Source organism: Phaethon aethereus (assembly GCF_964289735.1).
Source record: "Phaethon aethereus genome assembly, chromosome: 1".
NCBI classification, from domain to species: domain Eukaryota; kingdom Metazoa; phylum Chordata; class Aves; order Phaethontiformes; family Phaethontidae; genus Phaethon; species Phaethon aethereus.
Window position 1 is genome coordinate 210753716 of NC_138575.1, and position 144179 is coordinate 210897894.

General features: G+C 48.6%; 1 protein-coding gene across 3 annotated transcripts; it reads right to left on the reverse strand.

Moving 5' to 3' along the window:
- Positions 1–11023: 11023 nt before the first annotated feature.
- AMOTL1 (angiomotin like 1) lies at positions 11024–82831 on the reverse strand (the record flags this gene model as incomplete). 3 transcript variants are annotated; one of them, XM_082007156.1, is made up of 14 exons in its annotated part: positions 11024–11127; positions 12462–12731; positions 13457–13683; positions 15542–15667; positions 17003–17193; positions 20804–20953; positions 27252–27397; positions 34191–34280; positions 35118–35262; positions 42320–42602; positions 54800–55679; positions 57859–58005; positions 79732–79782; positions 82325–82831. In XM_082007156.1, the coding sequence occupies 14 exons, from the start codon at positions 82407–82409 to the stop codon at positions 11024–11026; spliced, it is 2895 nt and encodes a 964-aa protein (XP_081863282.1). The 3 variants fall into 3 exon arrangements, with proteins under 3 accessions (XP_081863282.1, XP_081863283.1, XP_081863284.1); XM_082007157.1 differs by lacking the exons at positions 79732–79782; positions 82325–82831 and adding an exon at positions 70243–70276; XM_082007158.1 differs by lacking the exons at positions 57859–58005; positions 79732–79782; positions 82325–82831 and having other exon boundaries at positions 12474–12731; positions 54800–55647.
- Positions 82832–144179: the final 61348 nt, after the last annotated feature.

Sequence of the window (144179 nt, forward strand, 5' to 3'; positions counted from 1 at the left end):
GCAGAAATCCCTGTCCATACCCACATCTGACCCTAACGATCTAAAGTGCCAGCACTACCCTCGTACGGCCTTTTGATGCTCCTGTCTCTTTCCTATCACTGCTGACACCTCCTGGATGCTTCCCAGCCAAAGCACTGAAGGATGTGATTCCTCTCTCCCAGGCTAGTGCTCTCATTAGACCGTGTTTCTGCAGAGCCACTACGAGGTCCGCTTACTCTTCTCCATCCCTGTGTCCCACTCATCAGTTCCCACATGCTTTGCCAGCCTGACCCAACTGTTTGCCTGATCTCCTGCAGACTCACCCTGGAAGCTGCATGAGAAACAGCTGGTTTGCTCGATATAAAGAGAGCCCCTTTGGAAATTAATCTGTTGACTTTCCCTTTCCTTCCCCAGGAGTCTCAGTCAAATCTAAGCTCATTAAACCCCAGTTTACCTTAGACCCCTAATAAAGGTGTCACTTGGAAGTGCCTGTAGGTTCTTGATTGGAACCTGGGCCCCATCCTCAGTCTCAAGGCCAAGGACGACTCCAATTTAGCTTCTCTCTACACTTGTCTTCTGGCTTCCTCTTTTGCCTCTCCTTTGCTCTCATGTTGTGAAGCTTTGCAATCCCCCATTCCACAGGAACAGGCATGTTTTAGGAGCTTTGAGGCTTATGGGTCATTGAAGGCTGAATTCTTTGGCACCTGGGTACAAATGGCATGTCAGATAGCTGCTCCACTGCTGCAACAAGTTAGTATCTGCTGGTGATTTAGGAGGAACTCTACATGCTATCAACCTCTCGCCAGCGGTTCTCAGCACCATGATTGCAAAGCTCGATAAATGACAGAAGTGTCCTGAACTGTTTCATCCTCTTTTCATACTCTTCTGTTGGCTTTCTGGAGATAAGATCAGGTCCTTAGACCATCTCTGTCCCATGCTTTGAAGCCTACAGGAACTTGCTTTGCCTCCACTGTGCTGGGGCTGATTCCTGGCCTTTTTTCCCAAACACAGCTCTTTTCTTCTTCTCTTTACAGCTATACGTCACACCGCTAACTTGGGGCCCAAAAAAACATTAATATGACTGAGAACAATTTGTTTTGTAGGTCTGGGAGGAAAGGTTTAGAAGAGGACTTGGAGGGGTCTGACAGAGGTGTTTCAGCAGCACAAAGAGGAACGCCCGCAGTCCCCACAAATGCATTTAGTGATGGGTGGAAACTCCACGGTGCTTCCCTGATAGTCCCACGTGCTGGCGCAGGGGACAGATGGAGCCAGTGGGGTGAGGAGGAGATTGCCGAGGGGATTCATGCCGCTGGTCGGTGCCCGAGCAGGTCCAGGGCTGCTGTGCCCATGGAATGCCGCCTCTGCCGGGATCCAGAGGGACTCGCCATGGGTCACGTTTTTTGCACATGATGGTAACACGGCTCTGCCGAGGGGCTCTGGGCCCCGGAGCAGGTCCCAGCAATGGATGCCTGGCGCAGCGCGATGCTGGAGCTGCTCCTGGGGCAGGCCCTGACGTTCCTCTCCCCAGTGAGCGGGGGGTGAGTCTGAAAAAGCCTCTTCTACTTAGGACTTCAAGTGCATTTTTCACATGGGAAAAATCTTGCTGCTGGTGAAGGATCCAAGGAGAAAGCCGCCGGGTGAAGGCTGCCAAGTGCTGGGAGGTGTTTGCTCTAGAGAGGTGTATGAAATTCCTGTCTATAACCAAAATGAACCTGACCTGCGGTAGCTGGTTTGGATCTGAACCAGCCGTTGGGATGATGAGGCAAGGAGGACTTACATACCCAGAGGCTATGTCATAAAATAGTTTTCAACTGCTGCCCAGTTCCTGCGCGTGCATCATCCCGTTTTCTCCACACAGCCTCAAACCCTCTGTTTGGGCCAGGATTTTTACCTGGAAAGTCCCAAGTTTGAGCTGGCCTGGCCACAGCCAGTGGTCACAGCGGGTAACAGACAATTTTCTCCATGCATGGACATGCAGCACGTCTGGAATCAAATTCTTCACCTTTAAACACTTCTTTTGCCACCAGTGGTGATCAAATTTCTTATTCTTATTCTTATTCTTATTCTTACTTTTATTTAATTTTCTTGTTCCCTGTGATGAACTGAATTTCTCTTATTCTTATTCTTATTCTTATTCTTATTCTTATTCTTATTCTTATTCTTATTCTTATTCTTATTCTTATTATTCTTTTATTTAGTCCTATTCTTATTCTTTTATTCTTATTCCTATTCTTATTCTTATTCTTATTCTTATTCTTATTCTTATTATTCTTTTATTCTTAGTCCTATTCTTATTCTTTTATTCTTATTCCTATTCTTATTGTTTTTTATTTTCCTGTTCCAATTCCAATTTCTACTCTTATTCTTTTACTTTATTCTTATTCTTTTCCTTTATTCTTATTCTTATTCCTCTTCCTCTCTCTTCCTCTACTGTTACTATTACTATTGCTACTATTACTACTAGTATTACTATTATCATTACCATATTGCTATTGCCACTACATCACCCTCACCATTACAGGCTGCAGCCACCTTTCACACCAAAATGCGACCATGCTATGCGCTGCACAAACACAAACTGTCCACGACCCTCATCCCGGAGCCCTCCCAGTTTAGGGGCCCGGGAAGAGCGGGCAGGACAGGGCGGCGGGGGCGAGCAGACCCCTCGCTGCCGACCAGCCTTGCCCAGGAGCTGGCGCGTGGCCACTGGAGACGGGCACTGGGGACCTGTTGATGGTGGATGGGGATGGGGACCGGGACGTGGGAGGCTGGTGGTGCAGCCCCAGCCGGGGTCGGGTGAGGCTGTGGGCGCCCGTGGGCAGGAGAAGAGCCGGCGCACACGCAGCCATCTGGGTAACATGATAAGGAGCTCACGGCGTCTGAAAATAAAGGCTCATCCAGCTAAAAAAAGCCCTGTGGTGGGGGTGAGGCATTATTCAACACCGAAGTGAAAGGGCCCTTACTTCTGTGTCAGATTTTTTAGGCTTGGGGAACGTACAACGATTTCATTTTAAAAGCAGAGGCACACCGAGCTGCTGCAAGGATGATAATAATAATAATAATAATAATAATAATAATAATAATAATAATAATAATAATAATAATAATAACCACCTATCTATTATATTGATAATATATTATTATATAATGATATATTACACATAACATATATTATTGTATAATTAATTATAGTGATTTATTATTGTTGTTGTTGTTATTATTATTATTTACAGCTTGAGGCAGTGCTTTTGGGCCACCACACACGGCCCCGCTGTGCAAGGCACTGTGCAAACACCTAAAGGAGGGCAGCCCCTTCCTCCCAGCTGTTCAACCCTAAAACAGGGAAACGTGGGGAAACGGTGGCACACGAGGACCTGAACGCCTGGGCTTTCCCCGCCTGTGTCTGGCAGGGCTGAGTCAGGAAGGGGCGTGGGCGGCAGCAGCGTGAGAGGGACGGAGCAGAGGGACGGAGCAGAGGGACGGAGCAGAGGGACGGAGCAGAGGGGCGGGGTGGGATGGGCGCGGCGAGGATGCGCCTGCCGGCCCGGGCGCGCCGGGTGGGGGACGAGGACACGTCCTGCAGAGGAACGGGGCAGGGGAACGTGTCCCTGCAGAGGAGCAGGGCATGGATGGAGAGGTGTCTGCAGAGGAGCAGGGCGTGGATGAGGATGCGTCCTGTGGAGGAGCAGGGCATGGGTGGGCACAGCCCGCCGCAGCCCCCTTTGCTCTCCCCACTCCCCGCCGCGGGAGCAGGCAGGTTACCGCTGCCCGGCATCATCCCCACCCCACACCTGGGCTCGTGCAGCCGGTGGCTTCGGCTCGCTGGCCTGCCTCAGCCCCAAACCTGGCTGAGGCCAAACCCACACAACACGGGCTCCCTGCAGGTGTGGGGCGAGTGTGCCCTGTCCGTGGGCTCTTCTCCAGCCCCTGTGAGAGGCAGCCAGACCCACGGGCCCTGGGGGTTCCCCATCCCTGCATCCTGCTTAGCCGCGCGGCAAGGAGGGGAGAGGCTGCCCGCCGCTGGGGTCTGCCCCTGGGTGATGGGCTGATCCTGCTCCTTCGACAGTCCCGTGGCAGCCAGTTCGGGAGCTCCATGCCCCGCAGCGGGGTCACCAGGTCCCACCTCTGTTTGATGGGCTCAGGGCACAGACAGCATCAGAGCAAAGACATGGTGGCCACCAGTCCTCCAATAGAAGCGGAAAAACACTGGATTTGGTGCTTGGCCTACTCATTTCTGGGCGGGCTATCAATTCAGGTGGAATTCGTCCCCTGAGCAGCAATTTTTTTTGCAATTTGCAATGCGATTGTAAGAGCAAGTCTACCAGAAAGGGTCATCTTAAAATAGTCTGAATAACCAGGCCAAGGGAAGGGACCTCTGTCTCCTCACACCCTGTTCTCCGTCCCCGTGCTTCCTCCCAGCAGGATTCCTCTTGCCTGTGTTGATCAAGTCCCAAGCCAGGGACTGCTGGGGGATGTCGGCTGCCGCCGCAGTCCCCTGTCCTCGCCCCGAGCCCAGCTGTCCCGTGGGAAGCTTCGCATGCCTGGGGGGTCAGTGGAGTCCAAGAGGCCACCGAGCAGCCAGGAAAGCCACCACGATGGCCGGGCGTGGGTATGACTTCCTAGGAGAGCTGGTGGCACCGCCGTCCCCCTGCTTTTACCTTGCTGTTATCTCCTTCGCCGCCTCTCCCAGCGGTACCCGGGAAAACACGAGCTCCCGTCCAGCACTGAGCTTTGCCGTGGGTTCTCAGACCCTCGCAAGATGGGGGGGCCGATGCAGACCTGGGTCTCATCTCTCATCGCTGCCCCGCTTTGCGTCAGAGCGGAGAGTGCTGGCAAAGGACCGAGGTCCGGGCTGCAGGAGGGCCACGCAGGGTTACTCCGGAAAATATGCGCGCTGATATTTTATTCATCTACAGCTGAAGCGGTCGGTATGAAAGAAAATAGCTTGTGGTCTTTCATACCTCGAGTCAATGAATTCCTGGGCCTTTTATAGCTCAGGAATGCCGGGCGCTCTGGGTTGGTTTTACAAGGCTGCGAAGCTGCGGCTTAAGGCCTGGATGAGCATCAATCACGGCGGGGACGATGACAGCTGCTCGCGTTTTACCCGGCCAAAAGTCGGGTATCGCACGTCTGCACGTTGCGCCCCGGTTTCCCCACCGGTCTGAGGCATTTGCTTTGGTCTGTGTGTGTATGGGGGATGTTACCTTGGGGCTTGTCGGACCACTGGGTCCACCAGTTTTAGTACTGGGATTCAAGGGGGGTCCATGCCCAGCGCAGCAGTGGAGCACCAGCACAAGAGGCAGCTTGGCACCAACCTTGGGCACGTCCCTGCTCTTTGCTTTCCCCCCCAGGCTGCCATTTGAACAGCGCTCTTGCACCATGGGGGCAAGGAAGAGTGTTTCCCAAATTAGCATGATCTGTGTAATAAGAGCTATAGACCTGTAAGAAGATGGGGCTCGAGGTCCATGTGCAGATGGTCTCTCAAGACCCATCACTGCAGGCTGACAGCGGGAAGGGCAGCCCAGCACAGATCCCACCGGGTACCACCAACCCACCAGGGCTCCCCAGCCCCATGCTGTCTGCTTTCTGGGTGAGAAGCTGATCCATGGCAGGGTACCCAAAAACCTGGCTAAGGGTGGTCCAGGAACACAGCGGGATGCTCAAACCCAGCCCCGTTTCTTGGGATGCATCCAGACCCCAGACTGGTGACCCCAGTGGCGAGTGGACACCTGGCAGCATCCTTCCTGCCGGCGAGGGATGTCTGCACTTTGCGCATGTTTCACTGCAGCGTGCCTTAAGTCCAGCTCTGAGAGGTATTTAATGATGCAAGAAGTCACAGCTTTTCCCCAAGAACCCACCCCACCCCTCTTTGTACGTTTGTTCCTACAATGTAGGGAAGAGAAAGCCCTGAATATGGCAGCAAACCAGAGCAGAAGAGACGCCGCAGCTGTACAGTGCGCTGAATCCAAGTGAATCATAGAATTGTAGAATGGTTTGGGTTGGAAGGGACCTTAAAGATCATTGAGTTCCAACCCCCCTGCCATGGGCAGGGACACCTTCCTCTAGACCAGGTTGCTCCGAGCCTTGTCCAACTTGGCTTTGAATGTTTCCAGGGATGGGGCATCCACACTTTTTCTGGGCAACCTGTTGCAGTGCCTCACCACCCTCATAGTGAAGAGTTTCTTCCTTAGGTCTAGTCTAAATCTAACCTCTTAGTTTAAAACCATTACCCCTTGTCCTATCATTATAGGCCCTGCTAAGAAGTCTGTCCCCATCTTTCCTACATGCCCCCTTTAAGTCCTGGCAGGCTGCAATAAGGTCTCCCCAGAGCCTTCTCTTCTCCAGACTGAACAATCCCAACTCTCCCAGCCTGTCCTCACAGCAGAGCTGTTCCATCCCTCTGATCATTTTGGTGGCCTCCTCTGGACCCGCTCCAACAGGTCCATGTCTTTCCTGTGCTCAGGGCTCCAGAGCGGGACGCAGCACTGCAGGTGGGGTCTCCCTAGAGCGGAGCAGAGAGGCAGAATCCCCTCCCTTGACCTGCTGGCCACGCGGCTTTGGATGCAGCCCAGGAGACGGTTGGCCTTCTGGGCTGCAAGCGTACATTGCCGGCTCATGTCCAGCTTTTCCTCCACGAGGACCCCAAAGTCCTTCTCATGAAACCCTGAAAAGTTCTCATCATTTTGGTTCGGACTTGTCTCATGATTTTTGAATGCCTCTAAATGGCAGTTTTGTTAATATTTTTAGCTCTTCTGAGCTCTCTCCCTGTTTGCGGTAAGTAAGGAGAACACTGTCCAGTACTTACTTTTGGGAACATGCAGTTATCAGGGATTTTAACATTTAAACCAATTGACTCTGAAGTTTTCTTCCCCCCAAGTTTAATATGCAAAACGTACTTAACTTGGAGACAGCATTGCAGTGATGTTCTTGTTTATTAGCTGGAGCACCATGGTGAAGGCACAACCCAAAAATTGGATAAAACCCCACCTTTTATATCTGAACACAGCTGGCCATGAGGCTTTCCCTACCCTGATAATCACTTTGCATCTGTTGATTTATTTTCTCCCGTGGCCTTGAAAAACCAAGCTTAGCCCCAAATCTTACCGTCAAATCTTGACTTGAAGAAAACTGAAAATCCACAGTCTCAGCAGTCACCAAATTTTTGTTCTTGGTGGTAAAGAGCCAAGGCACTAAAAATACTTCCAGCTGCCATGTCTTGAAGACGGAGTAATCAGAGGGGTCAGGCCGACCTGTGCTCGCATGGGGAACACAAGGTGCCAGGATGTGGGTGAAGCTAATCGCTGCTCGAGTTTCTGCAAAAGCTTTGGGTCTTTGCTGACACACTCCTGCCCAGGGCAGGTTGTTTTTTTAATGTGTGCAAGGATTTGGGGAGAGGAGGTTGGGACAGGCAGAGGAGAGCCCATAGGGGAGAGATGCCCTTAGTGGTTTTCATGCCTTTCATGCCTGCAGCTCCCTGGGACCTGATTCAGGAATTTTCTAACAGACACTTTCAAGAGCATGTGAGAGCCCGCTGAGCAAACCTCTCTTACTCAAAGCCAGGCACTTGGGTAACTTTTGCTCCCCTCCCCCAGTTTATTTCAGTTGCATAAGCAAACATACGAGCAGTATTTCCACTGGGCTGGAGAACCACACAACAGCTTGAAATGGGATCTGATCTTTCTTCCTTACTGAGGACGTTACAGTAATTCAAGAATCCATAGATATACAACATAACGGGGTATCTCACTCACACTGATACAACACCTGTCAAATAAAGAAGCCACAGACCTTCAAGAACCAAAAAAAAAAAAAAAAAAAAATCAATGGGAGTGCTATGCTTAGTGGGAATGTAAGGCTAAAGGATCTTCAGATCTTTGCCGAAGTGCCTCGTTAAGTTTCCTTCAGATGAAGATGATCTTGCTAAAATCCTGCTCTTCTTTCTTGGGAAAGCTCTGTTTGATCCTCTGCTTTGCAGACCCACTGATTTCAAGCCCACATACACCTAATGATGGCACCGTCTCTGCAGCCTTTCAGTAACAGCTATGAAAAACGGGAGACCCAACCTCCAGGTATCACTTCTCAGTCTCAGCACGTTGTGTGCAAAGCTTAGAGAATTGTTTAAAAAGTCCTTTCTTCTTGGGGACTGAATATATTCACACTGGAAAACTGAGAAAAGAAACATGTTTATACATTTATTATATACAATATTAAGGCACAAGTTTAAACAGCAAAGAATAAGAAATCTTTGGCTGACCAACAGTATCAGTATTTGCTGTGGGTGACACATTACGTTCTTCATTTTCCCCCCTATGTACAAATAACCCTCCAGCTGTACAACACTGTACACCAACTTCTCTATACAACCAGCGACAATAAAAAATGACAGTATTTTACAACTAGTTACCAATGTCACCTGGAATGGCTACAGCATAGTTTCCCAAAACACAAAACAGTACAAAGAGCTGGGAAAACCAGCACAAATGGAGTTGCACCGCTCTGCTGAGAGGCGCTGATTTATGGCAGTAGAGCTCCACACAAGTCCTGCTAGTGCTCAGGCTAGGGAGAGACCTGCTGGTCCTCCAGACCTTCCCTCCAGGCAAACTAACATCTCTTGAGTTCAACATAATTGAGGAGAACCAATCTCTGAGTTTACTTGAGCTAGGACTCCAGAAGCAAATGAGAGTTGCCTACACTGTAGTCTCTAACAGTTTCCTGTATGTCACCATGAATCTGGGGCAGCATCAGTTGTAAACACACATTGGGGTATCAGAAACTGGAGGGACTGTGGTCTCCATGAGAAGGAGGAGGAGGAGTGCTGTACTCTAGCTGACTTGGAGAAGCTGAGCTGCATCACTACCAAGCATAACTGAAAGCCCCATCACACATGGTGATCCAACACTGTTTCTGCTGGACGCCTCGCTGTTTGCCTGCACACAAATTATTAAATAGTTTCATCAAAAGAAATAATACAGCTGGTAATAAAATACTTAGGGACTCCCAAGCACCTGGGTATCCTTATTTCTTGAAGAAAAATGATGAAATGAAATAGTCACCATTGTTTTACTTGTATTGCCTTCCTTTGTAATCCTCTGCCCCACTCCACCACAGACACTCAAGGAAGGGCCACAGAGGTGGGTCAGCGCTGCTGCCTCACGTGGGCCTGGCTTTTATGCAAACACTTACAACTTTTAAATTATCTTTAGAGAAAAGAAAATATTATTTTACAAGGCATATATTAAGCCGCGTAACATTTTCCAAGGGTTTTACACATTTGGTTTCACAATACAAAGCTGCTAATACTTGAAACACATGGTTCACTTGCCCACACAACCTACCTACCACTACGTTTAACAAGTGCAAAAATCATAAAGAGTGTGACACAACGTATGTACACGCAAAAATAAGTGCATAGATTCAACATAGCAATTTTGTTTTTGAAAAAAAGGTATCAGCCAGGCAGTATTGAGCACAAGGCTCTGGCCCCTGCAGGCGTTGAGGTTGCAAGGACTTCAGTTTTCAGCAAAAGCAGAGTTTAAAGTGCCTGGTATTTTCACAATCAAGGTCTCTGATCCGATACGTACAGGAAGGGGTGGCCTTGAGCACACAATTATTTCCAGCACCCATCAGTTTTCCACTCTAGGCAGCTTCACATAAAATCCCATCACCCTTTTTCCCAAAGCCAGGTTCTTCCTAATGTCATTATGGTGAACCACAAGGTTCAGGAACCACAAAGCCAATATAAAAGTACCTCCAAGAGGAAAATTGCCCGATCAGCATGTGCAATGCATGAAGCAAATGGTTTGCCATGGTTAATGCTGCTGGGAAGTTGGCTGTCTTACAAAGACAGTCGCCACTTCTTACAGAAATCGGGGACTAAGCTGAAAATGAGAAATGTTCCATCCTGGGTAAAACAAAGTGAAAAGAAACTGCAGCTCAGCACAGGAAACAGACGATGCTTGTGCTTTGCTTTGCTTTGCAGTTAAACTCTTCCTGGCCTGATCCTTAATGCCCAGTCCCATATCAGCTTGAACAGCAGGCGTGTATGCTCAAGGAAGGTAGGATTTGGCTGCAGGCATTGAAAATAAGCAAAAATCCTGTTCTTACCACAAATACACTGATTCTTCTACTACTATGAACCAGTGCACAGTAAGAGGCATCTTCTGGTCTCACATACAAGCCCAGTTTAACTCCACTGAAAATGCACCCACACAACCCTGCTCTGTACGAGCTCTGCACAGCCCTTCGAGGAGCTGCTGGGATCCTCCCTCCACTTTCCCTCCTGAATCCTTCCCATCCTTACAAAAGGGATTGCTTCAGCAGGGTCCTTTCTCCTCGCCTCTATGTTCGTCCTCCATAGGAATTACAGCCGACAACTGCTCCTACCAAAAAAAGAAGTCTCAGCAAGCTCAGAGGTTGCAAGACACAAATACATGCATTGTAACTCCAAGAACAACACTTGTCCAGCCAGGGAAAGAGGCACCTGGCCTGCCTGCCCAGGAAAACCACACCACACCACTTCAAACAAATACTTACAAGAACCTGCCATGTACACCTAAAGACCAATTATTCACCAAAATTAAGCAGTGAATACTTTTGAGAAATGAATTATACTGAGGAAGATGCAAGTTTCTCCTGGGTTATCCAAGCCCTCTGGCCTCAAAAGAGACAGGATTTTGCTCCCTGTCCCAGCTGCAGAGACAGGAAAACAGAGCGGCACTGTGCACCCAGTCTGTAACTTCGCTACCTTCTCCTGACACCAGCAAATGCAGTTTCCTTTTCTCTCAACGATCCCCTTCTCATGCCACCTTCCATTTTCAACAGCCCTTTTTGCTCAGAAAATCCCAGGTGTTCATTTTGTGGCTCCTCTTCGGTGCTCTTGACTTCTCACCTGGTCCAAAGTCTCACATACCAGACTCAAGCTCCGTTTTGGGCACAAACTTTGTCTTTCTTCAAACTCTCAGGGTTAGTTTGTAAGGTTAGCACACCGAGGACCTCCTTGGACCTGGCTGTACACACGCAAAACCCCAGAGATGGCATCCTCTGCTCAGATGAGGACTTCCATCATGTCCGTATCTGGAAACTCGGGCTTGTGGAGTAAGCCGCTCACTCTGCCTTTGCTGTCGGGCAACTTCCCGTGGCTGGAGTTCTCTGCAACAGAAAGAAGGGAAAGTTGGTCTTCAGCTCAAATTCAATAGCAAATTGTTCAAAGCAAATACAGAACCTTTTTTTTTTGGGTGGTGGAGAGGCACATCTTATCTGTATGTCCTACAAACTGAAAGGCAAATTTGATGAGGAGGGTAAGAACATGTAATGCTGAATTCCCTGCACAATGACAGTGGATGTGTTGCCGTGCAAAGAACCCAAGGGCAGGCACAAAGACGGTATTCAAGAGATACAGATGACAGTACCTCTTTAGCTGTGGCCCTAGAGAGAAACAGGTATTTGAGAAAGGTCTACATCACTTTACCAAGTTACTACTGATCTGATCCACAGTAGCTCTCCACATGTATACTCCTATTCTGCTTCAGGTACAAAATTTAGGTGTTTAAAACATCACGATGGCAGTACATAAATAATCAGGTAGGTGGTTTAATCTAAAATGTATTACTTTGCCAGTGACACAGGCTAAGAGAATGTATTGGCCAATTATCACAATGTATGATAGATGTTGTTAGGTGTTACTCTTCATCATCATAGTTCTTGACGCAGCCAGATGCAGGGGGAAAAAGGACTCTAATTTCATAAAGCCAGGAAAAGCTTGAAAGGCTAATTTAAAGAATACCTGGAAACAAATTCCAATCTGGATTACCCAAAGCACAGTAATCCAGAGTTTCAAGGAATCAGTGAATTTAGCCCTATCAATGATACACAGGAAATTTTTAGAGGGAATGCTTGTTTTTGAGACAAGATGAATGAGTAGGAAACTGGCTTTTTCAAAATAATGTGTGTAGAATAAATGTCTCTCTTGCTAGGGCTGCAAGCCAGCAGTTTCCACCTTTCAAAAGTAATTAAAATAGTACTTCTTTACCCACCCCCAAAAATCTCCACTTTCTCCTTACTTTTTCTCCCCCAGTTTTCTTTAAAAATTTGGGAGAAAATGGTGTCTTCACTAACCGTCGTTTAAGTTGAAAAAAAGAGAAGGGTCTGAGTATGTAAGCAGGTGTGAAGTCTTTTCAAGGTGTGAAACTCTGTAATTTTATCTTTGGCAGCATGAATAATCGCATTTGTTGGAAACACTGCCCGCCACAGGCGAGTGGAGCTTTACAGAAGCTGCTGAGCATGAAGATCTGCAAAGCCAGACCAGGCAGCCTTGGAAAGTTCTCTCCCTATGATTTTAGTTTCCCTGAAGAAAACTCCCCACCACCTTACAAACTATGAAGGCATCACAGCCCTCCATCAATACTGGGGTGTCTCTGGGGATCCAGTGACAGCCCCGGGGCTGCTGGCATTTTGCACCAATGCAGGGATCCGGCAGAGCTCACCCAGTTTCTCACTGGCCACTCGTGTCCCCACGGCCCGTGGGGCTGTGCTGTGCGATGGGGTGGGACCCAGCCGTCCACGTCCGGGGAAGGAGGCAGCGGCGGGCCAGAAGAGCTCAGTGCTTTTGTCCGTCTGGGTGCTGCTGTCTTTGCTGCCCGTTTTCGCATGGGAGGCTGCCGGCATTGGGACAGGCATGCAGGACAAGGAGGGCAGCGGAGGAGGCAGTGAGGGGCCTGATGGGTGGTCATGGTGCTCCTTCCCCAAGAGTAGCCCTGAAAACACATAGAGGTCAGTTACATCCCAGCTCGAACGTAAGTGCTGTGCCTCTGTCCCACCCCAGAGCTACAAGGCACTGGTCTGGATATGTCTCCAGCCCTTTAGCTTGGCTTAGCTTTTTCCCTTGATACCTCCTGTTGCTCTTCTCTCAACATCCACATGGTACTTTTGTACAAAAGCAGCCTTCTAAGAGCAGCTGCCCTTTCCTGCATCCCCTTCTGCACACCCATCCCAGTGGTACCTAAACCTGGCACAGCCTTGCATGCCTCCGCAGCCCTCATCCCATGCAGCCCCACACCATAGTCCTGCATTCATTTTCCCATTTAGCTGCCACATCGCATCATACACTCCTGCCCAAAAGGATGCTCATTCTCTTGTTTAACCAGGCTTTTTTTCTAGACCAGATCTGTTATTTACTTGCACAAAGCTGCAAATGTCATCTGCTTGTGCCTGAGAGGCTTTCCCTCAACTATGGCTTTCTATAATCAGTACAGAATGACTTAATATGATTAAAAACATAATTAAGACACAATGCAAGGTTAAAAAAATTACTACTTTTTTACTTCATCACAAGGACACATGTTCCTCCCATGGAAAGTGCTCTAGTAATGAGCCATCGGGGTAACGTGTGCTAGAGCCAGGGGCACTTTTGCTAGGCTCAAGCAGAAGAATTAGGACAAAGTAATGGATGAGCCAAAGCTTAACCGAAAACGCAGCTCACCTATGCTTCCCTTCCAGATCTTCTCTTCCTTCTTCTCCTCAGCTATCTGGTTGCTGGTGAGCGAGGTCTGGCGCGAATGTGTGCCCGTAGAAGCAGCGATGGAGGGGACGGACCGAGCCGGTCGCAGGCTGGCACTGTCGGCTTTCCCAGGGTCCTTCCGTGACCGTTGCTGAAGGACCTTGATCATGGCATCCTTCTCAATTATTTTGGCATGGAGATTCTTTATTCTGACAAAATATGAATGCTCTGCTTACAGGAATGGAAAAAGCATTTATATGGGCAGCTCTCCCCACCCTGGGGCAGCAGGATGTGTCCCTGGGTATGTGCCCTGCTGCTCTGTCCCCTCCAGTTTTGAGTAACTTGGAAAGGCAGCTCCCACCAGTTCCTCTGAGGGATAACCATGCACCTCGAAACAGGCAGTGTTTCCAGCTATTAAGCCAAAACTGGGAACTCTTTTCTGCAAGGTTAACTGAACCCATCTATTGCTCTGGCTTTACCAACACAGCAGGAGCAATGAGGGCAGTATCCTGACTGAGCTGTGGATTGCTACCTTCACCAGGATACCACCACACAGGCAATTTCCACCCCTGTGATACACTGGGGCCAAATCTGGAAACACTCCTTTGGCAGGCTGAGTTAACCCCATGATTTGGGTCTGTCGTCAGCTGGAGTAAAGACCTGCTGAAGCGAGAGGAAAGGTTCCCTCTGGTTTCTCTAGCAGTTGGACTTGGGCTCTTGCTTCTCCCTCACTGCTGCAGAAACGATTAGCACATGGTGTTCAGAGCTGAGAAAAACTCACTACTTCTCTCATACAGATGCCAAAGACTCTCAAATCACAAAAAAATAGGATTATCTGAGACTTTTATCCAGGAATGATTATCACCAAATCATACTGCAAGAGTCATAAACTATCTTTTAAAAAAAAAATTGTATACGTACATGACAGTCAGATGACTATATCTTGACTGTGATGAACAATATACAGTCTAATGCAGCTGCATTTTATGTTGTGAAGCCATGAACGCTAAAATACTGCATCTGGAAAACCTATACATACAAGGGAGATAACTAGTAACTTCATGCTGGCATTAGTTTTCACAATCAGATTCTAATTTGCAATGAAAACACAAGATCCTAATCTATCATTAATGAAGCTAATGGCACAACTCCATTACTTCACTGGAAGCAGGATTAGCTTGCATCTGTGAGTAGGAAACAAAAAACAAACCCAGTAAAAACAATCATTGATATTTTCCACAAGCAACAAGTACACCATTTTATAAAAGTGTCTGCAGACCAGTGATTTTGTGGGGAAGCCAGCACTGAAAAACAGATTTTGAATAGTTTTTCAGTAAAAATCTAGAGGAACTCACAAACTTTCTCAAGGTGTTTTTCCTCATCAAAAGGCCACTTTTCACCAGGAAAAAAGTCTACACTAAAAATGCTGCCCAAGTCTAGCGCTTGTTTAACTACACAGTCACATGACCACTTGTGTGCTGAAAATGGAGAAGGATTTGCACCAACGAACTCTTGCTGACTGCCTGTGCCCAAAACAGTTTATTTTAGATCTTCTACTACTTGCAAATGCATCATTTTTGGTGCTAAATTTTGCAGGTTTGTTCCTAAATACCAGTGTGACAGTCACACAACTCGGCTGTGGGAACCTTAGTGTGTCTAGAAAGAAATACACAGGCAAGGAGCAAAGAGCGAGGCAAAGGCAAGTGCTTGTGTTGCTCATTATGTAGGAGTGGGATTACAACTTCAGCTTTTACGACCAGATGCTCTTGTTTCCAGAGGGGGATTTTCATCAAGATTAAACAAGCATTCAGCTTCCTCGCATGCCAACCTACTTTTAATAGTGGAACAGCTTCTGTTTTGTAAGAAGGACATTTTTGACACAGAGAGGTTTAATGGGAAGGTAAGGAGGAAGTTATCTAATGACAACCTTTAATCCCTGTTTTAATGCTGAAGAGCAAAACTAAGTCAAACTTTCCAGGTGTGTGTGAAGGAACAGAAGGGCATCCCAGTTTGTCTGAACCCATACCAAACCCCACCACAAGCAGGTATGGCATGACAGCCCCTTACGTGTACTCCATGTCCTGGCAGCGCCGGTTGGCTTGCACGATCTCCTCCTCCTCCTGCCAGCCCCGCACCTCCAGCGCGCTCTCGCCATAGCTGCCGTTGCGTGAGTGGCTCGGGGCCGAGGCGTCCCTAGCAAAGTGGTTCAAGACGGTGAGTTGGCCTCCTGAGACTGTAAGGGCAGCTTTTGCAAGTGAGATTGGTCCTTGCAAAGAAAACCCCAAACCCACATTCAAAGACCAAGCTAGCGATGGCTGCCTGTCAAGTGGATGGCTATCTGGCATTGCGTTGTCTTCCTGCAGGCTACTCTTGGCTTGGGTTTAGTCATTAACACCATTAATTAACTGGGCTGATGGAACAGAGAGCACAATAAAATCATGGGTGACCCCCACGGGGCTAACAACTGTCCTGAAGGACAGGGTTGGACATCAGAGGGACCTCCTCAGTGGGGAAATGGTCCCAAGGCAACAAGACTACATCGGGGAAATGGTCCCAGCTCAGCAAGACTACATTGCAAACAAGAAACAAAATTGTACACTTTGGAAGGTGAAAAATAGCACAGGAATTTCTGCCTAGACTGGAGTACAAAAGAAAACGATCATCCTGAGTCACACGCTTAACCGCATTTCAAAGGGAAATTTTATTCTAGGATGTTTTGATGTTTTCGGGGGATTTGGCTTCTAAGAAACTGGGGCAAGAAGTTAATTATCCCGTCCTCCTCATTGCTGGCAAACGTCGCTGCAGTGCCTTGTGTGGCTTTTGGGTACCACGCTTTGACACAGACAAACTGGAGAGAGCCCAGACAAATGCAGGAGGAATGGGAAGGGGTTCGCACTAGGACACGTGAGGAATGGCTGAAGGAAGTAAGTTAGTTCAGGGCAGGGAAGGTACAACAGGGGTATCTGTCTTCCAGTATTTACAAGGCTGTTACAATGTCAACAGTGATCTGTTGTTCATCATGTACACCTGGGAAAGACAAGAATCAATTGAGGTAATTTGCAGTAAAGAGGTTTAGCTTAGCTATCAGGAAAACCTTTTTAATTTGAAGCTTAATGATGCGGTGAAACAGGGGACTGACTGAGGCCACAAAATTTCCCTCATTGCAGGTTTTTAAAACTAGGTTAAACAACCTCGTTGCAGACTGTAGGATGGATGCAGCCATATACCAACAGTCCTTGCTCACTCCCTCGGTGCAGCTGGCAGCCCAGAACTGCCATTGAGACTGCTGCTTGAGTCTGGTGCCTGGATGTGATAAACTTTTGGACCTGGTCAGAAGGGTAAATCCTGCCTTCACCAACTATTGTATCTCACTGGCATGACACCATGGAGAGGTGCATTAACCCTGGTGGTGCAACCCAGCAGGCAAAGGCAAGCAAAACCCAGCCTTAAGAAAATATCCATTCCTTATTATTCCCCCATGCTTTCCACGGTGAGGAGAGCTGCCCACCTACAGCAAGGACATCTTACCTCTCTGTTGCAGCTGTGGCCGCGGCATTCATGGCGAAGTGCCTGATGGTACTCTCCTCCAGGTACTTCTGCTCCCACTTGGTCATGTCGGCTTCCAGGGCCAGGATCCTCTCCTCCTTCTCCCGCACCAGCTCCATCAGGGCTGGGGCATTGTGCTCCGGGAGGCTGCTCGCCTGGTAGCTGCCTTGCCTCTGCCGGTGGAAACAGTGACAGGTTTTCACCCTCTGCCAAGTACGGCAGCTGCTGACCCTTTTTTCCCCACTTCTCTGGAGCATGCAAAGACATCCCCATGTCTTTTGACAGAGGCAGGTGGAAACCTCAGGCTAAACCCCTTAGGTTGCAAGGGGACAGGTAGGCTGACCATGAGGGCAACCCCAGCACGCGCTTCTTGGGACCATGCTGACAGAAAGCATGGGTCTGGCTGCTCCCTGATGTGCAGGGATTTTGTTGATACCCCAAGGCAAGGGAAAAGGTAGGAAAAAAAGCTGGTAGGAAAAAGAAGCAATGAAGCTTTAAAAGATATTTTTCTTGGTGGGTCTTAATCCCACGGCTGGGCAGTGCTCAGTATGGACAGGCAATGATTACCAAAGGGTTTATATATAAAAGCAGGAAAAAAAGTGACATGTAGCCTAGCTACATGTAACCTATTTAAAACAGCAGCTGGGAAAATATCCCGGACATGGATTTATGCCTGTCTCTTCTGGGACATTAGTTCTCATGTGCCCTCAGGAGATGCTTTCTGCAGTGCAGCAGGTAACTTTCCGACCAGAGGGGCAGAAGATCCCCAGGCGCTGCGAGGTGACTTCCATGGGATGTTGACAAGCAGCAATGGGTGCATAACCCTTTGCATCTACACTGTGAGAACACCTACCCAGGCAGAATTTATCCTGCCCAGTTACAGGCAATTAGTTAAAGCACCTAAGTGGCTTGGGTAGCTGCTGGTAGAGAGTGAAGGAGGATGGAGATCCAGCCCTTAGCTCAATGGAGGTTGGTGGGATGAGCCCACGCCAGGAAGGACAGGCACAAAGCTCTGTGAGAAGTCAGCAGAAGTAAATGGCTTTTTCACTAAAAAATGCAAGAGATGTGTTACACTCCACAGTGCACAGGGTTGTTTTAAAGGGGAAACCGTGTCTTGGGAGCACCAGCTTCTCATCCGTGATACACCACAAACTTCCACCGGCAAAGTGGTTCCCTGGTGCGGTACCAGCAGACTGGAGCGAGGGCTGCAGCAGCTGCTTCCATTTTCCAAACTACATTTCCTCCTTCCAGACACTTATCTCCTGCTTACGGGAAACTAGAGATAGCAGGGGAGCACTGCAGCCTTTGCCTGTGGTGCGGTAACAACGTGTTTGGAAGCTGCTTTCTGGAAGAGTGCAATACGGAGTAACCCTTAGGAACAACGGCTGCAAGTCTTCTCCTGCAAAAAGCAACACTTCCACTTCAAATATTGTCAAATCCTTGGCAGGAAGGTAATATTTTGGAAGTACAGCCCTAGTCTATAAATGGCATCTTGGGACATCGCAGGTGCCCGTCATCTTCATTTTCAGTCAAAACCTCTGCCAGCCATGCATGCTCAGCCTGCAACGCTAAGTCAAAGGGAGTTTTATTTTTGGTCCTAGCTCATGCATTAGCGATAATGAAGATTTGCCATTTGGACTTGGCTACCAACAAGCCAAGAACAGAGAATACTCTGGCTCACTGTCTCCTTGTATGCTGCGTCTGTTCTGCTGACTCAGTAAAAAGGAGAAAAAAAGCTCTTTTTTTCTCCACGATGAGAAAATGTTTCAGTAGATATAACTTCGATAACTCAGAGAAGACAGCTCTGAAGTAGAAACTTGGGGCATTTTGATGCAACATGATTCACTGCAGCATTGTGGGTCATAAAACAAAAAGTATAAATAATAACAGTAAAAAATACCCCAAGGTCTCCTCTCAAAGCTGATAGCTGAGACAGGAAGTTACAGTAGCTTCCTTCTTAAAACTTATTAGAGGGAACTGGTGCAGGCATTTGAGAACTATGGCAAACCAAAATCCAGTTGCTTATTACAGTGCCAAAAAAATTTAAAAATTAAGCAATTGGTAAGCTACAGAGGAATTTTCTGCCAAAATAGGCAGATGTAGCCTGAACTCCCAAGACAAGGACTTCATCAGCAGTCTGTCCCTGTTACTTAATATATCCGTTTGTCCCTATATTCCAGCCTAGAGAACAAAACCTTTCCTAGTTCTAGTTTTATCTTCACTTGAATTTTAATTGTATTTTTCTGAAATGTTCTTTCATTTATGCCAGCATTAGCACGTCATACCCCACATAATTCTTTTTTAAATTGGAGGAGAGCAGGCTAAAGGGCAATTGAGAAGGGCTACTGGAAGAAGACAGGAACAGCAATCCCATGGTGGACAGGGCAAGAAAGACTTAATGCACTTACACAGCAGCAAGGAAGAGCCAAGACAGATGGGAAGGGGCTCCAGGGAGCAGTAGTGAGAGCAATGCCGTTGGAGGGGTGCTAGGGGACCTGCCCTGCCCTGGGGCTGCCAGCAAGGGGAAGATCCTCTCAGGTCTGGCCACCTCGTGACTTTGCAAACCGCTGATAATTGGCCATAGAGTTATTTCCCAGCCGCATCTCGCCGGCAGGATCAGACCCTCTGCTTTCTGGCAGCACAGGCTCTGCGTAACAGCTGCTTTGGTTTCCACTAATGGCTCATAAATAAGGAAGGGTTATTGTAGCAGATGTGTTTCTTGAAAGAGAGACGAGTGAGTCCTTCAAGAGTTACAAGAGCATCATGCTTTGCTGATATTGCTGGTTTTCCCCCAAGTGGTGGCTGGATACACTTAGTACATCTGCTCGCTGGTGCCCGTGCATTCAGCACTCTGTGCCAGCTGTAACCTGGAAATCCTCCCTTCAACCTCCTCATGCTTTTTTTTTTTTCTTTTTCACAGATGACTGGACTCTGGGAAGTGGGGATGGAGGAGGAATAACAATGGAATAACTGTGCATAAAACACAAACATAACACTATCCCTCTGATGACACAGCTGCCAAAAAAACAAGGGGACATACACAGAAATGCAAACCTACGCTTCTAGCCCATTCTGGACTAGACTGATATTTAAATAATTTATTGTCTGAAAATGTCTCAAGATCTGTTGTGGACAGAGGTTTCTGTGAACTAAGTACATCAGCTTGGCCCAGAACAAAGCCCAAGCCCTTGCTCCCACCTAATCACATGTCATCCCACCTTGCTTTGTCAATGAATGACCAGCCAAAATCTGTGGGCTAAATCTCACACCCACATGTACTGCACCTCCTCTTTCAGTGCACAACCTGTGATTACCGGAGAGAAACCTGGAAGGATGTTTTCCCCCCAGTAGGTATGGGGGAACATATGGGGGCAGAGCCCCACCTACCCTTGGGCAGGGGGCCGGGACCTCCCAGCCCCACAGCAGGCAAGGCTCGGCTGTGTCCAGCAGCCCCACTGCAGAGCTCCCCCACTCTCTGCTGAAGAACAGGATTAGAATCATAGAGTGGCTTGGGTTGGAAGCGACCTTCAAAGATCATCTAAGTCCAACCCTCCTGTCATGGGCAAGGAAATTCTGCTAGATCAGGTGGCTCAAAGCACCATTCCAACCTGACCTTGAATGCTTCCAATGATGGGGCATCCACAACCCCATCCAAAGGAAATGCTTAGGTGGAAAGCCCAACAACCTGAACCCAAAAGCAAGGTAGCACCTGGCAGGGCTGCAAGCGACTGACCCCCTTTAAAAGCAACACTGAAGGCCCCACACAGACCATCCTGTCCTCACCTGCTGCATCCGCAGCGAGTCCAGCTCCCGCTCCAGGCGTGTGCGCAGCCGCCGCTCCATCTGCTCCCTCTTCTCGCAGGCTGCCTGCAGCTGCGTCAGCGCCTGCTGCAGCTTCTCTACTTTCTCCACATAGGCCTGCTTCCTGCGCAGCTGCAAGGAATAGGGAGTCAGCAGTGCTGGGGGGCACCGCACCCCCACCCTGAGCCTCCAGGACCCCCAAGCACTTGCAGGTGCGCATTGGGTGCAGGCATGGCTTTGGACATTTGCTTCGCAGAGCTTCTCCAGGGGAAGGATGGTGCCCCTTTAATGGGCCTGGAAAGAGCACAGCAGGCATCGCTGGGGCGGCTCTACACCTTTCGGAGGGAACGCTGCTCAGATCTTCTGCCCATTGTAGATCTGCTAGCCATGAAACCCCGTGGCCAGTTCTAAGCAAGAGACATCAGGCTGATGGATACTCTTTGGGCAACCACACAGGCTGGCCTCAGCTAAGAGGAATCCCAGTGGTTTTGATCAACTGGTGACACTTGGCACATTGTTTGCACCCAAAGAGAGTCTTTTGTTGAACCCTGCGTATCTGCTCAACACAGGTGGAGCAAGCGGAGTGGCAGCAGCCAGAAGTGCTCCACCTGCTCTATCCTGCTCACGGGCTTGGCCATGCTGATGTATAGATGTGCTAAAGGCCCTCCTTATGTATATAATGCAATTATGATGTATATAATACAATTACTGAAGGGCTAAACATGACACAAGTATTTAGCAATACAGGGTTTTATGGCCAGAGATTGCTCAAGCAGTGTACCCAAAAAGGGATTTGCAAGTGGACTGCAGATATTCAGGGTGCTTAATGGCTATCCTCACTTCTTCTGGTCTCCTACAACGCCACTGGGCACTCAGTGACACCGCAGGGTATCATGATTGGCAGCAGCTGGCACTCTTGAGAGCCCTCGGGAAGAGGACACACTGGTCATGCTGGGCATCAGCTGCACTGGGCGCTGCGATGGGCGGCAAAGCTTGTGCTGAAACTTTACCCCAACCAAAACCTGACACTGAGAAGGAATAAGCTTATGGAGGCCAGGCACACCTGGGTGTCCGTGAGCAGTCCCAGACCCTGGAGAGCATGGATACTGACCCGAAAACTCACCCATGGGGCTGTGGCAGCGGGGGCTGCCTGCTCTCCCCATGGGCTGCAGTCCCAGCCTCAGGAAACACAGTTCTCCCTCAACCTTTTGTCATCAATTTTCTCCTCGTGAGCATGACTAAATTCACATTTCTAAAGATACCTGCCTTGTAGTAGAGAAAGCAACAATGCACAGAAACTGAAGCTACAAATCCCAGAAGACCTCGATGAACCCCCAAAGACCCCAAAACACTCTCAACTTAACTCCCTGACTCGGAAAGGGAGGGTGAATAGGTTTGCATGCTGGATCACGTAGACTCTGCCAAGCCTCAGTTGGACCCCATCTGCAGCCTGGGGGTTAATAGGGCATGCTCAAGGTCATTGCCATGATTGCTAAGATCCTCTTTAGGACTCTAGTCTCCCTCATTTATTTGTACACTTGTTTGAAATCTGAAGTTTTTCAGAAGCAAAACCGGAAGCAGAAAAATGCATTAACCCCAGTTGACACTAGGGAATGAGATAAATAAGAGGGGCTGGAGAGGTGCTGTGAGCTGGCAAGGCCAGGGCCAAATGATATCCTAGTGCCTACCTTATGATATAGGAGCTATAGCTACAAAATATCTGTGTCTAAATATCTAGGGGATGTAGTGAGAAGTTTGCTGCCTTCTTCCCAGGCGTGTGGAGCAAATAAACACCAGTGCTGGGTTCCCTCAGCAACGTGGGGCTCCCCTTCATGCAGAGTCCTCTGCTTAGCCCAGGACTTCCATGCTGCAAAGAAGGCTTTTTTCACTTGTGTGATGCTGGATTCACCTAAGTTTCTTCCCACTGATTACAATGTTATTAAAATAACTTTTTTTTTAAATTCCTCTTCTACCATCCTAAATCCATCCATGTCAGAAGTGAAGTGAAATACAGGCTTGTTCACAGCAAAAGCAAAGCTTGGCCTAAACAAACCTCCCCAGCCAGAGCCAACAACTGGCAGTGTGACATCCCTAGCTCTGCTGTAATCCAGGCTAAATCTTACGGCTCCTGGGGCTTTCCATGAAAATTAATGAGATTATAATCCCCACTAGTCTCTGGCAGCAGCACGAAGACTGCATTCCTCGGGAGCTCACGACTTGGCAAGACAGACACAGCAGTGGCTTCCTGCTGAATGTGCTATTTTGGCAGTAGGAAGGTGCCTGTGCCACCTCCCAGCTGCACCAGTGTGGATCGGAGAGGGGAAGGGGGCTCCCCCAGGGTCCCTCCTCAGCAGCAGACCGCATCCACTCCCCCACGTCCTGCAGAATGCTGGAGGGTCCATCTGTATCACAGCAGCCGGAATTTGGCTTTGCAGCAGCCCTCTAAGCCTCAGGGTTCACACATTCGCACATAAGTGTACTTCTGCCCACGTGGGTGAGGTGATACACATGCATCCACTGCCTTAGAAAACAAATTGGAGATATGCAACAAGACAATTCCCACATTCATACATTTATAGGGAAGTTCTTGAGCCAGTTCTGACTTTCCTATCCTGCCTGTAGATTCATAAGCAAAAAATTCACCCACGCTTTTAAAAATGAAGAACAAAATGTTGTACTTTAAATTAATGGGCTTGTCAGTGAAGTATGCATCCATAAGGGAGGGGGACTGCAATCAGAAATACATGACACTAAGCTCCACTACCTCACAGACACACAGGCTCAACAAAAAAAGCTGGATGGCACATAGAGAAGTACCAGTCCATCCTCTCATTGCAAGGTAGGATCAACTCTACCTAAAAACTGGCACATGTCTGTACAATCTGTTTACAAAACCCTCCAGGGGTAGGGACTCCACAACCTCCCCATGCAAACTACTTCACGGCTTATTTTCCTTTACTGCCAAAAACTTTTACCCTAATGCCTAATCTGGCTTTCTCTTACCCAATTTAAGCAAATTACTTCTTGTTCTGTTTCCAAATTGTGATCTACTAGAGCAAGAAGCATTTAATGAAACAATTCACATATTCACAAGATCAGCAAACTTGCCTGAACACTGCCCTTGTCACAGGGATTAGGAAAATAAAGAGGAAGAAGAGCTAAGGCTAAAAGGGGATGATCCAAGCAAATACATCTGCGTAAAGATGAGTGGGTCTTGGAAAAATATCTGCACTAGGAGCTACAGAATATCTATGCTATAGATATAAGAATTAAGTTAAAGACTGTAAGAGATGGAGAATCCACTATCAGCCTAAGCAGGTTTTTCCAGTGTTAATTACTCTCTTTACTTCCAACCCAGTTTGCTCAGCTTCAGCCCCCAAACACTGCATCTCATTATTTCTTCTTATGTTAAAGAGCAATGTTTAATTTGGCTGACAGCAATCCCTTCTTCATGTTCATGTGCACGGACTGGAGCTCAGCCACCTCTTCACTTTAATTGTTCACAGCAAAGAACAGCTTCTGGGACCAAAATAAATTCTACAGCTGTATTCTGAACCCTCTCCAATTATTCATTCTTCTATCCAAAGCATGGACCAGACACATGATTCCAGCAGCAGTCTCCTAAATGACATGTGATAATACCACCTACATATTTTCGAATTAAATGCTTTTACTAGCAAGCACTCAGGATAATGTAGATTTACATAGTACACTATCTTATGTTAATTCAACTTAGTAGCTACTGCTTATTTCTCAAACCTTGATTTAAAAAGCTTTTAAACCTAATTACATTCTGGTGGTAGAAGAAATCTGGGTGGATTTACAAAGCAGTGCATGAGGTAGAGCTCCGTTGATAATAACAGTCATTTTCATTTGAGTGATTTTGTGTTTCCTTCATTATATTCCAAATTACAGTAAAAATCCCTGGTTTAAGATGAAGGTTCAAAACTTCAACAATGTCTGATGCATATATATCAAATTGAGGTCCAGAAACACTGGCGACTGTTGAAAAGGTGATGAAACAGGCCAAAAGCAAGGGAAAGGGAACATGGGAGCTTGGGCACATTGCCGGTAGCCACAGATGAACTGCACTTCACCCAAGCTGCAGGACACTGGACACTGCCTTGAACAATTAAAACATGGCAGCTGGGACAAAATTCATTCAGAGTCCCTCTAGAATGAAAAAAACAGTTAAACACTACCAGGGCAATGTAGGTTTGCTCAGGCTGAGGGCTCTGACAGACAGACTCTGGCAAATACCATTGCATCGCCTTCATAGTTGTCACCTCTGAGATCTACCGCACCTTAGGCAGGAGGTTACCACCTCCACAAGATCTACCATGCCCTGGGCAGGAGGTTAGCAGTTCTCTAGAGGGGAACATTTGCCCTCTCCTCAGCTCCACCAGTCCACAACCCAGGCTCCTAGCTCCGATCCCCAGCAGAGGCACATTTCTGTTGGATGACTAGACTAGAAACTGGCAACTGCAAAGCTCTTTGAGACAGAGCCTTAAGGCTGCAAACGTATTTACTACAGCCCAGCAGGCACAGGGTAGCTTCTTACACCACCTGCCTTAGAAATCTGTGTTTATGCTTCTGCTGTCTTTACTGGTGTGTATTCAGTAAGTCAATGTTACCTGCCAATACCACACTGACAGTCTGTGGAGCAGCCAGGAGCTAAATGTATTTCTTCCCATCCCCTGCATGATGCCGTGACTGTAGGAGCAGGTGTTACCACCTAAAACATTCCTTTATTCAGCCACTTTGTAATGAAATGCAAATAGAAAACCTCCAGTTGCCTTTAAGGCAAACAGTGTCAAGTGAATTATGTAGAGATTAAAGGTACACTAGCTCCTACAGCTACCCCAAAGGGACTGCCCCAAATACAGTAGGATAGTGAGCAGGCTTTAGTCTAACTAACAAAGGAGCAGCTAAACTTAACTTGATCCTCTTCTTGCTACTGAATGTATCCACCAGAGGCAATGCATTTTTTAAAATGTTTCCAAATAGGAAGTCAGAATGAGCTAACGGTCAGAACAAAACAGCAATGCCTTCAGCACTCACATACAGTACCTTAAATCTTCCAGACTTCTAAGTAACCATTAGTTAGCCTAACAGGGGGTCTGTCATGCTGGATACCCTGATAAAAAACACTGAAATATCCCTGAGGTCAATTCAACCTTCATCTTTCCAAGACTGCACTTAAGTTACTTACAGGTATTTGAGAAAAGACCTTCCCTGCTCCTCCCAAGACCCCTTGCACCCGTGCACACAGCGGACTCCTGTGGATGCACCCCTAGCGCAGCCCTGGGGAGGGTGCAGGAGGGAAATGAGGCACTGAAGGGGAACAGACTTGCTCAAGATCATGCCACCAGTCTGTGCCAGAGTCTGAACCTCTACCCAAGCCTCCTAGGGTAGACGTTCACCAATAACCTGCCCACTCAGTAAATATTATGTTTCTTTTATTCCTCATAAAACATTCTCCCTCTTTATTGGTCCCATGGAGGAAGACCATTTTAGGGCCAAAAAGGCCTCTTTTGACAGTCCTGTCTGATCAGCTAGAATGCATAGATTTTCAAATAGTTATTAAATCCACACCTCCTAACAGAAGGTCCTTAAGGAACACAATAAATTGAGATTTAGAGATCTCCAATAATGGAGAACTGTCAACATCACTCTTAGTTATAGTTAAAAATGAGCATTATTTCTACTTTGAATTTGTCTAGCTTCAGCTTCCAGCTACTAGATGTTCTTCTGTATTTGTCTGTCAGTTCAAAAAGCCCTCTGTTCCTGGGATTTCTCTCCCCATCTGAATATCTATTTTCACTATCAGGCTTATAGGATCATTGCTTAAAGATCTCTTGGGAGTTTTGCACAGACAGCACTTCTTGGGTCCCATGGTACCATAGACTTTTTTCAGCTCTCAAATAAAATCTGTAGCTCTTTGTACCTCTAAATCCTAGACAATCTGCTTCCAGCCAGATCAGACAGACATTTAAAGACCACTGTTTAGACGTGAAGTTACTGAGCCCTGCATTGCTGTGCTGCTGGGCACATCTCAAAAGCCCGGATTCTTTGGGGAGAAATGGGACACACCAACACCACATGTATGTATTGCAGTCCCAAGTCAGTGAGTAGTCAGCTTTTTATTTGATATTTCTGTTAAGCCCTACCATTACCTCTGCCATCAGCTAGTCAAGTTTGGTGATGATCCTGATTACATGTTGCAGGCTCTGCTCTGAAAGCGTTTACGGTTGTGGTCTCCTGTGCTTGCTTGTTTGGCTCAGTATTGTATAACTATGAATTTTCTTTATGGGAGGGCAGGAAGACCTGCCACACCATGGCTAGAAGAGATTCAGGACTTGTATGGAGAAAGCCCTAACCATGAGCCACCGCTAGCCTCAAAAGCAGAGAAATTATGCCCATGCCTCACCTCCTCTTCCAGTTTGATGACCTTGGCTTGCGCATTGTTTAGGGCCTGATCGAGGATTTCAATGTGCCTCCGCTGGTCCTCATTGGCAGAGCGCACAGCTGCCAGCTCCATCTCCAACTTCTCCTTCTCCTTCAAGTGCTCTTTGTCTGCAAGAAAGACAAGAACAAGAGCCGCTCACAGGCCCTGGGCCATGCACCAGAGGTAAGCTGCCACCTCCTTAGAAAAGCAAAAATTACATGAAGCAGCAGCAAGTGGGGCCATTACAACACAGTGCTGAGACACAGTAGGCAAGGAGTTTCTACTGCCAAGGCTTAGCCCCTCAATGCCCAGTCTTACACGAGTGCCAGCAGCAGAGACGAGGGGCACCTTGGGCTGCATCTGCACTAGCAGAGCCTGTGGGCCTGAGCACTACCTCACAATTGTCCATTCTGCTGAACTACTGGCACATTCCCCAGCAAAATTTTGGCTTGCTCCAGCTACTCCTTTCCCACACATTGTCCAGGCCCCGCTTGAGAACAGCCTACAGCAAGGACTGTTCAGAGCTGCCAGCTTGGAAGCTGCTGCCCTTCTCTAAGAGGCAAGAAACCTCAGCCCCATGGATGTGGGCTGTGCTGTGCCCAGTCCATTTTATTTGCAAGGATGGAGAACATGAGATACGGAACATGTGAAGAAACCAAATAATAAACACAGATCTGTGCTGGACAGCCTGAAAGAGGAAAGAGAGGAATGCAATAAGGATGAGTAAGAGAGGAGGCATCTGAACGGGCTTTAGCTGGCCATACAGAGAAAAGGGGGTCCTGGGAGGCATTTCAACTCTCAGGGGCCCTGGGTGACTTTCCAGTCCTGCACGATCTAAGGGTCCAGCCATCAGTGCTCCCCTCCTGTTAAGCACTTTAACGCATCAGGCGCAAGACTAAAAACATGCAGATAACCTCTGTGATGAAAAATCATACCTTTTTTGGATAAGACTTAAAACATCATTTAAAAATAAAAATGGCTAAATTCAGTCGGATTTGTTCACTTCTTTTTCTTTGGCAATAAATTGCAGGCCCACCATTGACTTTGCTAGCAAGCTGCCTGAGGAAAGGCTCAGCTCCATCCACTTCTGCCCTGACAGTGCTGAGAAGCCATTTCAGGGAACACGTGCATCACAGGCCGATCGCTGGATCCCCAACATCGGACTGTAAACAGTTAGTGATTGGAGGGAGCAGAGGATGGAGGTTCTGCTCACTGAAATCTGAGATTTCAAAATCTGGCCTTCGTTCTGAATGACAACAAATATAGAGCACTTGGCAAGCCTCCAGGAAAGAAAATTTCCTCCAAAAATTAATTTGGTGTCAATTAAATGTTGTTTTATTTTTTGACTGTTTAGGCACAGCATTACAGAATTTATTATTTTTTAACTGAAGTGAAAAGTTGCTCCAGAAATATTGAAACACAGAAAATCTGCCCCTAATATGCAGCCCATCCCACTCAAGCATGACCACTCAAATTGGAAGCCCCACCATCCACCTACTGCCAAGGAGGGTCAGGAAACTTCACGTGACAAAAACCAGCCTGGTTCAGACCTGAGCTGCCCCCAGAAGGGCCTTATTCTTCCTTAATTACAGGAAGGATGAGAACACATTTAATTTACACACCATTGGTAGGTCCCTGCAGCAAGGTGAGGTGCGTATGAGCTGAGCCATGTGGAACAAGGCACAAGTGGCTGAGGTGAGCCCAAACCCACGCGGCTGTCTTCCCATTTATCTTAAAAGAAGGAATTCAGCACCTCACCAAAACATTCCCTGGCAGCAACACGGGCACATTGGCTTCTGGAAAGCCCATGAGCAAAGCCCAGTGAGTGCTGGGCACACCTCGCCACCGACTGCCACCACAAGCCATCTTGGTATGACGAGGCCTTAATCTTCTCGTATCAGCAAAGAATTTCATATTGGACATGCAGGTCTCTTCCTTCAACGCAAAGACATTTACTTCAATCAGGTGCACTAGAAGGAACATCAATATCTATTGTACAAAAGTATAATATCTACTGTACAATATCAATATCTACTGTACAAAAAGCTAATTTCATTAGAGGGTGAAGAAGCTGAAAGATGAATGCGATCTCAGCCCTGTGGCACTCCACTGTCTCATGCTGGGCCCATACTTGCTGTGATCCAGATTTGAAACACATGTTATAGGAGGACAGCACATAGAGAAACAGGACTCAGGACCTTCACTTTCAACTTTCACTCGAGGAACTCAAAGCACTCAGTTTGCTCTTCTGCTTTATGTTTTCTATGCCCTGCTAAAAGGAGGACAAGATTATGCTGTACTCAAACTGAACACTGAACCCACTAGAAAGCTGACGAGAAAAATTTACTTAACAGCTCTCAACACTTCTGCACGTCAGCTTCTCCCTGCAAAATGCTGGAGGCACATTTTATAAGTACTTTCTGGTATTGCGCTGATTTTTAGTAAAAAAGGTCTTTGTTGAACATACCTTAAATTCTCTTCAAGTACAGACAGGTATCCTTAAAGTCTAAAAATACTGTTTTACTATGCTACACTTGCATGTACCTTCTGCCCAGGCATGTGCTTTTTACCTAACAGAGTCCAGCTAATAACTATTTCTGGTTATTTCTGGTGGGTCACTGCAACATACCATTACTGAACAGTCGCCAAAAGGCTTCTCTGATGTAGTCTACAGTTGTAATCTCACAACTTTCCACCCACTGCCTTGGACTGTTGTACCTCAACACACTGAGGACATTACACTGATACTCTGTGGCTGGGTAGAAGAGGAGATAAAGCCAAAAACCTACTTTGGTGCTTCGTAAACAGGCTTTTTGAGTTGTCAAGCTGGGTAGGTACACCAAGAGGAGACCAGTCTTGACCCTGCTTTGAAGCAGAAACATTAGACAGAAAGATACACTCAATCACTGCCACTCCTTCACTATGCTCAGATGTGATCCCCAGCTTTTCACACAGACCTCGTGCTTACAAAAGGTTTTGATTTGATCAGTCTTGAAAGAAAAACAAGAAACTTTTTTTTAACGTACTGTTTACCTATATCAGTTGAATGTGTGCCCTCAAAGTCACCCATAACTAAACACTACATTATAGACAGCACAGGTCTAGCCTGTATGCTTCACGAGGAGCAGCTGCATTAACCCCTGCATCCCGGCCAAATGCCAAAAGATCTCACTGCAATCTTGTCCTCCTGCAATTTCCCTCACAAATGGCACATTCCCAACAGCCCTCTGGAGTTTGGACCATGTCAACACTGAGGAAAGGCTGAGAAGCTGCTGCAAGTTGTGCTTGAAGTCTCTAAGTCCGTTTTCTCACGTGGTGGGTTAACAGGGATTCTGCACTGGCATTAATAATTATGATAAATTGTAATGTATGTAATAAATGGTTCAGTACATGGTTACTTGTGGTCACCGACCTAAGCAGGGATGCAGAAATGTTTGATGCTCTCTTGTCAGAGGAAATCACTGAATATCCATCGAAACTCGTGATGGCTTTCCTTACCCTACAAAGTATCGCAGGCAGCTTAAGCTTCTGATTTACAGTTAGGACGTTTCCATTTGCATGTCATGAAGTACCAGTCAGGGGAGAATTTGACCTTCACACGTTGAAAACTGAAAACAGATTTCCCACCCCCCTTCCCTTCAGAGGGCAGGGGGAAGTCATGCAGAACAGATGCATTTTTCTATACAACACCATTTCCTCAGGATGCTTCTCCCTGCACAGGTGCCCTTGGCTCTGGGTGCAGGGGGCAGTGGCTCATGACCTCCCTGCATGCAGCTCATGGCTGTGAAACGAGAGGGCAAGGAGGTCCCTTTCACTCAACCCTGAAACTTCTGCCTCTGCCCTGTCTATTTCCTGTCTTAATATCAAATGGCTCTTAGTCTGCCCAAAACCCCACTCTCAGAAACATCTACTGTGAGCATTTTCTTTGGTTGGATTCATTTGATGGGAATATTTCTTTGCCTGGTATATTTGGGACAGAGATACATGCACAAGTCGTATGCAGCACATCCACTGCACGATCCCACAAAGCATGAGGCCCTACCAACACACTGCCAAAACTGTCTACACATCCCCACTAGTGGATGCAGAGCCACGTGGATGGGCACAGACCTCAATCTGGCTCTGACACCTGAAAAAAACAGCCCCTTGGAGGAACCCCTGCTCTGACACAATGTGTGTTAAGTCCAGAAAACCCAGAAAAACACACAAAATTCTCAGACTCTACCAAAACAAATTTTTCCCGTGACGTGCTGTATCATAAGCTTTCTCTCTGTCCTGTGCCCTTGAAACCAGCCTCAGTCTTCCTGTCTCTCACCTTCTACGGCATCTCTGAGCCCCCTCCTGCCTGGCTCTTCCCTAACCTGTATGGGCCCGTACACCTTCATCAGTCACTGCTTCCTGACTTTCCTTAAAAAAACCTTTTTCACTAACAAAACTAATAGGCTGTGAGGTCTCTCCTGCCCCCGATACAACAGTAGCATTTTTCTTAGGCACAAATGCCTAGCACTTAATACTTTGAGGTATGCAGCCTGGCTTTGCCTATTATTATAACAAAGAATAAGAGTTTTTGTCACCTCTGGTCTCCATCTCAGAGTGCACGACTGCTCTGCGCTGTCACACTGCTAATGGAGAGCTCTGCGAGGAACTGAGAAATGATCCCTGCACGTCCTGCCTTGCCAGACTTCTTTTTCGGGGAGTTTTTCCTATTACTGGAGTTTTACCACAGTATTAAGTTTGCGTTCGCAGTAGTACCAAAGATGAGTGTTAAGAAAATCTCAAGAGTTTTATCTTTCCTTCTTCATCTCATCATGAGACTGGCTAAAAGATGGTAACTTTTAGGAATCTGCTGATGTTGGAGTCTTTTTATATAACTTGGGTTGGTGATGTTAAGAGTCATGGTTTCAGGCTCTTTTCCATAAACATAGGGACTAGAAATCTGGTTTTGCTTTCCTAATGAAAACTAAGATTTGCATTTACTAATCTGACTTAATAAGCTACTACCCTTAAGAAAAAAACAAACACGAATTTCACGACAAAATTGCAACAGCTGATGGGAGCACATGTAGGTACCATTTTTTCTCCTCTTCTAAAAATGACTATTTCAGTCTCAGTACACAAATGTACACACGTCAGCTAAAACAAGCTGTACCGTCTCTCCTTTCAGTTTTCTACCTGAGCATCCTATCAAAAGATGTGAGGAGAGTACAGACTGTGCTTGCAAAATGCCCAGGTTGGCAGTGGGGTGCAACCCCGGTCATGGTCTACCCCTGGGGAAGACTCAGAAACGTCAGTGTATAAATGCAGTCAGCAACAGAGGATTTCCAAGCAAAATGTTTTATGGGCTCTCAGGGGTGTTTTAGGCTGATACCCTGATATTGAGGTCATTACTGCACGTGCCCCAGCAGCTCAACGAACATGACTGAAGAGAATCTGCTTTACATGTGCCTATTTTTCTATTCTTGGAAGCACTCTGCATGCATTATTAACATTTAGCTCTCTGGCCTAGCCAGGAGACACTCCAAGCATCCAGTCCGTCTTATGTGATAGGATCCAAAAAGCTATATTTGTTTGTAAGCTGTGAATTGATAGCAGTAATAACCTGAGTGCACAGCGCAAAGTTTTATTGCTAGATATTTATCAGTAAAAGCACAGAGTGTGTTTATGAGCTGGAAAATGACTTGAATTGAGTCTATCCTGGGGATTTAACTCCCCCTTGTAGCTACCAGTACATTGGAACACTGCCAGGCTGTCTCTACATGAAGACCCCAGTCTGCAATTTGCACTGTGCAACTTACCCCATTTGAACTCTTCCCAAGGATGACAAGACTTACATAGCAATGCTATTTTCTTAACAGATCATCCCCTTGGATTCTCAGCAGTATCTACATGCCCTCGTGGCACCTGCTAATATGGCAGAGCTAACAGAATCATGGAAAAGATCATTAGATTCTCTTCTGGTTTGTGCATGCATGCACCAAATTATCAGTGAAGTTGCCATGCAGGCATCGTCACTGCTGGTGGGAGCTAGGAGAAGGCTCTCCTGCACTTGGAGCAGCTGGTGGACATTGCAGCACTGTCAGTGAGACACCCTGAGTGGTATCAAACCACTCCAGTGGCCAACTCTCCACCTAAGGATTTGCAGTTGCAGCTCATCTTCCACGGAAACTCTTGGTGCAATAAATAAAACAGAAGGATCAGTTGTAAACAGCATTTAGCTTCAATGGGATTTAAGCCCACAAGGTACTGCACAGCTCCCAGGTGGTCTCAAACCCTTCTGGAAGCCTGCTGAAGATGCTCAGGATGATGAGAGGCCATGTGCTGTCATGCAGCATCCAGCTGCTTGGGTTTGGCCAGTCACATCGAGCCATTAGCACATGGCAGGGAAATGCTGCAGGACTGCACTCAGTCATTACAAGAACCTAAAACTTGACAGGAATGGATGTTTTTCACAGTGGTAAAAGTGGAAAAATCCTTGTCTCTTCCATCCTTTGTGAAAAGGAGGGTCCAGCTCTGCTCTGCCTCCTTTTAGTCAAACCCTGTCACTGACAAGAAGTCAGCAGAGGTTGCTCTGGGCTTACCCCAGCCAAGAGAAGAATCTGGCTTCTCTAAAAAGTGTGCATCTCCAGAGATGATCCCTACAAGCAACACTTCACAATTTCAGATAAATATTTATCAAAAATAAGCTAAGTTGTGTTACCATTAACTCCCACTGCCTGGTTCTGGTGCTCAGAGAGAAAAACAAACAGCCTAAACAATCCAGTCTGCAGCTTAAAGAGTATGTAACAAATTAGCTGAGTAAAAGCAAGACATAAGGACAACAACAATGAATAGCAAAGTATTCAGCTCCACTCCAGCATGTATATATGTGTGCATATATATATATATATATGCACCTTCAAAACAGATTAGCACAGTACTCACTCTGAGTTACATAAAGGCCCTCTGTTGACTTATCCTCATGCCCATCGAAGTCTCTGCTGGCTAGCTGCCTGTTGGCCGTCTCCAGTCGTTCTGCAAAAACAGGAAATACTTTAAGTATAAATATATGTATATAAAATTGTAGGCCAACCAAGAAAATAAGATGCATGCCAGCAGCAGTATAAATAGACTTTCTGAAGGAGGACATTAAAATGGAGGCTGACAGAGATGAGGCCTTTGACCTCTTCCATGAAGCTGTGTTGTTCAGATTTACAGAAACTGGGGGAAAAGCCTCTGCCATCCGTTGCTGACGTGTCTGAGCAGTTCATCTCTCATGCTGTCCAAAATGTGTAAGGCATCTGCAATCTGAATGACCCAGCTTTGCAAGGGGATGGGTGCCTTCCCGCAGTGCAGCACAGCCCTGGTGCAGCAAGATGCCCCGGGTGAAGGCAGTCCCCAGCCTGGTGACACCGACCCTCGGGGACACCCTGGGAAAGGAGCAGTTTTCTGCAGCAGGGGACAGAGTCCCCTGGGAAGGGCTTGCCTTCAGGTGCTCCCCTCCTCCAAAAAGACCATCCAGTCCCCTTGCACTGTTGGAAAAAGCAAGAGCCAGCTTGCAGAAGGCATCTCACTACCCAAAGACATATCAAGTACTCCCATCAGGCACCTGGACAAGCAATAGCTCAAAGTCAGTCATAGTCAAAGGCACCATCAAAAGCTGACTCTCATATTTTGCCACAGGGTTTCTTTGCAACTGGGGGCATGACAACAGTTTTGTCTTATGCCAATGAGCAGGGCCTGATTTCTTAAGAGGTTTACCTAAAACATGTGCGAACCCACTCCTCTAAAGCCTGCTACTCTGGAGCTTGTGAGAAATGGAACATCATGTCAACTGGGGGAAAAAGCTCTATACAAGCAAGCGTTACATACCACGGAGATCCCTGTTGAAGTCATGAAGTCTCCTAATTTCTCCTTCAAGTTTGTTTCTCATCGCTTTGTCCAGAGACTCCCTCTTAGTGGTGGTCTTAACCAGGCCCTCATAAGCTTCTGAAATCCTCTGAATTTCTATTTCAAACTGAAAGGAGAGAGAGCTCCCATTAAATCCCAGCAGGAATGCATCCCATCCCAGAGTTTGCCCAGCACGTTTCAATGGGGTGCAGGGGTCAGGGCAATGCCTGAGCCAAGTGCTACACCAGCTACCAGCTCTACAATAACCATTCTCCCCAGTGGAGGATGGTGCAAAGCCCCAATGGTGCTGGAGGCTGCTGTAGCAGGGAACGATTACTGGATCCGGGCAAATGGAGATGCACAATAACCCGCCCATAATCCAGGAGGAAGCAGTTAAGGACATGTTAAACCACCTGGACACCCACAAGTCTATGGGCCCTGATGGGATCCACCCGAGAGTAACTGAGAGAGCTGGCAGAGGAGCTTGCCAAGCCACTCTCCATCATTTATCAGCAGTCCTGGTTAACAGGGCAGGTCCCAGAAGACTGGAGGCTTGCCAATGTGACACCCATCTACAAGAAAGGCTGGATGGAGGATCCTGGGAACTACAGGCCTGTCAGCCTGACCTCCGTACCAGGGAAGATCATGGAGCTGTTCGTCTTGAGAGTGCTCAAAGGGCATGTGCAGGACAACCAAGGGATCAGGTCCAGCCAGCATGGGTTCATGAAAGGCAGGTCCTGCTTGACCAACCTGATCTCCTTCTATGACCAGGTGACCCGCCTAGTGGATGAGGGAAAGACTGTGGACGTTGTCTACCTGGACTTTAGTAAAGCCTTTGACAGCGTCTCCCACAGCATTCTCCTGGAGAAACTGGCAGCTCATGGCTTAGATGGGTGTACTCTTCGCTGGGTGAGGAACTGGCTGGATGGCCAAGCCCAGAGAGTTGTGGTGAATGGCGTTAAATCCGGCTAGCGGCCAGTCACAAGCGGTGTTCCCCACGGCTCAGTTCTGGGGCCAGTCTTGTTCAATATCTTTATTGACAATCTGGATGAGGGGATCAAGTGCTCCCTCAGTAAGTTTGCAGATGACACCAAGCTGGGTGGGAGTGTTGATCTGCTGGAGGGTAGGAGGGCTCTGCAGAGGGATCTGGACAGGCTGGATCGATGGGCAGAGGTCAGCTGCATGAGGTTTAATAAGGCCAAGCGCAGGGTCCTGCACTTCGGTCACAACAACCCCATGCAACACTACAGGCTTGGGGAGGAGTGGCTGGAGAGCTGCCCAGCGGAAAGGGACCTGGGGGTGCTGGTTGACAGCCAGCTGAACATGAGCCAGCAGCATGCCCAGGTGGCCAAGAAGGCCAACAGCATCCTGGCCTATATCAGAAATAGCATGGCCAGCAGGAGCAGGGAAGTGATTGTGCCCCTGTACTTGGCACTGGGGAGGCCGCACCTCGAATCCTGTGTTCAGTTTTGGGCCACTCACTACAAGAAGGATGCTGAGGTGCTGGAGCGTGTCCAAAGAAGGGCAACAAAGCTGGTGAGGGGTCTGGAGCACAAGTCTTATGAGGAGCAGCTGAGGGAACTGTGGTTGTTCAGTCTGGAGAAGAGGAGGCTGAGGAGAGACCTTATTGCTCTCTACAACTACCTGAAAGGGGGTTGTGGCGACGAGGGTGTTGGTCTCTTCTCCCAGGTAACCAGCGATAGGACAAGAGGAAATGGCCTCAAGTTGCACCAAGGGAGGTTTAGATTGGATATTAGGAAAAATTTCTTCACCGAGAGGGTGGTCAAACACTGGAACAGGCTGCCCAGGGAGGTGGTGGAGTTGCCATCTCTGGAAGTGTTCAAAAAACATGTGGATGTGGTGCTTCAGGACACGGTTTAGGGAACATGATGGCGCTGGATTAATGGTTGGACGTGATGATCTTGAAGGTCCTTTCCAACCTTAGAAATAAAATAAAGAAATGCCCTGTGGGGCAGCTCACCATGCCACAACACCCTGCTGGCATCTCCCAAATGAGCTCGGGCTGGGCTGGGCTTCACATAACTGCTCAGTTCCCTTCACTTTACGACCAAGGTGCTAGAACACCATCCAAGAGGAGAAGCAAAGGAAATGGAGTATTTATGTGGACTGTATTCTTTCCCATAAAAGGTTTTAGGAGGCAAAATTTATTATTCCTTCATATCCTTGATCCAAAACTTAGCTGTAAGCTCTGCATGCCACCAGGAATGCTTTAGGCTCAGCTCTGACCTCATGTCAGTCTTAAAACTATTGTGGGCTGCTCCTTTCCATCCTTGCCCAAAGACTGCTCTATACAAAAAGAAATTATAACAGACCAAACCAATCGTTTTGGGTTTTCAATCTTCTTAACTTCATCTTCTTGAAATCTGGCAAACTGCAGGAAAAGCATGCAGAGGAAGCCCTCAGCAGTGAACTTGCATCTTAAGACCAGAAACCAAAATACTGACAGGAGGATAGTCCCAGGCAGAGTTTTGCTGTTCAGGTCAATCCCATTCAGCTCTTTTAATAAGCTAGTGTCTTGTTAGGTGCTTTGCTGAAATCATTGCTGCAGGAATGATCAACACTGATGTGGGAGTCTGCTCCTGCATGCCGAGCCCTTGCGTTTGCAGAGAAAAGCTTGATAATGTGCACAGGCTGGAAAATGAAGAGATATATATAGCCTCCCACATACCTTTCTAAATCTGGTGCTTTTTTAGCCTCTTGAATTGTGGGTGGGACAGATTTGTTATTTGTGAAGCCAAGGTGCAAGCCCACTTCCACTTGCTCTGGAGGTAGGCCCTTCTTCAGGGCTCATTAAGCTTTAGGTGTAATCTGCCAGCTGCAGCATTTACAGAATAAAACCTCCAAGGATGCTGAAGCTGTCACCCCACTGCCTGCACAGGAACCTGCAGCCAGGCTCCAGCAGCCTGGACCTGTGCTTCCCATGACACCAGGGCCACTCCAAACACATTTCCCATGACACAGCACCTCCAAACCACTCACCGAGGAAAGCCCGGCAGTGCCGTGATGGGGAAACCCGGTTAACTTCCCCAATTTCTGCTTTCAGCTCGCTCAGGAACAAAAGCTGAAAAAAGTGGCAATGTGCAAAGCCCATGCTGTGGCCCCTGTGACACCAGCAGCTTTGGATTGCTGGGTATCACATCACCTATCTCACACCACTGGTGAACTAACAGCTCACAGGTATTTCACATACATACAAGCCACTCCCCTACATGCATGACATTAAAATGTACCATATGTAGACTAGTTCTCAGCTGACAATTCTCCACAGCTCCAAGAAGAGGATGACCTATTGAACTGGCTGTATCTCACGCCATGGCAACTCTTTCTTGGTTGAACTATAAACTTAGATTATTCTGACTTTTCCATTTTGTTTTTTTTAAAGCAGGAGCTCGAGGAAGCCCCGTTACATTTTCCCTAACCACATCTAGAAAAGCAGGTCCTTCTTCCTCACCCAGACACCAAGCATGTTCCCATCACGAGGACAGCACACTCGGAGGAATGCTGCATAAATCCAAACCTGTTTGAAATTCAGATTGAACCTTACTGTGGTTCAAAAAAAGTCAGTGAGTTTATTTTTCCTCATATGCATGGAAATGCAAGCTTGTACAAAGCCTCATCAAAAAGTCTGAACTTTTTTGAGAAAATCATCTCGAGTACTGTGTGCAGTTCTGGGCCCCACAATTTAAGAAGGCTGTGAAGAACCTTGAATGAGCCCAGAGGAGGGCAACAAAGCTGGTGGAAGGGCTGGAAGGGATGTCCTATACAGAGCGGCTGAGGACACTGGGTTTGTCTAGTTTGGAGCAAAGGAGACTAAGGGGCGACCTCATTGCTCTCTACAGCTTTCTGAGGAGGTGGAGAGGGAGGTGCTGATCTCTTCTCTCTGGGATCAAGTGACAGGACACATAGGGATGGTTCAAAGCTTCATCAGGGGAGGTTTAGACTGGACATTAGGAAGCATTTCTTTACGGAGAGGGTGGTCAAACACTGGAACAGGTTTCCTAGACAGGTGGTCCATACCTCAAGCCTGTCTGTCTGTAAGAGGTATTTGGACAATGAATGCCCTTAACAACATGCTTTAACTTGGTCAGCCCTGAAGTGGTCGGGCAGTTGGACTAGATGATCATTGTAGGCCCCTTCCACCTGAAATAGTCTAGTCACTATGACTGTCACTATGACCTACAATCAAAAATCTGTTTCATGTGAATTTTCCAGAATCAAGATGACATGTTGATTAGTTACTCCAGTAACTGCATCGTTTCAGCTACTTGATTCTGTCACAGCTTTTTCTTTCAATCAGTGTGTTCCCCACTAGCAAAAGTTTTCTCTTCCTATAAGTAGTTAGAGGCTATATTCAAGCTACCTTGCATTGCTCTCCTTGACCATTCAAGCAGATTGAGCTTCTCTCTCCTTGAAAGGAAGGTTTGTCTTAGCAAAAATAATTTTTTAAGCACTTCCTGAATCCTTAACCACATGATCCCAACCAGACACTGTGCTCAGCTGGGTGCCCTGACACCCACTGGTTCCTGTGCCTCCCTTCTCCCGGGTGAGCCAATACCTGCAGGAGAAGATGCCTGCTCCAGAGAGCTCCTACCACAGTGAAGCAGATTTGCCAACATGGCAGGGGGCTTCCACAGCCCAACAGTCCTGCCCAATGCTGCTGGTTACCACAAGGGCCCTGCTCTGCCCATTATCTGCCATTATTTCCCAAAACATCACCACATAGGTCTCCTCCAGCAAAGACTTGCTGCAGGAAAAGAAAGAATCTCCATCGGCACTGAACAAAATTAAAGGAGAGCAGAAAAACATCCATAAATTGTGTCGGTGTTTCTCAGCAGCTCTGGGATTTCCTTCTCCTTCCCTCTATGGAGGGGAAAAAACAGTTCAGCCTCTTCTCTGCCTGGTAGCTCCTAGAGCCAACCCACTCAAACAACCCACACACACGGTATGGGGAAGAGCCAGCTCAGCCTGGCAATTAAACTTCAGCAAGGTAACACTGCCCAACAAAAAACAACAGCAAAAAAAACCAAAAGATAAAGTAATACTTTGCTTTTGCAAAAAAAAGCTCAAAATAAAGTGTGTACAGCCCCTCTTCCCCCGCCCAACTCTTTTTAGGTAAGAAAACACAACTTGTTGAACAGCATAGACATTAATCACCACCTTGTACCTCTCTGCGAAAAGTCTGTTCAGACATGAATGAAAATTTGACAGCCTTCAGGGCTGATCTGTTCTTACGAATGCCCAGGGAGCCCTCCATGTCAAGCTGATTTTCTCTAATTTCTTCTATTCTGTAACGAGTAAAAGTGATGGGAGGGTAGCTGTACCTAGAATAAACTTGTTATGCACAGACAAAAAGTACTCCTCCTGACCCTTCCACTTCCAGTAAGAAGGAAGTATGTAATTTAACTCATTGTCACGTTTTCAGAGGTGATGTTCAGCTGAAACTGTGGGAACGAAGGAGGACCTGCCCTGTCCTTGTGTTCAAACACAGAAAAAACAGCATGGGAGCAATACTGTGTGTTAAGGTTTTGGTTCAGGACACCTTCCTCAAGAAAGAATGCACTTCAGCATGTGTTTCATTTTAATACTCAGCTTACATTCCCCCAAAGTCAACGGGACGTGAGTCCACACTCTGTTGACTAAAGCGAGAGTTCAGCCCATGCTTGAATACCTTTCTGTTGGTGTCTGATGCAATCGACTCTCGGGGCATCCAAGATAAAGAGAGCGCCATTTCCAAGAGTGTAAAAGGAAATCAGAATGTTTTTAGGGCATTGCACTCAAATACCTTTTACCGAACAACGCAGCTTTTGTAAAATTAATAGCTGGAATATTTCTTTTTGCCCATGAAAGCCACAGAGAAGTCAGCGTTAAAATCTTTGCAGATGTCTTCACAAACAGTTAACGTTGCTGCAAAAATTTCTCAAGTAAGTTTAGGAAATCCTGTGAATAAACTTAACTCATCTGGTTGCAGAGGAGGAGGCTGCAAAAACAACAGCAGCTACAAAACAACAGGTCTTTTTTCTAACCTGTTTTAACAGATTTGTCACAGATTTTTCCCAAAGCTGAGGCTGGGACATGGTCTCTCAGAGCTTCCTCTCCTCCTGTGAAGGATGTCTCCAAGAACACCCTGATCTTCTGAACACAGCACAGAAAAAACAGAGCTCCTATTTAGACTCCTAAATTCAGAGAAAAAAGACCTGCAGCCTAAGCCCATTTGTGCATAAGTGGTGGGAAGACATAAATGAAATAGCAGTGTAGAATCCTAAATAACTCATTTGGTCTGGGCCCTTGGGACCCAAAGTCAGCAGATCTGGGGAGCATCTCTGCATTGCCTTCGGTGAGCTCTCATTTTTAAGCAACTTCTACTTTGATTTGATTCTTCATCTTGTCACTTCGACTTTGATTTGATTCTTCATCTTGTCACCCTTGTCAGCCCAGGCAGTGTGCAAGACATTGCCTTTTCCACTGAAAATGCCGGCTTGCATACAGAAAAGAGGGTGCAGGTTCTCTTTGCAAAAGGTTTTTTTTAGCAAAACCTTTACCAAATGGTTCTTTCAGATAAGGGGGCAGTGCTTTTTGAACCAACGTGCTCAAAGGTGGGTGTCTAACATCAGCTCTTAGAAACTCATCAAGCAGTCACTGAAAGCCTCTGAGACAACCAAGTTAACGCATTTCCAAATAACGGGCAACCCCACCGACGGCTGTTACACTTCCAAAGACCATGAAGCGCCACGCGAGCATATGGTGGTGGACAAGACCGCTCAGGACAGATGCAGCCACGCTCTTCAAATGCTTCTCACCAAGCAACTCTACCGCCTGTGCAGATGGTGCAGGACTCAGCTGCACCAGGAGCAAACTCTGCCCATGGAAGACTTCCAGGGAAAGCTCTGGTGAGGCCAGCATGGAAGGATAGAAGGGGAAAGTCCCCAACTGAGAGACATGTGATAGGCTGCCCCATTTCGCCCTAAAGGCAGGGGAGCCCACAGGCCATGGGGCACAGGATTACACTTCTGAGAGACCACAATGGAGAGGTAATGGTTAGAGATGGCCACTGGTGGCAGTCTCCATTGCAGTGGCATGACCATGAAGAACATCTTGGGGGACCCAAATGCAGGAGCATGAAGACGGTTGCCCTGCGCAGGCCCCATCCCCACCTCTCCACATACCTTCTGCAGCTTGTCTGCCTTCTCGTAATACCCCTCCAGCTCCTGCCGCAGCATGTGGTTCTCCTCAGAGAGCATCTCCACCATCTGCTGCGCCCGCTCCACAATGGCAAAGGCGTCGGGTGTCAGCTGCTGGCCTGGCGGTGTTGGCGTCGGTGGCTGGGCAGCGGTGGGGGCCGGCAGTGGGGGCAAGCTGCCCGGGAGCAGAGGGCCGGCGGTGGCCTGCGAGGACATGGGGCTGTGCTGCTGGGCTGGCGGAGGCGGGAAGGGCGGCTGGCATTGTCGGCTGCGGGGAAGCACACAGGGGGAGACATTAGAGCCAGGCGCCCTCAAAATGCACGCAGGAGCTTTCGCCTAATGGCTGCATGGCTTATTAATAGGGTTATAACTGTACGGTTGTGATTCCAGTCCTTAGTCACTCCTAAATACCAACAATCGCAGCAGGGACCGGGTAAATTGTCTCCTCGCCTGCTCTTGACAGTGATGTATACATATGGCACAAACGGATAAAGGAAGCATTGAGTCGAAAACGGCATTTTTGCCTAGGTGCGCAGCTAATATTTCAGCAGCCAGCCAGCCTCTCCCTGCCCCCCCTTGCCACAAACCCCACGGCTGAGAAGCGTAAGCCGGCGGGCTCAAAGGAAGCACAAGGGATGCATTACTCACCCTTCAAACACCACTCCCTGCCTGGAGCGAGAACGGCTGATCGGCCGAATTGGGAGGCGAAAGGAAGTGATGTGAGCGAAGCAGCGTCCCCGAGCGGCTCTAGCAAGCGGCAAAGGGAAGGGCTGCAGCGGAGCTGCTGGAGGCACAGCCCCAGTCAATCACGGTGAGCCACGAAAGCCATCTTCCAGCGCGAGACCTCATTGTGTCACTCCCCAACCAACAGCATCCATCACCCACCAGGCTGATATCGGGGAAGGATAGGAAGTGAGCTAGTGGTGGACCTGCTTGTGGGCTAGGCCTTCTGACAGCGGGTAGCTCTTTCATCCACCCAAGCCACAACTGGCAATGGCTGGAGGATAACCCAGGAGAACATCTTAGCACTGAGGGCAACTCTGTGGCTGCTGGCTAGGTGGGATGGGAGTCCCTCACTTCTGTCCTGCATTCCAGCCCTGTGACCTCGACAAGGGAGATTGTCCCTGTTTCAAAAGGGGGAAATTCAGGCAGGGAGCAGCTCAAAGCTTGTCTGCACCAGACCCATCTCCATCCCTCCATCCACCACACAGGCAGCCTCAGAGCCTCGGCCAGGGTGAGCAGCCCCATGCAGAGCCTTGCTGTGCACAGGCTGAGCCACTCCTCAGTTCAGATGCCAACATTGTGAAATTTCTACACCGTACTTCTCTAAGAGATGCAACACAGACCACATGGGACATCTGTGTCAGAGCCCAGTTTGACTGGAAAATAAGCTAGCTGCTAGACCCCACCCGAAGTTTGCAATCAAGCACCTTCTGAAAGTTGTATTTTAGCTTAACCACAAGCTATTAGGCTTGCTGTAGCTATTGTTGCCTTTATTTCTGTACCCTACACGAGGCAGGAGACCTAACAAATAGATGTATTTACCCCATTTGGCCTCAAAGATCCATGAATGTTATTTTTTAGACAGATTATTTCATGCTACATAAATACATAATAAATATGATTACCATTGTCTTCTGCACCTACATGGCTTCTGAAAGCGGGGTTATCAAAAGCTCTCAGTGTTGGTCTAATTCTACTGACAATAACTCATCATTGCCTTCAACCACAGCAGAATAAAATAAAAAGCTAAGGCAATTTTAAAGCCCTGCCCTAAAAGGGAACAGCACTGCTCTAACAAGCTTGTCCCCACCAAACCACACAACAGTGAGGAAAGCAAGCAATTCAGCTGTATCTTCTTTCCAAACTAGAAGGAAAGCAAATGGGGCCTTACAGCCACCCAGATGCAGCGCACACACAGCCCCATGCTCCCATCCCAGCTCTTGTGCTTTACCCGATGCATCCACTGTGGGATGGAACGGTATTGAAAGGGAGCAAAGACCAGTGACAAGCACATTCCCGAATGCATGCACGCTGCTAACCTGTCCGGCAGCACAGACCCTAGTCCAGGCTTGGCAACCTCGGGAGGAAGATCCCAGACAAGCTTTGTGCAGCCAGCACTGGGAAAACCTGTGCTGAGCTCACCCTGACCTTGAGAGGGCTTTTACCTGCACAGCATAGACATACCCTAGGGCCACGTCTCCCATGTAAATTAAACATCCATGGAGGCAGCTTAGGAGCACAGGAGAGAGGCCGTTCCCTGAGGGCAGGTCCCAGGGCCGGGAGAGTTTGCTCTCAGGCCCAGGCATGTTACCTCTCCGGCAGAGGTGCAGCCTAACAACTTAGAAACTAAAAGCCTACAGAAAGTGGGTAATACCTTCCAAAGGATGGTAAGGAAGGAAGGTGCTATATAACACTTTACATATGGCAAACGAAACCTACAGGTATTCAGAGAGTCATGGAATAGTTTGGGTAGGAAGGGACCTTTAATGATCATCTAGTCCAACCTGCCTGCAATGAGCAGGGACATCTTCAACTAGATCAGGTTGCTCAGAGTCCCGTCCAACACTTGACTTGTCCCGTCTTGAACACTTCCAATGATGTGGCACCCACAACTTTTCTAGGCAACCTGTTCCATTGTCTCACCACTCTCATCGTAGAAAATTGTCATCCTTATGTCCAATCTAAATCTACCCTCTTTCAGTTTAAAACCATTGCCTCTTGACCTGTCACTACAGGACTTGGTAAAAAGTCTCTCTCAATTTTTCTTCTAAGCTCCCTTTAGGTACTAGAAAGCTGCAATAAGGTCTCCCCAGAGCCTTCTCTTCTCCAGGCTGAACAATCCCAGCCTGTCCTCACAGCAGAGCTGTTCCAGTCCTCAGATCATTTTTGTGGCCCTCCTCTGGACCCACTCCAATAGGTCCATGTCTTTCCTGTGCTGAGGGCTCCAGAGCTGGACGCAGCACTGCAGGTGGGGTCTCCCCAGAGCAGAGTAGAGGGGCAGAATCCCCTCTCTCAACCTGCTGGCCACGCTGCTTCGGATGCAGCCCAGGAGATGGCTGGTCTTCTCGACTGAGAGCACACATTGCCAGCTCATGTCCAGCTTTTCATCCACCAGTACCCCCAAGTCCTTCTCGGCAGGGCTGCTCTCCATCCCTTCATCCCCCAGCCTGTACTGATACTGGGGTTTGCCCCGACCCAGGTGCAGGACCCTGCACTTGGCCTTGTTGAACCTCATGAGGGCCCATTCCTCGAGCTTGTCCAGGTCCCTCTGGATGGCATCCCCTCCCTCAGGTGTGTCAACTGCACCACTCAGCTTGGTGTCATCTGCAAACTTGCTGAGACTTGCTGTCTATCCCATTAGTGAAGATACTAAACAGTATTGGTCCCAGTATTGGACCCCTGAGGGACACCACTCATTACTGGTTTCCACTTGGACACTGAGCTATTGACTGTAACTCTTTGTACGTGGGCATCCAGGCCATCCATCCTTATCCATCTAACAGTCCATCTATCAAACCCATATTTTTCCAGTTTAGAGGCAAGGATGTTGTGGAGGACAATATCAAAGGCCTTACAGAAGTCCAGGTAGATGAGTTGTACAGCTTTTGCCTTATCCACCGATGCAGCCACTCCATCCTAGAAGGCCACTAGATTAGTCAGGCATGATTTGCCCCTGGTAAAGCCACGTTGCTTGCCTCTAATCACCTCTTTGTCTTCCATATGTTCTGACATAGCTCCCAGGAGGAACGTTGCAAAGTTTCATCTGCCATGGCTGGTGAAGGTTCTGCTCATGCTGGACCCACTCATCGATGCCTGTGCCTGCACAGTGCACACCACATCAGAATCGTGACAAAAGAAGAGAAAAAGGAAACTGCAGCAGCTACACAAAAGCACCCCTCACTGAACGCCACAGTAGCTGGAGCCAAAACCCACCCCACTCTGCCAGAGGAGAGGATGCTACCACAGCTCTTTCCTCCGCACTGACTGCAGTGATTTGCTATGATGCTCAACATCACCCTAGCGGGACAGGGAGCATCGCAACAGGGAGCACATAATTTTAATTCATAGAATTTTATGTCAGGATGTTAGGCTGCCTTCTTCTCTTGCATCTGTCATCAGCTGTATGGCCAGAAAGGAAAGGAGCGTGCACCCCCGCCCCCAGGCTGACTCTCTGGCTGGTGTAGCTGCACCGTGGACTTTAGATGGTGCTCAGCCAACCCTGGGGCTGCAAAAGGAAGCATGTCATGACTTCCCCTGAAATCCTCTCAAAGCAGTGGGCCCGAGGTGGCCCCAGAGCTCCTGGACACTAGCACTGGGTTAGGATGCTGCTCCCTCTCCACCTGCCTTTGGAGTTTACTGCCTCTCCAGCCTCACCACTTCTGCCTGCTGCTGGGACCTGGCAGCAGGATGCCCTGGGGGGTCACACTGACCCGAGGGCTCGTTTTATGTTCCTTAAACCAAAACCATGTCTCCTAGCAGTGCCTGGTGATCCGAGGCAGTGCAAGCCTGCAAACCCAGGGAGCCCTATGCCAACCTGCTGTGCAAACTGCAAGGACAGCCCACCACGGGCAGAGCTCTCACACCATCCCCACAGTGCCCCTTTCCTTCTGATGCCCCAGCGTATAAAACCCAGTAAGGGACCCTGTACCCTCTGCAGGATTGGATTTTTTTTTCTCAAAAATCTGAACAATAAAGAACATAATAAGTGATGAAAAGAATGTCACTCGTGATGCAAAAGGTACTCCACAAGCACGTGCAAACATAGCCAAGCACGAGGCACCTCCTCAGTGCTGCTGACAGCCATTCTGTGCTTGCATGTTTTACCATGGCAATTAATTCAGCTAAGGGTGAGTGTTTTTGTCTTTAACAAAATAAAGGCCACAGTTGATTTTATGCAAGTAAAATCCCAGCTGTCTGGACACAGTTATACCACTACAAAGACATAGATTTGCTACAAGTACAGATTTTCTCACTTCTTCATGTCAATAGCTTAGAGCAATAAAATTAAATTGATCTCAATCTCAATCAGTGGAGATATATCAATTCTTCTTTTTCATTATGAAGTAGAGCAATCTCTGGTGGTAGATACACTCTTCAAATGCCTGCAGGAACTCCTGACACTGTACTTTTGGGAAATCTGAACCTCCCATCAATTTAACCTTTTCACATGCACTTCAGTCTGTCTAGCTTTACACTACAGAGGAAGGAAAGATCCCTGTGATCTCCATTTTCTTGAACTGCAAACCACTTATTGAGCTACTAAAGACTTATGCCCCATAGCAGCAGCCGGGCACCAGAGTCTCAATAGTCAGGGCCACAGGAGAGATTCTCCAAAGTGTTTTCCAGCTTGGAAACGAAACCGTCAAAATCGACATTACATCTCTTGAAGCACATCTCTTCAAACACAATGAACACATTGCTGACTTTCCTTTTACTTGCTTAATCTGTCCCAATGTAATTCTGACTAAGCCTACTACAGAATCTCCATGCGTATATGCAATAAAATCAACACAGCGATTCATACTAACAAATCAACATTTGTAGAAACAAGAAGTGTTATAACCTCAGCTTAGTTCACATCCAACCTTTCACGTAAAGCTCCAAAGAAACGAAGCAATCGGGATTATCCTGAGCTCCTTCAGACTTAGTAAAGAATGACATTCTCAAAATGCTTCTACTGTACTTTAGATGTTGATCTTACTCTGCATTAGAGCAGGTTAAAATCTTCCAGTCAAACACATTTTCATCAAAAACCATCCTTCTTAAGACCATGGAACTGTGGAACTTTATGAGTTTTGGATATTTCTGCAACACTTCAGCTATATTTCTAATGAAACATATTTTTTTGTTGACATTACTGTAGAAGTAGGGCTCCTATATACTTCTGCAATGCAATGCAATGCAAAGCAAAGAAGAAAAAAAGGAAAAAACCTAATGAATAGGGAGCACCAGGAAGCAGTGAGCCTTTCAAGGGCTACCATGCTAGGGTCACCAGACCTCACTCTCTCTTTTAAGTGATGTATAGCTTGCGATATATATATATTAGTTTGCCATATATAGCTTGCAATACAGTGTCTTCAGCAAAATACTTGACCATGGACTTCACTTTCATGTGAAATCCCTCAGAATTTAGCAAGGCCACCCAAGCCCCTGGATTTAAGCACGGTCTTAATACACCTCTTATACTGGAATGCTTGGGAGCAAGAATGACCAACACAGAGGAATTCTGGGGGGGGATCTGTAGCTGTATGTAGGAATAAGAAACTCTGAAAGGACAATTAATGATAAAGTCCATTTGCTGTTAACCACCAGGAAATCCTAAATACAGAAGAGCTATTGTTTGATAAAGCAGTGCAATATTATGAAGTAATTAAATGAAAATGCCTATAAATGTTCTGGAAAGTAAAGTCCATCTCTGCCCTGCTACAGGTACAATGCAGCTCTCCTGTATGTAGGGATGAAGAGTGGCCAGTGGAGGAAGTTTTTTTCCAACATACCACTGCATTTACATTCATAATCAAAATGCCCTCCTCTAACCTATTTAGCTCACCTTTCTCTGAATGCTCTGCCTTCCTTTGCCTCTAGGGCAGACTGGCCTGCTTCACCTCTTGAAGACTCTCCCAAGGGACTTCATCTCACAACTTCACACACCTACTGTGGATCCTCCAGCTGAGTCAGCAAAGAGAAAGAGGTGTTTCTGGGCTGTGGATCTTTGAAGTTGCCTTAGGCTGTTACCTTACAATGAGAGTAAAAAGTGCATGAAAGGTGCTTATTTCTGCCCATTGACTGGGAGTCTCAAGTCTGGACAATAACCTCAGATCCAGGTATCTACCTGACTTCAACTGATTTCTGCAGTCATGAAGCAGACTTCAAATGCCGTTCTTTGTAGCTGTGCCTAACATAGAGGAATCAGCATTGTCACTGTGTGGGAAAAAGACAGGATCTCGGAAAAGTCAGTAAGCCCAGTCTGATGGTCATGGGGCAAGGAAACACAGTTATACACCCATTATTAAATGCTGATAGAGCCAGAAATGGGAGAAGATATTCAATATCCAAGATGTAGCCCTCGTGGTATACCCTGGCTACAGAAATCAGCAACAGCTGCAGCACCTTGCAAACACAAAGGTTTACTTCAAAACCATTTTGCAGACTTGGACTCACATCTCCAGAGTTCCCTATTTTGTTAGTAATGTTTGTTAATGCTGGGAAGACTTAACCCAGCTTCTTCGGGGGATGATTACATTATCATCTGAAAAGACACACACCATATTAAACATACCCTCTGTAGTTAAGAGAGGGACAGGATATTGTATTTCTTCTCAGGGATCCACACTCAGAATAGATACTCTTTCCGAAGTCCAGCTGACTTCAGCAAGGGAAAAGGTGCCTTCCTCAACCTCTGTGCTCCTAGAGGAACCAACCAGGATAATAACACAGCAGGGTAAAGAGAAGACACGGGCATCACCCAAGCTGTGGGAACGGCTTTATTCCTCTTTCATTTATTTTAATGAAAGGCAGATTAGACCAGAAAGAGAGAATACAAAGCTCTTTTGCAGGGCTGCCAGCATCCACATCAGCTGGAAGTGCAGCCTCCAACCCATGCTCACGCTTGGGCTATCCTCGCAGAGAAACGCCAGCAAAAGTCAGCTTGGGTGTGACAACCCTTGGCTCGGCCACGCTGCCAGCACACCCGCTGGCCTGGGCTGTCTCAGGGAGGAAAAGGAGCTCCTTGTAGTCCCCTCAGCAGCCACAGACATGCGGATGAATGAGTAAATATCAACAGGTTGTCTGAAAACAGTGGTAATGTTGGGGGGGGTGGTTAATACACAAATAAGCAGAGAAGCCACAGACTATTCCAGCAGTTAAATATAGGCTTCTACATCCAGGCAGGGCGGAATTTTATGAGACACATAAAAAACTGGAATATCTTTAAAAACAGCCCAGATTTACTCTTCAGTTGCATGACGTCTTTTAAAATGCATGGATTAAATCAGAATTAAAAGCTGCCTGCATGACTGACTTCTGCATGTAATCACAAATGAAGTCCCCTCACCAAGCAGTGGTGTTTCCAGTTCCAGGCTTCATTTGCATTATATACACTTTTTATTAACGGTGTGGAAAAAGACATCATTCTGGATAAAAGACACCAGGATCTGACAAGGGCCACCAGGAGCAATGAAGAGTATTCATTGCACTGAGTGATCCGGACCACTGCTTAAGCAGGGCATGGAGAAACAATATGGACTTGAGCAGGTCCAAGTTCATCTACCCAGGAATAAATACAGCGCTACAGTAAAAGGTCAGGAAATCCTACCCTGGGCCGTGACTACCCTCACATGTCTGGCTGGATAACAAGCTGGATGGGGAGCTCCTGGGGTGCCAACGTCTGAAACAACAAGTGTTAATGAGCTACGTAAACGAGGAACATTGAGTCGCATTGCAGAAGTGATATTATATCTGATTAGCCTCTGTTTCAGCTGGTACTGCAACGGTGTCCAGGTTGGCTTTCCACAGTGAAAAGAAGGGTTTTGACAACAGTGAAATAATTAAGGGGCTCCAGGCTCTGACTGTTAAATGCGTTAAAGGACCAGTAACACACGGCTCCTCACCGTATCTGACAAAGATATTGTACAATCCCAGCTGGTAACTAGAAAATACAGGCTAAAACAAAGATGCAGATCTGTGCCAGAGATGGCAACTAGTTAGTGGAACAAATCTGTAAAGGCTGTGATGGATTCTCCAGACGGAGAGTGTTATAATCACCAGGACTGAATGTTTTGCAAACTGGAATTAATTCACAGTGTTGTGCAAAAGACCAAATTAGATTATTTCCAAGACCTTTTACCTGACAAGCTGTGACTCTCTGAACATGCACCTAAACAAATTTAGCAAAGACACCATTCAGGAACAGCTGCACATCTAGGAAAGGAAAGGTTTTCTAAAGATTATTACACTTGGCCAACTGAAAGCACACAGAAGTTGTGAGTCAGGGCCCCAAGCATCATGCAACTGGCTTAAAAATACTGATATTTTAAAACAGTAACAAATATCAGTTACTTTTTACTTGCCTTCTGTTTATTTGGCCTTTTAAGCTTCAGTGTTCAAGCTCTGCATCTGTGACATTCATAAAGCAGAGGTCGCTAAGTCTAATTTACATAAATGCTGAGATTACTGCAGCATCACATGACTCTAGGAGGTCTTCAGGATAATACCAAATATCTTGAGATTTACCATAAAGTTGTGAGATTTCACTATGGTGATTATAAAGGCAATATTCCCTTTAGAACCAGCCACGTGGAGGGGAAGAAAAAAAAAAAAAGGGCAAACGAAAGCCAGCAAGTTAAACAGCAGCTGCAGTTATCCCATCTCCTTCAACAGCTCCCTGCCAGCATTTCTGGGTTTCCAGCCACATTTCCCCCCATCACAGAAGGACTAGGGGGGAGTCGGGGATTGACGACCCTAAGGGTCTTTTCCATCCCTGGTATCTGTGGGTGCTTCCTCTGGACCGATGCAGCTCTGTTCTTCTCTCCCCTCTTTCCTGGAAGGCAGAAGCCTTTTGCACAGCCCCTGTACAGAGGCTGACAGGATGGATGGGCTGGGGAACAGATATGGCCAGGACGGAGGGAAGGAGATGCTGGAATATATAAGATTCCCATTGACCATGGGCAAAGTAAAGTTTCCATTAGCTTCTTTCCCAGGCCCTCCAGATGAGATGAAAGCTGGCATTTCTCACCTCACTTGCTCCTCTAACAGAAAAAACAGCCTCTCCAAACCCTACTCTTCCATTAACCTTATGAAACCAGGTAATCACCTACCTTGACCTCTCTTATCAAGGTCCCCCATCCCAGTCTCTAGGATGGTCCTCCATCCCAGTCCTCTAGCAGAGATGGGGCTGACGTCCCCACACAGGTAACCTGCCTTTAGCCTCTCCATAGAGAAGAGTATTTGGGGCAGAGGCCATTTTGTGAAACTACATTTTAACCATGCTCATTCCAAACCTGGGCAAGCCCATCCCGCAACGCAGCCCGAGACGTGCGCAGGGATGCACCGAAGCACAGCTGCCCCAGATAGAGAAATGGCAAGTGATGAGCACACTCGGATTACTGCCACTTCCTAAAGGCTTTTGTCACCCAAATCTTCCCAGGTAACAGGGCTTTAAGGAGATCCTGCAGCCTGTGAGGCCAGTTATAAACTGGCACAGGTACAGCACAGGAGAAGAAACCAAACCAGTTCATACCAATTAAGGACAAGTCTGGGTAACGCCAGCGGTGAATATTTCAGTGCTCCCAAGTAAAGTGAAAGTTTGACATCTCTGTATCAAAAAATATCATAGAAACAAGCCTGAGATGAGGATGAAGGCCACTGCTTTGCCGAGACCAGAAGGCTCGCTGTCTGACATCTCCTGTGCAGCCAAACGTCCCCCCAGCTGCTGGCACTGTGCAAAGCAATAGCACAAGGTACCATCTGCAAGTGGGCAACTGTCCTGCTAGTGCTAATTGCCTCCTCACATGTAGCCAGCAGGAGCACAGAGGGATGAAACATCCCCCAAAATCCGGGCACCATGTGAAAGGATCTAAGAAGGACCTCAAAATGCCCGTCTTCACACCAGGACCCGAAGCCACCTTAGAGAAAGCACAAGAGAGACCATATGCCTTAGACCAAACCTAGGTTTGGTGAAACACCCCCCAGCTATGCCAGCCTCCTAACTTACCCCTGGAAACGCACGGTGGAGTAGCCAGCAGGGATATATGCTGACCGAGCAGTATTAAGATCCTTGCTGAGCTGCAAGAAAGACATCACCTAAGATTTTTTTAAGAAGTGCGAACTGCAGCGGCTCTGCTCCGCCACGCTGCCAGTCCTCTGCTGCACAATGCATCCTCCGGTGCCCCTGCACCTGCCAGGAGGGACATTTCCCCACTGTCATGCAAAGAAAACAGCACACAGGGGTAGCAGGCATCCCCTCTGCAGTGTGATTTGGGGGTTAAACCGTGCTGCCTTACCGGGAATGAGCAGTAACCGCTGTCATGAGCCAGGGAGTTTCTCCCCTCTGCTGCTCAGGTGATCCAGCAGCACCTTGGGGTAAGGCTGGGGGCTGCCCTGTGCTGCCAGCATGGAAAACTGCACTGAAATCAAGGGGTTTCTCAGCATTAACCTTGCTGATCAGGCATCTGGAAAAGGTTTTAGAAGTGGCCTCAAAGCGTTTCCCACTCGACACCAGTGCCATTCCCAGTTAGCTGCAGCACTGCATGCAGCATCCAGGTCTGCTCACTTACAGGGACTCAGCAGAACAGACTCCATGTGTATTGAATCAGCATTTTCCAAGAGTGATAAAAAAACCCAAACCAGCTCCTTTTCTGTGGGGATAAATCTACTTGGTGCCAGAAATGTTTGTTAGTACCCTGAATGGCTGCAGGAGAGCACAGCCCCAGCTCGACCCCATTGCCCTCGAGTTCATATAGCTGTTTCTTAGCATAAACAGAGATTTTTGCTGAGCTCTTAAAAATATCGTCTTGCTCTGAAAAAATTGCATAAACTTTGCACAGTGGTAGGCTGGTAATCAAAACACACATGTAGCTGAAGGAAAGCTAGCAGGCACTCAGTGCGGGCCCTCCACTTGTCCCAACTGCCTTGCAACATTCACCAAATTTCCAAGTGCCAAGTTCCTCCCCATCTTGACACAAAACCCATCACTTTTGCAAATACTGAAAGGCAGAGTGTTCGCTCCCTCATTTCATGCCTTACGAATTTTGGAAGGGATGTGTGGGGTCAGCTGTGCTATCTTTCCTCTGTGCCTGCACTGTGGCAAAGTAAGTGCATGCAACTTAAGTCGATGCTGACAAAAACCTTTAGGAGTTTTGGGGTCAGAAAAGACCTAATGAGGCAGCTTGCAACATGAAAACAATCCACAATCAAACCAGACAGCTACAGCCTTCGAAATCCAGCAAAATACTGTCTGGGAGGTCAAAGAGACAGGGGTGAGACAGAGAAACACTTGCGTTTAAGTATGGGAAGGAAAAGGGAGCCCTCAACGCACAGGCTCACCTCTGAAGGCGGCAATCCTGCCTGGGCGCTGGGCAGGACCCCTGCTGTTCACAGGGGCCAGCGCACAGTAAGTAAATGCTCTGGATTATTTTTAATGCGCTTGGAATAAACCCGTGCTCACAAGGAGGCCGGGCATGAGGGGCCTGGTACGGTAAAAGCCCCACATGAGCTCCGCTGGGAACATTTAAGTGGGGCATAAGCAGCGTATATGCTTTACACAGCCCTCCTGGAGATGCGGGTGCCTCCGCCAGCCGTTCCGTGCAGGCCCGGACGCGGGGCTGTGATGGCCCCACTGCCTGCCTGAGGCTGAAGCTCACAGGGGCTGCATCTACATGAGGCCCAAGCCCACAGAAGATGGCTCCTCCAGCGAGGGCAGGATCAGGCCCCTCCAGCAAACCCACCCCCCTTGACGGCCATTACCTGCTGACCCCATACTCTGGAGGCGGCTGGTAGCGGACGAGGGCCACCTCTGCCCGGGCAGGCTGCGGGACAGCGTAGGAGACCTTGAGGACATCCTGCGCCGGCTGCTCGCCGTAGAAGAGCCCGTGCTCCTGTGCCTTGCTGACGGGGGCTGCCGCCTTGCCTTTGTAGGGGTACTCGGGCGGCGGCCCCCGTGGGTCTGTGGCCTTGCTGGGCAGCGGGGCCGCCTTGAAGCCCTTCCCGCCCCCCGGGGCCGGGGGGTGCTGCTTGGCCCCATTCCTCTCCAGCGAGAGCTGCATGATCCTCTCGCTCAGTGAGCGGACATGGCCCTGCTTCAGCTCCTTCAGCGCCTCGTCCTTATGCGCCTGCCCACTGTTGGCCCGGTTCACCGTCGGCCTCCCCTCCGTCCTGGACTTCTGGCCGGACGCGCCATAAAAACCCGGCGTGGCAGCAGCGGCCGGCGTCTGGCCTCGGAAAAACTGAGACTGGGCCTTGGCCTCCTCGTAGGTGGGGAGCTCCTCGGTGCCGTGCGGGGGCTGCGGGGCCCGGGGCTGCTTCTCCATCGCAGCACCGTCCCCCTGGTGCTCCTGCCCCTGCGGTTCCTGCCGCCCCGACGGCTGGACCATTGGCGGCTCTTCGGGCACGAGGTTTTCTGCGGAAGAGAGAGTGCTGGCAGTGCTGTTGGAGGGGCCGGCGCTGCCCGTCGCCTGGTGCTGTATGGCCAGCAGGTTCATGTTCTCGCTGGGGTTGCCATACCTCAGCCGCTCCTGGATCAGGCGCTGCAGGACGGTACCGGCTGCCACCTCCTCTGCCCCTCGCATCTCCGCCTCTGGGACCCGGCGGAAGCTGGGTGGGCGCAGGGGGCAGAGGGCCTCCTCGGCTGGGCAGGGAGAGAGAGAGGCAGCCATTAGCTCTGCTGCCCAAGAGGTCCAATCCCCCCATGTTCTCCCCTCCTACACCCCACGGCTGTGACCCCATGTCCAGGATGCACCCCTGGGGCAGTGCCCTGCCAGGGTCCCCTAGGAGCTGAGGGGACATGGCTGGAAGCCACCAAAGGAGGCAGGGCACTTCGCCCCTGCTCATCCCCCCACCCGGAATTGTGTCTGCAGTCACCCCTAAAAACATATTCCCGTCCCCTTCCTGGCCCTCCCCTCCATTATGATAATACATTATGATAATACATCCTATATCCATGGCTCTGAACCCCCTCCCAAGTCAGTGAGTGGACACGCAATGTCACAGCGAAACTTGGTCTTTTCTAAGATACGAATGGGGTAAATCTCCCCAGGAAATGCCTTTCACGGCTTATAGAGGCAGCCTGCATGGCACTACTAAACGAGACGCTTCATTTTTGACAGCCAAAGTTAGATGAGTCAAATCCCCTCTTAAGTGCACTGCCTGCCACCATAAAGAAAACACAGAATGTATCGCAGAAAAACTCTGAAATGACACTGAAAATAAAAAGGTCCTAAAAGTGTCATTAAAGAGCAATCTGTGCCCTGCCGTCTTCCCGTAAAACTGCAATTTCCCTTCTGGCCAATAACACTATTTCTAAGGGAATCAATACTAACTTTTGTAATTTTGCTGGGTGAGTACAAGGAAGGTGTTACGGTCATAGATGTAATGCCAGTGTTTTTAAAACAGCACAGACGGATCAGCTACATAACCCTAACACAGGCTACTGAGGTCATTCAGAGGCAATGGCACCACTTTTGCACTATACACACAGCAGAGCTTGCCCGGAGCTATGCATCTAATGGCGGTGCAAGATGCCTGCCTGAGCAGTGTCTGAGCCCAGAGGGTTGCTCCTGAAAGACCCCAGTGCGGATAAAAGTGAGAAAAAGCCGGCAGCTCTGGCCAGAGCCCTCCCACGCCCCTAGGCAAGAAGGAGATGCTGTTTTCAGTTCACTTTTTTGAGGTCATTCTTGGCAACTTTCTCTCTCCTGCTGTTTCCAATTCTCAGAGGAGTTCATCAGAAGGACTTACATTCATTTTTTGGCATTTGAAAGTAGTTAAAAAGCAAACTTTCTCTTGAGGTCTGGTATTTCCCTGAGGTTTCATCAGTTACTGCACATGCTGTGGGATAACTTACATACAACCCAGAGGAAGAAAAGCCTTTGACTCTTGACTACGAGAGTTTCCACTAACATTTTTGTGGCAAAGCCTTAAAAATGATTGTGGGGCTTGAGGGGCAGAAGAGATTCCCAGGTTGTTTCACTACACACCTGCCCTACAAAATATAGTTTACCTGCTTCCCCTGAGACACTGTTATCTGCCGGCCAGCCTGACTCACTGCAGTTGCAGCCTGGCCAACAGCTTTCAGAGGGTCTGTCAGCTTCCCAGGCTGGTGTTTGAGCCAGCAAGACGCACAGACACGTCCATCCACCTGTCTGCACAACAGCCAAGTATCCATCTACTTTATATGTCCCTGCAGTAACAGTAAACTCTTACTGTTTTATTCATGTTATCGCAGTGCACAGAAGCCTCACCATACTGGACATTTTTGTAGACATCAGTAAAAGTCTCCCTAACGTACCAGAAAGCTCACAGCCTGTGTTGTAAGACTATGCCGGAGATAAAAGCCTGAAGCAAGTGGATAAAGGAAATGTCACACAGTCAAGGCAGTTCTTTATCATATATCAGGATTTTCGCCTCTGTGATAGTCATCTCTCTGCATCCTTATATGTGGCAGATGTATTTTAGTTGCCTATTACTGAGGTCCAAAAGGATTGACCACAGTGAGCCTTCCACAGGGTGCCTGCGGTCCTGTTCCATCGACAAAAAGCCACGGACCTCAGCCCAGCTGAGCAGTGAAGAGCAGCCATGGCCCGAAGGACAAGCAGAAACGCTGCATCCTCCACAAGCACAGGTGACAAATCATGGTGGGTCATAACACTCAAGTCAAAGGTAACTCCCCTTTGACTCTACCAAGGACGAGAAGCTGGCCTTCAACTCTGTAAATACTATTTGTAAATGGTCTAAACTGCTCAATTTATGCTTCAGGAAAAACCTGGAAGTAAATGTGGTGGGTTCGTATGGAAGTGTGGCCACATACTTACCAGCTTTTTCTTTAGTACTGATCGCTTCAGCTGTTAGCGGAGAAACTTCATGCCTGCCAGCAAACAACTGGTGATCCTGGTAAAGAAAGACAGTGTCTTCCAGTACCTGGCCTGGGCTAGTAGGCTTGTAGCAAACAGATGTGGAGCCTGCAAGAAAGAAAAATGGGATGTCAGTAAATAAACCACTTGAATAACAAAATATAAAGCCATGACTTATGACAGAAGTCCAAAAAGTTTTCTTGAGCATAGTTAGGCATCTGAGAAGCCTGCTGAGGCCACTGAGGCAACTACCTCTGCTGTCTTCACCATCCAAATAACACATCAGCTTTGAGGAACAAGAGGCAGCCAACAAGTCATCAGTGCTGTTCCATGCACTGACCCAACATGGCCTTTGAGGTGCCCAGATCAAATACAAAGTGAGGCTGGCACAGCCCGGCTTCTAAGAACTAACAGTGACAAACTCACAAACCAAGGCACGGCCCTGGGAAATGAAGCCAACAGGGACAGAGTAAAACTGAAAGACGGAGAGGATAAAAAGAAGGAAGGGTAGGTGAGGACCCAGCCACACTTCAACAGGGCTAGCGTCTGGGAAAGGCTTTACCACAAAATCCATTCAGTAACAGAGAAAATTACTGAGACATAAAATACAGTCAACGCTATCAAGGGAGAGAGTTTATAAATCACTTTGTCCAGATGTTCTTAATATAGCAGGGAGAGGATGTAGCTGAAGGGCCATGGGAACGTATCCAGCAGACTGACTGCACAGGAGCCGCACGCCCGAACTTCAGCATCCCACAGACATTGACGGCTGGACTAGTCCCCCAGCTCCTTTCACAATCAGTGAGCAGGAACAAGCTCTCCTGGCAAGCTACAAGGGCCATCCTAAATCTGCTCTCAGGGATGACTTTCTCCAGTGGAGTTTGTTTTAACAAGCTCATACAAAATGCATCACAGCAGTGTTAAGACAGGAATGACATCGGCTCGACCCCACATTTCAAGAAAGACACAGACAGACTGGAGAGCGTCCAAATGAGGGCCAGGAAGATGATCAAAGGGCTGTAGAACTTGCCCTGTGAGGAAAAGCTGAAGGAGTTAAGTCTTTTCTCATTGGAGAAGAGAAGGCTCAGGGAGGGACCTCATCACAGTTTTCCAATACAGCTACAAAGAGGACATAGGCTGTCTCTTCACAAGAAGCTACATGGAGAAGATAAGGGGCAACAGGTACAACGTACACTAAGAAAGGGTTTATCTTGACATAAGAAATTCTTGACAGTGAGAACAATCATTCACTGGAACAACCTCCTCAGTGACATGGTAGAGCCCTCATCACTGGAGATTTTCCAGATGTGATCGGACAGGGCACTAGATAATCTCAACTAGGCTCCCGTTCCCACAAAAGGTTGGACCAGATGATCTTCTGAGGTCCCTTCCAACCTGGGCTGTTCTATGATTTTCCATTTCCCACTTATTTTTCAGAGCACTATTTTATTTTTGTAAAGAGAAGGCTCTTTGAGGTCCAAACCTTGGAGGTGAGCATTTCCTGGCCGCAAGTACCCTGGTGCAGCAGGGACACAGCAGAATCACTCTCCATTTACATCACCAGTTGCCATAGGTTTTAGACTACAGGAATGGCCATCGACCTTCAGCACGGGCCACTGCCAAGGGACTTGCTTGAGCAGGACGTAGAGGGCTCACAGTGGCACCAGTGAGGTGTCCACCCAACCCATCAGAGGATCCATCCAACCCAGTGCAACAGGAAGCCCATGAGCTCAGGGACCACAAGCACCCTGCTCTGCAGGAAAAACCATCAGCCAGGGACAGACTCATAGAATCATAGAATCTCTGGGTTGGAAAGGACCTTTAAAGGTCATCTAGTCTAAGCCTCCTGCAACGAGCAGGGACATCTTCAACTAGATAGGGTGCTCAGAGCCCCGTCCAACTTCACCTGGAATGCTTCCACGGATGGGGCATCTACCACCTGTCTGAGCAACCTCTGCCAGTGTTTCACCACCCTCAGTGGGAAAAACTTCTTAATTATACCTAGTCTAAACCTGCCCTCTTTTAATTTAAAAACATTACCCTTATCCTATCACTACAGGCCCTGACAAAAAGTCTGTCCCCATCTTTCTTATAAACCCCCTTTAAGTACTGGAAGGCTGCAATAAGGTCTCCCTGAAGCCTTCTCTTCTCCAGGCTGAACAACTCCAACTCTCTCAGCCTGTCCTCACAGCAGAGCTGTTCCACCCCTCTGACCATTTTTATGGCCTCCTCTGGACCTGCTCCAACAGGTCCATGTCTTTCTTGGGGCCCCAGAGCTGCATGCAGCACTGCAGGTGGGGTCTCACGAGAGGCAGAATCCCCTCCCTCGACCTGCTGGCCATGCTGCTTTGGATGCAGCCCAGGAAACGGCTGGCTGCCTGGGCTGTGAGCACATATTGCCAGCTCATGTCCTGCTTTTCATCCACCAGGACCCCCAAGTCCTTCTGGGCAGGGTTGCTCTCCATCCCTTCATTCCCCAGCCTGTACTCATACTTGGGGTTGCCCCGATCCAGGTGCAGGACCCTGCACTTGGCCTTGTTGAACCTCATGAGGGCCCATTCGTCGAGCTTGTCCCTCTGGATGGCATCTTGTCCCTCAGGCGTGTCAACCACACCACTCTTGGTGTGGTGTCATCTGCAAACTTGCTGAGGCTGCACTCGATCCCACTGCCTATGAGGGACACCACTTGTCACCAATCTCCATCTGGACATTGAGCCATTGACCACTACCCTCTGGATGCCATCATCCAACCAATTCCTCATCCACCCAACAGTCCACCCATCAAATCCTCACCACCTGATTTGCACTCAGCTAATTGCATGCTCACTGGCATATATCACACAGGGAGGCTGCTTTGCCCTCCTTATGTACTGGTCATCACTAACCCCACACCCCTGCATGGAGCAGGGTAGCAGGAGGGTAGTGGGGGGCAGGATCCAGTCCGTCCTCTCTACAGGCATGAAGATGCAGATACTATTTTCTTCTGTGCCCAGAGGAGAGAAAATAGGCATTTCTGCGAAATGTTAATGAATTCACCCCTTCACCATTCATATTATGCATGAATGTGCACGGCAGTTATCTATATTTGGAGAGCGGGAAGGGAAGATTGCTCACTTGAGTAGATCTAAGCCGAATATATTTGTGAAAATGAACGTGGTAGACTGCTCTGGAATTCGTGCTGATGCTGATACAGACCCAACAAAAATCTCAAGAACCCTAATTTCCAACATTATCACCTTATTCCGGTACAGAATAACATTAAGGACACCCTGCACTGCTCCTCCACACATCATCCTGCCTTGGAATCGGGAATCCTGTATGAAACAAGGGAGTTTTGAGCCTGGGCTTGTTTTATGAATAAAAAGTGGGCTGGGGTGAAACAAAGAAAAACCACACACCCAAGGAATTCGAATGGTTTCAAGCATTACAGGCGACTTGAACAGCCCGCAAGTACCAGCTCAGCCTCACCACTCACCAAAGAGAACTGAAAAGAAATAAACTGTTATAACTGTTCACTCGCCTTCTGCGTTTTGAGTCTGTAGGCACCCTTGGATCACAGTTTCAAATTTTCCAAGATGCAAAATGGAGAATAAAGACTTGAGGTTTTTTTGTGTAATAAGAGCAGAAATTCTCACCTAACCACTTGTCTTTGGGGGCTGTGGTCATGGCGAAGCAACGTTGTACTAAAATCAGGACTGGTAAATGCTGGTATCTGCCAAACTGCTCAGTTGCCAATCCCTGTTATATCAAAGTCAAAATCAAGTAGCTCCGACCCAGGTATAAACCATTGCACTTTGCTGTACCCACGTTGATGTTTTATCATCATAAAATCATGTAATGATGTTTTATGATGTTAAAAATGATGTAACAATGTTTTATGTTCATTCACAGTAGGTTTTAGCCAAACATCAGCTGTAACTGGCACAAGAAGCCAGTTTATGTGTAAAACAGGTAACAGCTCATGAAAGATCAGTGCTTGGCCTGTGGCCACAATCCAGATCATGGGCAGTAACACAACACTTGAAAGCTCAGTGAAGCCTCACGAGCCATTTGGAGCAAGGCACGAGCCTTTTTTCTGTCCTCCCTTGCTCTCACTGGAGCCTCCCAAATCCCAGCTCCCCTCTCCGGAGGTGAAGGGTTTGCTAACGCCCAGCTCTGCTGGGGTGCAAGGCTCCCTTCTGATGCTCAGGCACCTGCTCCTGCCCCAAACCTCCCCATTCTTCTACGATGCTCACGAAAAACGCAATTTCCATCCCTAAAACCGAATGCTGGTGCCAGAGCAGTGGTGCCCAGGGGCCAAGGGTAAGCAGTCGGTTGAGAGCAACCTAGGATGGAGACCATCACCCCTCCAAGGACATGTCCCCAAGGAAGGGCTTTCTACCCACATCCAGCCCAAACATCCCAAGCCACAAACCACAGCTGCTGCCCCATGTTTTGTTGCTGCTGCTGCTGTCAAGAAGAGCCCACCCCATCACCTCCGTAGGTGCCTGCAGGCAGCTGCTGGCTGTGCTGTGCCCTCTCCTCGCCCCCTCCCAACAGCAGGTAAGCCCCCTTGGCCCCAGCATGCCAGGATACAGCCCGGTCCGCAAACATCAACTCTTCAATTGCCACATATGTGGTGTCTCTCATAGCCAACCCTGTAAGACATCACATTTGTGGCGGGGTTCGGTCCTTGCTGAATTGGGCAGCTGCTCCAGGCCTTCATTTCTGCATCTCTACTGACTCTGCCACATCTAAGTGATTGCCTGACACCAATTCATTTGTTTTTTCCTTTTTTTTTTTCTTTTTTTTTTTCCTTTTTTTTTTTTAAGATAAACATGCATTATGTCATACAGAAGCAGATATATTATCCTGGAGGGTCACTACACAGCAGCACAATTCATTTGAAGAGTCAGAACTATTTCAATGAATCATTTGCCAAGATTAACACCAGACAGTCAGCAAGGACCCAGAGACAGAGGAGCAATGCTTAAATACATCCAGTTTCTGATGTGGTTGCAGTCTGGTTTTGAAAAGGATCTAAAGCAAAACCTCATAGGAAGCTCATTGCTGTGACATTACAGGAAAACCACGGTTTTAGAGCAATAACAGCATCCCCAAGAAGCAAATTTCCTCCTCAGAAAAATAGTCAGAAGATGGTTTTCTTGCAGCCAGACTGTCCTACTGCTCTCACCTTCAGTAAAACACCAAAAAATGCCCATTCAAAGGCAGTTTGCTGCTATTTAGAGGCAACACCTTGAGACAATGCCCAGGTGACAAGTTTCTGTGTCGCACCCTGTTGCCCGCACAGGTACCACTCTGTGGCACAGCCCGCGCTGCCGCCATGTACGGCTCCTCCTCTGCCACCCAAAAGCCACACAGCCAAATTAAAACATGGAGCTGTCCTCCAAAATATCCTGTTCCAATTTGTACCCTACTGACTGAGCAGTTTGAAAAAGACCAAGGCATTTCAAATGCCATCCAAAGCAACCATCTGAAATTAAAAAGTAAGTAAGGTGGCTTTACACTTTCCTATAAACTCTGCCGTGGTTTGTAAGGGAAGTCCAAAAATGACAGAAGAAAAATGACATCACTTCCAAGCCCACATCTGTCTTTCTGTCTCATAGCCAAGCCGGAAAGGAATATAAATACCTTATTCCACATTTAAAACATTTTCCCTGCCCTGTCACTGCATAAAAATCTCAGGTCAACAAGAAAGGAAAATAATTATTTAAGGGAAATAACGAAAGGATGGTCAAAGTGCTCCAGGGTCCCCGGGACTGCCCGAAGGCTGTGCCGTGAATTCTGCAATGTGGATCCATCAGTCCCTCCAGTTGGTGCAGGAACCCTCCATCGAGGCTGGACATCCCTCCATGTGCATCCCGGCCGTGAACCTTAGTAGCTCTCCCAGGCATCAGCCTGGTTTCAAGAGGGGGTATGGCCGTACCCCAGCCACACCAGCCGTGCCACTCTCCCAAGGCCGAGAGGAAGATCTGGGTTTCCTTCAGCTCAGAAAAAAGTAACTCGTGTGTTTGTACCTTCTTGGTTTAGGTACAAAAAGTGGAGACAGCACTTCCAACAGCCTCACAAAGGATGCTCCCAGTACCTCTCCTCTGGCGGCACTGGGACTCCTTTGCAGCTCCGGCGCCGACGAAGTGCAGGGGCTCAGGCAGACGTTGGTGATTGTTTCCCATCAGCAGCTCCCCAGTCAATGCACAAGGTCACTTCTGGGGTGGCCAACTCACCCCTGCAGCCCGTAATTCTGCTTGGGAACCCCGCATTGCTGCCAGGGCTCCTGAGCCCGGCAAGGACTGAACAAGCATCGCTAATATTATTTTCACGGGAGCAGAGCAATGTCTTGCAGGACAGAAATCCAACCCACGTAACGCACACCAGATGTGAGCGAGCAGCACCTCTCGTTTCCCACATGAAAGCCGGGGATCTACCACATCAGAGCTGCGAGAAGCCTCACCCCTGTGCCTGGCAGGATTCACCAGACCGAGCCCCCCGCTGCCGCTCCCTGCTCTGGGGAAAGAAATCCTCATCCCAGTATTAGCTCCGGGATCCACGTTGTGCTATTCCCTTGATCAAGAAGAGCTCCTGGAGCCTCCCAGCCTGGGTACTGTCATTTCACTCTCCAAAAAGTGCATCGTCCAAGAAAGCTCTAAAAAGACTAATGAGAAAAGGCAATGGAAGCAGTCAAACCCCATCTCTCCTAAGGAATCGTGCTAACACATCCAAATTTAACTGCCTACAAGGACGAACACTTTCCGTATATTTTCATATATGCTTCCTCTCAGCAAAAAACAAAGCAGATGAGCAAAAAAAAAAAAAAAAAAAAAAAAAATCTATGAGTGAAGCGAAGCAAAGGCTGCTTGAAAGCGGCTCCCAAACCTGGCATGAGATCAGTTGGATACATGAAAGAGCGGAGCCAAGTCCGTCTGCCCGGGAGATCACCCACGGATGCCCGCGCCTCCACACCTTCCCGATGGAAATCGGGTGAGCGGGCGTGTGGGGGCAAACGGTGCTCGTCCCAGCTCTTTCATCTCAGATGGTTACAGGTTTTCTAACTTTAGAATAATGTGCTGGTTTTCCCCTCCTTCCCAGGTCCACCCCCGGAGGAGAGGCAGGATGTAGGCAGAGTATTTTCATTGCAGCTCCAGGCACCGAGCAGTTACCTGGGCATCAACCCGATGGAGGAAGGGATGCATGTTCTTTAGGGGGCTGTGCTAGGGTTTGCAGAAATATGAGCATTTTTAAGGCCTCTATATATTATGAGCTATACGTTTGCCTCTGCAGTTGTAACAGTGAGTCTACAATATGCAGCCAGCCTAAATTTATTCAAAGAATTGAATCAATAATTGAAATTTCTACTTTGATCAAAGTGCCAGTGGCACAATGACAACTCATATCAGCGTTGGTCTCTGAGAATTATTCAGACCTGAAAATAAGGGAAGAAACTCTCAGTAAAAGAGTGAAACACAAAGGCTGACATGGAGTTTGTGAGTGAGAAAACGCTTCTGCTACAGCCGCGCTGCTTGTCAGCACAGCGAAGAGTCTGCAGACATTTTCACTACGCTGTAAATCTGATTTCCAAGCCATAAAAAAACTTCCAAGATAAAAATTCATCACGCAAATTCTTAGGGAAAGATTAATTTTTTTCCACTGGGGAAAAAAGTAAATCATAAATCAACCAGCTACAACATACAGACAAGACACTTGCAAAGCAGGAGTTTAAGCCATGATTAACTTTGCTGTACTCACTGTCTTTAAAAACGATCACGTTACAGAAAAACACTGCCATGATCTGTGTCACTTGGATATTTAAACCCTTCCATTAATTAACCAGAAGTGAAATAGGACCTAGGACTGTGGATCATTAAGTCTAGTTCCTCGTTACTTCGAGAAACCGTATTATAAAACTCCCTTCTTGAACTGAATAAACAGCATGTGAAGAAGAGGATTTTATTTTCACCCCATTTGGAAGAGGTTTCAGGATCCTCTTCCTCAGATACACACAAATATTCCTCTCGGTTCACAGTCACTGACATCGCTCTTTATCCATCTATTTTTTTTGCCAGTGGTGTCCTTTAGGTTAAATAGCTTTCTCCCTGAGTCATTCCCACAAACTTGCAGCGTACAAAGGAGCCTGGGATAAGGACAGAACAAAAATAGTACAAAGACTGTACAGTACTCTCTAACTGAAAATGCAGGCATTGAACTCTATCATATGGATCTTCAGATTTCTAGAGCTTTCCCATTTTTTTAACACAGGCAACAAACCACAGGCTAAAGATCCACAGGGCTTCATTTGATCCGTGTGAAGAACTGCTCATGATAACCCTATGCTGAGTGTTTTGCATTACTCTTAAGTGTCATGTCTGAAGGAAAAAGAAACAGTCTTCCCACCAGAATATATATTAAAATTAGGAGCCTTCCGTTATTAAATCATTACATGTAATTTATATTCAGCCACTTTTAAAATGCAGAAATTTAATAAAGGTATTATACACAGAAGCGCTAACAAGATAATTGCCTTCAGTTTCTGCTCACAGATGGCTGAGCTCAGATTCAGAACAGGGAAAAATCACCGTAACAGCCAACGGCGTGGAGCCATCGCTTCCAAAGCGACTCGGAAACAGCCCAAAAATGTGGCACATCAGAGGCAGGGGCACGTGTCCCAGGGGACAGGACATGCCACGGGCAGGGACCCCCCACGCACCCCAGGTACACGTCCTGGGGGGCAGTCGTGCCTCCCCACCTCTGTGGGAAGCAGGAGCCCAGGGCAGGTCCCCAGGGGGGACCCGGGTGCCTCTCGCCCTCCAGGCACCTCGGGGGACCCACGTGCTGTCCCCCAGCACGGCAGGGACTGCATCGAAACATCTGCGCACACCTTAGGCAGATTGAGGAGGGAGGGCAGAGGAAGAACAGTTTCTTAATGACTTCAGCTGGTTTAGGTGTTAAGTGGAGACTGAATTTCACTGAAAGCCATTTAATTCATAGAATTATTCATCAAATTAAATCAAATCAAATTAAGAATTAAGGAGTTCATTATTTTCCAGCCCGAGCCTTGATCACTGGAGATGCTGTTGTCTAAAGCACATTTATATTTCTGCTAAACGATACGGTCAGAGCAGCTAATCTCAAGCATTGCCCAATTACTTAATGCCACGCCGTTTTCCTGAGACCACCCCGCTCCTCGAAAGGCGCTGCCTCGACGCGTGCCGCCCGTCATCGCCTGGCTGGCGCAAGAAGGACCCGCTACAACTTCCAGATGTGGTGCAGAGGCACGTGGGGACAGGCACGGCCACGCACGGCGGCGGGACAGGCCAGGGCCACGGCAAGGCCACCGAGAGGCAGCGACAAGCGGGCATGCCAGCAACCGCTGCAGGACCTGCTGCTGCACCGAGGACAGGCTTTACTGCAAGGCAAAACTCTGCTCTCACCCCCGCTGGTCCAAATCCGGCGTGATTTCACCAGCTTCTGTAGATTTCCTCCAAATTTATACCCAAAGCAGTCCTACACCTACTGAAAAAGTCACTTAAAAGACCAAAAAAAGAACAGATACATTTCCTAAATGCAACACCTCAATAGAAAAGTTGCCCTAACAGGTTTTTTTAGAGGTGATGTTGTTCTTGTTGTTATTACTATTATTTTCTATCTACTTCCATCTATTTCTACTTCTGCTTTGAGCTGAAGGCAGGCTGTTCCATTTAAAAATTCAGGATACAAATGGGAACCAGATTACATCTATCCCAAAGCTGCCAAAAAGCAATTGCTGTATGAAACCAAAAATCCTCCTGGGATTTTTCCCAAATCCGCAAAATATTCCTGAGCACTAAAGTTTCCACTGGGACTATTACATTAGCAGATAGTCTCTGTGTGAAAACCCAAGTATGCAGCCATCCTCCTAATGGTTTCCAGGACAAGGAGGCTGTGCAAGGCACGTACTCTCACCTTAGCACATTTATACCACATCTGGCCTTTAAAGCCAGTTATACACCTATCGGCGTTGAACAAAATGGCACTGGGGACCATCAAGCTTTCATTTCCCGAAGGAAAGCTGCGATGTTCAGCAGTAACATCTCCACATCCCCTGAAACCTCCACGTGCATCCCGAGAGTCCGGCTGAGCCTGCCCCCCCAGGCAGCCCCGCGCACATCCCTCCCGGGGCTGCTGCGAGATGCCTACGAACCCCCTTCGGCGCGTCCGCCCTGGAGAACTGCGATGCCTTCGGAACATCTTGCGAGGAGCGCCGGAGCTGTCTCTGTGCATCAGTCCCTCCACCCAGGATGCTGACGCGTGGCGGATTTGGTCCAGATCGCTTGTGTGGGGCCCGGACCCTGGGAACTGCCCCTCTGCGGTGCCACGGGAGCGGCACGTATTTGGAAGTGAAAAACAAGAGAGAGCAACCACGCGTCCTGCGGGCGTCGGGGCTTCGGGGGCAGCATGTGCTTGTTCGCGTCGAAGTGGCTCTCCTCCCGCTTTCCGAAAGGGAAGGGAAGGCCAAGCCCCCCCCGGCAAATGCTGGCAGAGAGCAACGGACACCAGGACAGAGGAGGAGGATGGACATGCAGGCGATGGGGGGGCTCCCACTGGCCCCACGCAGCCTGGGAAAACTGGGGGGCCCAGCTCCCCTATTTAACAGCCCAAAACCAGCCCCCCACCTTCATCCCCTCAAACCGCTGCTCCAGTCAGGGCCAGGGAGGGCTGGGCAGGCTGCGGCCCCTCTGCGCGGGGCCGTGGCACACTGCCAGCGCGACCCCACAGAGAGCTGTGCGAAGGGCTGCCACCCTCCCCACGTCCCCTGCCTGTGGCATTTCTTCATACGGTATTTATAGGACCCTTTTAAGGGTTTTTCTAGCCATTAGCAATGACTACATATATAAAAATATATATATATATTATATATACACACGTATAAAAATACAACTATATGTAGTATACTTTTTATTTCTATAGATATATATGTAGCCATATGTAGCCATATACATTTTTCTACATCTCTACATATATAAAAAATATATCTCTATATACATTGATATACAGAACTTCACGTATATGTAAATATGTATATATAAATACCTATCTCCACGCACACCTGTGAGCAGGAACGGCCCTGCCAGGTAGCCGTGCAGAAGAAAACATCAGGGCACTCCTCATCTTCGAGGCCACCTCTCTCTCAGAAAGCTTTTCTGGCTTATTGTTATTAATAAATAAATAAATAAATAAAGACAAGCCCGCAGCTCGGCAGACAAGGCTCGGTCCCCGGAGCTGTTCACCCCTCCCGGACCACTCGCACGGCACCAGGAAAGAGAAAAAAACGCCCCCAAAAACCCACAACAACAAAAAAACCCCAACCAACCATCCTCTTTCCATCGAAAGAGGAAAAAGACCAAGCGGCGACCTTCCTGTCTTTAAAACTATGAATCACAAAACCTGGCAGGAGGATTCTAGTTAAATTCACGTGGGGTTTTTTCCCTCCTCTTTCAAAGCTTTTTTTTTTTTTTTAAAGCGGAGTTTATCTTTGTTCTCCCTGCCGGGGTAGGTGAAATAGAAAAGTTCCCTCTCGCCCCCCCCCCGCAACAACAACAACAACAACAACAACGTGAGAAAACGCGCTCCCGGCGTGGGAGGCCCTCCCCACCCGCCGGCTCTGCCCTCCCCACGCAGCCCCGCTGCGGGACGCGGCCACGCTCGCCCGGTCCCAGCGGCGGAGCGGGGCTGGGCGCCCCGCGGCCCCTCCGCGGCCTCCCGCGCGAGCGGGCCGCAGGGCCAGGGCGCTGCGGGGCCCACGGGCGCGCCGCAATCGAAACACGAGCAGCGGGAAAGGGTCCCCCCGCGGCCCCGGCCCACGCTTCGCTCTTCCCAGGGAAGGCGGCGGCGGCTCCTCACCGCCCGGCAGCGAGCTGCGACCGCCCCGGCGGGCTCTGCCCCTCCGGCGTGGCGAGCTCCCGCAGCAGTGCGTGGGGAGGGCTCGGGGAGTTCCCCGCGGCCGGCCGGCCCGCTCGGCCCCACCGCTGCAGCGCGGCGGGGGACGGGTAAACTCGTCCCCGCTCCCACCCAGGTGGGGTGCCCACGCAGCCCGGGGGCAGCCGGTGTGCTGGGTCGCAGAGCCTGCTGAGGGCTGCCCAGGCCTCCCCGCGCCCTCCCCGGGGCGCGGCGAGCCCGGCTCGGGCCCCACGCAGCGCACGGGCGGGTATGAGCAGGGACAGCCCGCCCCGGCGCTCCCGTACACGCCGGCAGACACACCCGTGCACTGCCCGGTGCACAGGTGGACAAAGGCACACGGGCGCACGCAGACGCACGCGTGCACACGCATGTATGCACGGACACACCTCGCGCGCACACCCGCCCCGCCGTTACCTCCGGCCCCGCGCCCCGGCAGCACGGCGGCCATCCGCGCGCTCCCCGCCGCCCCGGGCGCGCTCCGCCGGGCAGGGCGGGGCCAGGAGCAGGGGCGAGGCCCGACGCTGGAGGCGGGGCGGGGGGTGTGGCCATGGGAAGGACCGGGGGGCGCTCCGCCCCTCCCGCAGAAGTGGGGGAGGCAGCTGCGGGGAGCCGGGGCAGCGCCCGCGGGTGACGCGGCCGCCCGTGCCTGCCGTCAAGGGTGCGGGGCGGCGCGCTCAGGGGAGCCCGGGCCCCCCCCGGCTGGGCTACGGGCTTTGCTGGAGCTTTGCAGCCCCAAACGGAGCCAACGAAGCCACCTGGCTGTGCACAGGGATGAGACGGTGCCTCACGCCTGGGGATGTTGGGACATAAATCCCACCCTGGATACCAGCACAGGCTCCCCCAATCCCACTCCAAACTTCGCAGGCAATGTACAGTTGATAGGAGTTACCCCGAGTCCCATGCCCGTACATTAAGCCCAGGCGTCTTCCCTGTTTCCCAGGGCTCCGGCGGCTCTCCCAGTGCCTCGAGGAGCGGGTGACTCTTGGGGAGCGACTGGGCTGTAGGTCAACAGTGGGGAGCTGGGGCAGCCCCCCATCCTCTGGTGCAGCCCCTCTCCTCTGGTGCACACCCGCTTCACCATGCACTTCCACGTCAGCAGCAGATGCACATATCCTTTTGACGCGATGGGATTTATGGCCGATGCTGGACACGAGCACTGTGATAACGGGAACACGGGACATTTGTCAGCTCGGGGGTTCTTTGCGGTTAGGCACACCAGCTCCGTGGGATGTGTTGTCACTAGGGCTGGAGCCACTGCTTCGTCTCCCCATCCCACCCCGGCCCTGCTGCCGGGGGACAGCATGGGAGATCTCGGGTGTTTGCACCGCGCTTCATTCCCCTCCTCGGGGCCATGTGGGCACAATTGGGTTCAGCAGTCCCTCTGCATCCTTTTCCCTGCACTGCCCCACAGGGCAGACCTCTTTTTGGATGACTGGTGCTGCCAGCACGCTGCTTGGGCTTCCCCATCTCGTTGCTCCAGCCTCCTTCAGTCCAGCAAGACGCCCAGTGACACCAGGATTATCCGTTTGTTTTTCACGGATTTCTCCCAGCTTTTAACACACAGATAATCTTTTCAGGCCCCAAAGGGACTGATGGTGGCTTCTGCCTCCCAAAATACTGCACCGAAGGAGTAAAAGCAGGTGGAAATGCCCCTTGTAAAGGGGCACGGCAAGACGGGAGCTGGCCTGGTGCCATCGCCACAGGGCTGGATGGATGCAGCGGGGACTCCCGGCAGCTCCAGGTGGAGGCAAAAATATTGGTGGTGAAATCAGGTTTCTCCATTCCTGCATCTGTACACCTCCCATGGCAGCAGTTACCCCAGAACTATTGAGCTGAGCATCCTCAGAGGTGCCCTTCCCTCCGTGTTGGCGTGTGAGGCGAGGTGACAGTGGGGTGCTGTCCCTGTGGGTGTCTCTCTGAAGGTTGATGCTGAGGCAGCTGTTAGCTCTCTCCCTGAGGTCACCTAATACAAGCTGTTTGAGGGGGAGGCCATCGTGTCCTTCGCCTTCTCAGGGGAAAAGCCACAGGCTGGTGCTCAGGGTACCAGACGTGGACAAGAGAGGGATGTTCAGTTCCCTTGTCTCCTGCAGATGCCCTGAATATCTGAGAGCAAGTCAGGCCCAAATTAAGGTTTTTAGATGCTAAATCCTCCACAAAATCACAAGGAACCTTGATGATAGATACAGTTAGATACCTCGGTCCCCTGAAGGAACTGGCCTTTGTTTTTTCAGATTGTATAGCTGCTCTCTCCCACCTCCCCTGGAGAAAAATGTTGGCTTTGCTTATAGACACAGGCAAACTATGAACGTGCTCAGCTGTAAATGAAGGCGAAATTTTGCCCTCGGTTTGTTAGGTGCCTGTTCACAGCACTGGATGAAGTTGGATGAAGGCACTGCTCGCCGAGCCCTGTTCAAAACAGCACTGCGAGTGCCACTTTTTGTCATGCTCCAACTTTATCATTTGGTTGGGCAAAATACGACATGTTGTTATTTTGGTCATTCTGCTTCACCGTCTATGTCGTGTGGGACTGGGCGACTCCAGTGTGACCCAGCGGTGGTACCTGCAGCCAAGCAGACCCAGCCTGCCCAAGGGCTTACTTTGTTTCTCGTTCTGGCCCCATGGTCCGTGCTCCTCTTTTACCTACTGCTGCATGATGACCAGTGATGATTTCAGTGCTAGAAGACCAAATACATCAAGAAAAAGGATTATCTGCTGTCTTGGCTTTTCATAGCATCGCAAGGACCTCATGAACCATGCTGTTACATTTCCAAGGAAAACAGCCTTTTTTTCTGCCTGGGTAAAAATGTCTTTTCTCTTTTCCCCCACATTATGCATTTTCTGGTGTATGTTTCCAAGTGATTTTCAAAGTCTTTTTCTTTTTCAACTCTATTTTGACTTGATAAACTAAGGATGGCAGAGGGAGTTCTCTAATGCCTCTGTGGTTTGACACTCCCGATAACCACTGGGGAGCTGTGTCTGCCCAGGAGGGCAAGGCAACTGCTGCTCAAGCTTCTTCACTTTGCAGCTCCACTGATTATATATATTATATATATTAAATATATATAAAATATATTGTTACCCCAATTAATTTTTTAATAGCTCCACTTTTTTAATATATATTTTAAAATATATTTTTTATGTTATTCCCCCACTGAATTTGGAGAAGAGAAGAAGTTCATCCTTCCACCCCTTTTGGTCCTAACCTGTTCAGCCAGGGCCAAGTGCCACCACAACTCCAGTTGTCAGGTCAGCGGAGCAGAGCTGACAGTGCCATCTCACTTCACTCTCTCCCTTTGGCTTCTCCCTGATAACTACAGATCCAGGAGACACACATGATCCACGGGCTGGAAGCACATGTCTGTTACACCCTGCCGTGGAAAATAAACCCCTCTCATGGTTTTCCCAAGCATTTCAGATAGCTGTGTGGGAAGGGAGAAGCATTTCCAGGTGCCTCCCTGGCTCTGCCATTAGCAGCCCCTGGGTCACTCAGCAACCCTGCGCCATCCCGAACCCCCCAGGGCTGGGGAGCTCTGAGCGCTTGCTCCCGCCAGACCCAGGGCTGGACCACCGAGGCCCTGCAGAAGGGACATGGCCATCCCAAACCGCGAGCACACACGGGTATTGACACTCGTTACATTTGCAGCTACCCATGCGTGTAATCCCACAGATTCCTAACGCCGCAAGCAAACAAATAATTGTCCCGCTCCGCCTGACACTGCGGCAACCCCAAATGCCTGCACGCAGCTTCACTTCTTGCTGTCGCTGCTGCTTTTAACGACAGCTGATGGGCAGCCGGAGAGTTACACTCCCATTAATGCCACCACTGGGGACGGCACAGATAACCGCCATGCGATGTTGAGACCACAGCAAGAACTAAATCAAGAAATCAGAACAGATCGCGTAGAAAGTTTCACCCAGATTAAGTTTAGTAAATAAAAGGTGCAGAGCCTTTGAGATGAAAGATGCCCTTACCATCATCTCAGGTGGAGATAATCCTACCTCTTCTTGATAGTCACAGGCTTCACTCACCCAGCAAACACATCTCATTTCAGCAGAGACCCTCCACCCCGCCTCAGCATCCCTGAAGCATCTCTACCTACTGAGCAGAGGCGAATCCTCTTGCAGTGCTGGAGCCGCGCTTTCAAACCCACATCTGCGGAAGGTTTTTAAGCAATCCTGCTACCAGGCAGCCAGTGAGCTCAGCAGTTCAGGGAGCCCCGAAGAAACTTACCCTGATAAATTAATATCCACTGTTAAGATTTGCACCGTGACAACTGTGCATATTTATCAGGTCCTCTCCGATAGGCACTTAACAGGCAGCATTGCATTTGGAGGCAGCAGAAATATCTCCGCACATCTGTTTTCTCAGTTCTGCCAAAGAGCTTTCATTTTTCTCTAATAACTTGACCTGTTTGGTTCCTGGCAGAAGGCGGCTAAGCAGAGCACTCGGTCTCTGGATTTGCTCCAGGATGAGATGAGGTCAGGACAACCCAGAAAAAGAAACAGCTGGAAGGCTACGAAGCAGTGGGAACAAACAGGGCAGGGACCAGGGCTTTTTCTTTCCTTCCCTTTTTATTTATCCAATGGGATTTCATTCCTGGGCGTATTTGTTCCCCCGGCAGACAGTATCACAAAGGCAGTGTTTCCTGCAAGCCCGCCGTTGCGGGGAGCCTCCTGCAGCAGGCTGGCCATACCCAGGCCGCAGGTATAAATAGCATGGCCAGCTAATCCCTCCTCTGGTCGGCTGCCGGGAAATGTGAGGCACAGGTCCTAGGGGTTTCCACTGGGATATTGCATCTCTGACACAAGCATTTCCATCTTGATTTTGGCAGGGTGGGGTTCATACCCCCCACTCCCACTTTATTTTCCCATTTCATCACATTCTCATTAGCCTGCCCAAGGCTTCCCAGGCTGGGGGCTTTCACCTTGCATTTTTCAATCAGTCTTCCTTCTTTCTTCTGATATTCAGCTAAATCATCTTAAAGCAGCAAGCAGAAAAATTGCCAGTGGGACAGGAAGGAGGTGGAAAAGAGGGGAGGGATGAAGGAATGGAAGACAGGGAGAAAACATGTAAGCACAGGAGAGAGACAGCAAAGCAGTCTGCACATGTTCCCTGTTCGGAGAGTTTCTCTCTCCCTGACCTCACTTTCTCCACGGCCAGAAATTCCACCTGGGGACTTGCCAAGGAGACAATGCAGAATTCCTCTGCTGGGCCACAAAGCAAGTGTGAGATGTTCTGTTTTAATCATTTACAGAACAAAAGGAACACAAGAGTCACCGTCTGATTCATATCTGCTGAAATCCAGCAGCCAAAGCTGTGGGAGAGGAAAGACAGATGAAGAAAGGAAAGGAAGAGGAGGTGTGGGTTTGGTTTGTGGGTTTTTTTTCTTCTGGTTAGTCACTGTGGACCTAAGGAAAGACAAGAAGGACCACATTGGATTATACCAAAGTTTAAGAGCCCCTGGTGTCCTCTGTCTGACGTGGCCTCTGGTAGATGACTGCAGAGAAAATACAAGGAACAGTACAAGTACAAATGCTCTTTCCTCTAGTACATGATCCCGTTTCCCTTCCTGAGCCAGAAGTTGTTGCTGCTTTGTCAGGTTTGAGAGCCCTCCACAGACCTTTCTTCCATGATGTTTTCTAATCCTTTTTTGAGCCCATTCATACTTTTGGCACCCTGGACATCCTGTGGCAGCAAGTTGCACAATGTAATTGTGTGCTGTGTGAAGACATACTTCCTTTGGGTTGTTTTAAGCCTTTCCTTGTTTCACAGAATCACAGACTGGTTGAGGTTGGAAGGGAGCTCTGGAGGTCATCTGGTCCAACCCCCTTGCTCAAGCAGGGCCACCTAGAGCCAGTTGCCCAGGACCATGTCCGGATGGCTTTTGAATATCTCCAAGGATGGAAGGTCCACAAGCTCCCTGGGCAACCTGTGCCAGTGCTCGGTCGCCCTCACTGTAAAAAAAGTGTTTCCTGATGTTCAGAGGGAATCTCCTGTGTTTCAGTTTGTGCCCATTGCCTCTGGTCCTGGCACTGAGCACCACTAAAAAGAGTGTGTCTCTATCCTCTTTGCACCCTCCTTTCAGGTATTTATATACATTGATGAGATCCCCCAGAGCCTTCTCTGCTCCAGGATGATGAGAGCCAGAACTCTCAGCCTTTCCTCATGGAAGAGATGCTCCAGTCCCTTCATTATCCTTGTGGCCCTTCGCTAGACTATCTCCAGCAAGTCCCTGTCTCTCTTGCACTGATTTACTTCTATGCTATTTGTAATTCTTGTACTTCTACCATATCCTGCTTCAAGCATCTCTTTTCCACATTATCAAGTTGTAGTTTACTCAGTGTCTGCTTTCACAGAAGCTGCTCTGTCCCTCGGTCACCTTTGCCTCCCTTGCCTAGTACTTCTCCAGGGAACCTCAGAAATGTGCTCACTGCTCAAGGTAGAGGTGAGCCATGCACTGACTTACACAGCAGCAGACCACAGAGAGGTTTCCAAAGGCTGGGCATGGCAAGCAGAGCACCAATCTTTAAGATGAGGAGAGAAAGAAGAGTTAGGAAATTATTTCCCAGTCATTGTTAATTCCATCCTTGGAAACACTGGAACGACTACAGGCTTTGCAAACATGTAGAAAAGGAGGATATGAGTAATAGCCAGCGCAGATTCAGCAAAGGCAGAGCTGGTCAGACTCATCTAATCTTCTGCAATGAAGTCATAAACTTTGTAGATGAGGTGGGAGGTGTAGGTGCCGTATATGTTGATGTATAAATAAGGCTTGTGATACTGTGTCATACGGTATCACTGCACACAAGAGAGGGACACCTGGACTTGGAGAAAGTATGAATAGATGGCCACATGACTGGTCAAAACCTTTCTTGGACGTTAGTTACTCATGGCATGAGGCGATGCAAAAAGCCTCTTGTAAATCTGGTACTGATCAGCATTTCCACTGATGACTCAAAATCCAAGCACGGCGGTTTATGTTCGCAGTTGACAGCAGGCTGGGACAAGCTGCCAGAAAGTTGGATGCAGGACTAGAGGTCAAGGCAGAGTTGATGAGCAGGGAAAAAAGGATGCGATCCAGTGATCCTCCGCTGGGATCCTCCTCCAGCCCCTGCACAGAGGACAAGAAACTCTCAGCCTGACCCGTGGAAGGGCTTTTCCCTGCTTACGCCTGCCTTTGGCAGCACAATGCATAATTGGATTAAATTACAGAAATCTAATTAAAGACCAAGAAAAACCTTTCAGTGAAGCACTGGGGCGGGTTGCCTGGGAAGGCTGGGAAGGACAGGTTGGTCCTCCATGTGGGGTGGTGGGTGAACAGGAGGTGCTAGTCCTGCCTTCGGGCAGAGGAGAGGTGTAGCTGAGCTCTTGAAGTCCTGCTCAGACCTGCTTTTCTGCGATTTTTATGGTGATGATGCTTTGTTACGATACTGATGTTTTGTCACAGGATGTTGTTATTATAATGCTGCTTTATTCTCTGCTCCTCTGCTAATAACTCCCACTTTTCAGGTGGCTGGTTCGACCAGGGCTGAGTATTTTTGACTTGGTATTCTCAGGCCCCAGTTACATGATCACTTCAACACAGCATAAAGCTGAGCTCCTACCAGGATGGTCTTGTTCTGTCCCCCTCCAACACGTGCTTGCTCTTACCCCCTCACTTGCCTGGCACTGCAGATCACGCAGCTGCAAATGACTCAGGCCAGGAGACCGATCCAGCTGAAAACTCACCAGCCAGGAGGGAGGCAAGAGGAGAGATCAGTTTTCCATTACTTGTTCTGCTATCTCACATCCTTTGTCTGTCTTGTCTACCTTGGATGAAGCAATTGCCTTGTGCTGTGTTTGGAAAGCAGGGTGGAAATGCAAGGTGATACAAGCACTGGTTTGAATAATCTTTTCCAGACTGAGGGATGTCTAATACTGCTGTACAGAGGAAAGCAGTGTCCATGGAGCCCTTGCTGCCCCTCAACTGGGAGCAGGGCTGTGCAGAAGCCCTGGGAGATGCCAACCACCACCTCAGGAGGCAATGGTTCGCACTGGATGGCACAGACAATTTCCCTATTAACAGTAGGAGGATGTCAGGAAGCCAGTTGTCCTGTGTTTCAGCCCTGAACCCTGCCCCTCCAGGGTCCTGCCCCTTGACCGGAGGTCACCACGAGCCTCATTTTGCACGTCTAAAATAAATGTCTAGCTGCTAATGCATTTCTTTGCTATGCAACTAAACCCAACCGAATCCTGTTATTTGGGAGAGGGAGCTTCTTGTTTGTTGCTGAATACGTTTGCTAAGACTTGGAGGGTTTGCCAAGGTTAGGAAAAATGAGCATGTGTCACTGAGGGAAGGACTGGTCAAGGGATAAGATGAGGAAGATCAAGAAGAAAAGGAGCTGGTAGAAGCTGTGTCACAGAAAATGCATTTTAAAGTTACTTGACTTGTTTTAACAGCAATGGAGTAATGAATGAAGCAGCCAAGGGAAGACTCTTGGCTTTATTCCCATTCTCTCTTAGACACTCCTCTGGGTGAACACATGTCAAAGCAGTCTCTATCCTGACACCAAGTGGAGAGAGCTCATAAGGACTCCTTTAAAATATGGTCATGTATATGAAACTGCTAGTGAGGACAGCTGATGGCCCAGCCGCCCCTTCTAGCACCAGCGAGGCTAGAGTTTATAGGCTTTTGCATTTATAGGAATTTTTTCAAGATCCTGGCTCTTAGCAATAGAGGTTTACAGCAGAGAGAGTTACATGTGATAAAAATCACCATTCTGGGCTCCTACCCCAAATTTTCACTAGTGCCACATGTGACGAGCAGCCCCGTATGTGCATGCACAGCATCCTTGCTGAGGGCAAGGTGGGTTTCCAGAGCAGCAGGGAAGTTGCAGAATCACAGACTGGTTGAGCTTGGCAGGGACCTCTGCAGGTCATCTGGTCCAACCCCTCTGCTCAAGCAGGGCCACCTATAGAGCTGGTCGCCCAGCACCGTGTCCATACAGTTTTTTAATATCTCCACGGATGGAGCACTCATGGCGTGAAAGTGAAGAGGAGGGTGCCTTTTTGTGGGGAGGAAAGATCGGTGCTCGGTCGTGTAAAGTGACAGGCATTGTAGTGTGCTGCAGCAGTCCCACCATGCTGCCGAAGAGCAAAGTGCACAGACCTGATCCCGGTGTCTCTCCCAACACATCTAATTCACACTTCCCGACATACTTGAGCTCTAGCCTTTACCCATTTTCTCAGGAGGGGCTGGGAGCTTGATTTCCCCCTTCCCTGCATGTCAGACCTCCAGGGCTGGGTGGCCAGAAGCCCTCCGGCAGACGCTTCCTGTCATGCAGCTCAAGTCCTTGCCCCCATCTTACCTTGAGCAGCTCTAACTCGTCCTGAGAAACACACCCTTTTTGACCTTGGCCCTGGGATTAAGGGGAGATTGCTGCCATGTAGCGCTGGTTCCCCCATGGATTCAGCCTCTGAAGCCTTCAGCTTCCCATGCCTGTTTGAGGTTGTTTTCTCCCTGGGTGTCTTACTCTTCATTGTCGCTTTACACACCTCTGCTTCTGCCTCCCAGGGGGAAAAACGCCCTCATCATGTTGCAAGGCACCAGAAAGTCACAGAAGCTAAACCTCAAACCCCCAGCTAAGAAGCAGCAGCACCCGAGAGCGCTCTGCTCTCGGTAACAGCTTCTCTCCCAGGGGAAAAAAAATCCCCATCAGTTTAATACAGAAAGGTACTAAACACATTGAGCTGTCCCCATCCCTGTGACGGATGGCATTCAGAAGCAACACAGGAAGGAGGCACCAGTGATGATGAATTTATGCAGTGGAAAGGATTCAGTGGCTGTTCTGTGTCTTAAGTCATCTCCTAATTACTTTACGTAGGAAAAAAGGAAGAGGAAAATGTATCACACATGGACTTACCCAGCTGATCCAGAGCAAACAGGGCTGGGGCACCTTCGGAGAGCTCATTGTCTGAGGGAAGAAGAACAAATGCTTGGCAAGGTCAGCTGGAGAGGGAGGTGTGGAGAGCTGGGGTGACAACGCTGTTTTAATCACACTGCAGATAAGCCCCTGCTCAGCTTCCTTCCAGTTCACCCCTGACAGCCTTTATATGTGTGTTGGGTTTATTTTTTAATCCAGCTGTTATTGAAAAACCTTGGAATCAGCTCAAGACAGAGACTTGGCAGGATGAAGCCTCATCCCCCTCCAGCATCACTGAGGAGCAAGAGCTCTGCTGCCCCGTCTCTGCCCACGCTGGGATCCCCCAGCCATGCTCCCCTTTTTGGCTGTGTCACGGCTCTCCGCTCCCTTTCCCCAACTCACCTGGTGCCCAGGGCACAGCCAGGAGCATCCTGCCCACGGCAAAGCTGTCCTGCATGCTACGGCCTCCTCCAACAACAGCAGCTGGGGTAGGTTTAGCCAAAGGGAGCAGGGAAATGCTCCAGCTGGGATTTTTGAGAGTCTGAGCAAATCCTTGAGTCGTCTGATAATAATATTGCTGTAACTCAGTGCCTGTGGCAGGTTAGATCATGGGCTCTGGAGATCCCTGAGCTGGTGAGATCTCTCACCAAAAGCTCACAGGAGATTATTTTGGATCCCAAGCCCAATCCCACCGCAAGCTCACTCATCCTTGCCTGCTCCCAGCTGCAGAGCACAGCACGCAGGGATCCCTCACGGGCAGAAGGACCTGCAGCCACACAGGAGCATGTGGCCAAGTGTTAAATGCCATTTACGCCTTCAACCTGGTGGGAATTTCGTTATTTTCAAACATTTCTTTCAGTGTCAAAATGCTGCTAAATTGCAGAAACTCAATGCAATTTAAAAAAAAATTCAAGAGAGTGGGGTTTTTTTTCCTGTTGGTTTTTGGTTTTTTTCCTTTCAGGTTCATGGCATTTGTTCAATTGGTCTGGAATCTGTGGACTGTTCCTAGGAGGTTCAAGGAGGTTGTTTAAGAAGGGCAGGTAGGACACCATATAGTAATCCATACCTGTGACATTCCTAAGAGATCTTGTCCCCCCACTCTAAAATGCTATTAGGCCCATCAGTTAGAAAAAACTGAGAGCCGCTAGTTTAGGATAGCAACAGGCTGCATACAAAAGGCCAAGGTATATCCACATTTAACTGGTTTAGACTTTTATAAACTCCTGACGGCAGTGACTCTGCCCTCCTCTGCATTTACAGACCCAAGCACAGTGGGATCCCAAACCCAGCAGTACAACCCAACCCATAAACGGTAACACAGACCACACGCATGGCGAAGATTTTAGAAAAAATAACAGAAGCAGAGATTGTCTTAATGGGGAAAAAGGATGGACTGCAGCAAGCATCCCTGTGGCGGTCCCCTGGAGCCACCCTGGGCTGGGCACCTGCGGGAGCAGTAGATGTGCTATCATATGGCTGCCATCCCGTGGTGCTTGGCTGGGGAGATTGAACCCCGGGCTGCTGGGGTCAGAAGCATAAACCTCCTTATCTAATTCAGCTCTCATGGAAAAGGAGGCGATGCTGCATCTCAGACTGTCCCCTTCCTCTTCCCCTGGCATCTGGGCTATCAGCGGGAAGCCGAGGGAAACAGATGGAGATAAGCGAAGCATTTTACCAAAGCAAAATGTTTCCGTTCCCAAGGTGCTGTCATCTGGAAGGCTGTGGGTTTATTTTGTTTTTAGTCCGGGGCACAGCGTGTCCCAGCCAAAGAAGGAGCTTTGCCCGAGGAAGGGCAGCTTCTGCTGGCCCAGGGTGACGGGGACCTCCGGTGACGAAGATGAGCTGGGGCTGAGCAGGGAGCACATGTGGCTGCTTCTGCCAAATGTTTGAACGGGGATTAAAGAGCAAATTACAGGAGCGGGGTGGAAATTAGGTAGAGATGAATCGATAGAGGAAATAGGTCTGCTGGCTATTTTGTGTTGCATCTGCCCCGAGTCCTTTCCTGAGAATGGGAGTTTCTGGAGAGTGATGGACCCCAGCCTTGGGCTGGGAGGTCTTCTGCCATGCTAAGGTGGGCTGAAACTTTGAATGGCCCCGCACAGGGAGCCCCAGCCGGGGCAGCCCTCAGCCCTCCTGTCACCGCTGGGACAGCGTGTTTCCCCAGAGCTATCCTAAATCGTCCCACACAAATATGATTGAAGAGAGAAGGGGCTATTTTACCAGCTATGCTCCTCATTCCTCCCCAACTGCTGTCATCTGCAGAGTTCTGCTTGTGGAGAATGAGAGTGGTCACATCCAGCACAAGTGGCATATTAACTTGCCGAAGGTGACGTGGGTTTTTTTTTTGCAAAAGACCACTCCAGAGATGGAAGACAAGCTGGAGATTGAGTGCCTGCGTCAGTCTGCAAGCTCCTAGCAAGACACTGCAGCTTGGACCAGATCTTTCCCACCTGCATACTAAACACTGCCTTGCTCTGGACATAGCCCAGAAAAAGCCCTGGTACCACTGCAAGCACAGTGAATGGCAGCAGCACATCAGAAAGGCTCCCAGTGCTTTCACTGGGCGGATTAAAAAACAGCAGTCATGTCCTACCTCCTTTCACACTGGCAAAGGGATGGATCCCACCATGAGACAACCAGTTGGTTTCATCCAGCTTCCAGTTTTCACCAGGGTCCATCTCTGATCTGCAGCATCAAAGATCTGCTTGCAATGCCTCCTGCCGCTCTCTCTGGGGAATAACCAGAAGATATTCTGAGTGCCTGTTGTGGTCCACACCATGGCCAGCTGCTGAGAAGCTTCCCTCAGCAGAGGCAAATGTGTTGTCAATATTTCAGGAAAAAAGGAAAAGCAAAAAAAATTGGGGAAAAAAATCGCATGGCTCACAGGGGACCATTGGACCAAGGAGTAGCTGACTCTGCCAAGCCTTGACTTATCACATCGACAAGTCTCCTTGCCATGTCAAAAAGCCACCGATGCTTGGACCTCTTCCACTTTCTGTTGTCAGTCTGACCAACGCTGAGAAATTCCTAATCCCTCACAATATTTGCAAGGATTGGGTTTTATTTCTGAGCAGGGTGACGTGCCACGAGGGTGCTCGTCAGGGATATGTGTCTTGGCTCTATATGCCCAGCCTGACCGCTGTGGGGGACCAGCCAGCGAGGGGAGCAGGCAGCGGCTTTGGCCCTTGCTCCTGCACCCCAGCCCCTCCACAGATGCGAGTTACAGGCTGGGAGTTATCGGTTGTGTGTTACGAGCCGGTGCCACCACCGGCTGCTCGGCTTTCGCAGCAGCCCCGGCCCTGGAGCTGTGTCTGTGAGCTGCCGGGGAGGACGGAGATTATTGAGTGGTTAAAGATGGAGCTCCCAACCCCAAAAACTCCCTTTCTGGTGTAGACACTGAATTATTTTCCTGTCTATCAGCCATTTGGTGCTACCTACAGGTTTGCTGCAGCTGGGAGTCCATGGGAATACGTGGAAGCATTTTCCCTCCCTGACCCCTTGGACCTGTGCACCCCTGGTGGGGTAGGCACACAGAGGCATTTCATCCATCCCTAAATTTTCAGGATTACATGGATTTGGGAGGGAATAGAGTCCTTCCAGCATCAACAACCTGTAATTTATCAAGGAAGCACACACCAGTGTTGGAGTGCAACAAAAAAGTTCCTGAAGAGCTTTTTTGCCTCTGCAGGAAGATGCTGAAGAGGAGGTGACAACAGGGACTTTCCCTAACATTGTCTGAGGCAAACCTGGACCCCAAATGGCACCAATGGAGTTGGTTTCATGGTGAGGTGAGTCCCCTGGGACCCACCACACTGGAAGCTGTGCATCTCTACTCAGACTCTGATTTTCATGGTCATCTTTTGTGGGAATTTATTGTAATTTAATGCTTCCAGGGCCCCAAATTCAGGGTGCTCCTGGGAGAGATGGGCAGGTAGCGATGGAGGGATACCATCACACCAGCACCATTTCCTTAGGAAACCAGGCAAGGAAAGAGATGGATGGGCCCCATCCCCATGGGGAAGCAAAGCATGGCTGAGCCACACCACCGCATTTCCCAAGCACTGGCACAGCCCAGCCATCACCCCATCGGAGGGCGATGCTGGAGCTGGGGGGGCTGCAGGAAGGGGCAGCAACCCCACATTGAGATATTGTTCTGGTGGCTCCTGGCATGGCACAGCCCAAGTCCCTGCCCCGGTGCGCTGCCGGGTCTCACCAGGGTGAATCATGGCTGTGCCGGTGCTTCCCTGGCTGGCCAGACCTGCAGCAGGTCATTTCACACAGTCTCTTGCTCAACACCTTAATTAAGTAGAATTAAATACTTGTGCATATGCATTTGCTGAGCAGCAAACAGGACCGGTCATTGCCACGTGTAGGCAGAGCTTGACTAGGGTTTTTTGATGCAGCAAATTCACCCAAAGTGCATGTAAGAAGTAGCAAGACTCTGGGTGAATTTGTGTTGAATATGCAATTAGTTTTAGCTGAAAGAGAAGAAAAAAGAGTTCTGAGAAAAGCTGCGAGGCTCCATTTTGACATTTCAAAAATGAAACTTTTTTTATTGTTCTTTCAAATGGCGTTTTTGTTTGAAAGTGACCTAGTTTGCTTTTTCTTTTCTTTTTTGGTTTTTTTTGTAAGTTACAAAAAGCACTAAATAATCTCAAACCAGAATGTCTTGTGCAATGCTTATGAAAAGAAATCAAAGAAGAAAAGAAACATTCTCCTTTAGGGGGTGACCCAAAACAAAAAGTATTTTCAATTTTTCCATTCAGCCACAGAAATTAAAAAACTGCTGTTTGTACAGCTCCACTGCTGAAAGGCATCTTGTCAATGCATACTCCTGGCAATTTATTCTTTCCACCTGCCAAGGGGGAGGTTTGTCTGCGAATTCAATAAAAGTAGAAGAGAGAAAGAACAAAAGGGCAATTAATCAACGTAGCATAGAAGATAAAATGGCTTTTCCATATTCGCTCTTCTCTGAAAGAAGAAGAAAGCAAACCTCCAGACCTGAGCTCTTAGCCCACTGTCCCCCTCTGCTCAGACTCATATAGACATGAAATTGTGTAGACAAAAGTCCTGAGCTCCCATCACACAGAAGATAATTGCAAATGTAAAACTTCTGACTTTACCGACACACAAGGTCCAACCAATATTAGAGAGCAAAAGTAAAAATTTATTTTGAACAATAACACTGGCAGTGAGAAACACTAAAAGATCATAAACCTCATTTGTTGCAGTAGCTTTGGGGCATCTGTCCCTTCATGTGAAAGCACAGCAGAGCTTGCTGCCAGCGGAGGTCCTAAGGTCCTTGTGGCCAGCACCACAGGCTCGGGGATGGGTTTGTGGTCCCTGTCTCACTGCAGAGCATCCGTCGTGCCCACCCTCCACTGTGGCCACCCAGCAGGATGGGATAGGAGAGAAAGGAATGAGTACGAACACAGACCCTGACCCACAGCTGCATTAACGTTTGTGCAACGGACTTCTCGCTACAACACAAAGCTGGAGAAAGAGGTGCTGCCGCTTGCCCTGGAGTCTCGCAAGGGCTGGGATTTATGTTCCAGCTGCTTCAAGTGCTCAGCCTCACTGCAGTCAACAGTCAACACCTATTACCTCCATCTTTTAAGACGACGACAAATCAATCAGATTTTCCAAAGTGCCTGAACTCAGATCCTGTGTTCAGTCTTCATTTAGGGCAAGGGAAGCTCATTTTACACACCTACAGCTTCCACCATTCCTCTGAGAAAAACAAGATGAGGAAAGACTTGATGCTCCTGCTATATGTGTTATCCTGATACAATATAAAAAATAATGGGGAGCAGGGTAAGTTAAGACCCTTTTCACTTCACAGCTTTCTCTATACCTCAATAACACCCACACAGACCACAAACCACTGTCCATTTTTGGCCTAACCTGCAAATCTCTTCCAAACTGCAGAATAAAATAGCTTAACATTGGAATGACCATTTCAGCAATGTTTTAGCACCCCTCTAATACATAAGCAGCGGCTGTCAGAGGACAAGCCCCAGTTAAGCTCCTCTTCTGGAGCATTTCCAGTTTAAGACAATCTGCCACACAGCCTCTCTGGGTACTCAGCAGCTGCACAAGGACTTTTTTCTTAGTACCATAAACTGCAGAATTCACACAGCCAGAGCAGCAGAATAAAAGTTAATGACCCGAGACTAACCCAGACAGACAAGAGATTAAAGCAGCAAACCTTAAACACTCAGCATGCAGGGCCTTGCTCTGGAAGACAAGAAACCAGCAGCATTTGCCCAAGCACTGCCCTCAAAACTGGCTCTGTCCACGTGGCTCACCAAAACCAGGCAGTGCTGAGTGGAGATGTAGACCCCGTATGAAGGATCTCTCTTTCTCTGAGCTGCAGCATCTCCTTGCATATGGTTCAACTCCAGAGTTCTAGCTGCATTCACCTACTTGACTGAAGGGAAAGATCACGGGCATCTTCCAGAAGATGCAGGCTCAGATACTTCTCCTCCCTTCCACAAGGAATAAAGGAGGGCATAGTTTTGTGAGATGCTTATCCAACGTGACCTTGCACATTGCTAGGGCTGGTGATCATCTAGGGCTGGTGACCACGTAAAGCTGGTGATCACCTAGGGATAGTGATCACCTAGGGACAATGATTACCTAGGGATAGTGGCCACTTAAATCTGGTGATCACCTAGGGATAGCGATCACCTAGGGACAGTGATCACCTAGAAATAGTGATCACCTAGGGCTGGTGATCATCACACACCACCTTGCTGGTCCAAGCTCCCAAAATACCATGCAGGAGCACCTTGTGTTTAATGATTTTTTATTTAGATGAACAACATTTCCAACCCCCCGTAGCCCCTAAGAGCCCATATGTGGACCCTGCTGAGCAGGATCCAGCCTGGGGGAGTGGGGCAGTGTGCGGCATGCACAGCTGGTACCCAGGCAGAGGAGCAGACCCACGCTGTGCCACCACGGGTCTTGGTGATCAGGCGAGGGCGGGTAGTCACAGAGCCACCACCAGTGTGTTACAGGTGCAAAGAGGGAGTGAGCATCAGCAGGGACTGGGGCGAGAGAAAGAGCTGCCACCAGGCATGGAAGGACACAGAGAAGAGTGGGGTGAGGTATCAGTTTGGCAAGGGAGGGTGGGACAGGGGAGAGAAATCATAGAATCATAGAATGGTTTGGGTTGGAAGGGACCTTTTAAGGTCATCTAGTCCAACCCCCCTGCAATGGCCACGGACATCTTCAATTCGACCAGGTTGTTCAGAGCCCCATCCAACCTGACCTGGAATGTTTCCAGGGATGAGGCATCTACCACCTCTCTGGGTAACCTGTGCCAGGGTTTCACCGCCCTCAGTGTGGAAAATTTCTTCCTTAGATCTAGTTTAAATCTGCCCTCTTTTAGTTTAAAACATTACTCCTTGTCCTATCACTACTACAGGCCCTGCTAAAAAGTCTGTCCCCATCTTTCTTATAGGCCTCCTTTAAGTACTGGAAGGCTGCAATAAGAAATCTCTGTTTCTGCTCACATTGCAAACCCTGCAGTGGGGCTTGGTCCTTGCTATTGTGTTTTCCAGCAAGAGGGGACACCGACCCTAACCTGCGCCTCCGGGCAATTTGTGGGGTTTGGAACAGACCATGAGGTGGGCAGCCAAGGCAGGACTGAGGCTGAAGCAAGAAGCAGGGGCTGAAGAAGGCAGCTTGGTCTGGCTGGAGAAGAGGGAGAAAGCTCGTGCAGACTGAGAGAAGGTCTCAGGCAGTGGTCTTGCAGCAGCCACGCATGGGATTAAATGCTCCAAGACAGATCCCTTTCCCTGGGCTGCTTCCCAGCTCCACGCAAAAATACTGGGATAGTGATACAGCCTTTCTCTCATTAGGCATGGGCTGGAAATGTCCAGCTTCGTGCTCACCAAAATGGTATATGCATCATTAGAGTGCCTATTCAAACCCAGCGCTCACCAATATGGTATATACATCCTTATGGTGCCTACCAGTAACCCAGACTCCATCTGCCAGGGCAGCTCCCACTCCCAATGAGTCCAGAGGACTTGAAGTATTCCCTGACCCTCAGTTTTGCTCAGATCAAAACATCTATGTGTCAAAAAGGCCACGTATGCCCAATCTGGGTGCAGTGCCGAGGGGAAGTCATATCATTTGGGCAAGGGGCAGCTCCTCTTGGGCAGGTATTGCTGCCCTGCGAAGGCATCACCTTCCTGCACCCGCCACTCGGCAGCCCTTTGTCTGCCCAAGGGCAGCATGAGTGGGAACCAGAAGATCTGACCCAACCTTACGGACCCGAGCAGAGCAGGATCAGGCCTTGGAGGGGTCCATCACAAACCCGTGTAGCTGGGAGAACAATGGCCATTACGAAGGGCACAAGGTGACAAACTGCTTCCCCCGTACTTCACAGCTCAGCCTGAGGGCTGCTGTTAATGACCCGCTGCTGTTATTTACTACCTTGGATGTGCTCTCCCATAATTAGCCCAAAAGGTTACTAATGAGCTATTTGTTAATGCTGTCATTCAAAAAGCTCTGTTTGTAGCTGGTCTGAAAGAGGTTTTTTTAAAAGCGTCGAGTTTCAGCCAACTGGCACAGAGCATGATCACAAGTTAATTACATGATCTCATGGCAGTTATCTCGAACTAATACATCATTAATCTGATCTTACAACAGCTAAAGGAGAAGCCCAGAGCCAAGAAGCACTTGAAGGCTCCACAGTCCCCAGGACAGGAGCCCTTTTTATAAAAGCTGTGGGTTTACACACAGCAGACACATGTGAGGACATGCAAGTTGTATCACTCCCCTTGCCCCAGTGAACAAAAACATTCAGGAGCCAGGAAACACACAATCTCCTCTGAAGGGAGCCTTTGCAAAAGCACAGCCCCCACCCCCCTGCCTTGGTTCAGGGCTGCAAGGATGGCTGGAGAGGGAAGGGGCTCGGGGGCCATGCTGGGCAGGCTCCCAGCATTGCCTGGGAACCCGAAGGCATTTCTGATAAGCCTTGTATGTTAAGCTAAGTATGATGAAGCCCTTTTGGAGGACCTGTCCAAATCTGATCTCAGGGGAGATATTGGCAGGTGGGTAGTTTCAAGTCACCCGCACTGATGAGGACAGGAGCTAGAAGCTCCTCTATATCCCTTTGGATATATAGGTAGAAGGCAAATCAGTAAATACATCCCTGTTTACATGTCATGGTTTCATTTGAATAGCTCGCGCTTAGCTAGAGACACACATCTATGCAGATAGCCAGGAACCAGAACAAAAGCTTGAAAAGCTTGAAGAATACAGGCTTTAATTGCAGCCAAGCCCTTACTCACTCCTGAGCAAAGATGCCCCCCGAAAATGTCCCGAAGGAGCAGCTGCCCCCAGGCACGGCAGGACGCCAGGAGCCACCTCGCAGTGCTGCTGCCGCTGGCCACTGCTCTGACGGCAAGGTACAGGAGATGCTGGGTGCAGGTGTCAACCTGGATTTGGGGCGGTATTAAGACCTGTAAGATCCTCCAAGTCACCACATGGAATAAAATTTCTCTTACTTCTCTGGTTTTCTTCCAAAACCAGCAAATTGAATTGCAGCTCAACGATCCAAATGTTGAAATGCACTTGAAGCAAAGCTTGTGTCTCTTGCAGAGCCGTCTGTGCTAAACTAGTGATACCAAGCACCACCACTCCTCATTTTTGTCAGCTATCTTCACAGGCGATTAGCTGCCAGGTTATTTCATTTCACCCATAACAATCAGTTACCTATTTAAGAGAGGATAATTTCTCTGTGCTGTTCCCATGACCTCTCAGAAAGCACACGACTGCCTATTTTTGCATTCATCTTAGAAAATGTTCCCTCTCCAGCCTCAGTTTGGACAAGATCTTGCAAAAATCAGTAAAATAGAAGCGGTAAATCTTACCTGACAAAACACCCGTGATTTCTCTGGTGACAAAAAGCATCTGTGCCTCAGTGCTGCAAGACCAAAGCTTTCTCAGGCAGATGTTTGTCCTCCGTTGGGTAAGGGCTCCAGGAAAACTATGCAGCCGTTGCCTGGACTTGCTTTGGTTTGGGTAGGTAAGTCACGGGAATTCAGCTGCTCTTGTGTGTTCAAAGAGCTTCAAAACGCTCCACACCACCTTTCGTCGTTATGGTTCCCACAAGTATGTGAGGTATGCGTTTGTCTTCCTGAGTCATATAATTATCTTTGGGAAAGTAACCCATGGAGGCACAGGAGAGGAAAAAAACACCAACTGTCCATGTAAATCCCTAGGTGGTCGGCAGTGGCTCTGCGAGGAAACAACCTCGAACAGAGGCCTTGCTAATTCATATGCCCCAAACATCAAAGCTAACGGAAATGCTGGGCTGCCCGTTTTCGTTCCTGCCTTGCCCGGCAGTTTGCAGCAGCACATACAGGGAGTGCCAAGGAGAAGGAGTGGCACGGTCTTGAAAGCAGCCACAGCACTGGAGGAGCTGATCTGAAGCTCCGTGGATTGCACAGGTTACGAGGTGGAGGAAAGGTAGGGTGAAATAGTCCCTGATGACTGCTGTGAATGGAGGCTGAGTCATTGGTGATATAGGTTGAAAAATGGTGGGATGCGGCAGCGTCTGGGCTAGTTACATCTTGATAGGGATGGCGGGTGTCTTCCCGGGTTTTCCATTGAGTCAGAAGCACCTGGGGAAAGATGACACCAGGAAAGGGATTTCTGCTATGATCAAATGCTCCCTCAGGCACTCTCGGAAGAGGAATAGATACCACAAGAGAATGGGATACCATGTAGGTGAGCTACCCAGACAGGCTCCTTGTGCTGGGCATGAGGGAGGACAGACGGCCGAGAATGGGGAGCAGTGAAGGGAGCCTTGATTACTCTATCTTATGGTTTACCATGGAGTGAATGGCTCCAGCAGATGTTCACACCCTGCAACGTTTTCTCAGAGTTACCAGCTTTCCCAGAGGTTTTACAGCAAGGACTTCACAGAAGCGAAGCTCCAATTCATGCATGAAAATAGCAAACTCACTTGAGTGTAGGCAGTCCACGCACCTGGGGCAGATGTGAACAGATCTCTGTTTTTGCTCTGTTTCCCAAAAGATCAGCTCCATTCGTCATCTCTCTTGACAGCTTAGGGTACCCAGGACGTGATTTCAAAATTATGAGCTCAGTCATGAAGGACTCTTAGCCACCAGGTTCAACAGAAAACCTCATGCCTGGGAGGCAAAGAGCTCCCATTCGCAGGAGCAGGGGGGCTTCAAGCACCTGTGTGCAGTGTACAACAGAGGGAAACATGCTGTGCAGTCTTTGAGCCAACTCTGATCAGTGGCCTTTGCTCTTTCCAGCTGGGGTTCAGTTCTATCACCCCATCTCGGCTTTGGCCAGCATTGCCTAACGCCTGCGGCAGCATCTGGCTGTGCTTGGCACCTTCATGCGGCGTGCACGGCTCGGGACACTGCCGGGCGTGAGGTGGGTTGCAGGCTGCCTGTGCCTTCAGGGAGCCAGCAGGCCCAGGAGCAGCAGACATCAGCCAGGGATCAGAGAGGCTCAGAGACCCTGCATTCCCACACCTCCTCCAGAGGCATGTCTCAGCTCTGATCACAAAGGAAAAAGCATCCGAGCTCTTACCAAGAGGCGTTTTGGGCACTGCCAGCATGGTGCCAACTGGTGCCAGCCATGGCAGCAGCCTGTGTGTGGGGCGGGCAAAGATTCAGGCTGCGCCACCGCCCACGCGCAGGTGAGGAGCTGAGGGGAGCCCTGGCTGGGCAGGGCTGTCCCAAGGCCATCCTCACATCCAGGCTTGCCCACCACAGCTGCAAAGCAGCAGGAGCAGCCCTGGCAGTGTCAGAGCTCTCCCACCACGTCCCTGGGGTGCTGGTGCCCCAGGACACACCCCGGGGATGGGGATGCCCCAAGGCTTTGACTCTGTGTGGGAGACACTTCAGAAACCACTCCACTTGGACAGAGTGAGTCAACCGACGGACAAATGTGCAATACAGGTTTTGGATTAAGCTTGTTTTTTAAAAAAAATCCTACATAGCAGGCTTGTAATTACAGCCACACTGAGTCCTGATGGCTTTTCCAGGCCTGCTGACACAGGGCACGCTCTTACCCTCCTGCCGGCATGTCCATGGGGGGCTGCGGTCGTCCCACCGCAGAACAGGCTCATTCGCTCCGGCACAAACATCCAACGGAGCCAAAAACGCCTTCAGAAAGTTGAGCAGCCGGCGCCATGTAATTCATGGCACTCAACGGCTCTTGCGCTGTGAGTCATGAGCTCCCCAGCAGATTTACAGCCGGCGGCACCGATCTGCCTCGCAGGCAAATGGAGTGGATGGTTACAGCCCAGGCCAAGCTCCTGGGTGAGACGGGGCGAGGCGGTGATGAGCAGTCGCAGGGGGGTTTACCCACAGATGGGGTGTCTCTCCTCTTTTCCCACCCTGTGCTGGGGACACGGGGTGGTGCTGGATGTCACCAGCCTCCCATTCCTTCTCCGGCCATGTCGCCTGAGCCTTGTACCCAGGTGCCCATGTCAGAACTCCCGTCCCTCTCAGCTCCTTCAGCTCCTCCTGCTCACCAGTTCTTCTGAATTGGTGGGGGAAAGGTCTTCACACCAGGGCCTGTCTTCTGCTAAACATCTGCCCAGCTGCAGGCACTGCGCTCCCCCAAACGTGTGGGGCGAATGGAGACAGAGGGTCACACCGGGCAGCGGGATGAGAAAGGCCCTCGCACCGTGGTTGGCAAATTCTGTCTGAAAGCAGCCAGTTTTTCCTAGGAAAGCCTTTCTGGGCACCACCTCGCAGGGCGGCTCAGGGATGAGGCTGGGTGGGAGCTTGTCCGCGTCCCAAACACTGGTGGGGTGTTGCCCGGCTGCCTCTCAAGCAGCAGTGGAGCTTCGAGGCTGAGGGCTGGTTTGCCCCTCATCCCCTTGCCCTGGCCACTGCCCCACACTCATCACGTTCTCCCATTCGGTAACGCTGCTGGGTCACCTGCGTCGAGCAAGGGAGAGGAGGGAAGGGTGGCTGGTGGGAGGAAGCAGATAAGCCCAAGGCCAGCCGCAGGCAGCGCAGAGTCTCGGCTTACTTGTGGGGCAAGCAGAGACGGGCAGCAGCTCTTGGGTTACTCGGCGATGGAAGAGTCAGAGCGGAGCTCTGTCTCACCGAGACCCTGATGGACACCACAGCCATAATGATAATAATTTTCTCCCTGGTGAAGGACGTGAGCAGGCTGAGGAAACTTCTTCGCTCAAAAACCTAAGTACATCAGTCAATGCAACTGAGGCTCAGGCAGGATCTCTGCTGGCAGATGGGAAACACTTACGCTTTTTTGGTTAAGCTGCAGTATTTTTCAGAGGACTGAGTTAGACATATGTACAGCACGCTCTTCAAAGGAAGCTGCTTTGGGGGATGTCATTCTGTGCTAAACAAAACCAGAGCTCTGCAGGCAAAAATAAAGAGGGAATGCAACCAGCATCTCATTGAATGGCTTCCCCAGCATCAGACAGGAGCAGAAAAAGGGCTGGTAAAGTGGGGTGGTGGTGGTGGTGGTGACTGTGGGAGGAGTTACATGGCAAAACCAGACCTCAGTGGCCTTATCCTTCCCTCCTTACCTGGCTGCATATAGGGAATATGGCATCCCGCACCTGGTCAGGCTTCTAATCCTCCCTCCTTCTATTCAGGGTTGACCCAGCACCTTAGCTGCCTGCGGCTCACCCACGCACAGCTCTGACCTCCCCGGTCCCATATTTCACCATCCCAGGGCAAGCCTGCACGCGCTCCTGGCTCAGCCGGCACCCAGCCTGCCTCTCCCCGGGCTGCCGGTGCGGGTCCAACGGGTGCCCCAGCCCCAGCTCCATCAGTGAAAGTCACCAGCGCTCGGGAGGTGCTGGTGTGGGGCCTCCGGGTCCCGGCTGACCACCTACCTGCCCTTGTGGCAGGCATGTTGGACAGACACACAGATGGATGCTCGTTGATGGTTTCACGTGGGTGGAAGAGAGAAGACGCAAGTCTTGCTTGGGTAGGCTGGGATATTTACAGAGCAGGCCAAGTGAGACCTTGAGATGACAGTAAGCCACAAGCTTGCTCATGTCTACCACATAAAAGGGAGAGTAAAAGCCCTGCTGTGGTCGTGGGGAGAAGAGAAATAAATCTCCCTCCTCCTCTCTCTAAGAGAAATAGGTTCCTTTACCCCTGAGAGTCCGGTGCCAATTTGTGAGGTACGATCTCTGCCCCCAGGGTCAGCTGCGGCACAGACACCTAATGTCTTGCCGCTGGGGTCAAAGAAATGCATCCACCAGTCACTTTCTCCCAACTTTCTCCTGGCCGCCCGCCCTTCCCTGAGACCGGTGCAGTGAGATGCTGCGATCACTTCCCACCATGCAGAGGGACCTGGATGCATTCGGGTCTCAGCCCTGCCTGATGCAGGGTCCTGTCTGCCTACTGGCACGGGAGGAGCCAGGGCTGCTCACTGGGCATGAGGGTGGCACAATTATAAGCCCCCACCACTAATTACGCACAGCAAGGGCTTGGCCATCAGTCTCAGACGTGGCACGGTGGGAGGTGAGTCCCTGTCACCATGCCACAGCCTCACTCCCTTCAGTTCTTGTGAAAAACTGGAGAAAACCTTGGTTTTGCTCCAGATCAGAACAAAACCAAAAGCTGAAACTTCTAAATATAAGAAATTGAGAAATTGAGTGAAAGAGAAATGCCATTTTTCAGCCAGGTCTGCTTGCTGCTTAAGAAAACAAAACTGTCTCCACCATAAAAATACCAGCAATGCAGTGGCATTTGTTCCAGCTGAAACATGAAGCACACTAGCTCCTCTTCTCCTTTCAAGTTACTGCTTGAGTAGTCTTTAGAGTTGCGTTTGTAGCAACAAGGGGCTTTTGATTTGTGCACGTTATTTAAACTCTCAGCAAGGAACCAAAGCAACAATTATCCACCCCACGGTCTGGTGATTCAGAGGAGACTCTGACGAACACATTGATGCTGTGTAACCAGTATGAGCTATTGGTGAGGAACAACTATAAAGAAAGTCTGCTCAGGTCAATTATGGAAGAACAGCGTCTAACAGGAAGTGTCCAACTGCACCCTGGAGACTGAGACATCGGGTGATTTAATAGTCCCTTGAGGTTATAGAGAGTCAGTTATTACTTTCACACTGAAAAAATTCATTCACATTACTGAAAAAATCATCAGCAATCCAACATCAGTAGGTAGCACTTCTCAAATGGAAACAGCTCCAGGTGTGGGGCTGTCGTGGTTTAGCCCCAGCCAGCAACTAAGCACCACGCAGCCGCTCGCTCACTCTCCCTCCCACAGTGGGACGGGGGAGAGAATTAGGAAAAACCTCGTGGGTTGAGATAAACACGGTTTAATAGGACAGAAAGAAAGAAGGGAACAACAATGATAATACCAACAAAGGAATGTACAAGAACAAGTGAGGCCCAATACAGAAATTGCTCACCACCCCGTGATCGACAGCCCGTCCCCGAGCAGCGATTTCCGCCCCCCGGCCAACTCCAGTTTATGTACTGGGCATGACGTCGTATGGTAGGGAATATCTCTTTGGCCAGTCTGGGTCAGCTGTCCCGGCTGTGTCCCCTCCCAGCTCCCCGTGCACCCCCAGCCTGCTTGCTGGCAGGCCAGCACAAGAAGCTGGACTGTCCTTGATGGCTCAGCAACAACCCAAAACATCAGCACATTATCAACAGTTCCTCATCCCAAATCCAAAACACAGTCTCACACTAGCTTCTGTGAAGAAAACCAGCTCTATCCTGGCTGAAACCAGGACAGGGGCAAAGAGAGACCTCCTCAGGTCAATGATGTTCTTCTCCCTGTTGACTTCAAGAGATGACAGAGCAGACCCCCCAGTTGCAACAGAGTGAGTGTATGGGGATGGCTCTATCTTTTTACTGCATGATACGCAATAACTGCCCTACACTTTTTAATAGCCAAGACAACACCTGCTTTAACATCAACATGTTTGTGATGTTGCCAACAAACTAAACAACTTTCCTGTGGCTTTACCAGGCGCTTCATCGTAATGGTAAATCCCACCCGCTTTGGCCACTGATTCTCTAATCAGAGGCAACTTGGACATGAACTTTTTTCAGAGGTTTGGGGGTTTTTTCCTACCAATTATAAATGAAGCATAAGTTTTAAATTCTATTAAATACATTAAATTTTTGCCTCTGACTCTCCCCCAAAGCAAACAACTGCTGTCAAGTTTGTGTTCTTTCTGCAACCCACATGCAGGAAGCATGCCTGGTGGGTCTGAGCAAATTGGAGGCAACTTCTTCTAGGTCATGGAGCAATCCCATAGCTCTTCCCCAAAAGATGGTGTGACAGAGGCTGCTCTTTCCCTTTTCTCTCCTCCCAGCAACCACTTACCCCAAGCTTGCCATCACTACAGCTCAGAGAATGCCGCTGGTGCTCCTTGATTCCCTCCATATCTCAGCTCCTTCCCTCCCCACCAAGCGAGCAGGGTCTTCTGCAAAGCCACCTTCTGCCCTCCTGTGGGGACAGTGAACCACATTGGATGTACAGCTTGGGTTATCTGAAAAGCCAAGAATTAAGCTTTTTCTCCAAGACTTTTTTATGAAGGATGAAACATTGCATGTGTGCCCTGGATGGGAACTGAAGGAGACCAAATCTACCTCTTTTCCCCTATGAGCAAGATATAACGGCTCATTCTTGGCTGTCTGCGGCTTGAGCTGTGCCGGTGGGTTTTCCACTGCTGTTTTTTTCCCAGGCACTGGAGCTTGCATGCTGGCCTCCACAGTCTTTCAGAGGGCTGTCATTTGTGTCAGCAGTGGCCAGGACACACAGAGGCCCCAAGGCTGCTCCCTGCCCATGGAAAAGCCTTGTCCACCCAACACTGCACACAAGTTGGGTCAGCAGCAGCTCCCACAGCCCCTGTGCCCACCCCACTGCCTCCCAATTGCCAGGAAATTTGATATTTCCCTGGAAAATATCAGTTAAACTTTTTTTTTTCTTCATTTTGGGAATGTACCACTTTCAACAAAACTTCTGCCAGGAAAAGTTTCTCAGGCTGGAATTTTTAGTCCACATGTGGAAAAGCCACCTGGGAGATGCCAGCAGCTAGTGGTTACGGCAGGGCAAAGGTGGGACCTCAGATGGCCTCCTTCAAATGGAGATCTCAGACCTGAGCTTCCCACATCCTTAAACCCCTGCTTACAAACTTGTTCTCTTAACTCTTCCCAAGAAAATCAATACATCAAAAAATGCCAAGATGACATTTGGTCATCCTAAGAAGTTGGGGAAAAAGAATAAAGCTAGAAGATTGTTTCATCCCAGCCATAGCTCAGGCTGTTTTACTCCCAGGGAATGTTCTCCACATGTTTCCCGTGATGTCTGCGTGTCCTGAGCCAAGATTGCACCATCCACGCTTCAGCTGCTCCCTGCCACTTGGCTCTGGGAGACGAGAAGGGCCACAGGCATCCACGGGTGTGTAACCGCCTGCGGCCAGACTGAAATGTGGAGATGATGGTTGTCCTGTGCTAATTCAGCTCAAGCCTCCTGCCCACCCATGTCCTGCCCAGGCTGCGAAACACCACACATGGCTGTGACCACTCTTCCCTAATAGCACCAAACGAGTCTATCCTCACAAACGACAATGCCCCACCGAGACACCTTCATGTCAGAGCTCCCGTCCCTCTCAGCTCCTCCTGCTCACCAGTTCTTCTGAACTGGTGGGGCAAAGGTCTTCACACTGGGGCCTGTCTTCTGCTAAACATCTGACCAGCCGCAGGCACTGCGCTCCCCCAAACGTGTGGGGCGAATGGAGACAGAGGGTCACACCGGGCAGCGGGATGAGAAAGGCCCTCGCACCGTGGTTGGCAAATTCTGTCTGAAAGCAGCCAGTTTTTCCTAGGAAAGCCTTTCTGGGCACCACCTCGCAGGGCGGCTCAGGGTTAAGGCTGGGTGGGAGCTTGTCCGCATCCCAAACATTGGTGGGGTGCTGCCCGGCTGCCTCCCAGGGGCAGGAAGGGAAGGAGAAGGGTGGATGGGAAGCTGGCTGAGGGGGGCTGCCACCCTTCCAGTATTTTTGTGAAATGAGCTCTTTGTTTCCCTTGTTTTCCATTACCAGCACCCAAAGCGGAAACAGTCATCTCCAGCCCCATCTAACATTTTGTTTTTAACAGAACTTTCTCTTCCTTCCTTTGCAGTTTTAACAACAAAAACAACAACAAAAGTGACATCCATTTAAATCCACATGGGAGTGTTTTTTCTTTCCTCCAATTTGTCAGTTCAGCAGCCAAACCAAACACAGCCATCCCCACACCCGCTCTCCAGGCACCGCTGGATCAATAAATAACACGGCCCCATTTCCAGCTTGCCTTGAGAGGTCTCTCCTTACCCTGTCAGCGTATCCAGCTCTCCTGCAGCGAGTTTGCCCAGCCCCAGCGGCTCCTTGCCCCCAGCTCTGGTGCTGCTCCGCCTGCACAGCGACGGCTCGGGGTCTGCGTTAGGAAAACGGGCATCGGGCAGCATTGCTTGGGATGGGGTTCAAATCTACATGGTGGTGGAGTTATTCCTGGCTCATGTCAGCATGTGTGGGCGCAGGACCCGGTGCAGGGAGCTAACATGAGCCTTTGACATCAGTGGTTAAATTTAGGGGATTAGCACAGTCCTAAAATGGTCCAGAGGAAAGCTACTGTCGGGCTGGCCGGAGAGAGACAGCACCCTGCAACCGCCTCCCACCCCAAGCACAAGGCAGAGAATGGAGCCGGGGCTTTCTTCACCAGCCCCACCGTTACGCCATGTCACCCTTTCAAAAGTACCCCCCCGGCAAGGTGCGCTGCGCTTTGCTGCGGCACAAACGCAAACAGCCTCCCCGGGCTTGCCCATGGGGACCCCTCCTGAAATCACACAGCCCCATGGAGCCGCTGCTCCTGCTCCGCTGGTCGGGCCGGAAGGCTGCAGGGTGATGGAGATGCCCCCCACACAGAGGTGATGTGAGGAGGAGGTGAGGGGAGGGGAGGCCGAGCAGCTCCCAGCCCATGGACTCCCCAAGAGCCTCCTACAGCCAGCATGTCCCCTCTCCAGGGGATGCTGCAGCTCTCACCAGCCAGCCCGGCCCTGAGGGGATGGTACCTCCGACGGAAAGGAACTGGAAACAGTCACAAAAGAGGCAGCTCCCCCCAAAAAATGAAGAGGAAACTCCACAATCCAAGAAGAGTCTCTGAATCTGAAGCCTGTCTGCCATTTGTAGAGGTGGGTGGAAGCTCTAGGTATGTGATCACAATTCAGGCTGCTTTTGGCAGCCTCAGTACTTACTGAAGATGGCTTCTACAGTATATGGTCTCTTTTTGTGGACACTTTATTTTTTCCTCTTGTTTCCTTGTTGATTCTTGCAAAGCCCTCTCTATTCCTTGTATGAAGAATATCCAAGGAAGCTATTGCAATAATACCCTTGAGTATACATATCTGTACCTTCGGTATGAAGATCGTTGGACACCCATGTTTCACATGACCAGAAGCTGCATTTCTCTCTTTCTGAGCGTACCATCTCGTATGAGCAATGGCCTTGTTTTGCTGCAGTTGTGTGGCACCTGAATAATACAGACTGGAGCATTTTGGGTGCAAGGAAGGAGCCATCTGTTTGCTCTGCAGCCACCAAACAGCCAGTGAAACGGCAGCCATGGGAAGCAGCTAATTCCAAGCGAAACAGTGAGAAACAAGATAACCCTTAATTGCTTTCTCAGTACTTGTCCCTAGCCTGTGCTAATACCAAAAGGCAGTGGAGCCAAGCAGGCTGATGGCACTCAATTCCAGCCTCTTGTTTCTGACATTAATGATGCCTAAGAGTACGCTAATGTAATCTGGCCGACAAATTGTAGAGTTTATTATTAGTATAATGAAATTTTTTGTTCAGATTTTAATCAGATTTATTTCATATGTGGAAGGGCTGCTGACAGCATTTCCATATCTCTGTCTTGAAGAGAATCATCACCATAGCTCCGACCTGTGAAGGTCCTCCGTGCCCATGGGATGTTGGAGGCTCAAGTTCAGGGCATTCCCCAGACAGCCGAGCCCAGACGGGCCCTTATCCGCACTGCGCAGGGGAATAATATGCTCACTACATCAGGCGGTGGTTTGTTTCTCAAAAATCTGGAATAGTTTTTATTGTGGAATTCAAATACTTTCCACAGAAAAGCCCATGTTTCACTCTTGGGGTACAAACACCTGACATCTTCAAGGATCATGTATTATCTCTTTCATTTTCTTTCCAACGTTGCTACTTGTGCATCTAGACATTAATTTACCTGTTTTACAACCACCTTTCACTGTACATCAGGTTTTCACGGTCTGTGACTTCTGAGGATGTTTGCTGCAATTTCACTCTCCAGCTAATGAGTAAGACACAGTGGTGTTCTCAGATCAGTCATTCTTCTGCTGTCTTTTGTTCCTCTTTTGATTGTGTTCTCGTTGATGCACTCATGCTCGAGCACACGTTGCAATTGCCTTTATCTTCCCACCTCCTGCTGCAGCCCCTGAAGGTCATTGGTTATTTCCACCAGCCCAATCACCGCTGCAGAACAGGACCTGATTCTACCTCGCAGCTTTCATGTTGAAATGCTTGAACATAACGAGCTCAACAGTGATTAGTGTGGATCCAAGCACTTGTTGTGAAGAACCATGGAGGTTATTTACATACAAAGTGCTCATTGCATTATACTAGAACCAGAAGATGGATGGAGCAGAGCTCCTGGGTCATCATACTCCATTTCTGTCTGCCACAAGGAATCACATCATAAGACTGTGCTAAACCAACCAAGGTATATCCCACAGCTAGTTTCAACTTCTATATCTATTTTTCCTATTAGAAGGATATTCTCACCTTCTGATGGTTAAAGACGTTCTTCTCATTTCCAGGCTAAATACATTCATGGGCAATTTATGTCCATTTATTCCTAAGCTCATCTTCTCTTTTAGTTTAAATAGTTTGGTTCCATACCCTTTTCTAACCTAGGAATCTATTTTTAAAAGAGCAGTCATAATGCATACATACAGCACTGAGCTGTATTATACATTTTGGCTGGTGTATACTGGCCCCCTAAGGCTGTAACATGCAAACATTCATCTACTTAATTTTATTCTAACATGTAGGCCTATTAAAATTAAAGGGACTACTCAGTAATAAGTGAAGCATAAATCTGCAGGAAAATCGGTTGTGTAATTAACTGCATCTATGAGTATTCTGCATCTAAAAAGTCTATCACAGAATCACTAGGTTGGAAAGGACCTTCAAGATCATCAAGTCCAACCATTAATCCAGCACCACCATGTCCCCTAAACCATGTCCTGAAGCGCCACATCCACACGTTTTTTGAACACTTCCAGAGACGGCGACTCCACCACCTCCCTGGGCAGCCTGTTCCAATGCTTGACCACTCTCTCAGTGAAGAAATTTTTCCTAATATCCAATCTAAACCTCCCCTGGCACAACTTGAGGCCATTTCCTCTTGTCCTATCACTAGTTATTTGGGAGAAGAGACCAACACCCTCGTCGCCACAACCCCCTTTCAGGTAGTTGTAGAGAGCGATAAGGTCTCCCCTCAGCCTCCTCTTCTCCAGACTGAACACCCCCAGTTCCCTCAGCCGCTCCTCATAAGACTTGTGCTCCAGACCCCTCACCAGCTTCGTTGCCCTTCTCTGGACACGCTCCAGCACCTCAACATCCTTCTTGGAGTGAGGGGCCCAAAACTGAACACAGGATTCAGGGTGCGGCCTCACCAGTGCCGAGTACAGGGGCACGATCACTTCCCTACTCCTGCTGGCCACACTATTGCTGATACAGGCCAGGATGCTGTTGGCCTTCTTGGCCACCTGGCCACACTGCCGGCTCATGTTCAGCCGGCTGTCAACCAGCAACCCCAGGTCCTTTTCCACCAGGCTGCTCTCCAGCCACTCCTCCCCCAGCCTGTAGCGTTGCATGGGGTTGTTGTGGCCAAAGTGCAGGACCCTGCACTTGGCCTTATTCAACCTCATACATTTGACCTCTGCCCATCGATCCAGCCTGTCCAGATCCCTCTGCAGAGCCCTCCTACCCTCCAGCACATCAACACTCCCACCCAACTTGGTGTCATCTGCAAACTTACTGAGGGAGCACTCAATTCCCTCATCCAGATCATCAATAAAGATATTGAACAAGAACAGAACCGAGCCCTGGGGAACACCGCTTGTGACCGGCCACCAGCCGGATTTAACGCTGTTCACCACAACTCTCTGGGCTCGGCCATCCAGTCAGTTCCTCACCCAGCGAAGAGTAAACCCGTCTAAGCCACGAGCCGCCAGTTTCTCCAGGAGAATGTTGTGGGAGACGTTGTCAAAGGCTTTACTAAAGTCCAGGTAGACAACGTCCACAGTCTTTCCCTCATCCACTAGGCAGGTCACCTAGTCATAGAAGGAGAGCAGGTTGGTCAAGCAGGACCTGCCTTTCATGAACCCATGCTGGCTGGACCTGATCCCTTGGTTGTCCTGCAGGTGCCCTGTGAGCACTCTCAAGACCAACCGCTCCATAATCTTCCCTGGTACAGAGGTCAGGCTGACAGGCCTGTAGTTCCCAGGATCTTCCTTCCGGCCTTTCTTGTAGACGGGCGTCACATTGGCAAGCCTCCAGTCTTCTGGGACCTGCCCTGTTAACCAGGACTGCTGATAAATGATGGAGAGTGGCTTGGCAAGCTCCTCCGCCAGCTCTCTCCGTACTCTCGGGTGGATCCCATCAGGCCCCATAGACTTGTGGGTATCCAGGTGGTTTAACATGCCCTTGACTGCTTCCTCCTGGATTATGAGGAGTACATTGTGCTCTCCATCCCCATCTTCCAGCTCAGGGGGCTGAATACCCTGTGGATACCTGGACTGGCTATTAAAGACTGAGGTGAAGAAGGCATTAAGTACCTCAGCCTTGTCCTCGTCCTTGGAGACAATGTTCCCCACCATATCCAGTAGGGGATGGAGATTCTCCTTGCCTCTCTTCTTGTTGTTAATATATTTGTAAAAACATTTTTTATTATCCTTTACGACTGTGGCCAGACTGAGCTCTAGCTGGGCTTTTGCCTTTCTAATTTTGTCCCTGCTTGACCTAACGAGATCCTTGTACTCTTCGTGAGTTGCCTGCCCCTTCTTCCAGAGGTGATAAACTCTCCTCTTTTCCCTGAGTCCCAGCAAAATCTCCCTGTTCAGCCAGGCCGGTCGCCTTCCCCGCCAGCTCTTCTTACGGCACATGGGGACCGCCTGCTCCTGTGCCTTTAAGATTTCCTTCTTGAAGACTGTCCAGCCTTCCTGGACCCCTTTGTCCTTCAGGACTGTCTCCCAAGGGACTCTCTCAACCAGTGACCTGAACAGGCCAAAGTCTGCCCTCCGGAAGTCCATGATAGCAGTTTTGCTGACCCCTCTCCTTACTTCACTCACAACCGAGAATTCTATCATGTCATGGTCGCTAAGCCCAAGACAGCCTCTGACCACCACATCTCTCACCAGTCCTTCTCTGTTTGTAAACAGCAGGTCCAGTAAGGCACCTCCCCTGGTGGGCTCACTCATGAGCTGTGTCAGGAAGTTATCCTCCACACACTCCAGGAACCTCCTAGACTGTTTCCTCTCTGCCGTGTTATACTTCCAGCAGATGTCCGGTATGTTGAAGTCCCCCACAAGAACAAGGGCCAGCGAATGCGAGACCTCCGCCAGTCGCTTATAGAATGTCTCATCCGTCTCTTCATCCTGGTTGGGTGGCCTGTAACAGACTCCCAGCAGGATATCTGCCTCATTGGCCTTCCCTCTCATCCTTACCCACAAGCACTCTACTTGGTCTTCACAATCTTCGATTTCTATGCAATCAAAACACTCCCTAACATACAGAGCCACTCCACAACCTCTCCTTCCCTGCCTATGCCTTCGGAAGAGCTTATAGCCATCCATTGCAGCACTCCAGTCATGAGAAGCATCCCACCATGTTTCTGTGATGGCAACTACATCATAGCTGTCGCGCTGCACAATGGCTTCCAGCTCCTCCTGTTTGGTGCCCATGCTGCGTGCATTGGTGTAGATGCACCTGAGCTGGGCTATCGATTTCAATTCTGGCACGTTGAACCTACCCCTAGGTTCAACTCTAGTGAGCCCGGTTTTATCCCCTCCCCCCTCCAAGTCTAGTTTAAAGACCTCTCAATGAGGCCTGCCAGCTCATGAGCAAGAATCCTTTTGCCCCTTGGCGTCAGTTGCACTCCATCAGCTGCAAGGAGGCCCGGTGCTGTGTAAACCGCCCCGTGGTCAAAAAACCCAAAATTCTGACGACGGTACCAGCCCCTGAGCCACGTGTTGATCAGGTGTGCTTTCTTGTTCCTTTCAGCGTTCTTCCCCGTCACTGAAGGGATTGACGAAAACACTACCTGTGCTCCCGCTCCATTGACCAGTCGCCCCAGTGCTCTCAAGTCCTTTTTGACTGCCTTTGGGCTTCTTAGCGCAACCTCGTCATTGCCAACCTGCATGACCAACAGTGGGTAGTAATCAGTGGGCCGAACCAGACCAGGGAGTCTCCTGGTGACGTCTCTCACAGGCAGCAGACTTCCCTGTGAGTTGGGTCTGGTCGACATATTGGGCCCTCTGTACCCCTCAGAAGGGAGTCGCCTACAACAATCACCCTCCTTTTTTTCTTAACTAAGGACGTCTTGATGCGTGGGGCTCGTTGACTCACCCTAGGCACCCCCTTGGACGGACCTTCATCAGGGTCCTCATGTTCCTGTCCCTCACATTCCAGAGCCCCATACCTGTTGTGTAAGGGCAGCTGGGACGGTGAGGGAGGCCCGGAGGGAATTCGCCGACCTCTCCGAGGAGGGACCTGCTTCCATTTCCCTTCCTCTCTTAGGTCCTCTCCTTCTGCCCGGCAGCAAGAGGACAGGGGATCCCCTGCTGCTTGTGGAGCCTCCACCAGCTGCCTCTGCTTCAGGGATGGCCGGGTGCGGCTCCACCTACCTCTCTCTCTCGCACACTCCCTAATGCTCCTCAGCCTCTCCATTTCCTCTTTCAGCTCTGCCACCAGGCTGAGCAGGTCGCTCACCCGGTTGCACCACACGCAGGTGGTGTCCCTGTCGGTCTCTGGAACAACCGACAGGCTCAGGCACTCTCTGCAGCCGGATACTTGGACAGCCGCGTGCCTGAGCGGGAGCTCCGTCTGTGTCGCCACATTCTTTCTGGCCCCGGTTTTCAGCCGAGTGGCGACCATGGCTGAGCCTCCTCTGGGAGGCCGATGGCCACTTGTACTGTACCCCGCCCGCACGCCTTCCCTGCACGCCCTGCCTGCGCGGACTGCCGCGCAAACTGACGTGCCACACCCTGTTCGCCGCGCTCCGGGTCGCTCGCGCTCCTGGAGGCTGCTCTTGTAGGCGAGGGGCTTTGGCCGCCGCCGCCCTGGGCCCCGCCCGCGCTGAGTCAGAGCTGCCGCTCGTCAGGAGCCCGCTCCGCCGGCCGGGGGTCGGGGGGGGAAGCTGGGGCACTCTCTCGCTCCCTGTGCTGCCGCCTTCGCGGTTTGGCCGCGTCGGGAAGGGTCCCCCAGCACGATCCTTCGCTCCGTAGCCCTTCGCCTCGGTGGCTTCCAAGCAGCTATGCTGCTTTTCAAAAGGATTATAATATGTATTTTCTGTCAATAGAAACAAATATCCTTTAATTTGTCTTCTTTCATTATGAAATTGATGAGAGGAACTCAAGTTGCACCAGGGGAGGTTTAGATTGGATATTAGGAAAAATTTCTTCACCGAGGCGGTGGTCAAGCATTGGAACAGGCTGCCCAGGGAGGTGGTGGAATCACCATCTCTGGAAGTGTTCAAAAAACGTGTGGATGTGGCACTTCAGGACATGGTTTAGTGGGCATGGTGGTGTTGGGTTGACAGTTGGACTTGATGATCTCGAAGGTCCCTTCCAACCTTAATGATTCTGTGATTCTGTGAAATTACAGAGTTCTATGACAAATTAATGCAATTACATGGAAAAGGTGTTACAAGCATATCTAAAGCTGTAGCATGTCTGAAGAATCTTGTGTTAAGAGTAATACAAAAGCAAACCCAAATCCCTTCATCCAGCAAAAACCCCTCATACAGCAAAATGTAGAAGAGGGCAAAGGATACGCAGCTTTAGTGATGACAGTTCCTTATTGCTCAGTATGCAGCGCTCTGTCATTTCTGATTGCAATATATGGATTTTGCATGCAATTTAATAATAAAAAGCTAGGAAAACTTTGGCCAAGCTAACACCACATCATCCGTGAAAGTAGAGCATACATACACCATTTTTACCTACACATGGGTTAGCGTGTAGCTAACAAAAATGCGTTTCTGGAGTGATAGAGCAACAAACACCTCCCACCAGCTTCACCTACAGAGTACCTGGGCACAAAACTAAATTGATATGCCACGTGCCATTGAACTTCTGATACAGAAATACCTATTTCAGATAAAACTGCGTTGCTATTTTTGCCAGCATAAATTCCTAACTCTGAGTGCGCAAGCACAGACTCGGCCTATGGTAACTGGCGATATGAATTACACATGGCGCAGCACAGCAGCTTCGTCGACCACCCCAGTGCTTTCAGTGGAGAAAATTAGTCTGTCTTGTGGAACCGTCCTGAGCTCTTTGCTCTTTTAACACATTTTCTGGAGCACAAAGTGAGCTTCAGCAGCTGCTTCCAATGTCAGTCCATTTGAACTCTGTGTGTGTGTGTGTACATACATACAGATATAGATAGATAGAGAGAGAGATGATTAGAGAGAGAGAGAGAGAGAGAGAGAGAGAGAGAGAGAGAGAGAGAGAGAGAGAGAGATGCAGGGCTAGACAGCCAGCTCCCGGGTAGACACCTTGGCTCCAGTGTCAGCCCTGTGAAGCTGCACCCAACACCGCGCGAATAGCCTGATCGAACAGTGTTTGAAGTCCCATCCTCAGAAGGTACTCTGAGTCACGCTCTTTATTGTGCCTGAGATCAGAGAACTTGTGGGGTTTTATTTGTTTGGCCCATGTGTAAGCCAGCTTTGGACTAACCTCCCCTGCACTTTTGTCCAGGGCTTTCAGCAGTGCACCTGCAACCACCGAATCAGTCCCAGGTTCTCCACCTGCTAGCATACCCCTGCATTTCTAGCTCGTAAAATATTTTATAAATTCCCAAAAGGACTTTTTTTTTATTCTTAGGCAGTTTTTGTTAACAGTGACCTGTGTTAACAGAAGGCAGTGAGCATTTCTGGAGGATGACTCATCCAACCAACTTTCCTAAAACAGATGGTTCTCCCTGCAGAGGTGCCCATTCTTCTCCACTGGTGACAAAGAATGTCTAAAGCAACTACTTCAGACTTGCATATCCAATTTCTGAATGTCTTAAAGAGGGGAAATGATTCCCACCCAAAATGGATCTAAGACTGCAGACTACTTTCAAAACTTCTAATCTGGAAGGGGTACACAGATGGGATTAGCTTCATCTGATTTAAGCTGTAAAATTCATCCCACGTGAACCGAGGTGCCTGCTTTCAGGCTGAGATGAATCACACCAAATTCCCCACTTGGGACGGGCTGATTCACCCTCAAAAGCTGCACCTCTCTCTCACTGCACCGACCCCAGCACTCAGATGACCAGTTTAGATGAGCCATAACTCGCAGAAGGCGGCCGCTCCCTGTGGTCCCAGGAGGGCTGGAGCTAAGGCACCTACAGTCAACTTTCGTTTATATCTCTTGTGTTTAAAAGTCAGGATCTTCTAAATTCTTTCAGTTTCTTAAACTTTGGGTAGGTTTCCATCCCGTGCCCACTGACATATTTGCAAAGCTAAATTAGGCATGTGCGTGACCCTCCTGTGCCTGCTAGGTGAAGCATCCTGAGGAGCTTCGAGGGTTTTCCCAGGAACAGATGGTGTTCTGCAAACTTTGCTTTCTCCTGGCATTTCAGATGCTTTGTGCTTTCCCTTTGAGTATTTCCTTAGCCTGTTTTTACTGCTGGTGTGTTCAGGCAGAGCGATGTGCTGGTGAGCATAGCAGGGGGATGCTCCGTGCGGTAGCTGCATCTGCGCGGGACAGCAGCCGGCTCCAGAGAGAAACGCTTCCCTACAGACTGGTGCGATAGAAAAATGATGTTTCTTTCCCCGCCATTAAACCAAAACATTACATTTCAGTTGAGTCATCCACAAGCCTCTAAAGAAGCAAGTAGGAGACTGTGGCTATTCTCTGGACTGCAATTAGCAGGTGATTTTAATGAAGCTGAAGTCATCTGCTGCTGATGGATTGGGTAGAAACATTTCTATCGGTAGCATAGCTGTGTCTCTCTCTTACACACACACACACACATGTGTGCATTTTGTCCTCTTTATCCATTCTCCAGTTCTTTTCCTTGCACTTTGCAGTGATTTCGGTTTCAGTTCAGAGACCTTTCCCACTTTCTCAGCTTCAGAGTCGACTTTTTCTTTACAGCTCCATGACTGCAGGGACTGTACCAGTTTTTCCTGCCACTTTACTTTGGAGCTTCATTAAGGGCTGCTTCAAATGCAGGAGCTGCAGCTTTGTAGCTCGCCTGCAAACAGATGACCTCCTCCGGAGAGACGGCGCGGGCGAGCACCCTGCTTCGGGTGCAGCCACCGGACCTGCATGCAGATCTCCTCAGCTACTTGAACCAAAACAGGTCAGGTTGGCAAAGTTCTACTATTCAATCCATTTAAATCTGGATAAGCTAAAAATCGGTGTGGACCCTCAAATTATATTACAGCCACTCTCGTCAGAGGCACACACACCCAGGGTTGAGCCACTTCAATTAAACCAGTGCGATGTTGCGCATTTAAGCAGATGATACATCTTTCATGAACCTTTGACATGACATAGCTTGGCCCATACGCGGTTTAAGAGAGTCAAACCAGACCCCTCTTGTGAAATTTAGAGTAGCTATCACCAGCCTCATTCTCTTCTGGTTTACTCTGGTAGCTATAACGCGGGCGTTACTCCATTAACTTCAGACACGCTTCTTCTAAACCTGATGGGGAAGGGAGGAGGACTCGCACACACTTTGTTTCTCGTCTGGTTAAAGTTACAATTGCTAAAGCAAAATTGGTTTGTGTTTTGATTTCCCAGACTCATAAAAACAAAGCAGGCAGCTGAGATTGGCGTGATGAATTAGACAAGCAAGTCGTTTGGGAATGGTGCTGAACATGAAGAATAATTTTGTATTATTATCATATTCATTGCTCTCTGGAGAATCTGAGATGGAAACCTGAAGAAGTCATTCTGAATTTCTCTACCCTGCTGCTTGGTAGAGAGATGGAAAATTCCTAGTGACCAGAAATGGGCACGAAGGAAACATTTTTTAATGAAGTATCTGTACTCTTGCTGATTTTGGAAGTAGAAATCATTTTACCTTAAGCGCTCATGTGTGCAAAAAAACCACGAGCAGAAAGACAACTTGGCACGTTGCAATACAAAATGAAGTACAACCTTTTAAGGAACCTTAAGCTTCTGAAGAGTAAATGTTAAATCTATATATAATTCAAATTTGTTGGCTAAATTAGGTGCTGGATTCAAACCTGTCCTGAATAAAGCCATCCTCACACTCAGGTTTTGGCTTTATTTATTCTCTCTGGTTTAAAAAAAAAAAAAAAAAAAAAAAAGCTTTTGACATTTTCCTGTTATTAACCAATTTACTGCATGGAGAAACTTGCTGTTGGAAGCAGCGTGGCTGCCGTGCCCATGCACACACGCAGCTCCAACGGCCAGCGTGCTCACGGGCTCCATCCGGGCAGGAGTGAGGGTCCCCAGAGGTCAGATGCTGCCAGACCCAGCTCTTGTCCCGGAACTGCCAGGGCAGAGTCCAGAGCCACGCACGGGCCCTCAGGCAGTGGGTAAGATGCAGGGTGAGATATTGCAAGGTGACATTCCTCCCCTGGTCCTCACCATCACTGCAAGTTAGCCGTTTGGTGTAAAAGCAGGTTCTTTCAATAAAAATGTAAAATACTGGATACCAACACTCGAAGATCCCATAGCTTTCCTCGCTCCACAAATTATTATGCTGCAATGTTATCAGGGAATGAAAACACTGAGCCAAACCCAGTTTTATTCTGTTAAAACTCCCACTCACTCTTATTCTGAAATAATTTCACTTATTTTGAAAGGAATTCGTTTGAAAAGAAACCACACAAGTGCAAGTATCGCCTTTGTTTGAAGTATACGTGTTTAATAGCCCCATCGCATTGATTTAAAGAATTTTTGATCCAGCTGGGTGTGGCAAGATACTAAGAACAGAAATAAATTTGGATATTGAAAGATCTCTTATTGAGATTATTTATTTTATTATTTATATTAGTAAAGACAAGTATTCCTTGGCCTTGACAGTTCTCCCTGCCCTCAGATAAACAAACTGATGCACCCTTTTCCCTTCACTCCTTGAAAATAATTTCCAGAAAGTTTTCTCGCTGTTTAAGAGCATGTCAGCTGTTCACGTGCCCGTATTTAAACTCGCAGTCACATATGGCTCAGTCTGGATCCTCCTCTGGATAAGAGCCACGGAAAGAGCTTGGCCCAGCATGTGGGTGAAACACAGGGAGATTGTCAAATACAGGACACAGCTACTGCAAAAACAGCTGAGGTGGACAAATACTGGATACCAGCATCAGCCAAACCATCTATAAATGAAATGACCAACATGTTGGCCTCCTCATATTTGAAATATAAACAGGGAATCCACAAAACACTGCCATGTGAAACGCGTGACATGCTCTTTTTAGCTCCTTGGACTCATCACCCGAATAGGAATGCCTATAGTATATAAAATTCAAACCACAGTGAGAGCGTTATTTACTGCCATATTTGCACGGCCAAACACTGTGCTTTGGATGTGGAAATGGTTTGGACAGAAACTCACTGGTGTCCAGCAAGGCTGGACTGGAAATGGATAAACTACCTCCAAAAATGGCTTAGTCCTAGTTTGTCATTACGAATTACGTCTTTTGGGAGCCAAGCCTGCGCTGCAGGTGCTGCCTGAGCCCAGTCCTCCCAGTAACCGTGGAGGGGAGACAGCAAGGATATAAGGACTCTCTGGAATTGTACAAACTAAGCCCAGAGCAAGGCTGGGAGCATTTCCTCCGCCTCCAGCCCACGTGTCAGTCTGTTTTAATGCGTTCATCTGTTCCTACGCTGCACTACAGCGACATGAGGGTTCACTTTCCAAACCGTCTGTGCCAACGCCTGTTTCCTTACCGAGATTGCCTCGGTATCAAGATTAACAACAAAATGAGCTCAGAAAAAGGTTCAACATAGTATATTTTTAGTAATCTAACATTCATATTATGTATCAAAAATACACCCATGATGCAATGAAACTTTATTTCTTAAAGAGCCATTTGAAATCTCTTGTAAACAGATGGTAAAAAAATTCTGTAAATGGAGAATCAACCTTGAAAAGGAACCCAGTGGTTAAATGCGTGTGCCTGCAGAGTAAGACATGGTCTATTTATGCCCCTTGCCTTAGGGCATTAGTGAGGGGTTTGCCCCTGGACACCAGAATGTGAATTTAAATATCATAATTCCTGATGCTGTGCTACCCTGGGCACACAAAGTCCTCAGCTGTCCTAATTCAGAGAACAGATTATTCCTCATTTTAAATATAAACCCAAATATTTTCCCCTCTCTAGTGCAAGAGAGAGTCGGAGCAAGACTGTATTGCCAGCCTTGAGATTCCAGCAAGATTTCTGAAAATCGTTTCTATGGTATGAGGTTATTCCCTTTGCTAGACAGAGAAGCCAGTTGGGCAGCTCCAGGCGTGGGTCCCTGTGGCTGCTCCGTCGCCCCGTTCGTGGGCATGGGGTGCCCACGAGCAAACCAGACCCTGTGACAGAAGCATTTGCGAAAAGTAAATAGCTATTTCTTGTCTGCATTACTGCTGCTTTTTTTTGCTTTTTTTTTTTTTTGCCTGAGAGAGAAAAGCCCCAGGGAAATACCATTGCTGTACACAGTGCTGCCGCAGGATAGCTCTCCCCATGCCGGTGGGCATGGGTCACCCAAGTGTCCTGGTTTCAGCCAGGGTAGAGTTAATTTTCTTCACAGAAGCCAGTGTGAGGCTGTGTTTTGGATTCAGGGTGAGAAAACGTTGATAATGTGCTGATGTTTTGAGTTGCTGCTAAGTAGTCAAGGACAGCCCAGCTTCTCGTGCTGCCCTGCCACCAAGAAGGCTGGGGGTGCACGGGGAGCTGGGAGGGGACACAGCCAGGACAGGTGACCCAGCCAGGCCAAAGGGATCACAGAATCACAGAATCACAGAATCACTAGGTTGGAAAGGACCTTCAAGATCATCAAGTCCAACCATTAATCCAGCGCCACCATGTTCCCTAAACCATGTCCTGAAGCACCACATCCACACGTTTTTTGAACACTTCCAGAGATGGTGATTCCACCACCTCCCTGGGCAGCCTGTTCCAATGTTTGACCACCCTCTCAGTGAAGAAATTTTTCCTAATATCCAATCTAAACCTCCCCTGGCGCAACTTGAGGCCATTTCCTCTTGTCCTATCGCTAGTTACTTGGGAGAAGAGACCAACACCAACCTCGCCACAACCCCCTTTCAGGTAGTTGCAGAGAGCGATAAGGTCTCCTCTCAGCCTCCTCTTCTCCAGACTAAACAACACCAGTTCCCTCAGCCGCTCCTCATAAGACTTGTGCTCCAGCCCTCTCACCAGCTTCGTTGCCCTTCTCTGGACACGCTCCAGCACCTCAACATCCTTCTTGGAGTGAGGGGCCCAAAACTGAACACAGGATTCAAGCTGCGGCCTCACCAGTGCCGAGTACAGGGGCACGATCACTTCCCTACTCCTGCTGGCCACACTATTGCTGATACAGGCCAGGATGCTGTTGGCCTTCTTGGCCACCTGGGCACACTGGATATGGATATTCCATACCATATGACGTCATGCTCAGTATATAAAGCTGGGACGAAGAAGAAGGAAGGGGTGGAGGGACATTTGGAGTGATGGCATCTGTCTTCCCAAGAAACCATTACACGTGATGCAGCCCTGCTTCCCTGGAGATGGCTGAACCCCTGCCTGCCCATGGGGAGTGGGGAATGGATTCCGTGTTTTGCTTTGCTTGCGTGCGCATCTTTTGCTTTACCTATTAAACTGCCTGTATCTCAAACCATGAATTTCCTCACTTTTACTCTTCTGATTCCCCGTCCCACCAGGGGAGTGAGCGAGCGGCTGCGTGGGACTTGGTTGCCATTTGGGGCTAAACCATGACACCAAGGTCACGTTCTGCATGTTCAACCAGAGGTTCAACTTCACTATGAAAACTGTATTTTTGGGGACATGATATATATAGTTGATGGAAGGAAAGCCATTTTTGGACTAAACACGCATAAAGCTTCTTAAAAGTCAGCTGAGGAGCAGGCATGACACCTTCAGGGCTCTCCACCCACACAACTGGATGCGCTTGGAGGCTGCTGCTTCTCCTTTCCTGAGCCTTTCCTCATCCCGCTCAGGCTAACCTGGTGGGTGCTCGGTCACCTGCGTTGCCCACTTCTGCCCACGCAATGGCCCTGCCTTCCTCACCCGTCTGTCCCCACCAAGCTCAAAAGCAGGGCTGGCAGCAAAAAGTGCCACCCTGTTGTGGTTCCTGCTGTGATGTCCTGGTGAGATGATGTGGAGTGATGTCTGGTGAGATGCCTCCTCTCACGCCTGCTGAGATGCACTGGTGGGATGCCTGCGGCGATGCCTGCTGTGCTACCTGTTGGGGTGATACCTGGTGGGATGTCTGCTGTGGTGCACACCGAGACACCATGGTGGGATGCCTGCTGTGATGCCTTCTACGTTTAGTCATCTCTCAAGACAAGTGGGACTAAGCACTTAAATCTTTGTAATTTTTTTCTTTCACCAGAGCGCATGTGTGTGCTCTGCACAGAAATGCAACTATATTTAAATTTGTTTTTACAGGATCTGTCTTGCTCTGGAAGGAACAGTCCCAGACAGCCCAGGCTCCAAAGCCACGCGTCCAGCCAGCCCTCACCAAGGCTTTCAGTCCCGCCCGAACGCTAGCAGAGAGAGAGTGGCTATTAGCTGTTAGACCCTCTCCTGCAAATACCAGGGATGCTCTTCACAGCCAGCAGCCCTGACACCGGCACACCAACAACAGGCTCAGACCACACACACGTTTCGCAGCTTTTCAGCAGCTTTCTGGGAAGACTCTGAAGCGCTTGGCAAGGCCCCCCACGCCCCTGAGGACCTCCAGGCAGCTCCGGCAAGGGAAAGGCTTTCCTGTGCCCAGTGCCAGCCTGGGGCTGGCGTCCTGTCCCGTACCCCAGATGGACCCTCCTGCTCCCCAGGGACCGCATGGAGACAGCTGCACGTTGCTCGGAGCCCCGGGGCATCAGAAAGGAGGGCCTGCACCGGCAGCCCCGCTCGTGCCCGCTGAACCCGCGCCGCAGGAGGTGGAAGAGCATTTCGTGCACGTGAGCACGAGGTTACTTCGATGCAGAGGCTGCATCCGCAGTGAAAGTCACAGTGTCACACACACCGAGTGCCTCTTAGCTCCACGTCCACCCCCCGTCTCCCGACTCACAGCTCGGACCATAGCAACCGTCTTGTTTATATTCTAGGAAAGTCTTTCTTCTCCAGGACGCCTTCAATTTTCATTTTGAATGTTATGAAATATCCAAACGCAGACTTCTTCCATGTGTGATTTCAGAATATATTACCTGTTGCAATACCTATTTAATATAGTTTCTTGGCCATTAAGGTTATTACTACACTCTAAAATTATGTTGGCAGCAATGCAGAACTGCTGTGAGAAACTGTGGAATCAGATTTATGTGAATTACTTTAAGAGAAATCCTACAGTTGTATTTTTCTTTTCCAGGAGGGACATGTATTAGGAATTACCTTTAAAATCTAAGACTGTGTGGGTGGAAATTGGTGCATATGCAATGTCTTCTATTTTTAATGAACTGTGATCATCCTAAAGCAATAAAAAAGTTAACATGCATTGCGATACACCCTTTGCAATGTAACTAACAGCTCTGTCAGTAAGTTCCGTATTGGAATTTTAATAAATATCTGTAATTTTTAAAATATCAGAATTTCTGGAAAATAGTTAAGGCAAGGCAAGTTTTATTAGATGAAGAAATGCTAAAAATAGTCATGTACGTCTTCATTCAGGCCAGGTATATGGCCTGGTTTTGAACTGAATATTTTCCCAAAATGCTGAGGGATGGCAGATACCCTCTGAAGAACTTAACTCCCCCTTAGCCTGGCTCTCTTCTCTGGGCTGTATACAGATGCCAAACATTTCCTCAGCATCATGTAAATCTCTCCTTGCCATTCAGAGTGTGTGCAAGGAAGCAAGTGCATTTCTCCCAGACCAGAGCTGGGATGCTTTGGGTCTTGAAACAACTGAGAAGAAAAAAGCACACATATCCAGGTACTTAGATATATTATATTTTATAGAAGGGACCTTTTAAGGTCATCTAGTCCAACTCCCTGAAATGAGCAGGGACATCTTCAACTAGATCAGGTTGCTCAGAGCCCCGTCCAACCTGACCTGGAATGGTTCCAGGGATGGGGCATCTACCACCTCTCTGGGCAACCTGGGCCAGTGGTTCATCACCCTCATTGTCAAAAATTTCTTAATTATACCTAGTCTAAATCTGCCCTCTTTTAGTTTAAAACCATTATCCCTTGTCTTATCGCTTCAGGCCCTGCTAAGAAGTCTGTCCTCATCTTTCCTACAGGCCCCTTGAAGTACTGGAAGGCTGCAATAAGGTCTCCCCAGAGCCTTCTCTTCTCCAGGCTGAACAACCCCAACTCTCTCAGCCTGTCCTCCCAGCAGAGCTGTTCCATTCCTCTGATCATTTTTGTGGCCTCCTCTGGACTTGCTCCAACAGGGCCATGTCTTTCCTGTGCTGAGGGCTCCAGAGCTGGATGCAGCACTGCAGGTGGGGTGTCCCCAGAGCCGAGTAGAGGGGCAGAATCCCCTCCCTCGACCTGCTGGCCACGCTGCTTCGGATGCAGCCCAGTTGGCCTTCTGGGCTGCGAGCGCACATTGCCAGCTCATGTCCAGCTTTTCATCCACCAGAACCCCCAAGTCCTTCTCGGCAGGGCTGCTCTCCATCCCTTCATCCCCCAGCCTGTACTCATACTTGGGGTTGCCCTGATCCAGGTGCAGGACCCTGCACTTGGCCTTGTTGAACCTCACGAGGTTCACACAGGCCCATTCCTTGAGCTTCTCCAGGTCCCTCTGGATGGCATCCCGTCCCTCAGGCATGACAACCGCACCACTCAGCTTGGTGTCATCACAAACTTGCTGAGGGTGCACTCGATCCCACTGTCTATGGCATTGATGAAGATATTGAAGAGTACTGGTCTCAAGACAGACCCCTGAGGGACATTGAGCCATTGACCATTACTCTCTGGATGCGACCATCCAACTAACTCCTTATCCACCAAATAGTCCACCCATCAAATCCATATCTCTCCAATTTAGAGAGAACGATGTTGCGGGGGACCGTGTCAAAGGCCTTACAGAAGTCCAGATAGACGACATCGGTAGCTCCTCCCTTGTCCACTGATGTGGTCACTCCGTCATCAAGGCCACTAGGTTGGTCAGGCAGGACCTGCCCTTCGTGAAGCCTTGCTGGCTGTCTCGAATCAGCTCCTTGCCCTCCATGTGCCTTAGCATAGCTCCTAGAAGGATCTGCTCCATGACCTTCTCAGGCACAGAGGTGAGGCTGATGGGTCAGTAGTTCCCAGGACCAACCTATATTTCCTAAATAGAAGTGAATTTAAGCTCAGATTTATCTCACCTAAGGATGCACCTGAAGCAGCTAAGTCCCAGGATCCTGTCCTGCCCTAGGATCCCTGTGCAGTCGCTGCATGAGCTGAGCATCACTGAAGATGGGCTCAGTCCTTGTAAGATCTGGTTTCCTTCCTGGAGCTGCACAGTCGTCTTCACTGTCTAATGGTGGAGCCTACAGCAAGCACACATCTCTTACAGGTATCTGAGCTATGTGTCAGGAGATGGGGAGGTGAACGTGGAGGTAACAGCAGAGAAAGAGGCACTCGAAGTGTGTGACACCATGACCCTTCACTGTGAATGCAGCTGCTGCATCTAAGCAAATTGTTGGGCATTGGAGGAGAAAGAAATCCACTGATATAAAACTAGGCAGTGTCCCTCTACATCCAGTTTCCTTGTAGAACTAAGAAAACATTAAAACTTTCAAGTTTTGGTACATATATTTTCTGGGGGAAAAATCCAACTCACAGAACAGGTAAGTGCTGAACCTGCTCAGGCCCCTACAGTGTGAAAAGGAAAAGAAGAAATCTCATCTGTCTGCCCCTGTGATGAATCCTGTGGTGATGTTTAGCAGCTGGGGAACCTCAACATCCATGGCTGTCTCTGGCTGATTTTACTATCAGGACAAAGAACAGAATGGGCATATAAATTATGTGAGAGTATCCACTATTACATATCACATTTAAGATGTTCTAACTGCTTAAGGTGATGCCATGCTCTCAATTTCTTAGAAATCACTTCTCTGTGCTCAGCAACAAGGATGGGAGTTGTTGTGGACTAAAAGAAGAAAATGTCTTTACAGTTCTCCATCAGCATGGAAGGCGGCAACATGTACCATGGAGCACGTGGCCTGGGAGGGCTGATTCCCAGTTAGGGCTCTATTCCTGGCTCCCACAGCTTCCAGATGAGTCATTTCTCATGAGTCTGCTTATCCATCTGTGCTTCTCAATATCCGTTCACACCTCAGCTGGCAGCACCCTGACGACTGTTAGCTGACAATTATTGTGACAATAGCCAGCACTAGGTCGATTAAAATGTAAATACACTTTTCTAAATAAAGAAACTCTTGGCAAGATGGTGCCCAGGGCTGCAGAGACCAGTGTTAGCATGAGGAATTAATGCTCAGTGTATTGCTGGTCCTCAGCACATGTTCTCAAAATCAAACCATTACCCTACTATTGCTCATCCTTCTCATAAAAACGCTGGACAGTCAATTAGTTAACATTTAAATGTTTTTAAACCTCTTGATGAAAACTGCTTTATGAAGTGGAGTATATCGTGAGTGCTGGTTAAATATGCAAAGGGCAAAGTGTGTACATTTTCTTCTGTGAGCTCCCATTAAGTTTGTAGTATTTGAAATATAGATTAAACCTGTGACTGTCAATTAGTTGCAACACAGTAATGATCATATGTGGCTTTCATCAAAAGTGCTTCACATTTTGTGAATTACAGAGAGATGAATAACAAAATGCTGCATTTCAGTGAGTTATTATCTGACACTTATAGAAGCTGAAGCACGGAAAGCTAGACCGTCCATCCGACCAAGTCATGGGAACTAAGTGGAACTAAGCCGTTTCTTGATGATGGAAGTATTTTCACTCTTACAGCAAGACTGAGCATTTTACTGAATCTCTGTCCCAGTGACTAAATAGAGCATCAGAGACAAAGCTGTGGTTTTGTGCCAGGCTCCCGAGCGCAGCTTTGTGTGCCTCCCCTGGGTCGCGCCAGCCTGGGGGACGAGGCCAGCACTAGCTGCTCAGGTTCACCCGTTCGATCACCTCAGCTTGCGTCATGTGGGGCGAGGCACTCGCCTGAATGCATTCTCCTTTAAGGTGGATCACATCTTTCAAATAAATATATTTGATTTAAAGATGGCTTATAGTGGAGGGCTGATCATGACACATGGCAATTTTTTTCAAAAAATCAAATATCTTGTTAAAATGGTTTATTAATGATTAATAATGATCTCTCCTGAATCTATCTAGCTTTGACTTCAGCCACTGGATTTTGTGACTTTATCTGATACACTGGAAAGTCTGTAATCAAATTTGTTCCTCAAATAAACAGCTACAGGGATCAAAGCTGACTCTGATTCTTCACTTCATTAAGCTAAGTAGATGAGCTCATTAAGAGTCTCACGACAAAGGCACTTTTCCCAGCACTTCATTAAATCTGTGACTCAAGCCTGAACTGTCCCAGTGTTAAACAGTTACCAAAACCATCACGGCTCAAGAATTATCACAACACTGCCAACTGAGGAGGTACAATAACTCACCTACTCCTACCTGGTATTTTCCTGCCTGCCTTTTCCTGCCTTTCCTATTTCCAAACATGTGGCAGGAGCTCCTGCTACCATTCCCGCTGGTAGCATTAGGCTTTTCCATAGTATGAGAAGAAAATTCAGACTGGAAGGGACCTCAGGAGGTCAGCTCCAAGATCAGCCCCAGCTGCTCAGAGCTTCACTCAGTTGGGTCTTGAAAGCCTCCAAGGAGGGAGGTTGCAGAGCCTCTCTGGGCAGCTGGGTGGGTGTCCTCATGGGGAAAAAGCTTCTCCTTATGTCCATCCAAACCTCTTATATTTTAGCTTGTGCCCATTGCCTCTCGTCCTCCTGCCCTGCACTGCTATGCAGAGCCCAGCTCCGGCTCCTCTATGCCCCCCCGACAGGCACTGGGGCTGCCCTTGGGTCCCCCCCAAAGCCAAGACGCTTTCGGGCAGGAGCAAAGCCCCTTGCTGTACAACCAGGCTCACCAGATGACTCACTACCTCCTGCTCTTCAGTGACAATTTGGCCATGGCTGGAGGGAATTTGGACCGCTTGGCATTCACAGATTGTCCTCCCTCCTCTTTTACCCATTTCCTGAAGTTTGGGTCAGATGCAAGTGTTACCAGCAAGGATTTTGCCATCTTTCTGTTCATGATGATCTGATTTCTCTGAGGCGGTCCAAGTATAAATTAAAGTATAAATTAAAACTCAGACTGCCCTAATAAGGAAGGCAGACACGCGATAATAGTGGCAGTGTTAGCAAAGCCTGACCTCATGATGCTGGAATTAGGGTGGGCCACCAACCCCATTACCCAGCCTTCTGTGTTGATGGGGTCTTTACTGGCATCAGTCACCAGGAGTGATGTGAACTGTGAAATAACATATTCAAATTTGGAGTGATTTAGTGATAAGCTGCTTTTGATGGGCTGCTAATGCATTATTACATTTTATACATATGGCTTTATAATGCCTGATGCCAGTTCCTGCGCCTCGCGCAATCCCTGCGTACTGTTAGAGGCTTTCAAGAAAATAATTGGTTTCACGGCTATAACCGAGGTGGGAATCTGGCCTGTACTGGAGTTGGCCCCTGACATTCCCATGCACAGAAGTCAAACCAAAATGGCAGATTTCAATAATGAGGCCAATAATGAGTGATGGGTCACTTCAAATCAAACGGTGTGACCCAATTATACTGGCATTTGGACTTCTACAGTGCTGACAAACCGTTTTTAATAATTAAGATGGGGAGAAAAACAGTAAAGAAAGCCAGATTTACTGCTGATATGTCAGTAACACAGGGGCAAACTTTTCCTATTACTAATACGCTGATAAAATGTGCAATATTGTCTAAATAATTGCCTAATTGTCTAACTGAGCATCTGCTTATTTTTGAAGACCAAGAAACATTTTACTGTATGGCTAATCCACCCTCAAATGACCAATTAGAAAAGGAGATAGAATTAATTTCTGATCTATTGATGAATGGAAAAAGCTAATTAGTTTTACAGCATTCTCTCGTGTCAGCTACCTCACGTGACCTCACTGATACACCCCACACGCAGCCCCTTCTGGCTTCCAGCTCTGCAGTGCCAGAGTGCCGGCAGGGCAGAGGTGACCCCAGGGGACAGGCACCTCGCACCGGTTCTGGTACTGCACCAGGGTCAAGTCTACCTGTTAAAACCTCCTACGTCCCTCGGCTGATCACCATGCCTCTGGGACCTACGTGAAGAAAAGGCTAGAATATTTCCAGCATCCAGTTTTCAGAGGAAAACTGGCTCTGACGTGGTCTTCCTACTTGCAGAGGAGGACAGTGTCCCTGGCCAGGGAGTCCTGAGGGGTAACACTCCTTGCGCTCTGCTGTGGCCCCTGGCATGTTGATAGTCTCACACGCCTTCAGTTTTATTATTCAAGCAATATTATAATTAGACCCGCATATAAATTTCACAGCACCCACACTCCTCTTCAGGAGACATGGAGGTGGTGGTGCAGTGCTCCACTTCCACACATCTCCTCATCCTTGAGGTTCTTCTGCTTTTTTAAAGACATTCACAGTTCTTCCCATGAAATGGGAAGAATTTTTGAAGTCTGACTGACCTGGATGTCCTGCAAACTTTTTTTTCATACAAGACAAGAGCTAGAAAATGAGATTCGTATAACAGGGCTGAAGATATCTGCCTAAACGAAACATGCTGAATAAACCGGTGACTGAGCTCGAGGTCAAATCCTGCCAGGATCAAGCAAGCCAAAGCTCTGGAGGGCGAGACCTGCATGATGGCAACACTTCCAGGCCAGGGAGCAAACACAGCATGATCATGTTAGCCCTGTTCTGGGGGGAAATAAAGCAAATCTACTTCACTAGAAGAAGTGTGGCAGGACGAGCTGTTCCCGTAGCTGCTGCCTCTGCACCTACTGCACTTCCACCCCGCTCGCTCCACAGCCGCTTCGTGTCTAACCCTAAAGAATAAAGAAATGACTGTGCCTTGCACAAATATGCCTCACATAGCTTTCCACCAGCGGCTCCAAACACCAGTCACAGCCTAGCCATGGGAGCAGAGCCTCCGGCACACGCTGCAGGGCAGAGTGCAGCCCTCCTCCCTCGCAGTCGTGCAGGTACCGGTATCCAAACTAACTGCTTTAAGGTGTCCGACCTCTGAGCTGCCAACACACTTCCTTCTCCGTCTCCCCCCCTAAGGGCCAGCAGTCAGGCTGCATCTTCTTCAAATGCAGCACAAACGGGTGCCCGAGTAAATAAAAGGCAGCAACCCCAGCTCTGCATCAGCACTCGCATGCTGCTGCCTTGCCCGCGGGAACGTCACCCGGCGCTCGGGCACGTCTCACCTGAGCAAACACACGTGCGGTAAACACATCCAAGCGTGCACTGACTTTGCAAGTATCAGTTTGCTGCTCGTCTTCCAAGACAAGACGAGGACCAGTCACCGGGGTGATACTGCATCTATCAAACAATACTCAGAAACTGCACAATTTGGGGTTTTTTTAAACATTGGGGGGGGGGGGGGTGATTAGCTCTTAAAACAAATAAACTGCTTCCAGAATGAGTCTATAAAGGATGCTGCAATAATATCTGCATGCTGTAGCATGCCCAACAGCAGTTTCTTGAGTTGGCAGCAGTCCCTTTGGCCACTCTGACCCTGTAAACTGAGGCTCTGCAGGTATACACACCTTGTTCAAACATGGACCTGCTGGAGCTGGTCCAGAGGAAGGCCATGAAGGTGATCAGGGGGCTGGAGCACCTCCTGTATGAAGACAGGATGAGACAGTTGGTGTTGTTGAGCCTGGAGAACAGAAGGCTCCAGGGAGACCTTATTGCAGCCTTCCAGTGCTTAAAGGGGGCCTGAAGGAAAGATGGGGAGGGACTCATTATTGGGTAGCGTGCCAGAGTTGAAATCGATAGCCCAGCTCAGGTGCATCTACACCAATGAACGCAGCATGAGTACCAAACAGGAGGAGCTGGAAGCCTTTGTGCAGCAGGACAGCTATGACGTAGTTGCCATCACAGAAACATGGTGGGATGCCTCTCATGACTGGAGTGCTGCAATGGATGGCTATAAGCTCTTCCGAAGGCATAGGCAGGGAAGGAGAGGTTGTGGAGTGGCTCTGCATGTTAGGGAGTGTTTTGATTGCATAGAAATCGAAGATTGTGAAGACCAAGTAGAGTGCTTGTGGGTAAGGATGAGGGGGAAGGCCAATGAGGCAGATATCCTGCTGGGAGTCTGTTACAGACCATCCAACTCACCACAGCTGAGACATTCTATAAGCGACTGGCGGAGGTCTCGCATTCGCTGGCCCTTGTTCTTGTGGGGGACTTCAATCTACCGGACATCTGCTGGAAGTATAACACAGCAGAGAGAAAACAACCGGAGAGGTTCCTGGAGTGTGTGGAGGATAACTTCCTGACGCAGCTCGTGAGTGAGCCCACCAGGGGAGGTGCCTTACTGGACCTGCTGTTTACAAACAGAGAAGGACTGGTGAGAGATGTGGTGGTCGGAGGCCGTCTTGGGCTTAGCGACCACGACATGATAGAATTCTCAGTTGTGAGTGAAGTAAGGAGAGGGGTCAGCAAAACTGCTACCATGGACTTCCGGAGGGCAGACTTTGGCCTGTTCAGGTCACTGGTTGAGAGAGTCCCTTGGGAGACAGTCCTGAAGGACAAAGGGGTCCAGGAAGGCTGGACAGTCTTCAGGAAGGAAATCTTAAAGGCACAGGAGCAGGCGGTCCCCATGTGCCGTAAGAAGAGCTGGCGGGGAAGGCGACCGGCCTGGCTGAACAGGGAGATTTTGCTGGGACTCAGGGAAAAGAGGAGAGTTTATCACCTCTGGAAGAAGGGGCAGGCAACTCACGAAGAGTACAAGGATCTCGTTAGGTCAAGCAGGGACAAAATTAGAAAGGCAAAAGCCCAGCTAGAGCTCAGTCTGGCCACAGTTGTAAAGGATAATAAAAAATGTTTTTACAAATATATTAACAACAAAAAGAGAGGCAAGGAGAATCTCCATCCCCTACTGGATATGGCGGGGAACATTGTCTCCAAGGACGAGGACAAGGCTGAGGTACTTAATGCCTTCTTTGCCTCAGTCTTTAATAGCCTGTCCAGGTATCCACAGGGTATTCAGCCCCCTGAGCTGGAAGATGGGGATGGAGAGCACAATGTACTCCTCATGATCCAGGAGGAAGCAGTCAAGTACATGTTAAACCACCTGGATACCCACAAGTCTATGGGGCCTGATGGGATCCACCCGAGAGTACTGAGAGAGCTGGCGGAGGAGCTTGCCAAGCCACTCTCCATCATTTATCAGCAGTCCTGGTTAACAGGGGAGGCCCCAGGCAACTGGAGGCTTGCCAATGTGACGCCCGTCTATAAGAAAGGCCGGAAGGAGGATCCTGGGAACTACAGGCCTATCAGTCTGACCTCTGTACCGGGGAAGATCATGGAGCGGTTCATCTTGAGGGTGCTCACAGGGCATGTGAAGGACAACCAAGGGATCAGGTCCAGCCAGCATGGGTTCATGAAAGGCAGGTCCTGCTTGACCAACCTGCTCTCCTTCTATGACTAGGTGACCTGCCTAGTGGATAAGGGAAAGACTGTGGACGTTGTTTACCTGGACTTTAGTAAAGCCTTTGACAGCGTCTCCCACAGCATTCTCCTGGAGAAACTGGTGGTTCGTGGCTTAGACAGGTTTACTCTTCGCTGGGTGAGGAACTGACTGGATGGCCGAGCCCAGAGAGTTGTGGTGAATGGTGTTAAATCTGGCTGGTGGCCGGTCACAAGCGGTGTTCCCCAGGGCTCGGTTCTGGGGCCGGTCTTGTTCAATATCTTTATAGATGATCTGGATGAGGGGATCGAGTGCTCCCTCAGTAAGTTTGCAGATGACACCAAGCTGGGTGGGAGTGTTGATGTGCTGGAGGGCAGGAGGGCTCTGCAGAGGGATCTGGACAGGCTGGATCGATGGGCAGAGGTCAAATGTATGAGGTTTAATAAGGCCAAGTGCAGGGTCCTGCACTTCGGTCACAACAACCCTATGCAACACCACAGGCTGGGGGAGGAGTGGCTGGAGAGCTGCCCGGCGGAAAGGGACCTGGGGGTCCTGGTTGACAGCCGGCTGAACATGAGCCAGAAGTGTGCTCAGGTGGCCAAGAAGGCCAACAGCATCCTGGCCTGTATCAGCAATAGTGTGGCCAGCAGGAGTAGGGAAGTGATTGTGCCCCTGTACTCGGCACTGGTGAGGCTGCACCTTGAGGCTGAGGGAACTGGGGTTGTTCAGTCTGGAGAAGAGGAGGCTGAGGGAGACCTCATCGCTCTCTACAACTACCTGAAAGGGGGTTGTAGCGATGAGGGTGTTGGCCTCTTCTCCCAAGTAACTAGCGATAGGACAAGAGGAAATGGCCTCAAGTTGTGCCAGGGGAGGTTTAGATTGGATATTAGGAAAAATTTCTTCACTAAGAGGGTGGTCAGGCATTGGAACAGGCTGCCCAGGGAGGTGGTGGAGTCGCCATCTCTGGAAGTGTTCAAAAAACGTGTGGATGTGGCACTTCGGGACATGGTTTAGAGGACATGGTGGCGCTGGATTAATGGTTGGACTTGATGATCTTGAAGGTCCTTTCCAACCTAGTGATTGTGTGATTCTGTGATTCTGTGATTCTGTGATGCTGTGAGTGTAGCGATAGGACAAGGGGTAACGGTTTTAAACTGAAAGAAGATAGATTTAGATTAGACATTAGGAAGAAATTATTTACTGGGAGACACAGGGTGGTGAGACACTAGAACAGGTTGCCCAGAGGAGTTGTGGATGCCCCATCCCTGGAAGAGTTCGAGGCCAGAATGAGGCTTTGAGCGACCTGATCTAGTGGAAGGTGTTCCTGTCGATGGCAGCGGGGATGGAAATAGGTGATTTCTAAGGTCCCTTCCAACCCAAACCATTCTATGATTCTATTGCCAAAAGCAGCTAACAACGCCAAGTAAGCGCAGCTCTAGCAGGAGCTGGAACTAGGAAACATGCTCAGTAATGAGCGCCAGCAAAGCAGAGAGATGCCAGTGCAGCAGCTGTGGGTGCAGGACCTATGCGAGCACCCATCCAGCGCTGGCTCTGCAGGTAGGGCCCTGCAGCTGGGACAGCACCAAGCTCTGCGCCCAGCCCTGCCATCTCGCTCTCCTCTGATCATGGCTGTTACGTTTCAAGGAAACCTAGGTGTCATACAGCTGTGTAAAATCCACGGGACAGTTCACAGAGCCACTCGCGGTCACCTTGCAGAAGGAAGAGGGTGACCATGCAGCCGGCACCAAATTGCCCATTGGCACCATTGCCAAGGGGCACCCAAGTCTCCACACCCACCTCCCAGAGCAGGAGCTCAAGGCATGCTCAGAGAAGAGTGGGCAATGGAATGAATTGGAGTGAAGTCAGATTACGGCTCCAGCTCAAAGACCGAGCTGTCAAATGTGGTGATTCAATGAAAATGTGTTTCAAGATAACTCCAGTTAGCTTCTCGCTGAGGGACGCCTGCAGATGGCCAGCACTGTATGCCGCGAGGATGGGGAGCTCATAGCTGGAACAAAACCATCTCTCCAGCCTGCATGCTCCCATCCCGATGGAGGCATGGAAGCGGTGCCACCAGCTGGCAGAGGCTGGCTTGGAGATGCAGCCAGGTTCCACCACACTTCAGCAACTCTCTGCAGCTGAGCACTTCTTTGAAGACCACCATCTCCAGTGCACATAAAGCCACAAACCCTGGCTTGGGAAACTCAGAAGCAGAGTGACAGATCTTGTTTTCCTTTCTTGTTATAATTTCTTTTCCCCTTTTAGTTGTTTTCCTATTTCCAAACATCTGGCAGGAGCTCAAGCTGCCAAAAAAAGCTAAGATCATCAGGACCAGTCAGGTCTTGCTCCTGTACAGGGCAGCTGTGGCCAAGCTCTGAGTGCCAGGGAATTGGGGTATGAAGACACTGTCACCTGCAGATGCTGTCACCCGCAGATGCTGTCACCCTTTCAATGTCATTCAAAACAAGCACACAGGCCAGGGACCTCCCCAGCAGGTAGCAGGGCTCATATCACCCAATTTTGGGCAGGGAAAGCATTTAGCCATGCGAACGGGAGCTGTGCAGGTTGCCCTCAGAGGCAGAGGAAACCCTGGTGCAGCCCAGCTGGTGTCCTGGGAGCCCAGGAGAAGAGGGTGAGACCAAAATAATCACAAAAGTTAGCATTGCTTATTTCATTATCAGAAGACAAGAGAAACTGAGCATGCTGTCACTGCCTTACTGCCTCCTGATGCCACTCATTCACCTCCCCACACTTCCAAAATTAGCACAGGGTCCCTCAAGCCTCGGGGGAACCGCACAGCCAAGTCACCATGGTGCAGAGCGCGTGACGCACCATACCCCAGGGGTGACCGGCTCCTTGTCTACCCACAGGCGAGATGGTCTGCACCTTAAAAGCTGTATTTAACTTCGTCTTAAAAGTGTGTAATTCACCGCTGTTATTGCACGGGGAGTTTGAGAGCAGCACACAACCGCAGGTCAGGACACCACAGCTGAACCTGCTGTTGCCTCCCCATTTAACAAGGGTGCCTGCCCACACGTGCGTCGTCCAGCCAGACGCCCGGAGCCGCAGGGAAGGCCGACTTGGGCGATGGCGTTTCACCGTTCACGGCTCAGGCGGGCGAAGGGCACCACAGGCAGTTGCGCTGCCTCAGCGGGCGGTCATTAGGCACCTACCTCTGACCTGGCGGCATTTCTAGCCCAGCCGTAACTGCCCCAAAGAGCTTAAAACCTAATGCTGCTCCGGGCTCGTGAAGTCAAACGTCTCAGCAGTCCTGGGGAAGACACACAAAGAGAAAGGAGTGCCCCATGCCAGCTACCTGAGGCTGATACTCATCTGTTAGGAAAATGCAGTTTAATAGCTGAGGTAGGGAAGAAGCATCTTTGGGGAGAACATCTAAAGGAAGAAAAGACTGGCCCCTTTTTCACTGGTGTGGGCTGGGACTGCTGCTCCCTCAGTGGGGAGCATGCCGAAAGCCCAAAACCAAATACTGGAGAGAGAAGCAGGCTGAGAGAAGAAGCTGCCTTGTCATTCATAAATTTAGTGGTCTTTTTTTTTCATTTTAAAAGCATGTGAGAGGTCTTTACGTGCTGCTGGCTGAAATAGGCACATGAATGCAAGTACTTACTATTACTCTTGGCTGTGATGCAGCCCCGAGACCAGCAAACTCTGCTAAGCAAAGCAAACTGCGGCACCTCTGAGAAACCTCATACGCTGGGATATTTGATATGAAGCCCCACTGTTCTCTTGGCTCCTTTCAGACTGTTTTAGACAGGTCCACAAGCTCTGCTCTTCTGCAGAAATGCAACTGCAGTTAGCTGCCCAGAAGATGCACTTCACTGCCCTTTGACAGATCACCAGCACTAACTTAGCAAAGGCGAACAAAAACAACAAAAACAACCAAGTCATTAAAGAAAAAAAAACCTCATCACAAGAGACCTTCATAGGCAATCTCCTTCAAGAGAAAACATGAACTGTCATTTCTGAGAGCTGCTGCACCTTGATCAAGAGGAAATCCAACATCATTCCTTGAAGACCAGAAGCTCTAGCAGTTAAGAGAGGGAAATGATTTTTTTTTTTTTTTCAGCACTTAATTTAATTGCATGAGCAAGCAGCAGCAAGGGGGTGGTGGTAGTGACCCACATCTGAAGAAGGTTCTGCAGGGCAGCTGCGTCTCACAGTGCATCAGTAAATGCCGAGCAGGAAAGCCTTCCCCTGCTTCCCCCTGAAGACAGATACATCCCCGTTCAGTGAGGCTTTCACAGCATTGCCCTGTTGCCTATCTTTGAAAAGCACCATCTGCACATCTGGATCCCTTCAGTGATGAGTGGTGTCCTTCAGGGGTCCATACTGGCACCAGTACTGTTTAATATTGTAGAATCACAGAATCATAGAATCTTTGGGTTGTAAGGGACCTTTAAAGGTCATCTAGCCCAACCCCCCTGCAATGAGCAGGGACATCTTCAACTAGAAGGTGTCAGGCTCAGAGCCCTGTCCAACCTGACCTTGAACACTTCCAGGGATGGGGCGTCTACTGCTTCTCTGGGCAACCTGTGCCAGTGGTTCACCACCCTCAGTGGGAAAAACGTCTTAATCATACCGAGACTAAATCTACCTTCTTTTAGTTTAAAACCATTACCCCTTGTCCTATCGCAACAGGCCCTGCTAAAAAGTCTGTCCCCATCCTTCTTCTAAGCCCCCTTTAAGTACTGGAAGGCTGCAATAAGGTGTCCCCAGAGCCTCCTCTTCTCCAGGCTGAACAACCCCAGACATGAGATGTCATGTTCACTAAGAGCTTAGGAACAATTTTCCTATAGCTGTGTAAGTAATTAATAATAAATGACAGAATGGAAGACCTTTCTTCCAAAGGAAAGCCCAAATACATCAGTAATATCTGGGAAAAGCAGGAACAAGTACCATTTTGCATAGCAGGGTGGGAGTGCGCCCTGGATCAGAGTTGGGAAGCATGAACGGGGAGGGTTTTGGCAGGCAGGGCGTGCTCTGGTGGCACCAACACATGGTGGCTTCCCACCTCATTCAGCTCCTCCACCTGCGGCTTGGGACCACAAGATTTCCTCAGACCCAAACTTCACAGTCTGCTGCCAGCTCACCACGGCGTTTGAGCGAGCATGAGTGAGCATGGCTCTGATACCTGTTACTTAGAAGGAATTTACGTTCAAGCCTTTCTTCCTTTCTTAGTATTAAGGCACGCAACTGACTCTTTCACTTCAAGAGCTTACAAGGAAATTTTCCAATATGGATCAATCATTTCACACTAAAAAGCTCTGCACTCCCTAGGCACGATGCTGCTAGTGAAACACCTGCATGGAAAGGTCACCTCCCACAGCCAAGGAACTTCTGTTCGCAGGTATATACACTGCAGAAACAAACTGTACAACACTAAACAGCAATTCCCAATCCGGCCAAAGACCATTTTTTTTTCTTTGTAATTGAGGGAAGGACATAGCTGCCCTTTCTCCAGTAGCAGGCTTTTCTCCCCAGGGTTTGAAACCCCAGATGTGTTACCACAAAGAATACTTGATGGGCAGTCCCAGACTGTGCAGACACACAGAAATACTCAATTTACGGTGAAATTTTGTCTTGTGAATTTACTCTCTGCTCTTTTATAAAGATTTCTCAGCTGGGAGAGCTTGTCCAGTCAAAGACATTTGGCTCACAAGCTGCCAGGCCATATCTCCAATATAAAGAAGCCCCTGTTTCTGCAGAAGCATTTTATTTGGTATAAAAGACAAGAATTTAAGTACACACTAACGAAATTGAGAAACAGCTATCAAATAAGCAAGCTTAAGTTTTCAAAGAATGTCCCTGTATTTCAGCCTATTACCCGAGAGAAACAACCCCATGCCAGCTGACTAGATGGGGTGGCATTTACCAACACGACCTCCAAAGACAAGACGTTCTTAGGACGTTGCCTACTTTGTCAGCCGGTCCCTCGGGAGCGCAGCACACGCAGTGAGAGGAAACCAGGGACCGCAGTGCTGTGACACCATCTAGGGGACTTAGTCGCGTCTCGGCCCCTGAGCAGCCGGCAGCCCCGCACCAGGCGAGGGCACCGCTTCTAAAGAAAATAGCACTGCTCCAGCCCCAAACCCTGCCTTTCCCATACAACTCATTTGTCACACAGCTGTTAAACCCTCCTATTTTTGCCTGCACTACATCTCTCCCCCTTTTTTCCAGTTTTCATCTAATTTTACTATGTATTGTGCTAGTCTAGTCTTCATTTTCCCCAACTGTTGTCACCAATAAGTACTGATTATATACAAACCTAAGTACCTGCTATACAAAATCAAATATTCTAAGAAGGATTAGACTGGTTAAATACAATTGAAAAAAAAAAAGATTTTAAAAAGCCAGTAAACGTAGGGATGCAGAAAAATTTGCTACAACAAGAAAAAGTAAAATCAAATCTGACTTTGGAAAATGAATGCTCAGCTTCTGTTCACATCAGGATTAGCGTAGTGCATCTCTCTCTTTTTTCTATTCATCCCAGACTTTACTGACTGCCATTCTAGCCAGAGAAAGCCCTCAGTTCATATGACACATGGGCACTCTGGGTCTCACTATTTCTGAAAAAGGTAGAATCATAGAATGCTTTGAGTTGGAAGGGACCATTAAAGATCATCTGCCATGACATCTTCAACTAGATCAGGTTGCTTAGAGCCCCGTCCAACCTGACCTGGAACGTTTCCAGGGATGGAGCATCTACCACCTCTCGGGGCAACCTGGGCCAATGGTTCACCACCCTCAGCATAAAAAAAAAGTTACTTACATCCAGTCTAAATCAACACTCTTTCATTTAAAAGTTGCTGTCTCCTGTCCTGTGACTACAGGCCTTGGTAAAAAGTCTCTCTCCACCTTTCTCAGAAGCCTTCTTTAAGCATTGAAAAGCTCCCCGGAGTCTTCTCTTCTCCAGGCTAAACAACCCCAACTCTCTCAGCCTGGCCTCACAGCAGAGCTGTTCCAGCCCTCGGATCATTTTTGTGGCCTCCTCTGGACCTGCTCCAACAGGCCCATGTCTCTCCTGTGCCGAGGGCTCCAGAGCTGGATGCAGCACTGCAGGGGGGTCTCCCCAGCGCAGAGCAGAGGGGCAGAATCCCCTCCCTCGACCTGCTGGCCACGCTGCTTTGGATGCAGCCCAGGAGACAGTTGGCCTTCTGGGCTGCGAGTGCACATTGCCGGCTCCTGTCCAGCTTTTCATCCACCAGTGCCCCCAAGTCCTTCTGGGCAGGGCTGCTCTCCGTCCCTTCCTCCCTCAGCCTGGATTGATACCCGGGGTTGCCCTGATCCAGGTGCAGGACCCTGTCCTTGGCCTTGTTGAACCTCAGAAGGTTCATTTTTTAAAATGTAATAGTTTGTTTATAGGCTGCAGGTAACAGGTCACTTTCCTGCAAGGAGAGTTCAAAGGTATCTATCTTCTACTTCCCAAATCCCGAAGATATGAGCCTGTGCATCACTAGCATAAATGAGAGCAGCACCATGCTCACTGATATTTAAGTAGCTCTGTGGAAGAAGAAAATGTGACAGCCAAATCCTGATGATCAACCTGATGTGCACCAAACCATTACTGGAAAAACATCAAGGAATCCCAGAGGCATATGCCAAGAGTCACGTAGCAACTCTGCAGCCAGTGCTTCTCCTCCTGCAATCCAGTATCACATGCATACAAATTAATATGTGGGGTTTTTTATATTTTATATACGTATTTTTATATATTAATATAATTAATATGTATTATTACCGTTTGAATGTCACCAACAAAAATGACTCTTGAAACACATCGTACAGGAAAGTCATTTCAATTTATACAACTGTTTCACATTCATGTAGAAATTTGCATTTTTAGACACCATGGCATGACTTCAGTCACAGACTGTCACGCAGGGGCTGGGGTTTCCTGCCCTGCACCCATCCCCTTGCACAGCAGCTTCTTGGGGGTCTGCAGGCTGAATCCCATCCATCTTATAGACATGATAGCTGGAAGGGACCACTCTTTAGAACTCACATATAATACAAAGCATTCATTTCATGCTCTGACTCCAGTGCATTTGCTTAGACGAAAGTACTTGCATCCTCAGGATTTTTATCATGTAATCTGTATCACTTCTTTTTCCAACACTCTTTATATGTTTGTAAAAAGACGGTCTTTTAGCACTGGAGAGGATAAGCCAGAGAAGATCCAAGTGCTCACAGAACTGCTCGCTTTACGTTTGTCATGGCTTACAGCAGCAGGCATGCTAGCTTTGGAAACCTGGTGCGTATTAGAGCCCAAACGTACGTACAACTGGGGAGTGCCACCGTCTGTTTTACCACAGACACAAAGCCGGAGGAGCATCACCACCGCTGCCTCATGAAGTTCTAGATGAAACAACTCCTGCCTGTGAGAACGAGGTGCAATATGGCATTGCCATGTACCGATGGGGATTTCCCCATGTTGTTATCAACTACAATTTCTGAACACTTGGCAGGCAGCTTTGTAGCATGTAACCATCCGGCAACTCTCAACAAGCAAGCTGAAGGCAGAAAACCAAAAAATTATTTTTTCTCTATTTTACACAGCTACATTGGAGACAAGGCTGTACTTCCTCAGAAGAAGATCTGGCAGTTGACAACAGTTGCTTAACGATTCCTGCATTTAACTCCAAAGGATATAAAATGACTCATTTCCAGGCACTGGGAGGACTGTGAGCTGTCTTCTCTGTCAGCGTGCGGCCGGTCCACGCTTTCTCTGTGTTTACAGCTACTTAGTCAGCAAAAGTTCAATTTATTATGTCCTCAGCAAAGTTCGTTATACAGACAAAAATCTTCACTGCAAATTCAGACATGTCTTTATTCCTGTTGATATAACCAAATATATCTCATTAGCCAGCTATACTTTATGCCCACATTTGGACAGGATTGTGATCTGTTTTATCAGTGTAAGTTAGAGGAGACTTCACTGAAATGAAAGGAAAATTTCAGTACTAATAATAAACTGGGAAACACAGTGCTAATCCCATTTTTCATGATAAACCAGGGAAAATCTTTTTCTCTATTCTCTCAAAAATGTGATTAGAAACAAACATCTGCTCTAAGAATAAATATTTGTCTGTTCTTAAACTCATCCACAAGCGCAAAAATGGATAAAAGTGACGTTTTAACTATTGTGCTACCTGCACTTATCACGCTGAGATCAGTGGTTTAAAAATCGCTTATGATATATATTTAACATTTTGTCCATACTAGGGCTAATGTCCTTTGAATCAAATTACATATAACTGAGATTATTCCTAGAGTGCTATATCTGATAATAACTACATATAGATAGCATACTTAGATATTTGAAACTATATTCACAGAATCATAGAATCACAGAATTATAGAATAATTTGGGTTAGAAAGGACATTTAAAGGTCATCTAATCCACCTCCCCTGCAATGAGCAGGGACATCTTCAACTAGATCAGGTTGCTCAGAGCCCCATCCAACCTGACCTGGAATGTTTCCAGGGATGGGGCATCTGCCACCTCTCGGGGCAAACTGAGCCAGTGGTTCACCACACTCATTGTCAAAAATGTCTTCCTTATATCTCGGAATTCATTAGTAGAGGGTGAAATATGGTGACTCAAATGGAGTGGACATTTTTTTGCTACCTTAAAAAGTGTATTAGCACACTGAAACAATTGGTGTTCCGTTAATTTCCAAACACTGGGTCTAGTACTTCTTATGTCTAACAGAAAGAAAAGTGTTTATAATCATAGAATCATGGAATGGTTTAGGGTTGAAGGAACCGTTAAAGACCATCTAGTTCAACCGCCCTGCCATGGGCAGGGACATCTTGCACTAGATGAGGTTGAACAAAGCCCCATCTAGCCTGACCTCAACCACTTCCAATGACGTGGCATCCACAACTTCTCTGGGCAACGTGTCCCAGTGTCTCTCCACTTCAGTGCATTAGCCAGTATTCTCACTGTTACAGTACTTCCACTCTGATTCCACTGTTAATCAAGAGGTTTTCATCCTAATAATGCCTTGAGACAGTGGGAAGATTTTTGAGTACTGCTTGACTACACAAATGATCTAACACAATGCAAACTCTTCATAGTATTTCATACACACAGCATTTTCATCTTCAAAATGTTTTACAAGCACTAGTCCTAAAATATGATATGTTTTTAACTGTTATTAAAAGCAATCTCAAACACAGTATTTATCGGGTGTGGAGAAAATACATGACCACGATCATCAAATATGTAAGAGATAGAAGAAAATCTCTTTCCGCATCCACAGGAAAAAGGGAAAACAGTCAATTGGCTTAACTGGCAGCCGGAGAAATTCAAGGATAGTTTCAGGTGCCAGGTGCTGTTTGAGATGCCTGGGAGTGTCCAAACCTCTAGTGGGCAGATGAGACACAGGATCCACAGGACACATACACCCCTCTGGAGCCGTAGCTGTCAATCAGGTAGGGTGTTCCTAGAGCCCCCCATCATGATATGGGACGTCACCAGTGTGTGCAGCTGATCCAAGCGCTTCTGCTTGGACCTCGGCTGCATTTAAGACGTGCCAGGACAATCTTGCCTGGCTCCCCTTGATGAATGAGATCTCCTGTAGGGTCCTGTGCCAGACCGACAACCACCTGCAGATGCCTGGGATGCTCCAGGCAATTTCCAAAAGTAAGGTGGTTTGAGCGGGTGTTTGTGTAGGTCAGTGAAATCACCATAAGTTGGACAAGTGTATGTCAAAAACAACAAGGTCCTTCCAGCCTTACTTACAATACACACCTCATCAGTCAAAATAAATAAATCAGTCAATCAATCAATAGCCATGCGTTGTCTAATATGTTTCGCTGTGCATCAATCCTAACATTAGAAATCTTGGTCATGCTTATAATATATGGAACATCATTATCTCCAGAAACCAGCACATAAGCAAAATTCAGATTTCCTGGTTTTACTTACAAAACAGCTGCACTACCAGCTGTTTTGTCTACATTTCTTTCCTTTCCATTACGGAAAGGACTTTACTGCTGATGCGAACAAGAATTTCTATCAAAAATCTGGAATATCCAAAACACCATAACAAAATGCTGGGGTTTGGTATGGTGGTGGGGATTCTGCTTTTGACTAAAACTCAGCAATAAAGGTGATTTGCAGCAAGAAAAAATGAAAAAAGTCTTTTGAAACTCTGAAGTTTCATTAAAAATATCAAGTTCCTGGATAAGAAGAGCAAGAGGGGGAAAAATGAAACATGGGAATGGGCTTGTGCTAGCGAATTGCCTCCAGCTTCGAGGGAGGAGAATTTCTCTCCAATCTGTTATTTGGAGAATTTCTTTAAAACCTTCCCACATACCACACAGCAGAAGACTTATCAAAAGATACTGAAAATGGTAAAACCACTGGTCAGAATGATGGCGATGCATTAAGTATCAATGGGTAGCTCAGCTCAAAAAGTGATATGGGGTATTTAAATTAAATTATCCTGCAGAGAGATGTAAAAAAGATTAATTTGAGATTAAATTTAAAATTGCACCTAGTAAGTTGCGTAGTGTGTCTTAAGGCAAAAAAAAAATCACAAATCAAGGTCATTGATGAGTGGCTTCCTTTAATTCCATTTACTCAAAATTTGCGCATTCATTATAAAACACAGCCAACTCTGGAGAGGAGAAAAACAGTTGGGAAAAACTGCCAGATTATAAAATTTGGCAGAACAGGAGATGGTGCACGGGAGTATTTTGGCCAATAGCATCATGACACACTCAGGCCCAGAAAGTGTAATTTTTAAGGTGGTCATAAAGCAGAAAAGCCACCATTTTTTAATTTTTTGCAAAATACACATGCAAAATTGCATGCCTATTTATCTACCTCAGCAGGCTTCAAAGTTTCTGGCTTTTGTGGCAGAAGAAGGGCAGCTTCATCAAATGCTTCAGCTTTTCCATGAAATTCCTCAAGGCTGTAATGCAAAGCAAGTAGCAGGCAACTTGAATCCCATTTTGAGCCAAACATCATGTGGTATTGATACAGCTGCAGCATCCTCAGCAAACCTTAACTATAAAGGCTTGTGTCCACTTTCCTGGCAATTCCGCTACAGAAGTCAGTTTGAAATTAAAAATTTTATTTTAGGACGTTGTTGGTACTAGTATCTTAGTTCTTATTGACTTGTCTGTCAGTACTTTCTCTGGCGAAGCAAAAGAAGGTACGACACGCCTGAAGTGAGAACAAAAATTTAATTTTCCGCTATCAACATGTATTACCTTAGGGGAATTATGAAGATGATGATAGTGAAAATAAGTGAAGAAATAGAAAAAGTTAACTCTAAAATGACAGGTAAACATGGGAAACGGACGTTGAGCTGACCTGCAGGGGTCTATGGACTATGCAAACAAGACTCAGAATCAAGACCCTGGGGAGGTCCTCACCAGCGGCGCAGAAAGCAAATCCAGAGCGCCCTGCAAATCTCTGTCACCGCAGGCAGATGCTGTAAAACGCTTGTTGTCACGTTGTTGAAATACAGCAGAAACGGGTCTGAACTTCAGCAACACACACCTCAAACTCCGGCTGTGACGAGCAGCACATCGTTACGCTGCCCTGAGCTTTCACGGCCCCAGACGCCACAGCCCTGCTGAAACCTAACAGCGACTTTTGAGTAAAAACACTACTTTGCATCTCGGCATCATCCTGCAGCAAATCTCTCGCGTAGCAGCAGATTACATCAGCTAACGCCCCTCCCGAAGCGTGATGCCGTAATCCCCCGAGCAGGGATTAGGGCCGGCGCAGAGGGGCCATCCCACCCGAAGGTCTCGCGCTGAAACCGCAGCAGCAGCAAACAGCCTGATGTGCTCCCTGACAAGATCCCGTTTCACCCCCCGGCGATGTTCAGAGACACCTTCCCGCGAAGATCTAAACCAAAACGCCCTTCAGCTACCTGCTGGTGGTAGCAACGGGGCCCCACGTTTTCACCCCGCACAATACCGATATGAAAAGAATCGTAGCGTTTCTAAAAATGACCAAATAACTTGAGCAGATTTAAAACCTAACACGGGAGATCGGAACAAAGGGTATTCCCAGCGCCGAGAGGCAGGCAAGCTGAAGGGAGGGCAGCAGCAGTGGGAGAAGGAGCGCGTTGCTGGGCGTGCCAGCAGCCGTGGAAAGTGACCTCGTTTCTTCAGCGCTGCCTTCAGACCCTCTCTAAACAGCTATTTCTCATCACATCTGAATAATCCCGGTACCTTAATTCTGAGCAACGCTAGGAGACAGCCAAGATGACATGCAGCTGTGGTTTTGTTTTTTTTTATTTTAAGTATTTAAATTTCTATTTTAAAAATACAAAGAATATTTGCTCCAAAAACCAGAAAGCCTTCTCTACTACTTTTTTTTTGTTTTAGCAGGATTTCACCCTGGTTAGATTTACTAATCCCTTTCAATCAAAAAGATTGCAAATGCTTGACAACTGTCTCATCAGGAAGTGAAGCCAAGGAGTTGAAGCGTGCAAAGAAAATTGGGATGTCAAAAAACAGACGTCTCAAAATATTCTCTTGGCAGAGGGAAACTCCTACACGTTCTGCATACCCTCCCAGAGGTAATGACTACCTAATGCCAGAGACGAGCACTTTGCAGAAGCGTTCTTTTGTATTTCCAACTGCTGATTTAAAGCTTCCGTATTATGAATCACCCACAGCAAAACCAGCAAGTTCCCCTCCTTCCAGTGCTCAGACACTGTCCAAATGAGAGCTCAGAAAAACAGGCTAATGCAATAAAAAATTGGTATTCTACCTGTTTTATGATCTCTGACATCTGATACTGTCTTTCTGGTATTTATTTCCAAATCTTGAACCCTACAGTGAGCCTTCCTCCCCCTCTAGGGCACTGTGAATCCATAAAAAGTGCATGGAGAAAATGGAAATACGGAGAAAAGCCTAAAATTATTCCTTCTTAACCGGTCCAGTGGGATTGACAAAGTTTAGATGCAGCTAGTATTGCAGTCTTCTGGTTTTCCTGGTTTTGTGAAATGAATGGCAAAACTGAAGGTTCGTTACAGTTAATTGCTTTTCATTTGGCCAGCAGACTATGCAGCATCAGAATACAAAATTAACCTCACTACACTTGTCTCAATCAGCTTAATGACTAGTATTGCATTATAACCTATTAATCCTTTTTTTCAAAAATGTAAAAGATAAATTATTTTACAAAACCGAGATAAACTATTTTACAAAACAAAAACAGCCATTTATCTTCCTACAGACCGAAATAATTTTATTTACATCATTCCGTGTCTAACACTCATAAATACTAATACCTTCAGTCAGAAAACGGTACGTTGCAGCAATGTTTTAATAAAAGCATTATTATGTCTACTATGACAATGCCAGGAAAAGAGCGGAGAACAAGACAGGGCAGGAAAGAGATGCTCCCTGTGCCAGCCAGCGTACAGCGTAGCTGACCACCGATTTGTTTCAGCCGGGCGGGGTGCCTGCTTGCGCGCCCACGTTCCGGAGTCGGGTTCGGTGCTCCCCTGCGGCCAGCCCGGCGGAAGCTCCTTTCCCAGGTCGCAAAGCCGGAGCGGCCGCCGCTCCCGCAGGCCTGCGGTGGCCTCGCAAACCGCTGTTAATCCGCCCGCGAAACCGCAGGTAACAACTGGCCGCCTCTGCGCTGCGCGGCGCGTGCCCTCCCGCCAGCGCCGTGCCGCCACGTGCCGCCCCGCCTGCCCCCGGCGAGCCCCTTCAGGCGCAGCCTGGCCCCTCGCACCGCAGCGGTCCCCGGCTGCGGGGGGAGCCCGGAGGGACGGAAACGAGCCCTCCAAGCAATTTCGCCTCACTCCAGCACCGGCGCCTGAACTAGGTCGGGAGAAGAGAGGCTGATGCTTCCAAGCGCTGCGGCTGGGCAGCGCGCGCTGCAGGCAAGGTGCTGGGCGGGGGAGCGCCGGCACCCACACACCGCCCGCTGCACACAGGAGCGCCCAGCCCGGGGAACCGCGTCTCTGGAGATCTCTGGAGGGGCTACTTTATCGCCTACAGGGTGTTTTTTTTTTTTATATATATTCTCCGGATCATATTTCATTATATTTAAAACAGTAATTTTGTGTTTAGTTTTGGCATAACAAGTCTGATGCCTTCTGGTTTACAGACAGCTTTTTGTGACCAAGTGTAGCTGTGAAACTAAATTAAGGAAGAGTGATACAACAAAAAGAGTTACAAAAGACATCTGCATCCGAGAAGGTCATGTCAGGCTCCTTCTATAGTCAGAGGGCAGAAACAGGCCATGATTCACCTCATCCTGAAAATAGCGGGCTAGAGAGGCGTGGATAAATTATGCTAAAGGCTGACAAATATCCATTCTTCATATACATTACTGTGCAGCATAGACAAAACACAGCATTCATTGTATATTCAGTACAGTAACATCTTTCAAGAGTTACAAGAAAAGTGAGTCTTCCCCAAATTAATACAGCCGTTTTCATTTTTTGCGGTCAGAGGAATGTAGAGTGGACCTTTTCATAATGTCAGTGGCTGATACAAGAGAGCGAATTAGGACTGTCATTTTTATATATTAACACCATCCTAATTCATATTGTTCTTGCTTTATCTGTCTGGATCTGGCTTCCACTGTACCAGGGAGAAACAGAGGGACAGGTCTGGCTCTGCTGTCACCTTCTGCTAATATACGTGAGCATCGATCCACTCCTCCCGTCCGGACTCTCATACTCTAGCTATAGATACGGGCACTAAAGAAACAGCGCGCAAGAAGAACCTCAAAGCCCAGCTTTACCTTGCTCTTCACCAAAAGCTTTAATGCCCCAAAGCCAAGAGAGTGTAAAAGCAGTGACATGAAAGAGGCAACAAAACAGATGTTCGATACACAATGCTTCGGCTAACCCAGCAGGCTCAAAGAGGGGAAATCGATGAAGAGAGGGGAGAGGCTAAAACCTCCTCCCCTGCCTGTCCGCAGCTATGCACACACATCAATTACTACTTGCAGGATGCCAGGCTGTTGCGCTCTCCCTTCTGCACCTGCAAAAACCTGCTGAACCTCATGCTCTTACCTAATCCCACCCGCTCCTTGTACCGAAAGCATGGCGGGCTTCATTACGAGAAGCAATCTTAGCTACCTGCAGCCTGGTGGCTCTCCCTCCACATGGGCCTGTACGGACACTTGCGGGCACAGAAGACACAGGCTGGACCACAGGAAGGCGTAGCATCGCCGTGCTGCACGAAGCCCCCGATCCCACGCCCCATACTGACGGCGCACAGGTTAGGGCGCCGAGTTTGAGATCTTCTCTGGTGAACCTGAAACGCCTGAAATCTGAGATCTCTGGGCCGTCTTGGTATAGTTACGGCAGGGAACGTGCTCCCGCAGCAGCTCTGGCAGGCGCTAGCAGAGTGGGTTTTACAGCCTGAGGCTGGAAGTCAGCTCCTCACCTCCTGAAACCCAAATGACTCAAATCTGACAATATCCACAGCCTGCCGCCGTGCCCGTCTCTGTTGTTGGGCTTTCAAGGCTAACTGAACAAGCTGAGCCCGGTACTGAAAGGCTGCTCTTAACATGGTATTTTCTTTCTTATTTTAGGTTTCAGGAAGTCTGGATGGATTCTTGTTTGATACATGCAATCGCTATGCTGTTAACAGAGGTGAGACACAGGCAGCCCTAGTTCTGGTCCTTCGTTCTTTTTATAACTCTTTGATAACATAAAGGGCTGCAAGATACAAGATATCAGCTATACCGTTAGAGAACTGACAAGCAAGTGAAGTGCATTTATCAATACCCACAGAGGAAATGAGCCATATTGTTTGGCTTTTAATAGGAACCTTTCAGTTTTGAAGAGCACGCTGTCCTCACTGATGTGACAGTGAGAGGAAAAGCAATTCCACTGCTAGTCCACAAAGTAAAGGAATCAATAAATAAAGGAAATCAATATTTCTGTGCATCCATGGACGTGCATCCTATTTAGAGTAAAACGCTCATGCAGTTAACTGCATTTATGGTTGTCTCCATTTAGGAGCTTAGCACTTTAATTACAAAAAAAATATTGGAGGCTAGATAAAGATATGGAAAAAAAAAAAAGTCATCAAACCCTTTGATGTCAGTCTCTTTGGGCATGTTCTCTAATGCCTGCTAAGGAAAACAGGTTGTCAGTGAACAGCAATCTGATTATTTGCTCCTTGTCTGACCCGAGGAAGGGCAGTGGAACAAAGAACCCAGTGTTCAGGTGAGTCCTGGCCTCGGGTGAGAGCCACCTGGCAATGCCTCGGCGTGGCGAGGACTGAGATGACCCACCTCATTTCTGGGAAGGAACCAGGAACAAAAGTGACAGTTATATCGGTGTACCCAACCAATGGGACTCGACTGCCCCTTGTAATATAACTACATAACAAAACAGAAGTATTACGATAGCCTGACCTGCTGCTGGAGAAAGAGGAGCGTTCAGTGTACCTAGGCATCTTTCCAACCACGTTTTTTCTATGCAGACTTTGTCTCAGTTATCTGTGCTTATTTTACATTGGGACTGGATCACAGTAACAGAAGGTAATATGTAGCCAGGACAGAAAACCGCTCTCAAATAAGGCCAATGGTATGAAAACCAGGTCGACTGAGATCTAGGGTGGTCCCCAAACTTTTCCCAAGGTGACCTCATGGGTCTGAATTTCACATCTGTAATTGAATTTCACTTGTGTCTTTGACTTCTCTGCTCCAGGAGACACTGACCATTTCAAGTTATGGATAAAATCCAAGATGATGATTTTAACTCCATAATTTTGATGTCCAGAATGATCTTTGGGACCTGCTATGGGATACCAAAGAGTCTGTGATTCTTCTTGTTCAATACTGCCTTATTTAAAATTGGCAGTAGATTTTGAGCTAGAAGCCCACCCTTCCTGTAAAAGAAGGACATTGCCAGTAGTAAGTTTCATTAGCTAGTACATGTGTTACTCTTTTACCTCCAAAGCTGGGCTGAGGATTAAGGAAAATTGTTCTTTACTTTGTAGGTCAAGTTTCTTCTGTTCACTTTAGCCCACTTATTCTGAGGTTTTACTCTGGGTACCCTTGCAGGGGAGAGCAAATTAATTCTCTATTAAACTTCGAAGAGTCTAAGGAACACCATCTTCAGAGCTGAAGAAAATCGCTTTATTTTACCCACCATACATAGTAGCCTGGCCAAGGATGGGTGACAATGGCTGCCACCAGCACCAAGCAGCTCGCTGCATTGCTCCAAGAGGCAATGGCCCGCTGTCCTGACCCAGCACCTCCTCTTCCCCACGGCCCCCGAGATCATTTGTGCTTTGCTGTGTGCAGACAGAAGCACGTACTCCATTGCCAGAGTGTGTCCCCAGGGGGGGCAAACGAAATGTAGCAGATGATGGGTAGAGAGAGCATCAGGTCAGTGAAAATCTTGGTGTCCCTCCTGAAAATCAGAACACGACGAGACATGACAAACTGACACCTCTCCTTTATACAGGCTGCATCTGTGGTGAAGAATAGCAAGCTGTCTTCTACTCTGGGGTTATGGGCTTCTCTGGCACTTTGAGATTCTTCACTTCAGGAAAATTCCCTAAAATTTTGCTAAAAGCCTATACTGATATATCTTGCTCCTGTTAAGAGTCAGCTTGAGATATCAAAAAACAGCTGCCTTTTAAAGGCAAGGTAAAGCTTATTTTACAGCCCAGAACGCCACAATATTGTATTTGTGACATTAAATTGTTGACTACATTTTTTATCTGATTCAAAGTTTGCCTAAAATACCTTGCCACATGTCCTTTGTAGGACACCTGAAAATAGCAGAGCGAGTAGTTTTACTATTTTTATTCCACAATACCAGCTTCTTGACACAGCCAAGGTTCTTGTACTGTAGACCCATCCAAAATGCAATCCATGAGCTCATGCTCGCGGCAGACAAAGGCGCACAATGCAGTATTATTTCCTGCAGACCCTGTTCTGTTTGTGCTGTAATTTTTGCGACCGCAAAGATCAAAGAGATGTGAAACACTGGGAGTACGTAAACATATAACTAAATTAATACAATGTAAACAGTGCCCATGGAAAGAATAGTTTCACCTTATTTCACTTTCTGCTGCTTTCAGAACAAACACCACGTCAGCGTGGTCACTCTGGTTAGTATTGCAGCAGTCCTATTGCTGTGTACCCTGCGACAATTTCCCTGGCCATGTAGGCAGATACAGCACTTACACGTAGGGTGACACACCAAGAAAGTCTCTGGAGAGATTTCCTTCATGCTTTGTGAGTCTTGGGTGAATAGATGCCTTCAATTTAACCAAGTCAAGCTTAACGGGGCAGTGCTAGCACGAAGGAGATGTTCCCATCTTCATTGTGCCACAAGGTTCCTCTCACAGGCAAAATGCAGGGGATGGGGATGGGGATGGGGATGAAGACGGGGATTAGGATGGGGATGCGGAGGAGGATGGTAGCGTGCACTGCACCGTCGGGAGAGGAGTAAGAACTCCTGTGAGAGCCTCAGCTTAGCAAAGATGCCCGTGGCTTACGCCAGCAGAGGTCACAGATCCAGGATGCTTTAATACAGTGCTCCTTTTTTTTTTTTGACTGCCACGCACTCCTGCAGTCTCTAGCATCAGCTTACTCGTACTACCACAGCAGCTTTTTCTCTGTAGATCTCAAAGCACTTTATCAATGGGGAAAAATATCTCACAGTCCCCCTAGGAAACAAGGTTAATATTAGGTCCGTTAACAAAAAGGGCGCTTCTTTGCAGCCTACTGTGATCAAAGTGAGGGGAAAATAAGAACAAGGAATGGTCCAGGAAGGTCTCATCTTACTCCACTCTGGAGTTCCTGGGGAGAAGGAGCCAGCAATCCCAAACCCACAAGGACCCCACCGCCATTAATTACCACCGTCTCTGAGCTCAGTAAGAAGCTTGTGAGCTACATCTATCTATTTCAAGTACAGTTTTGTGTGAAGGATAGTTGTGAGCATGCACGTGGATCTGCAGGGTACAGCTGAGTGGAGACCCTCCCCACCGCAATTCACGCACTGGGTCACCGACTGAAGGAGGAGGTGAAGTGGGAGGGAGGTATCTACCCTAGAACTTAGCACTGCTGTCTCCAGGGAAGTCAGTCAAGAATGACTTCCAGCAAGTGAGAAATATGTAAGACTTCAGAAAAAGTTGAAATCTACCTGTGCCTCCAGGACTGTCCCTTATAGGAGACTCTCTATACAAGCTAGCTTGCCTTCTACATTTCTTCTTCTATGTTTTCTGTGACTTGAACAAATATGCTGCCTTAATGCAAGGATGTTTAAAATTAATAGGTACTTTACTTGCTTTCTACCTCCATCTGGCTTGGGATAAGAATGATTTCTAGGGTACTAGCTAACGGTGAGGCATTTCTCACACAAATCATGGTGCCTACGTATCCCAGAATCCCAGG